At 30.7% G+C, this 144,179-nt stretch overlaps 2 protein-coding genes and 1 long non-coding RNA gene across 3 annotated transcripts in view; all 3 read right to left on the bottom strand.

Moving 5' to 3' along the window:
* Nucleotides 1–37,444: 37,444 nt before the first annotated feature.
* LOC121114112 (uncharacterized protein KIAA0930 homolog) lies at nt 37,445–113,311 on the bottom strand. The gene is made up of 4 exons (XM_040707967.2): nt 111,733–113,311; nt 62,291–62,647; nt 57,343–57,915; nt 37,445–38,147 (listed from the first exon to the last, which is right to left on the bottom strand). The coding sequence occupies exons 2-4, from the start codon at nt 62,619–62,621 to the stop codon at nt 37,714–37,716; spliced, it is 1,338 nt and encodes a 445-aa protein (XP_040563901.1). The 5' UTR covers nt 62,622–62,647; nt 111,733–113,311; the 3' UTR covers nt 37,445–37,713.
* Nucleotides 113,312–136,952: 23,641 nt separating this feature from the next.
* Nucleotides 136,953–139,479, bottom strand: LOC121115410 (uncharacterized). Its single transcript, XR_005863478.2, has 2 exons — nt 139,292–139,479; nt 136,953–139,068 (listed from the first exon to the last, which is right to left on the bottom strand). It is a non-coding gene; the product is annotated as an uncharacterized lncRNA (long non-coding RNA).
* A 2,221-nt stretch (nt 139,480–141,700) lies between these two features.
* SPoCk (secretory pathway calcium atpase) overlaps nt 141,701–144,179 on the bottom strand; it is a 3,667-nt gene continuing 1,188 nt past the window's right edge. Inside the window, 2 exon segments of the mRNA XM_040707969.2 lie at nt 141,701–141,883; nt 141,886–144,059. Coding sequence (XP_040563903.1) covers nt 141,762–141,883; nt 141,886–144,059 — 2,296 coding nt within the window. The 3' untranslated portion in view covers nt 141,701–141,761.

Genomic DNA, 144,179 nt, shown 5'->3' with positions numbered 1-144,179 from the left:
TGAGAAGAAATACAGAAAGAGAAATTCTGCAAATTTAAGTTCTTTAAAGAAACAAGAGTTTCATTCCAAAACTATTTCACATAGGAACAACAGTAGAATTATTATCCGGATATGAGCAAACTTTAATATTCTTTTCGTTAATTCTAAAAATATTTCATTATTTGAATTATATACATACATTTTCCAAAGCAAGTCATTTAATTCTGAAAAAAAAACCGTAATGTTTAGATAATAAAATATCCTAAAACACATTTTTACAAATAACTGATTGGCAAAATAATAAACCAAAATATTTTTCTGTAGTTAAATTGGGTTGTTTGTAATTGAACATGAGCGTTGTTTACTTATAATAGGGTCTTTTACAAAACGCTTCCGGCACAAGAATACAAATCCCAGAATGAAAATATTATTTAACATATTAAGTTGAGGAAAAAGTAATTTTTTGGTTTATTTCAATGTTTAATAAGAATATTACAATCATTCGATTTGAGCCAAGTATGTCCTGTTCGTTCGATAATTTGTTCCCAAAAATAATTCAAATTCATAATACCCTTAATATCGTAGAAGCCCTTTTCCCTTATTTGTATCCCCCCGAATGCATTGGTCATAGACAAGACCAAGTGGCAGTTGATGTAGGGTGATAACTTCCTATCCGAGCTCCCGGAGCTTCTGGGGCGTCATCAAAGATGTTTGCGGTGGAGCATTGTTTTAATGATGTCTTGTTCTCTCCTATTCACCAATGCTGGTCACTTCTGTTCGATCGCCCGCTTCGAATGTTCGAGATGTTTATAGTAGAGGGCAGAATTGAGCGGAAGAAAAAAAGTTTGAACCACTCTTGTGCAACACAAACCGAAAGAGTATTTGGCCCCGTACACTTCATAAAGTTTCTTTCTCACAGTAAAAATATAAAATATGGTGAATTTCTTCCTGTGAGATGCCCATACTCGATGCAAAATAATACACTACTGAACCGACCAAGCGCAATACTACCCGAAAAGCGGGTGTAGTATACACTCACAGCTTTACAACAAATTGTATAATCCTACGTAAACAATGATGAACAAGACATACTAAGTTAATAAAGGGCGGGAAATACGAAATTATTCAACCCCCTAATCGCTAGATGGTGTGACAGTATTTTTACTAAATTTAAAATTGAATTGGGAGCACAATACAAATATATTTCAAGTTTAATTTATTTATGTTACGTCACAAAACATACCGTCACACAACCTAGCAATTAATAATCTTATCTTACCATTGGATATTAGGAATGATATGTTGTTTCTTAAGAAAAAACGTGCAAAGATTATCAAATCAAAGCCACCCTATTTATTTTTAACCTTCCATTAGTGAACATCTTCTTTTATTGCAGTTTTAAACTTATAAATATATATATATATATCATGTAATTAATTACAGGATAAACAGTTTTACGATTCTAATAATTACGTCATTTAATTTTTTTATGATTTTCCTAAATATGCCATCCCTTTTACACCTGTAAATATTAATTAAATAGTTAAAAATACTTCATGAATATAAAAAGTCAAGAATGAATATATCCTTATTATAAAATAATCTTAACAAACTGAGTTCTGTATATCTACAATATAGGACTAGTTATTATTATAGTAAAAACATTATTGTATTATTTTGATATAAAATTCTATGAAATATTCATTAATTTAAGAGAATTTCGGGAATCAAATTATTAACCATCACTTTTTATGAGGTTTCATGTGCTATAATTTTGTTGTCACCGGTGTAAAACTCAGTCCTCACATTGAAAAAATAAGTAACCAAGAAATCAAAAGGAGCAACTTTTTGGCAAAACAGTTAATTTGATTTACTTAACCTCGATCAAAAATTACTAAATATACGATAAAATGACAAACAGGGTACTATTAAGATTGATAGGAAATTGCATATAATCCAATTGAATTTCGTTGGGGAATATTAAAAAGTTTGCCGATGAAATGTATATTTAAAGAAATAAGAAGCATTTTTTTAAATATTGGGCTGTATAATATCGTAGTTCACTCAAAAATCAATTTTGCTTCAAGAATAATTTGATGGCGACTTTAACTATTCCCCCCTAGGTAATTGAAAGAAAATGTAAATTACACCCTCTGCACTTTCCTGCAGTGGTCCACACTTCTTCAATTAAAAGGATTAACTCATAGTGTGAAAAATAATATATCTGGGTGGAAAACACTGTGAGGAAAAGAAAAATTGTCTGCATATTTTCAAATAAAATGTCAGTGTCCTAACACAGTCCCCATTGGAGGACCTCCTCACACTTTCCTAAAAGTGTGATTTTTTTTTTCTCTCTTTGAGAACCTAATTTTTTTCATGTCTGGGTGGTCTACAAGGTGTACAATATACATATTTCTTGAAGGGATGAGGCGTTTTCCAAAAGGTGTAAAGGAAAAAATATGTATGTATACATATAGAGACAACATGAATCTTTGAATGCAACAAGATTAATGAAAAATGAGAGGAGGGGGAAGAAATGTTAAATATTTTGAATACATTTTTTATGTGATGTTCTATGTACATAATAGTTTACTCCTCACATGACGTGTTTATTTCATTATGTTTCATATTCATTTGGGCGTTTGTAAGGGTAGTAGTGATGTATTGAGGAGTACTCACCTTTGCATCTGTTAATAATTATAATCTGTAATGCATAAAATATGTCCTGCAAGTATTTTTTGTGTTGGTCTTTATATAGGACTACAGCCCCTCCACTTTTGTCCTAAACTCATAAACTTCAGTCCTTGATGACATCAATTAAATGTATTTATTCTATTTTTAATCAGTACTGACAATCGAAAGGACCAATCTTAAGACCTGACTCGACAGGACTAAATAAATAAGGACTGACTCAAAAATACCTGCCAGTATGTTAAAATAAAGGTAAGGTAATCTTGACAATTTGAAGAATATTTTGGGAGGAAAGCAGCTTACATTTCAGGAACTTTTATTAGTGTTGGATCGGTTTAAAAATACAGTAGTCTTATGAGTACGGTACTAATAAAATTTGTCAGTCCTAGAACCACTCTTTATAGGTATTTTATGGGTTATTGCAACAACTGAAATGACGCAGTTACGAATTACGTTCTTTTAACTGTTGAGCATATTCTTTTTCAATAAGAGACAAGATACCTGAAGCTTAAAGTAGGGTGTGTGGGGATAGAACGTATAATAATCAACTGCTATTATGGTTTTCGCTATCTTTCATTATTACCATAGAGATCATATTCTTAAATCATAGCCAAGAGTGAAGAAAATAAAAATAGCTAAGAGCGTAGGACAGAAGGATCGACTAATCGATCATTAGGACTGTTGAATGTTAAAAGAGGCCGGATTGATTAGGAAATAAGTCCCAGGACGGATCCAACACTATGTTTTATTAAATCAGATGCAAGTAGCTCTGAAATGAAGGAAATAAACACAAATCCCACCCCGGCAAGAACATTTAGGCTAGATTTAGTTTAATGTTGATTCATTGGTTCAACAAGGACTTACACAAATAACTCCCAGGTACAAACTGCATTGTTACTCCCAGTCTTTTGTGGAGACATACATTACTTATTCATGTAGTTATCCTTAAAGCTTTTTTGCGTAAATAAATAGTTATATAACATTTTAAGTTAATAAAATAGAGTTTTAAGGTCTTATAAAAATTCAAAGCTCGCCAAAAAGGCAAATTTCTTCCAATTTTTTTAGCGTACATACTACGGTGTCTAATTTTAGGGTGACCCGCTAATTAGATGTTTTTGTTGTATTTTAATGAAATTGTTGTGTTTGTAATGTTTCAGTCATCAACGGGAGTTTTACATTCATTTTCAGGAACTTTTATAAGTGTTGGATCGGTTTAAAAATACAGTAGTCTTATGAGTACGGTACTAATAAAATTTGTCAGTCCTAGAACCACTCTTTCATTTTCAAATGGATATAAGGGTAAACCCTTATATCCATTTGAAAATGACTTTTTTTCAACGACTCTCTATTTGTGAAGGGATTCAGACGTTTCAATAATAAAGTTACTTTGCTGATTTTCAAAAGTTTCAAATTTAAAGTTATGCTGTTAAATTAAAAAAGTTATATTTATGTTTATCTTCTCAAGTGATACATAGAATGTAATCCTCATTTTTTATTCTGAAGACAAACAATTTACATACAAAAATGTATATTACCTTAAAACTGTACTTTATAAATTTAAAATGTTATATAAGTATTGATTTAATCATGAAAAAACTTTAATGATCACGACATTGGGGAGTTCATTCTTATTATTTTGAAAAAACATTAAAAAATAAGCATTCATGGGTGAAAAAATAATTTTCTTTTTAGGGGGAAGGGGTTTAGGTACCGATTTTAATTTTTTTTCCCACTAAAATACCAACAATATATGTAGTCACTTGAAAAGCTGGGCTAAAATTTAATTTATTTTTATAGTATTATATAGTGTGTGTTGACAATAACTAGTCGGAGAATACAATTGTAATTCAAACTTTATTAAAAATAATATTTGTATAACAATTTTGTGTGAATGACTAGCTAATCACAGGCTAATTTTATGTATTTTTTCTTTAGATATGTTATTCTGAATTTAGTTATTTGAATAATCACTCGAGAATGGTTTTGTGGCAATGGGGGAAAAAAATTATTTAAAATGTGTAGTTTTTCTAATAAAAAAATTTAGTTTTTCAAAATATAAATAATAATACAGAGAATAATTTAGCCAATTAGTGCCGTGTTTAAACACCCCAGAACGCATAGTAGTTTCAACATTAAATCTCTTCATGAATATATATATTTTTTGCTAATGAAACTAAAGATGATCTAGATAATATCCTTTGTTATTCTTCTTTAGATATGAAGTACTTAAAAAAATCATATTCATATATAGTTAAATTCATGAGATTTAATTAAAAAATGTAGTGCGCCACAACGCGTAGGGTAGTGTTGTGTCGGTATTTATTTATTCGGTCCAGTTCAGTCCTAGGACCAGTCCTTAGGACTGTCACTCTTTGAGGTCTGTCTTTAAGACCGTCAGTTCCACAGACAAGTCCTTGACTGTCTGTCCTTGGAATTTTCCCTAAAAATTTCGATTCTTCATTAGGCCTAATAAGATACTTGATATATATATATAAATTATTCACATATCGTCAAAATATTTTTTTTTTTTCATTATATTACAACTTGCTTGCCTGCGACTGTTAGGCCCTGGAAGCAGCAGCCTAATAATAGACTTTGCCAAACTAAATTTAAAAAAGACCGATTTTTTTCTTTTAGCCCAATCTACACCGATTTTTTTTTCTGGGACCTGTCTAGACAGAACTTTTTTAAAGGACCAAATTAATTTTTTCCAACGAAATTCATACGGGATCAGACCGGTCTAATATTTCCAGCCCGGTACCCAACACAGCTAGTTGGGAAACCCCAGTGTTTAAGACAAACCAATATAACATAATAAAATTCTTTTGTATTTTTTATTAGATTAATACTGAATACTGTTTCTCTTGCTATCTCAATATTTTTTTCTTCTTTTGTGTAATCATTTATATAATTTTTTTCTCACATTTTAAATAAATTTTTGCATAAATTTAAACAGATTCTTCCATATTTAATAACAAAGATATACAAAGATTACAAAGACCCAGTTGTTAATTATCTAAAATTCATTGTTCAAAAAGATATCAACTTATTAAAAAAAAATATCAACCTGTTTTTTAAATTGAATTTTAATCGTTTAAAGATTTAAAAAGAGCAAAAACATTCAGAACTTGATTGCTTTGAAAGGTGCGGCCTTTTTAAAAACATCAAACAATTTGTTATGAAAAATTCCTCTTCACTTTATAAAATAACACTTACTGTCTTTTTAAAGAAAAACACGAAAAAAACTGAATTATAAGATCAATCATGGACCTCCCTTAGGAATTTTTGAGGATTTTTTTTTGTTTGCAGAAGCAGAGATATTACATAATAAATGTTTTAAGTACAATTAAAAGCAATTGAGTAAAATAAATATATATATATATTGCTGTAGCTAACTACAGAGAGTTTATCTTTCTATCTCAATATCTTCTACTTTTTCTTCCGTTGGTGTTGTGGTAGTCATTTACCTAATTCTCTTTATTAATGTGTAAACAATATATCTTCTGCCTTTTTCTGTAAGTAAATTTTCAGTACTTGAGGTTACTCTTTGTACATTGGTGCATTAACAAAGTGACAATAGAACGATTTTTCGTGAAACAACGGGCAAAGGAGAACTATGCCTCATTCCCCTAGGTACCCTTTTCTTTTGCCCGCATGGTTTTTTTGTTGAGTCTTAAGTGGGATTTTTGGTGGTGTATCGGGGAAAGAGGCAAATTAGACTTATGAAGTCATCACATTTGTAAAATTTTTGAAAGCTGTATGTATCCATTTTTTATTTAAAAAAATATTATTTCAATAGAAGGAAGTGTTGAAATGTGTAAATAATTTTTAGTCTCGGACCTAATGGGTTTAAGTATAACAGGTAGAAACTTTTCCAAATTCTATTATAGAGAGTGATTAATGAAATAGTGTCATTTTTATAGATTTCAATACATAACATAACCAAATAGGTCCACGTTATAAAAACATTTACAAATTCAGAAACTACATACCTTTTTCCAATAAAGTTAAACCATAAATTAAAGGAATTTATAGTCTGTTAAATCTAAGGAATAGTAATTACAGTAAATATCTTAAATAATAAAGGAAACATGTTCTCTATTCCTTTTATTTTTTATGAGGTCTTCCTGGACAACAATGAAATTCATTTTTATTTTACAACCATCCTTCAAAATTGTATGAAAGTAGGGTAGGAAAGATGAACGTTTATATTATATTTTTTGTTATTTTTGAAGAAAGTGTTTGTTGTGATTTTCTCTTTTATTATTTTCCGAAGAAATTTGTCACATTTTCTCGGATTTTTAAATGAATACATTCCTTTTGATTTTTCTTATTTACGAAAGAACAGATCATTATTGCACTCGGGGATGAATGCTTCTGATTTGACAAATTCTTAAACAATATTTTTCTTTTTCAAAAGATTATTATTTATTGACTCGCTTCTTATCGGTGACGCATAAAATTTGTCCTTCCCGTATCTACAAATAAAATAAAGCGAAAATGAATGTGGTAATTTTTTTAAATTGAGCAATGTTTGAGAGGAGAGCAGCTTAGCTGGGGAATGACTCTTTATTATTTCAGCCTCAAGTAATGGTAAGAATAAAGAAATGAACCAATATACCACTCCTTAAATAGCAAAGACATTTGGACTGGAATTACGTCAATTTTGATCCTCACTTCTACTCCAAGTACAGCAAGAACTTACAGTTACAACTCCCGAGTAAACCCTAATTGTATATCCCTTACTTCATAAGAAAATTACTAGTAATTAATTAGTACTTGAATGTTCTCTCTTCAAAGATGAACTAATAATGCTAACAACTATATTAAGTTAAAAACCTTCTTCGGATTGAAAACTAATAAAAACCACTCCCACATTCTAGGACATATGTTATAAACTTCTGCTTCTTATAAATAAATCTTTGTTTTGCCTAATTGTTTTAGATTAGGCTTTTATTTCAGTTTCTGAAGATGAACTCTATATATAAATATATATATGTATCACTGAACCTCTATATTGCTTACATAAGTGACTTTGTCTTTTGGAATTGTTGAAAGTTATCTGTCTTATTGTTTTCTGCAATTTTTTTAGGGTAATTTCGAATAAATCTTGCATTTTCTTTCTATTAGGTGTCATTCATAAGGTATTTTCATTTTTGTGTAATCTTGTTCTTTCTGAAGATACATTTCGATTCTTGTTTTTTTTTTTTTAATTACATAATAAATTTTGTAAAAAGAATCAATTTTTTTTTTATTGTGCCTCTTTAACTTTTGAACCCTAAAATATGCATCACTTGGGGGTAGTAAACGTCATTGTTGGGTTCCTTAAAAGATGGTTTCACAATACGCGTGTGGGCTGCAATCTGTTTAATGTCAACCAGTGGTATAGGTAGATTTTCTGACCAAGAGAAGTGTGGATACTTAATTATTCAGATGCAATAAATGCTTCAATTATTTTTAACCGACTTTGGGAGCTCAAACTCTCTCCTTCAATTTTTTGAGCCTTTGATATACCAGGTGATCCATTGAAATCTGAACACTTACTAATTAAATAATTAATTAAGATTAGGTGAATAAAACAATTCATATTTTGATATAGCATAAACAATTAGTTACAAAACACAATAAACCGAGCTCTCTAGCTTTCGTAAAAGTAGAGAAAATGACACTTGAACATGATCGACCAATTTCCATTTGCACATTCCAAGCAGTTGTCCATCTCCCCTTTACCTTCAACTCCTTCAGCAAGTCCGAAATGTTTGAAAGGAGGAAGGACTCAGTCAAAAAGTCCAAACTGGACCAATAGGAATTTTAAAAAAACACAGACCAGCCTAATCCCTCTCAAGTCCATGGGAACCCATGTAAAAGATCACAGGGTTTTATATCAAACTGTCCGGAGAGCTCTAAAAAAGTTGGATGAAAGAGCCTTGTGATGTTGAAGACGTCACTATTGACACTGGCCATGAAAGAACCCCATGAGACAATGAGTTGTTTGAGCTCATTTTTGACACTTTTGCGCGCCTACAGCCCTGATCTCAACACCCTCGACCATGCCTTTAATTCAAATAACGAGGCAATCAATGCTACTGTCAGCTAGCCTTGGGACGCTATGACAGACGAATACATCTGGACCGGGTGCATAGCCTTTCCCCGCCGTCTGAAGCTTAATGCTGCTAAAGGATTCTATATTAATAATTAAGAGATTTCAGACACATATCTACTAATATCATTAATTTTGTTGAAATTCTATTTTTAATCATAAATTATATCTTGTTTAAGTTTAAAATTCAAAGAATTCAGATTTAATGGGCCACTGTGTAGATGGATAAGTGCTAAAAGGGTAACAGAGGAATGCAACACTATGACGTTTTGAGATAAATACTTTAATAGTAAATTTTATAAATGCAACTGAATCCTTTATAAGGTTCGTGGAAAATTACAAAACTCATTTTTATTTTAACTTTCCCTTTGTTAGTTTGATAAAAAAAGAATCACAGGGAAGGAAAATAACTAATTACTCTCTATGAAATTTGAATATACCTATAGTGTGACGTGTTAATATATATTCCTTGTAAAAGCATTCCCTGCAAAATTCATCCCCAGATAAATCGTACCCACATTGAAGTGAGATATTTAGTTTTGTTATACAGTTTATGCCCAGAGTAAATAAGCGTAATGGAACAGACACACTTTGCATAAAAAATATAGAAGACAACTGCCCAAGAAATTATCAATATTACTCAAAAAATTCTTGAGCTAACTCACAAGTAGCTACTCAATACATAGATGAAAAATGTTCACTCCTGAAGAATTAAATAATCAACATAATAATGAAACATAAATATAATAACAACTAGAGAAAAAATATGACGTAATAACTGAAAAACCATGGAGTGATTTAGTCTCAAAGAAACTATCTGGCTGAGCCTTAGTAGCACAAACTCACTTCTACATGAAAACGCCAACAATATATCAATAAAATGATTTCATTGTCATTTTTTAGATCAAAAATATGAATACTTCAATGCACTCTGTATAAACATCCAATGCTACATACAAAACACCTGTGAGATTTTATCAATATAACTACATCGTTAGATCATAGACTAAGAAAATAAATGATTTTCATTCCATCATACATTCATTAATCCAGAAAAACTTTGCTTTATTAATATACATTCCTCTCTATTTTGAAAATCAGAAGAATAGTGGGAACAAGAAGCATTCCAGTTAATAGTAATATCTCATGCAGATATGTTGTGTATCAAATTTACCATATAGGGGATGTAACCCCCCTTCCCTAATTAATTCTTTTTGTTGTTGACTGGAAAACTGTATTTTTGATTTTTTTTTCAAAAAATTAATTATTAAATTTTACTTTCTTAATTTTTTTCCCCAAAAAAATTAATACCTAAAATTTAATTTATGAACGGTTTTCGAAAAATTTAGTTTTTTATTAGCATCTATAGATTTTTGAATCATTTTACCGATAAATTTACTTTGGAAAAACAGCTGTGAATTTTTGTTTTCAAATATTATATTTGAAATTTCCTTTTTGAATTTGTATCCAAAAAATTTAATTTTGCGTGAAAAGCCGTTAATTGTTGATTTTTTCTCTAAAAAATTATTTTTTGAAGGATAGCTATCTATGGTTTTTTGAATTTTTATTCGAAAAAATATTTTTTTGATAATATATATGACTTTTTGAAATTTTTATTCAAAAAAATATTTTTTTGATATATATGACTTTTTGAAATTTTTATTCTTTTTGAAATTTTTATTTAAAAAGTCTAATTCTGTGTTAATTCCTGTGGATTTTTCAAAAAATTTCGAAAAACTTTAAAATTTTGATTTTTTTCAAAAAATTTATGTATAAAAAAATTTGGTTTTTGACATTTTTTACAGTTGTTTTCCAAAAAAGATTAATTTCACAATATTTTTTCATAAAAATTTTATTTTTTTATCAAAAAAATTCTTACAAATAAGCCCACGAAAATATAATCCTTCTGACGCCCCTATTTAATAAAATTCTCTTAGGCGATGTCATTACACTCACCACAATTTAGATAATACTCCTTTCCCTACATATTCAAGTCTGAATCTTTCACCTCGAATCCTAATCTAGTCTGAAGTTGCAGTATAATGAGTCCGAGTTGCAAGCTCAGGAATCAAGAATACTTTGTTTTGTTTTTTATCTTTTGCATATATCAAAATCCGTAAAGAGCGAACATTTAGCTGATCCTTACATTTTTAATGTACGAAAAGTCTTATAAATAGATTTTAAAGGTGTCTAGACATTGAAATCTTTTTTCACATATCACTCTGTATTATATTTATGTACCTACAGCCTAACATCAGATATGTAGATTCTCTTTTGTAACAAAAGTATTATAAAACTTTATGGCTCTTTCAATGTAATTCTTTTATATTCGTCATTATTACATTTCTTTATGGATGAGACCAATTCAATCAACATAACAATAATTGTTTAATTTTATTATTATTTTTTACCATCATGAGGAATTCAATGCTCCATAATGCGTATATACGTATAAAGAGATACACTTTGATCTAAAAATAAAAATATTCATTCCAACTTTATTTCTGAATTTGTTTTTGCCGAATCTTGATTGCAACAAGCAAAATGTTAAACATTATGTACATATTTGCAACACAATTAGTTTTAATTATTTGATATTTTTTGCTGTCAGCACCAAACATTTGATCATGCTAAAAAAAAAACTTGTCAACTTTACTGCAAAAAAAAAAAACAGAGCAAACAGTTTGTTCTCTACCAAATATCAAAGTTGATAATTTTAAAGGGAGAAAAATACTGGGACGACATATTTCGGACAAAAGAACAAAATTAAACACATTTTTCTCCTAATTTTTTCACATATTAAATAATAAAAATAAACTTGGTTTATCCAAAGAGTAGCTTTAAATATATATGAATGAAAGAGTTTATTTTATTTTGGAGTGATAAGTTTTAAAAATAACTTTCAATTGTTTCCTACCTACTAATATAAAATAATTGTATTGTAATAATATGTAATACTACCAACGGCAGCTGACTTGGGAATACATTTTCTACACCTGCCAAAAATTGAGCACTCTAAAGTATACTCAATCAAATCAATTGGTAAATGTAACACTAAAGTTGACTAATGAATGTACATAGAGCTATGCAAATTGAAAACTTAAAATAAAAATCCTCATGTTGTTTGGTAACGCTTTTTTTAACTAGGATTTTAGATTTGACTAGTAAAACAAGTGAAAAAGCTCGTTACTCAAATTAGACTTTCATTTGTTTGATTGCAGACAAGATTTGACTCAGTCATGTGAACACCTCTGTTTAATTCTATGTTAATAATTATTTCACTTCTGTCAAATGTTAAGAGTATTGAATAATTATAAGAAACATTCAATCAGGGGTGTGAAACTCATTTTTGTTTGTCGGATCTTAATTGAACCAGGCTAGTAAAAAAATTAGAATATTTATTGTTTCATTAGACAAACTTCAAGCCATATTTACAAATGGTAAATTTGGAAATAGGTATTTCTTAATAATGCAAAATTATTCTTCAACTAAATGTTTAGTCTAAGCTGTAGAATGTACCCATTAACACTTTACTTCAGATGTTTAAAATAATTTGCATCAATTGTGGACAGGGGTGGCAAAACCAATTCATAAGATTTTTTATAAGGAACTTTATCCCTTAACAGATATTTTGACACATATACTTAACCGTATTGTATGTGATTATTTTCACAACCGTGCGGGCAATACAAATAATATTTGTATCTATGTTTACGTGGGTACTGAAATATTTGCAATTTCAAAATGATGATATCTTATTTTCCCTTCTGAGTTCCTATGTATTGAACATAGACATCATCAGAATGGAAATTATATATAATAGGTGGTGGTTGAGAAATCGCAAATTACTTTAATCCCCATCTACCAAAGTTGATCTGACCCTTAACCACTCAAATTTCCAAACAAGTGATAAATTAAATACTATTATTTGCATTTCAGAAATATTTGCATCCACGTTCGTAATACATGCAATATTTACAAATGTATATACAAGTACATAAATATACGCATCACATTTGCACCCCCATTTGGAAAATGTTATTTTTTATATTATTCCACATCGAAATAAGACATCCTCATGGGAAAGCGTAGTGATGTAAAAGTTGCTAGAATCCCGGTGAGCGTAAAAAATACGCTTGAGAGATTTCCACTAAGAAATAGACTTACTGTGAGAGTTGACCTATTTGCTAACTGAGATCACTATAGTGGTTTTTATCTTCTGATGACGTTTGAATTTTCATCAAAGAAGATTCTCTTTGCAAATCGTCAGCATACACTTTTCTTAAAATATATACTTGTCAATACTCCATCAATCTCTAGGAAAGCAAAAGATATCGAAATTTGCAAGTCAAACTTCTCAGCTTACCAGTTTCAATGTTATTTTCATCCTCTAAAGCTACCTGATCAGTAATGTAACGTATGTTTGCGTTCCCAATTATAGATTATTTGTATTAAAAATATATCATGATTCACTTTTCCGTAATTATAAAGCATTTTCTATTGAACAATATTTTTTGTAATTGACAATCTGAGCAGAAGATGTTATAAATATTATATCATTTTCGAGGACATAGTATCTTAGTATAAAGTGTGTATCCTCATTAAAGACGGTGAGTAACTCTTGTGACTAGTTGGATAAGTATTGATAAAAATCGAGTGTATTTGAATAGCTCGTTCCTTACTTGGAGATGACAACCTAAAAAGAATATTTTCTGATTCGGAGCTGATGGCATCATTATTTCATTCCTGTAGAGTAAACTTAATTTTCTACTACATTCAATTATATTCGAAACCCGGTTGAACATATGGGTCTACTCATAAAAAAGTAGCCTTATTGTGATTTGTTGCCGAGTTATGATTGTATATTCTTGTTGGACACAGAGTAGAATTGAGAATTGTCATCTGAGAAACTCTTTTCTATGCCCTTGTTTGTTTCATTCCCCCTCGTCATAGCTGCTTGTAATGAAAGGTCATAACAGCTAAGTAGCCCTTCTTCAAATTTTCAGGGTAACCATGTTGATTTTAAGTTGTTGTTTTTTACAACATGACCAGAATTCACACGATTTTCATCACTAGTTATAATAAGTATACGAGTAAGTATTTTTGGACTCAGTGTAGAATTGAGAATAAACATCAGAATAATTGTTGCCTATGTCCTTATGTCCTTTTTTAATTCATTCTCCCCCCTGTTTACAGAGCTCTAATATAACGTTATGCAAGCGAAGCTACTCTCCCCCTGTACATTTTTCAATTAAACAGTGTTACCAATTACATATTTCGTTTTTGTTTTTTACATACTGAAAATGCTTAGAATTTACATCTCTTATTAATTCTTAGAATGTACCGGTCTCAGGGATAACTATGTCTTTCAATCCTCCATTTTTTACGTTCCTTCTTTCCAAGGAGGTACCTGCATGACCTCATCATACTTACCTAGGCACTAGATATGTGTATAGGTATGTGTATATCTGTCTTCTTCGAAAAAAGTACTTTGTCAAAAGTTGTCCCTCTGCTCAAATGTAATATCCCATATTTGTGACAATAAGAGTCTAAAATGATATGTATTAATGGAAGAGAGTCCATTTATGGTAATTGGATTAGTTATATTTAAGGCATTGTGTTGTTGTTCTTTTTTGTTATTGTTTGGTAGGCTGCTACAAGTCTTAAATTTATCAATAAATAAATAATATTTAGTTTATATAGGTGTATAGTAGTATTCAATATCTACTTAAAGACAGAGTGACTCAATCCATATAGATATATGTTATATACTATAAGTAAGGGGGAGGTGTCCTTTGTAGGTATTTGAAAACACTTATTTGTTTCTTTAGTATCAAATATGCTTTATAAGGACTCATAGCGATAAATGAGAGACATTTGTCAAGAATAAACCTATTATAAAGGTATATGAAAAACAACTCTTAAATCCCTCAAACACTTTTAATAATATCCTTCATATTACAGCTGTAGAAAAAATTATATCAGACCTATATGTAAAGAAAAACATGGAGGAGTATAACGTTTTAAAGTTTGGCATAATTGGGCAACAGTATTTACAAATAATTCATCTAGAGAAAAGGGCATTAATTACATCCATAATATAATTTCAATTTAGCATTCGTTAACTTTATTTTATCTTGCAACCTTTTCTGTAAAAAGAAAATGAAAATAAGCCCAAACACGGTTGGTAGTAGTGAAACAATTACTTTCAACAATTGAATATTTTTTTATTTAATCATAAAATTTTTTTACAACTTAACAAGAGCTAATTCGAATTGAAGGCATTAGCGATACAAGGAATAGAGGCAGAAAAATCGACAACTGACAATAAATTACAAGCTATTTCTTTGTATAATGATGTGTCATATAAGCCAGTGATTCTCAAATATGGGTACACGTACAACTTGGGGCACTCTAAGGGGTATTTGAGATTTTGAAAGAATATATTACAAGTGATACGTAACTCAGGGGCGTCCGCAGGTGGTAGGCAGGAGAGGATGTAGCTCACCAAATTAAGGAATTTTTGCTTTTACTAGAAAATTTAATAATTTTTGTTTTTTTTAAATAATTTAATTTTTTGTAAAAAGCTACGGATTTTTATATTTTTTTATCCTAAAATTTGAAATTTTTTTTTAAATTGTATAAATGAAATCTTTTAAATCCAAAAATTTAATAAATGAAATTTATTTGAAAAAAATTAATTTTTTGTAAAAAGCTGTGAATTTTGATTTTTTTTCCAAAAAACTTAATTTTTTGATAATAGATATGGTAATTTGAATTGTTTGAGAATAGCAATTAATATTTGAAATTTTTTCCAAAAAAATTATTTTTTTTAAATAACTGTCGATTTTGGAATTTTTTTTAAAAAAACTATTTTTTCAAAAGAATTTAATGTTTTGAAAAAAAAAATTCCAAACAAATCAACATTTTGATTTTTTTTTTTTTACGTTTTAAGTAAGTCAAAACTTTGGTTGTGTATTTAGGTTATCCTTGACATCCGTTTCATTTTACTGGATGACAAAATTCCTAGTACTTCCTAGTTATCTAAGTAGTTTGTTAACATTCATATACATTTATTAAAGTATCAATTTATGCAACTAAAACACATGATAAGTTAAGACAAATACAATAGTTTTTGTAATCAAATCTTTGGTACCAATGGACAATATTTGCTTTTACGGATTTAAATTTGTCTAGACTGTCGTAATTTTTTTTTACACATATTAACTATACCCACTCTAATACTCATGTTTAAGTAATTGAAACAAAATATTTTTAGTTAAAATTTAATTCAGTGTTAGAAGGTTTTAGAAAGGTAGTTATTCGATATAAAAAGATGAAAAATTTAATGAAAAACATTATTCAATAATAGGTGATGATTAGCTTATTAAATAATTAGTTTTTGGTGATTAGCCAAAGGTCTTTAAAATGTTGGTTTTCGGAATAAATCTGGTTTTAATTAGCCAATTTGAAAAAAAGCAACAATTAAAAAAAAAGTATGACACGGGATTTAATAGCATCAATTGTTGTTCTTTAGAATTTTTTATCAATTGAGTTGTTTGCAATTAAATAATTGTACAAATTTTTCAAATGTAATAAAAATATTTATATTATAAAAATATAAATTGAAGCAATTTACTCACTTTCATAAATTGCACAAATAAAAACTCAAAAGCTAAATTACAATGAGTTTAATTAATTAAATATTCTGTCAAATCATTTTTTAACAATATTTATTTGTGACAACAAATGCGAGTGTGTCACTACTCTAACGAATGAAATCAACAAGCTGTACCAACAAGAAAAACTTTAGAATTTTGCCTCTATAATGAAATCGCGCCCGCCCTGCTACTACTTTTACAGCTTGATTCCCACGCATTATAAGCAAGGAAGTTATGTTGTCGCAACCTATATATTAGGGACATAAATAACTATCTCAAGGTAATTTGTGCTCTGATAATATGAACTGTTAATCTACAGCATAGAAAAATAATAAAGGAGTCAAACAGTTATTATTATTAGCAGTTTGCTATAATTGGTAAAAAATTAACTTAAATATTTATATTTTTGTAATATAATAGATAAAATATATTATGTCTTCAGAACATTAGAAATATTTTGCCAAAATACGTATATTTTCATTATAATATGGACACATTTTATTATTACATAATTATATCATTTAATCAATTAAATATTATGTATAATTATGATTAATTACAAAAGAAAAACAACTTTAACCCTTTGCTAAAAAAACAATCAAATTTGTTTTTTTAACAAACCCCATAGGGGTTCTTTATTGGCCTCTACCAAGCGGTTCAGATGTCGATTTATGATAAAGTATATTCTAAGGCACGTACATATTTTTTAATGGGTGGAACTCTTAGAAAATATATTTCTATGTATATGTCAAGATATGCTGACTCAAATTGTGCTCTACCAAACGGCCGAGCAGAGGGTTAAAAATATTTTACAAGGGATATATTATATATTGTTCTTGATCCAAGATCAAGAGCAAAATAAAGTTAAGTAAATGACTTCGTCTTTTCTTGAACACTTTGTCTCTTCCATTTTTGTAATTGTCTATGTGCCAAACTCTTCGGAAGAAAAATATTGGAAATTGGATGATATTTAATGATTTAAAGATTAGTTTAGTAGATTCTTAAAACTTTTTTTATTTACTCACTTACTCGACAGGAGCATTCATTGTATTTTTACATAGAAAGGACGCCTTTTGTTATCTTCAACACAAAACAATCTTCCAGGAAAGGATATTTGCAATACTAATCATATACTTATGACTTTAGCAAATGTTATTTTATACCTGGCCATGCAGAATTATTTACCAATTTTTGTTCAGAACATATCGCGGACAATAATGACATTTCGAATGACTTGAGAAACAATTTATTCATAGATTTTTAGAATAATAAAATAGTTTGTGATCAAATTTAATCACTGTAGCCACCATTTGACTCAATGGCACCGGTCAGGCGACGTCTGAAGCTGCCACAAACTTGCTGGATGTAATAGGCGTCCATGGAGGCTCAGGCCTGGTTGACAGCAGCCATTAAGGTATTTATGTTCTTGTGTCGTTTTTTGCAGGTCTTGGTCTCCACGTGCGCCTAGATAGAGAAGTCTAGTGGGTTCATATCTGGGCTCTGAGGGGGCCAGTAGTCCTTGGACCAAAAGTTCATGTTGTCTTTAAGCCACTCCTGAGCTTTCTTGGACGTGTGGGCGGGTGCTCCATCTTGTTGAAATCTCCAAGGAGAGTTGGCCAACTATGGATTTAATCCACGGAAGGACCTTGGACGCCAGAATTTTCACATAATCCTCCGCTGTTAATCTGTAGCCAGCGGGGAACCATACCGGCTTCATGGCCTTCCTGTTGGAGGCCACGAGACCAAACATCATCACTGAAGCAGGCTGCTTTGTTGTTGCCACATAGCGGTGCTTATCTTGCACATCTCCAAAGCTCAGAACACGGTCATTTTGCCTGTTGAAAACAGGATCGACCGTAAAAGTTTTTTCATCTGAAAAAATGATGATGCGTCCAGATGAGCTCTTGATATCATTCAAGATTTTTTGGCACGCTCAAGTCTGACTTCTCGCTGACGATCCGTTAGCAGAAGGCGTTCAGTACACCTCAGGGACTTTCCTTCGGCCCTTTTCAATGCCCTGGAAACAGTTGATCTCGACGTTCCCATCTTTCTGGCCATGTCGGCAATGGACCTGTTGGGAGTCCTCTTGAACACTGCCTTTACTTGCCTTGTTGAGACAGTGTGCTTCTTGCCAGCCCCAGGGGAATGCTTGAGATCGCCCCCAGCCTCCAAGCGCTTGGAAACGTTGTAAATTGTCTTCAACGAGGCCCCAACCTGTTCCTTAATGTTGTTATGAGGCACTCCCGCTCGGAGGAGGGCTGCAATTTCGATCCTCTTTGTTTCCTGATTGGACATGGTCTCACGTGTGGAAGTTGTTACGCTCTCACAGGAAGGATTTTTGTTTATTTTAACAGTAAAAATACGAAACAATCAGATTGGTTGCCACAAAACCTCTTAAAAAGTATATTTACATCATTGGTAAATAATTTTGCACGGCCCGGTATTATAAATATCGAAATTTCGAGAGAAATTAGGCAATATTTACATGTGTTTGTTTAATATTAATGTATATCTCAAATAACATTTAAAAAATATAGTTACTAAAAAATTTAAATGATACATCATTTTGACTACTTATATAAATCTTCATAGTTTTTATTTTTACAAGACTTTTTATGTTATCAGGGTTTTAAGTAATTCAAACTTGACAATTTTTATACCTCTTCAATTGTTATATCTAAACCTCAGTTCAGGATGGAGTCCAAGAGGTAGTGTTTGTTAGATCTTCTTGATGTACAACTCTGCAACAGGAAATGTTTGTCATATTATTTCCTACTTCAGAAATTTTCTGCTACTGTCAGGAAGGTTGGAGAAAACTTTAAAAAAAAGCTTGGGAGATGTGGACGCAACAAAATACGAGCTGAATGACAAGCATGCAAGACCTTGCTCAGAATTTGCAAGTCGATCCTAAGACGATCCAATTGGGTGTAAAGAATCTTCGGATGGTTAACTATGTTCTCCGTCACCATTACCTCTTGACCATTAAGATTAGGGAGAGGAGGATGGAGAACTAGATAAAGCATCACAATCAGTCAACATTTTACATTTTCTCCAATAATTACATGGGAATTTTGGGCAGACCAGGAATGCAAAAAACGACAGATTCTTTACTTACTGTCTGGAAAATGTTCCTCCAAATCACAGAACAACCTTCCCGCTTCGGCAATGATTCTCTGTGACATTACTGCCGATGGCACGGCGCATGAAACCTTTTAGGATTGAAACAGGGTTGAAGGTGATGAAATATTCTTATCAGAACGTCTTAAAGTGGATGATTAAGCCCTGGCTGGACAATAAATACCAAGTATGCAATTATGTTTCGCAACAAAATTGCACCCCATCACACTTTTCGTCTCTCAACTATTCTATTGAGATAAGAGGCAGTGGACCAATATGTACGATGATTTTGTGATTTTGTCGTGCAAGGCGTTCAGGGCCGTTTAGAATCAATTTGGTCTAAAGAAAGGGGTGGCATTTTTAAAAATAAATTTTGTATCTACAATATCTTTCTTGCAAAACGAAATATTGACCCAACTTATGTAGTTCATAAGAATCAGCGTGTCAAAGTTAATCAGGATAACTGTTTCTAATTCAATTCCCCACACAGTACAATGTACATATATTTCGAACTTTATATTCCATAGCAATAAATCCTTATTCTGAAATACATACACTAATGTTTAGTCCTATGTAATTAATAAAATGCATTTAGGTCGTAGCAATGTTAAATGTAAGTGTTAGAGTCTTGAGAATTTGTTTGTTTTTTCTTTCTTTTTTCCTAGGGATAAACCAATCAAGATTGATTGATGAGTAGCTGTATATTTAATGATAATAATTATTGAAAAGGTCCCTATTTGGAAAATAGTGTATTTTTAATTTGATCTTGATTAATTAACATGATTTAATACTAGTAATAATAAGAAATAAGATTGAATGTGATAGGGGCTCTAGGTAAATATATACTTCGTTAATTTATTACTGATACAAAGAAACGCGTTCAAGAACACAGGAATTAAGAGTCAGGTTGGTGAGTCAAGCTTTAAATATTTGAATCCTTATGTTTCTTGCGGACAAGTACGGGTTTTTAAAAGGGGAACATTCGGAGGACTTACCCCAGGCCTCGCACATTGCACAGTTAGGGATGAAAGAAACCAGACTATTTACTATGGAGAAAGGAGTGAGTAATAGGGTTTCTCTCTTTCGCTCCCACATCCTGTTTTTTTCTGGGAATTAGACCTGCTATAAATCTCAATAACCAAGGAAAGCTTTCTATGTTGAGCCTATCTCAGACATCTAAGAATTGTGAAATCAAAGTAAATTATTGTGTGTGTTTTTTGTTTTTATTTTTTGTTGGTAGATTCGTACTTATGCAATAATAAAATTGGTCCTTAGCTATAAAATTGGTGAGGTACAATACAATACATCTAAAAATGGCGAATTTTTACATAAATATTCAACTTTTTTCAATTTCAAAAGTAATAGAACCGGGTTAAAAATTATTTAAAATTTTACAAAAAAACATTTTTTTATCCCCTTAAGTAAAAAAACAAACATATATAGTTAAAAAAATTAACTCTGAAAAAAGGGGACTCTTCTCTGAGTACCCTCAAAAAAAAATTCAGCTGATCTTTGTCAAACGTTATTTCCAACACTTTCTACTCTGTATCGTCTCATTTGCCTATAGTTATCAGATGTTTAAAAAGTGTTTTTTCAAGAAAGCGGGAACGGCTTTTTCTAATTGGAAATCTAAACAGGTTTATCTTCCAAAGCTTCTATAATTATTCCTTAATTCTTAAGAAGAGAACATCTAAATATAGAGAGTAATCACTAATGCGTGTAAGTATAATTCCTTGTTGGAATAGAAGTAAGTCCTACGTATGTCCTTGCAAGTTACAGAGGGAACTTCTTTTTATTCCCTTCCTCTCACAACTGTTTGCAGCTAATCTAATAAAACGTCATGAAGCTGCTCACATTTCAAACTTTCTTCAAATTGTTCGGATTATCACTTTCATTTTCGACCTTTTTTATTTTATATACCGGCAGGACGTATTGTATACATCATTACTTATTAAAAGTGATTATATCTTTTTTGTTATGAAAAAACTAAGTTTTGCAATTAGAAAAGGAAAAATGGTTTTTGCCTGTACTCTTTCTTATTTTTTGTTAATTACTTAATTGGCCATTGTGGTATTCACTTCTATTTAAAGAAGGCATTCTCGCCTTTCTTTGGGTCAAAGAGTTTTAAAAATCCATATGAAATATGTATATACTAATTCATATATAATTATAATAGTTTACCTTCACTAATGCTATTTTAAATGTGAAAGTTTATATTCCCTATAGGATAAATTTATTTGTTTCTCCGAAAATTATATAACAAGCAGCTGATATTAACAAGAATATTAATTTAGTAGTAACATATGTGTCGTTCCCGCCATCTCCTAGAGCTCTTACAAAAAAAAAAGTATCCATAAGCCCAATCAGGATAATTGTGTGGAAGGTTCGGAGAGGAAAGGACCAGACTGATTGACGAGGTGAAACTTCTAAGAAAACATTATACCTCAAGTATATTTATTTTGTATAGACCATATCAAATAAAAGTCGTAGTATAGCAACTCATATAGGATAGAGTGAGGTCTAATGAGTTTATTTATGCTTTTGGAGACTTATTTCAAGAAATTTGTTGAATTTGTCAAGGTTCCATGTTTTCATGTTAACATTACATGTCATAGCTAGATTAAAATTTCAGCTAGGCAGCATGAATATGCGATTGAAAAACAATAAGAAAACTTTAAATTAAAGAAAAAAAGTGACATATACCTTTTTGATTTGATATGCGGGGTCAAATGGGAGTATCAAACATTTATATGCATAAATAAAGAAAAATACATTTTGGTGTTTGTTCTTCACAAAAATGACATCCTTGGTATGGAATGGAAGGATGGAACGTATCTACCCTCCACAAAATACGGATGAATATTTACATACTTTTAGAACAAAATATATACATTTTAAGTAAGTGAAAGTGTTTTTTTATGAATGAACGTCATCATAAATAAATTATATTAAAATTTAGTGGCACATACAAACTACCTATGGCCATAACGTAATACTCAAGCACATCCTATGCATACATAAACTTGGTAACTATTACACAATAAATGCAGAAATCCCTCTTTGCCTATTTGATACACATTTAATAATAAACATTTTGTATAATATTTGGTCATTAAAATCTTTTTCCTTTTTTTTTTTTTCAAGTCATCATTATTTTGGATGCTCAAGAAGAATCAAGGTCAGTCCACGACATTTTTCTCGCAATTTCTGGAGATCATTATTACAATTTATACTTCATTTTTGTCATCTCTTAAAATATTTGGTCCAAATTCCAGTGAATAGTTATACCAAATAAAGCAACTTCAAAAACGTTCTGCACATTTTTGGTAATTGAATTTTTGTTTACAAAGTTATTCCATGGTGAATCATGTAAAAGGTGGTTCAAATAACTAATAAATACGGAAAGAGGCCATTAAAAGAGCATTGATGTAGGTAAATTACTGTTTCTTTATTACCATAAGAGTAATTTTTCAATCATTAAGATTTAGGATATAAAAATTGGTTACGCTTATTGTTCAAATGAAATGTTTTTGGGAGGCTTAAGGTGGGAGTATAAGTTTTATATTTGTCTCGTTGACCGTGCAAATTATTTATTGACCATCACAAGTTGGGGCAAAATACTCCATACTTGGAATATGCACTCTTTTTCATTTCCTATTTTTTATTGACCACCTAAGGACTATTTTTATATATGTAAAGTAAGGATTTTCGAAGTGTAGGAGAGTGCCCAACCCCAATGGTTATCTGTATCCTCCAGCGAATTAGAGAGTTGCCTCCCTCCAAGGGATTGCACCTCCCAATTTAAAAAGCACTGCTATAAAATATTCCCTGGTTTGCGTAACACTGCCATGAGGATAGATATTTTCATGATTATGATGAGTTTTTATAATGACACTTTTCTACAAATGCTGCTATACAGGGCAATTTTTATGCTCATGGATACCAATTGAAATAACTATTCAGCCTATAATATGTCATAATTTACCTTTAAATTACATTAATAGTTATTTCTAACCTCTATAAAAATTATTTTCTGGCCTTTTTTCACTTTTTATCATGATTGAATTAACCCAAAAGACAAAAAAACACAATTTTGAATCCAAACTTTTGCTTTATGTGGATTTTTTTTTTTAAATCAAACATTGGCTCAAATTAATATATGTATGAGTGTAAAAAACCTGTACTTATAAGAATGCTCAAAAACAAGATACAAAACAAAAAAAACTAATTAGATTTTCGTGATCATCGTGTCTTGTACAAGAATTATATAAACATGGCATATAATTTTTTTTTTGTCTTGAATTAAGAGTAGTAAATGCTTAGTTTTTAAATTAGTTTTTTTTTTTTTTTCCAAATCGGATAAGTTCTAACGGGACATCCCTTATTTTAAATAAAAATATTTACCGAAAAAATTATGATTATTTATTTAGAAAGATCATTTGCAGGATCGTCCGTTAAAGTGATTTAAGGACTAAAGCCCCCTTCTCCCAATATATAACATAGTGGGGAAGAAAAGTTGAGTAAATGCTTTAGAAATATAGTGAACTATCATTGTTTACTTGTATTAAGTTGTAAAAAAGCGACAAAGAGTGGTGTCATCTTGCAGCAAATAATAAAACTCCATAAATGATAATATGATTTTATATAAAATATAGGTGTATATTGGCCACATAGAGGGGGCTCTGAAAATTATTCTAAGTAGGTACCATTTTTTTAAAGAACTGCATAGTTTCAAAAACGAGCTACAAACTGTCACACCACTAACCGGCTAATATATATTTCTATTAGTTTGCTCATTTCCAACTGATCCATCTTCCTTGGCTATTAGAAACAAAGATTTTTAAAAGAAATTGGAACTTTTTAACTGATAGTTATGTATATAGGTGAATAATTCCTGTTTTCGAAAGCGGGAGGAGCCTTTTCTTGTTGGTAATCTTATGAAGATTTTTTATTTTCCAAAGGAGTTGTCATTCCTATTTGATTCTTGGAAAAGGAATATCTAAGTATAAAGTAATAACTAGTGAGTGTGCTCATGAAAAACGAAGAGTAACAATGAGGGGTTGCTCGGGAGTTAAAAGTGTAAGTTTTTGTGACTCGGAATATAATTGAGGATTGGCACTTGACTAATTTCACTCTTTATATCCTTACTTCAACTGGAGTGGAATTTGTTTTTATTTCCTTCATCTCACGCCTGCTTGTAGCTGATCTAATAGAATATTATGTTAGCTTTCCTCAAATTGTCAGATTGACTACATTAATTTGCTGTTTCTTTTATTTTCACATATTGGCAGAACATTTATTATGCATAATTGGTTTTGTAATCCTCCATCCCGCGTAATATAGAAAAGGATATAATGAAAAAAGTCAATTTTTTCTTAAAAAGTATATTTTCCTCCACTTTGAGGGAAATATCCATAACGAAATATTAATTCTAATTTTATTTTAACTATAAGTAGTATTAACATTTTATAGAAACCACTTATTCTATGTAAAAGTATATTTAAAGTGTGGTAATACACATATAAAACGATGTAAAGTTATTTATTAATTTAGATAGTGGTTTTATGTTTTTTTAAATAACCAAATAAATGTTATTAACAGAGCTGTAATTTTAATATCAATTGATTAATAAATTTATTCCAACTACATAACAAGCATGTAATATGATACTCACATATATTTTTCTAACAAGTTGTTACCTTTATTGTATCTTGCAAACTTTCATCTGAAAAGAAAGAGACCCAAATCAGTTGATGGTTAGGTTATTCCTCCCAGCTATACAATTATTATTCAATCATGGTTGGTAAATGTATACAGCTTAATAGAAACTAATTCAAATTCAACCAATCAACGCTCAAAGCACTGATAAGGGGGGGAAAAGTAGAAAATTCAACTGTTGCCAAAAAATCTAAAGTTGTTTTTATGTTAGTGAGGTAATAACGTAGTAATCCTAAAATTTAAAAAGGAGTCAGATGCGAAAGCAAGAAAAATTAAACTTTGTTTTAAAAATTAAAATAATTGGAAAAATTATCTATATTTTTTTTGACAAATTAGTAACTAGACTTTATATGGAATTTTTAAATTTCAATGCATTATAGTAGATTAAGATATACTGGATAGTTCCTTGAGATCTGAACACTAACTAATTCAATAACTAATCTAGGACAAGGTGTATAAATTAATTTACATTCCGTTATTTTAAAGCATAAGGAATTAGTTACAAAATAAAATCTGAGCTCTCTTTGTTTACGTACAAGTCGAGAAAATTACACGTGCACGTGATTGATGAATTTTCATTCACAGATTATATGTAGTTGGGTGTCTCTAGGACCACCGTTTACGCCGTCAGCAAATCTGAAACGTTCGAGAGGAAGACGGGCTCTGTTGAAAAGGCCAAACTGGATCCAGAGGGGTTAAAGAAAACGGTTCAAGCTAATCCCATCAAGTCCATGGGGGCTTATGCAAAAGATATAAGGCTTCACATCATACTGTCCAGATGAGCATATAAAAAGGGGATTGAAATATCCTTGTTAGGGTAGAGTTGTCACTTTTTACACCAGCAATGAAAGAAACCCATCTCCTCCGTTACAAGACTCTTTTGAATGACGTTAAGCTCAAAATCAATTAAGTCATCATTTTCAGCAATGCCAACCCCCTCGACATGCACCCAAAAGGTGTAGGACAGCAGTGGCAGTCATCCAAACACCGAAGCCCTCAAAGCCACTGTCAGTAAACACAGGGACTGCCTTCTGCAGCAGTTGCTAGGTCTTCCTCCTTCGCCTTGAAGCCATCATAATCATTAAGGATAGCTAAAATTATGATTAAGAGAACCCAGACACACTATATGAAATTCTATTGTTAATTAATAAATTATATCTTGTTGACGTTTAAAATTCAAAATGTTCAGATTCGAATGGAACATCTGGTAATGAAATTTATATAATAGATCACAAATCAGTATTTTAGATTGAATAAATCAATTCTAAAAAAACCCTTCAAAACTCTGCCCGGCTTCAAATATGCTTGATATAAAGTGTAATCATATAAAACAATATAAACGAACAGACTTGGCGAGGAAAATAGCCGCATTTTTTGCAATTGTTTCCTTTACAATGTCTCCAAGATCCCCTCATTGAGAGAGTTTTGAATTTTAGTAAAATAATCAACAATTCTTATCATATAAGTTGCAGGAAAAACAAAACAAAAACTTAATCCAATATTACAAAAATACTGCTTCTTCAAAAATTTACTTCCACCCTTTAAAATCAATTTTATCTCGAAAAAAAAGCTGATATAAATAACTTATTTTTCTTCAAAATTTTCCTTTATTATATTATGCACAGTTGTAATGTAAATTTTATTACTTAAGCTTTTTTGGTTTGAGGAAGAGGGATATTTACAATCGTCCCGTTTTGCAATTGTTTTCTATATTGTAGATCAATGTAAATTTTTTAAGTTATTATGTGAAGAAGACTAGATTTCAGTAATCATGTGAAAGCCCTGATTTGGAATATACTTTAGCTAAGTAGTCTATTTCAAATAATTATTTATGTACAATATGATATTTAGATTACATAAAAGGAAAAAAGATCCAATGGCTTAAACGAGATCCATCAATTACCCTTAAAAAACACGAATTGATACTTAAAATTGCAGATATTTTTATTACCTAGGTATATTAATAGATATATTGCTGTTTCTATTTAATGTATTAGACAGATTAACCAAATCTCTCTTCTATTGCCCTCAAAAGGAATATGGCTTAAAAGAAATCCTCTCCCCAGATGATAAGAGAATCCATTTTAGATTTTAAACAACAGTTATGTATATGTTGTTGTTTTTTTGTTTTTTTTAAAGAAATGTCTTTTGGGTTATTGTTTGGGAATTGTGTTTGTAGGTCGAGCATCTATTTTTCTTTATCATTAATTTAAAATCAAGTTACACACAAATTCATTATTTTTAGTGTCAAACAAGAAATGAATTATTCTTTAACTTGAACGAGTACAATACTCTTGATACCAAGGGCTGGCTTTAGGTTGTTTTTTTTGGGAAGATTTAGAATATTTTTTTCGACTCCATTATGTAGTAATTTTTTTTTAAATAAAATAATTTGGTTAATTTTTCATCAAATGAGAATGTTTTCTTATTTAATCATCGTTTTCAAAAAAAACGTCAAGCCTTTTTGTGGTCTTTTTCCTAGACTGTGTCAATATTTAGTTTAATGATCTAATATCTTCGTTTCACATCCCATTTTTTCTAAGTCAAATACTCCATGAAAAGTGATGTAATGGGGGTAGAGAGGGAATTATGGTAAACCTGAATTAAAAACCTTGTTAAAATGATAAATTATTTCGGGTGGAGATAATGAGTAACTGCTGTGAAGAAGAGAACCATTGACATTATTCCTTTAATTATGTATTAATACATATGTATTTATTTTATGATACATTTTAAAAACAATGTTGAAACAACGGTGATATATGAAAGAATGAAAAAAAAGGACAATTTTTCCAGCCGTTTTTTTCCTTTTCTAATAACTTAACTATATTTTTCTTTGCTAAAATCATATCATTACCGTCACAGTTTCATTAAAATTAAATGTTTCTAGAGTCTAAATTATCTTGGTTGACTCTCCAACTCTGATTTAGCCATTATCAAGTATAAACAACGTTTAAATATTGTTAATTTGAAATAATAGATGTTTTTAAGTTATTAGCCTTGAGTATTTTTTAAGTCTAAATCCTTTGAATTCGAGTCCAAGTCATGAAATTAATTTTGAGGCTCGAATCAAGTCGGAAACACAATTTAATTAAATCAAAGTATGATGTTTATAAGGCATTAAAAATGTGTTGTATCGTAAAAATATTAGATAAATAGCTAAAAAATTGTCATTGATATTTTTCTGCAATAATATTTTTTCCTTAGTACTTACAATGTACATGTTTTATTGATGCATTCCAACACGATCTCACCTCAACAAGGGGCGTTACATATACGCATTATCTATGTATTTATATCTGTAGATCCCAAGTGGCAGTGTACCAAGGTCAAAAGGGCATATCATTTGTTATCCATCCCTCCTAAAACAACATTTATTTGTCATTATATTTTATGACGTAATCCTCTCTGTGTATATTTTACGAATATATATTCAGAATCTTTGCGGGATGGACGATCAAGAACTTCTTCATCTTGATAAACTACATACTTTTTCGCCAAAATAATTAGTAACAAAGTCACGTAATAAGGTATGTGCTTTGTATTTTATGTGTAGACATTTAAAATTCAAAATACCATTGAAAGAGATTATCATCGTCACATCCTTCATCTTGTATAGAGGTTTGTCAATAAATAAGAAAAGATTTCAACCAGATTAATCACTGGAATGTTCACAAGGTACCAGTTAGTTAGCCTTAAGTACAGATAAATGTAAGGGCTCCTTTTTTTAATCATATTTATTTAATGACTTTTTTAAGTAAATTATGTTAAATTTTACTCTTTCAATGACCTTGTTTTAAATTAGTCGAAGCCTTTTATGGTATTTTTAATAAACTGAATCCATATTACATTAAAGGCCATTATTAGTTAATATTTTGTATGAACCCTCGTATGGTCTTTACTTTTTATGCACACCCGTTGTCTTAAGGGTTAAAATGACCAGCTATAAAAAATATCCCATAAAACATTGTGTATTTTAAAAGTTTAAAATGTATTACGTATTAATTTGAATGTCAATTTTTTATTAAAAATCTCCGATATAAACCTAAGCGCCATGAAAAGATGAGATACATTATAACTTTCTAAGAATAGTATAAAAAATACGGGTGCCCTTTATAAGTTTGCCCGCACATCATATTTTCTCTTTCTATATCGAAATTGGAGACAGCGACATATGTAGTATGAACTCCGGGAGAACTCCCATTCTAAATACTCCAAAGCCAAATTCACAACTTATTCCAAACATTGAGAACTTCCATCAACTTTTCGTTACCTTTCGAAGTGTTAATACTCGAAAAACTCAAAATCCTTCTCTTTTTCCTCAGTCAATATATTCTTCTTTTCGCTTCGCATCCCTACACTTGACAAACTAAAGTTACTTCATGATTATTGAGAGGTTGCGATAGTTGAATTTCAAGTATCCTCTGTCTCTGTCTCCAATTTCGAGATAGAAAGAGAAAATATGACGTATAAGCAAAATTATACAGGATACCCCAAAATACCTTTAACTTCTCTGTAGACATGGATAAAGAATAAGAGCACTGTAGTTGAAGATAAAATAGATGTAGAGCTACAAAGGTAAATTCAACTCCATGTTTATATAAATGAGCATAACACAAAACTCCAACAAAAGACAACAAAGACTAAAACATGCATATTTATTAGTTTAAAGCCACATAACTTTAAATAATTAAAATATGTGCATCTTGAATTTTTATAACATAAAATATTATTTATAATAACTGGGTCAAAATGACCCTTTGGACAGTTATTGTACAAAAGTAATCCAAAAAAAAAACTTAATCATAAAAAATGAAGAAAAAAAATACTATCCCTAATTTTGAGATCTATTCAGGAAAAGTAAATAATCTTCAAGATTGAAAAATATCAATGAGAGGTATTTTTGGTAGTTTAAAGTTGAAAACAGGTGGATTTAAGATGTAAGATGACACAAGGTTTAAATGACCTTATTGTCATTCAATTTTGAAGATATTTTTATAAAATTATATGCCCTCTTAAATCGACCTTGGAAGCAAAAGAGTCCAATCTAAATAGCTTGGTTCTAAGTAGGATAACGAACAATTTCACTTGTAGTCTGAGGCAATTCTTAAGTCACAGTTGCATAAGAGTTAAGTGCAACTCAAGTTTAATATATGCTGGTCGACTCCTATGTTGGGATGTAGTCATTTTTAATTTTTTTTTTTTAATTATATCATATCAAAAGATAAATGGCTTTTACATATTAATAATTTGAAATAAAAGACGTTTTTGAGTCACTAGCTTCGAGTATCTTTAATGCATGAATCTATTCAACTACTAATACCCCAACCGAGTCTATGTCATAATGTCAATTTTGATGCCGAATTGAATCTCAAGTCTAATTTTTTTTTCATCCTAACCAATTTTTTTTTCAGTAAAAAGCAAAAATTCTTCAAATTGAGGGGGGAGAGCTACAATCCCTACAGCCCATCCCCTACACACACTCCTCCCTATAGTTTGGGCAAATGGTGACCATTTAATTGAAGTTTAATACATTCTACTATTAAATATTAGCAATGTCTTATATTTTTTTTTTTTATGGCCTAAATACAAAATTTTATTAATGTTTTATGCAAAGTTATTTGTTTAACGAATTTGTAACAGCCCTGTAGAAAAATAATTATAACTTGCTTATGAGTTAACGAGCCACAAACTCTAAGCTATAATATAATATTCATACATTACGTAAAAAAATGAATGGATCTAATTTATAAGTGTTTCCTTAAAGAGATCCATATATGCATATATATTCATGAAATGGTCTAGCAACAAATGATTTGGACAGGAAAAAACAGCAGAGGATGCGTGACGTACCTTGAAGGAAAATATTTACATATATAATCCTAATACAAAGCATTTTAAGATTGTTACAACTTACTATCCTTTTGTGCAAAATTATTTGCAGAAATATGTACATATGCACACATACCGAAAATATATTTGGTAAGAACTTACAATAGAGTTTCAAAACTTGCTTCCATTATTTTTATTTAAAAAGAGGGTTACATTTTGAGTTCGTTCTGCTTTAAAAAAAAGTATATTATGTACTTACATATTTTTCCATTGCGGTAAGGTCTACATACACAATATATGTAGTTAGATTATTATTTTCTTGTGTGTAAGGAAAATATCTTGAAGCATTTTCTTTTAAAACTATTAAAATACTCAGTCTCATTATGGCTCCGACTTCTATTTCTTTATATATATGTATATATATTTTGTTAAGTTCTTTGAAAAAAATAATAAATAACTTTTTTTTTAAAAGTGAGAAACCTTTGAGCACACTTGACAAATGAAGTGAAAATAAAAATTAAATAATTTTGTTAGTGTTTATGTTCTCTATCCATAGAAAGTTACAACAAAAAATATGGACACCAACAAACAGGGTAGGGATTTAAAATCTGGAATTAGTTGAGATCTCAATATCTTGGCAACCCTGTGATCCGTGCTTATGAAAATGTGCTCATCCGATTTATACGTGATTTAAACTTTTGATGGCAAAATACAACATTCTTTAGATCCAAATAGGTACGCCTTGTAGCCATTATTACGTGCCTTAAAAATCTGGCTCTAGCCCAAGGACACAAATAACTCAAAGATAATTAGGCTAGTGAGCTTAAATTGATAAAAACATATCCGGTTTTATGTAGTAATTTTAAATTGGTGCAGTTTATCAAAATTATTTTATTGGAACCGGATTTAATCTAAAAATAAATCTAAATTGGTGCAGTTTATAAAAAATTGTGTTATTGGAACTGGATTTATTCTAAAACCCCAGGATTTTTAATACCTTTATGTTTTGGTTTAGGAAAAGTGGTCTCCCAACTCATTGGATCTGAACCCCTTGGACTATTATGTCTTGAAAAGTATATAATAAACTTGGAACTCACAATGTTGACTCCTAGCAGAATTATATCCTTGAAACAATGGCCAACATTGACAAGAAATTGCTCATCAATGCCTGTTCCAGCTTCAGGGCAAAGTTGGAGGCTCTGTTTGAAGATGAAGATGGTTAGTTTGAGTATTTGACTTCATTATTACCCCTATCAGTATGCGCAAAGGATATATGAATTGCTGAATTAATTGTGGGAAAAAAATTGTAAAATACTTGTACATAATTACTATTTTTTTATATTTAAAATCCCCATTTCTATATTCATCCTCAATTATAATATGAGTTTAATAAGTATTTACTCATATTGGTTGGTACATTGAAATCTGAGCACTTACTCATTATATTTAAAAATGAAGGTTAAGAGATTGAAATGAATTAATTTTTCGGTGGATTAAAGCATAAGCAATGAGTTACCAAACAAAACAAATTTGATCTCTCTAGCTCACCTACAAGTTGAGAAAATGACAATTGAATGTGATCGACAAATGTCCATTCGCAAACTCCAAGTAGTTGCTTGTCTCCTGGACCATCGTTTACTCCATCAGCAAGTCGGAAATGTTGGAGAGTAAGAAGGGATCTGTCAAAAAGGCCAAACTGGGCACACAGTAGTTAAAGAAAATAGCCCAGGCAAATCTCCTCAAGTGTAGGAGAGCCTGTGCAAGAGATCTTGGAGTTTCAAAACGACTGTCCAGAGAGGTATCAAAAAAGTGGGTGAAAATTGCCTTGTCATGATGAAGAGGACACATATCCTCCGTTGCAAGACTTTTTTAATTGGTATTTTAAGTATATTTGAACTCTTTTCGACACTTTCAGCACCCTACAGTCCTGATGCCAGCCCCCCTCCCAAGCCTGTGACTACTGATTGTGTAATAATTACAAATATATTAAATATACATGGGTACAGTTTTTGCACACAAAAAAAACCACAATATATGAAACCCACGTTGTACACGGACTTTTTAGTTCTAAAGCCCGTATAATGGGTGGAATTATTTTTCAAAGTATACTTTTTATTATTTTTCATTTGTTTTTTATATTGTTAGGACAATAAAAATATTTTATTCATCTTAAATTATTTAAAATAATGTATGCCACACAAGATACTTGTAAAATATTTTAAAGTTTTATCTTAATTGGATATTTACTTGATTTTCAATCGGCTGATTTCAATACTCTAAAATAACCAACCTATCAACAACTACCAAAAATCTTGTTAACCTTATTATATACTTTTTTATAATTTATTATGATAAGTAAAAACCCGCAATATGAGATAAACATACCGATTATACGAGGAGTCAGAATTATTCGAAACACTGCATTATGCGAAATCGGCAGGGTTTGTACCCACGTTATCTGAGGACCTACTGTAAATATCTTAATCTTATCTTGTGATGCATATTTTATTATTTTCAAGCCAGAGTTATATCTGAGCAAAATCACGGAGGAGTCCAAAAGACATACTATTCCTGAACACAACAAGGTGAGATGGTTGGAAAGAGCAAAGAAGATTCTGAATTTTCTCAAAGCCAACAAAAATTTGGGCAAAGTTTTGATCATTTCCGATGAAAAAAATTTCCCCGTTGATGCCACTATGAATAAGCAGATCAGCCGCTACATCACAAACAAACATCCAGACAATGTATCAGCTTCAATAAAAAAATGTCTTCAGAGCAGAAAAGTCAGCTGGAACCATGGTCTCGGAGATGCAGATGCTTAGATAGAACTTCTGGATAAAAGTGCTACTTTGAGCTTAAGAAAAGTTAGGGGAAACTTTTTTTTCACTCAAGACGGAATTCCGTGTCATCGTGCTGCTATGACATATTCCTTCCTGAGAGACAATTTTCTGGAATTTAAGGACCTTAACATTTGGGCACCCTCCTCTCCAGAAGTGAACCTCATGAACAACTCTATCTAGGCACGTCTGGAGGAGAAGGTGTGTGCTATTCCTGACAGGAGTGCTTATTCTCTAGAGGCTTCTATCAAGAAGGAGTGTACAAAGCTCGAGCCTCACTACATATTCAATATGTGCCAGGGATTTTGGCCTTGTAATGAGCCATTTATTAGAGTTGAGGGCTCACATATTGAATAAAAGTTGTGCCAAAAACTATTTTTCAGATGATTTTGTAAAATAAATGTCATCACAAAACCTTTTATTTGAATTTTACTCTTGAAAAATTGATGAAAATAAAGAGTGAACTACTAGATAAGAATAACCCTGTATATATATATATTTTTTTTTTTGCGTATAATCTTATTTTATTTTAATTCTTCTTTGATTATTTTTATCTTCAAATAATAACAATAATTTCAAAATTCAGTCTTTTAGAAAACGGTTATTAAAAATTTCCGGAATAAAAAAATAAAAATTTGATCTCAAACCTCAAAGAAAAGTCCTAGTCCAGGCCTAAGCTCCTCCGATAATTTGAAGTACCTCTTTTTGGAAGATAAGTATGATTAAGAAACTGAGATAGATAACATCAATTCGATACATTCCTGAAATCATTGTTTCTACATTTGTAAGTGAACTTATAATTCAATATTTATTTCTAAGTTTGTTATAGGTAATTATTGGGCATAATTTTGTATCAATGACGTACATTGTTAAAAACTTTATCTCAAATGAATATTCAATTATTGTATTCAACTTTTCATTTGATGAATTAATTAAATGAAACTTATGTTAAGAAATATCTAAATACACCATTTCATTTAAAATATATTGCCTTAGTACATATAACATAAAAAAAGCACATGGGTATAAGGACTTGAGACAACTATACTTATATAATTCTTTTAAAACTCCTTAAATTTTGAAACAAATACAATCATTTTTGTATCTATAGGCTTTACATGTTGTAACTTTTATCCAACATATGTTACAAGCATAGTCTAAAACATTTGTCCAAAAATTAAGATGAAGTAATTCAAATGAATAATTTACAGTTTTGTGAGATCAGAACAATTCAATGATTAAAATTTCATTAGATGGTACATATATTAGGGAGTCATTTATAATTTTTTTAATGCAGGTTTTTAATTGATAAGTATTTTGTGGTATATTAAATACTTTTCTAAATATAATTAATAAATGAGAGTTGTATATATATGTTTAAATTTGTCTTCAGTTATAGTTGTGCCATGATTACATAATGCAAATGTTAAATTATCAAAAATTAGAAGGGATTGATAAATTTGGAGAACTGTTCCATTGATATAGCAAAGAATTAGACTATTACTATTTTATAATAAGATGAGTATCAGATGGCAACCCACTAAAATTGATGTGTTGTTTTTTTCTATCTAATAAGGACATTATTTGAATTCTTTCAAATAATATAACTCTGCTTTAAGTTGATGATTCGTTTCATAATGGAATCTGCAATGATTACAAAAAAAAATACTTGTACACGAATAGTACTAATGAACATTTGCCTTAGCTTCAAATTACTATTGTTTTACCTAGTAGCCGAACTTGAAGCAATAGTTCTTGGAGTTGAACTGAGTAATATGGCTTGAACACCCTCAAATATAAATGGAACTGCATCTTTCTTTAAGCTACGATGAGAGAGAATATCTGTTATTTTTCTATGGAAAATTGAATCTGTTCTTCAAATTTATAGTCTTCTTGTCGAAAATGTTTGTTACAGAATCTTAAATTTTAATTCGGTTCCTAATCTTTCCTATAAGTATATTAATATAAACTTTTAGTTTCCATAAATTTGTTCAAAGCTTACTTAAAATATCAGGGAAAGAGAAATCAGTAAATAGCAATTGTAAAGAAATCGGATTATTAAATAATACTTGGAAATAGCTTTGATCTACCTATGAAGAAGAGTTTCATTTTTTATGGGTAGCTCATTAAAAAAATGTGTTCCTATGGACTGCCAGAGTATCCTGACCTGCACTTTGGTGCACAACAAGTAACAGGCATTGTTGTCAATTAATTATGAATACTAAATTCCGATCCAATAACATAATTACAATTTATTTTTTTTAGAGAGCCAATTCTCTTTTTCTACTATCAACTAGGTGATTGTAATATTTTTCCTTCTCAATAGTAGACATTGGATATCAGTAGTAAGTTCCCCTTTTTAATATGTCCCAGGCTGAGAAAAATTTTCACAAGTAATTTTCATAAGTAAATAATTTGATTATAAAATAATCCAATTTTCTAAATATATAAGTTATAAGCATAATATCAGCGACCTGGTTTTTTTTTTAATTGGGCTGTCGGATAGGATCAATGACTATGTTATTGGATGTAACCGAACTTTACACAAACAATATTTTTGTATCTTTGGGTCGGCATAGTCTTGGTTGTTGATAATGGTTTACAAATCATCTCTCTTGTATTGGAAGAAAAGTAAGCCCTCAAATCCGGAATCGCAAAACAATAAATATTTATATTACAAATTATTAATTCAATAATGGAAAATGGTTTGTACAAAGTACAGAAGTATGAAATTTCATAGGAAATTCATAAATAGTGGATGCAGAGATAAAGTATTTATACTGCATGTAGAAATTAAGTCTCAAGTCGATGCTCAAAAGTCCAAGCCGTTAAATATTTTTATAGAGTCAAGTTTGAATCCTTATATATTTGTATCTAATCTTCAAATTTATTTTGGGATCATTTTATGTCCAAAATTATTCGAAGTGTTAATACTTTTCTTAAGCTGAGCTAAATTTCAAGAGACAAGTCGTGAGTCTTTGAATACTTTCATCAAGTCCAGTTGGAGTCCTCGAGTTATATCCTGTAATTAAAAAAAAATGACTCTGAGGGAAATATATTATATGTATACATTTACATTTACTCTAGTTAATAGGATGCTATGAAGATGGAGGGCTACATTGTATACTTATCTAGAAAAAATTAAAAATCTAATAAAGTTTCAAATCTTAGTTTTCAAGTTTCAAGTCTTTGATAGCGAAATTAAGTCGAATCTTCAAAATATGAACTCATGTAGCAAGTCTTGAGTCTCTACCTCTGGTAAAGAGGTAACATCACTTAATTTAAGACTATAACCTTATAAACCGCACAGTATACTGACGACACAGGGTTTTAGGCTCAGATTTTTATCCAATTACTTATAATAAAAAGTTTGGCTATATCTAAAAAGAAAATTAAGCTCAATTAGTGAGAATATATTGAATATTCTAAATTTTAATGAAAATGTACTTTGTTAAATAATATTATTGGCCCTAGGAATGAATGTGAGACATCATTGAAGTACAAAATTATTTCTAAATAAAATTGAATTGTATTTTTTTAACACTTGTATATGTACATACATATTGAATTCAAGCAAGAAGATGTTTAACATGATACAGTAATAATGGATAATAGTAACGAATACTAAATAGAAGTAATAGAAATACAATTGAGAAATATTTACTTGAAGTTTTTAACAATTTGAACAAAATGAAAATAAATACTTAAGTAACATTGACGTACCATACACAAAATATAGCCAAACAAAATAAAAAAGTATTTAAAAAAAATAAATGCATTAGTCAAAAGTCAAAAGAGGTGGCTTTTGCTTATTGAGTATGTTTGTAATGATGGTCCACCAAGGGAGAGTCACATAGGTCACATATGTTGAGAAGGGAATGCATTGAAACCTCTTGGTTTCCCTCCAAGAATGAAATATCTGCGTATGACCCTTCATTGTCCATAGAGGATTATATTTAGTTTCCTCAAATTCGTCCAGAAGATCTCCTGCATAGATTTCGCAGTGTGCATCTCCGCATAGGAGATCTAGACCATCAGATTCAGAGGAGGAGCGATGTCCTCCCACAGTGTTGGGATGTAAATTGTTGGATCGATGATGGTAGCGAGTATCTGAGAGAATGCCCATTCGCATAAAGTCATTTATACTTGAGCTGGGATCGCTGAGGCGGCGATGATGCGTTTTTTTAAAGCCGATGAAGTTGGTGGCGGGCTCTGGAAGAATAAAAAATGAAGAGAATAATAAATTAGTGGATTGGTTGTGTTAATTGGACAAATTTATATAGTGTTATCCACGACATACATCATTAAAAAAAATATATGAAACCCTGATAGCATCATCATTTGACACAAATATTTGGAAATATATATTTTTTAACCGTAGGTAAAATATTTATGTACAAACAATTTTTTGAGTATGTATGTATATTTTTTCTATGGGTTATTTTGCGGTAAAGGGACTCTTCCTTTTAAACAACCGATCCTTCAGAGAGACAATAAAGAATAACAATACTAAATATATATTTTTTAAAGAAAACATAATTTGATGGAGACAAAAATACCCACTAAAAAATTGATTCATTCAATTTTTCTGGAAAGAAATACAATCCATTTGTCAATTTATAATGATAAAAAAATATGGAGGGAAACGCCCAAATATTAAATGATGTATCCATATTTAACAATGGTATCCAACACATTTCCTCGTGAAACAAGCAAGATAGACGCCAGAGATGGTTGAAATCCTTCTTTGTGACATTCAGGAAAGATTTAAAACAAATTTTGAAAATTAATATAAATTTACCGTGAGAGGAATTTTTCTTAAAACACTTACCGGGTGTGTACTTGAAAACTATTCATTTTGAATCTAGAATTTTAACAATTTTAATTTTGGAAACTAGGATAACTATATGACTTAAATTTTGTATAAATATTAGCACATTTTTGTCATTTCTAACTTTCAATGTAGCCACCTTCGACTTTGATAAATGTATTGATGCGCCGCTGGAAGCTCTAACGTGTGGTAATAGTGTAATTGGGATTCATGGAGTTCCAATATTTATTAACCTTTTAGGGCTTTTAGATTCGGTGCCCTTATCCTGCAGGCTCTGACCTTGATATGTGACAAGAAGGAAGGTCGAGAAGGTTTGTATCTTGTGAGTATGGTATTTTTTGGAAGGGCAAGTGTCAATACACATAGTTTGTCAGATTGTTGTCAATCCCTCTCTTGTGTTTTTTTTGTTCCTTAAATTTATTAGTGTCCAAAATTTAACTAAGCGCCCGGTATATCTGACTTTTTTACTTTGAGACTAATCCTGGGGTTTTTTATGAGGTGTTTATTCACTCCAGAGACTGAAATATCTTGAATGTATCATTTTATTTTTTTAGATTTTTCATTTAAATTCTTAACTGATCCAATAATTTATGTATCCATTTTTTAGGGGTAGATAGCACTTCATTAGTTTCTGACTTATTCACAAATTCTGAAATGAATTAATTACTGAGGTTGCAAAGAAAGCATAACATGCATTCATATTAATATCCATCCCTTACGATAAATGTTAAGAAGAGAAATAGATGAGGAGTGGGCATATTATTACTTTTCTTGTATCAAACAACCTTTACTCAGAAAATATATAGAGGAAAAGACCCAAAATTAGTTGTCAGTTAGATAAATCTTCCCCATTTTTTATTATTTATAATTATTATGCCATATTTGTTGGGAATAGTTCACAGCTTAAAAGGAAGTAATTCTAATCCAACCAATCAACGTTTAGAACACTTACTAGGAGAAAAAATATAGAAGCATCGACAAATGGCAACAAAATACACGGTATATGTTTGTTATGGTAATGTGTGAGAGATATATATTCTAAATTAAACATGTTTTGTTTGAAATTAATGTATTAATTTTGAAATAATCTTATCTCTACAAACTGCAAAATTAATTATTCTTTTCTTCTACTAATATTTGAGATTATCAACTCACAGGGATAAAATATGAAGGAATGAAGTAAATTTATTCTCAGATGCTGATAGTATAATATGTAGCAATTACTAAGAGCAAAGTACTTGCATTAGGATTCGAAACAGTGGCGTCAGAAGCATAGGGTCATTAGCCTATCACTTGTGCGAAATTTTCATCGTTATTGTCTTGTATAAAAAATTCAAATATTCAATTCTTCGAAATTGTTTTTATTTTAACGCTAAATTTTTTCAAAAAGTGTTTGTCTCTTTTTCAAAAATATTATTTGGCTTTCATATAAAAAAAAATATAAATTCTGTCAAAATGCCCCCCAAAAAAAAAAAAAAAAAAAAACTCGGATACATTGTATAAGTTTGCCTGCAAATCATACCTTCTATTTCTATCTCGAAATTTGAGACTGCAGAAGAAGAAAGTCAAAATTCAACTATTCCTATTTCATAAGGAAATAACTGGTGCAGATTGTGAGTTGGTATCTTATGCATAGCTTAAGTTAGGAAGGAGGATTTGGTCGGCTCCGACTCTGTCTGTGGACTGAGGGATAAGACCAAGATACAAGAAAAAGTCGTAGTATCATACATATTGAGATGTGATCTCCTTCGGCCTCATCCCTCAGTCAACAAATTGGCTCCTAGTCCTTCGACCACCGAATACATATTTCAAAGACAAACATACAACTTCATCCACTTAATTGGACTTTCTATCAACTATTGTGTTCCTCGAAATATCTCGAAAAAGTCGATATTCAATAATATTTTCTTTGCTTCACTGAGTGAAGTAATTTGCTTAATATTAATTATGCAGTCTCCAATTTCAAGAGAGAAAGAGAATATATGACGTGTAAGGAAAGTATATACACTGTACCTGACGGTTTTGCTCCCTCCCCTACCACAAAAAATACTGTATATGCCCCTGATGGCATTAACATTATATAATTTGCACTCTTACTTGTAATTACATTCCGCTGCCGCTGATTTGAATGAAAGTAATTGAGGATGAAAAATGCAGTTGTATGGGAGGGGGGGATGAAAGATATAGCAGTACTTATGGACCTGATTCTTGGTATATCCACCTAGTTATGTACATATCCGTCTTAAACATAGGTAGAGTGAATAATATTATCTGTCCTGAAGCGATTGCAGATTATTTCTCTGAGATAGGAAGTCCTAATTAGTACTCATCCTTTTTTCTCTTCTTAAATATAGGCATCAGTAAATTATTACTTAATTACAGGCATAGTATGTAAGTGGGTTGCATTCCTGAACCATTTTTATGTAACATAAGTAGGTACCTTTTTGTGTAGATGCAGGAAAGTAAGGAAGTTTTACCTTGTTTTTATTTTGTTTTTTTCAACCTGGATTGATAAAAATTTACATAATGTGTATGTTTAATATAGTAATTAAAAACAAATTTTAAGTGTCCAATAACTGGGTTTTCACAAGAAAAAGTAAGGGGAAAAAAATATTTGCCCCTTGCTGTTTTGTAAACTATGAGGATTGCATGTACGTAGAACTGACTTAATGATTTATTAACAAATCAAGAATAAACCTACTGTTATATCTAAGGAGTTGGGACCCAAAACTTGGAGGAGCTTTAAATTACGGTTGTATCTCCGTTATTTTTGATAATAAGGGCTTTCATTTTGTAACCAAACAACGGTTTAAACAAGAAAAAACATGTTTCGGTTTGATCCCATTTCTTTAAATGTAAAAACGACAGAAAGGGGAACGCAGTTGCAATCTTCTTTACGACAGTGCCAGTGTTGGGAAAGGTGTAGACACTATTTGCTCCCTCCTTACATCCTAGAACATCAAGAAGTCCATTACAGCATCAAACAGCAAAAAAAAACAAAAAACTTTCGTATCACCAATATGGCTGACTTTTGGGGTGCTTCCATGAGGCCCTCCTCTAACCTGACTTCAATCCCTACTCTTTTAGAAAAAGAATGTCTGCCAAATCTCTCATCCAAAGTTCGATTCTCTCCGAGCTACCATCATGACTGTGCAGTAAGCCATGGACACGAAATTCATTGTGAAGGGATCCCAATTGTTTCGCCGGCGAGCTTGTAAATGAGGATATATTTAATAAAAAATCACAAATTCGTTTTGAGTTGTTGTTTTTTTCTTTATTCCCTAAAAATCCCGGTTTTCATAATGTAGGCGTGCTACCTCATGTTTTGGATCTCCATTCTGTATACAGCGTTAAAAATTATTGCAATACTTTTATAATTTTACACAAAATTATAATTTAATAGCACCATATAATTTGCAAAACCTTAGAATCTATGAGTTCAATTCTGCATCACTTTACTTGGGTAGTAATAATAGTCGATTCAGTTATTTTATAATTTCAAAGCAACTATCAGACGTTGTCCTTTTATTGAAGAATCTCATCAAAATAAATGTACATGATATGTTGTACCTTTTATTATTTAATTAAAAAAATCGATTCACTATTTGATGAGATTCCATGTAGACTAAAGGACTTTGATATATTAAAAAACGCTATCTAGGGTATTTTACTGCCCACAAACAATTTACTAATTAAATTCTTGGGTTGTTTGTGTCTTGCTCATCTCAAACATTATTTTTTTCTTATTATTTTTTATAGTAACAATAACAAATTTCCTCATTTTAAAGTAGTGATGTTACAAGGCAATAGTTTGAAAAACAGTTTAATATAAGTGAACAAACATTTTTGTTGTGTTAACTCTTTTTTTATATTTAGTTAGGTTTCTTTTCTTTTTGGGGAGCGAATGTACATATTCAAATTCAGAATCATCCAACACATCACTATTTCCCCTCAAAGAAAAAAAAATGAAATGAGCTGACAAATAAATATTGAGTCTCTCTGTTCATTTCTTGTTGTTTAGCCATTGCCACTTTTTTCACCTTTTGGAAATTATGTTAGGGAGCACTACTACCTATTTGTGGTCCCCTAATCCCTAACCAATGAGGAAGTCATTTGTATATCAAATTAGCCTTTAGATTCGTGTAATTATCATGGGAGAACTTATAATTAAGTTTCATTTCCTTTTAAAGAGTTTTTTTTTTTTTTTTAAATATATATAATCAAATTTAAACTATAAATAAGGGGGGAATAAGAGATTTCGTTTTGATTTTATACATACACATGTATAATGTCAACATAAAAGGCAGTTGTAATTAGTTTTCTCAAAATTAAGTGGGATTACACTTATATTCTTCAACAAATTATTCTTATCGACCCTTTGGGTGTGTTACAAATTGCATTTAAAGTAGCCAAAATTGATGGGCACACTAAAGGAGTGATAAATTTGATAGATTTTGTTTGAAAAGCCATATCGGTCAATATAAGTGCCTCAAATCAAATATAAGTTCTAAACTATTGATAAAATTATTGAATAGCTTAACTCATCCCAATTTAAATATATAAAGCATTTGATTGAGTCAAATATCTTTATGAATTATTAGGTTGAATGTATATAGCCGGCTATCCGTTATTTTTTACTTATTTCTATTAATGAAATTTCGAAAGGTTATGTAATATACACGAAAACATTGTATGTCGTCTTCCTTGAGGCCCCAGGCGGCTTCCCGATGGCCTTCGGGAAAAATTCCGAGTGGAGGAGTGGTTTTTCTCCAAATCTTCTTCTCGTACTGTGTGTTCATGATGGCAACTAGGACAATTTCTTTCTTAGCAATCCACACCTAATTATGTGTTCTACAACATTGCCCCTACAAAAATTGTAAAAAAAATGATTCTTAACCTCTCAAAGTTTGCATAATAGAGATGATTAAATATGAGCGGTTGACAGGGTACAGGGTTGATCTTATCCAGTTGTACAAATTCTATTATTTTCAATTTTTGAAGAGTAAAATTTAAACAAGAGATTTTGTGAGCAAATTTATTTTACAAAATCATTTGTAAATAACTTTTATAAAATATGTGAGCCCTCATCTTTAATAATTGTCTCAATGCGAGGTCTAAATCGCTTCAGATCTTGAATATGCAGTCAGACTCGAGCTTGGTCCACTCTTTCTTGAAGAAAGCCTTCAGACACTGGACACTCCTGTAAGGAGTAGCACACACACACCCTCTACTCCAGAACCACCTAGATTTTCTCATTTTCTTGATTTTGGTTCAAAATTGTTTGTATATTATCGCACCACATATGGTTGCGTAAATATAGAAACAATCTCAAGCATATGATACATTCCTTGTGTGTATTTTTAGCTTCAAAAATGTAGTATTTCAATCAGTTATGGGCTATAAATGTTATGTTAGACTTTACCAATGATTCTCAAGCTGCTTACATTTTGTACAGCCTGAGAAAATATAACTTTTATATTTGACATATTGTTATGTAAAATTGTAATTCATTTTTTATAAAATGTATATTTGATTATAAAAACCATTTTTTTAGATTATTTTTCTGTTATATAAGGGTTGATTTGTTTCAGATGTTTGTAAACTATAAAAAATGTACTCCTGTGTTAACGGCCATATACATATAGGATGACTTTTATGTATAAAGTTGACATATGTAATGTTACAGTTAAAAAAATACAATTCCTTTTCCACAAAAGGAAGTTTTTAATTATTGTAGGAACATATGAAATAATTTCCCCCGAAAAGAAAAAAAAGCTAGACTCTGACCTGTTCTCTGACATGATTACGCACCACATATAAATCGCGTGTTTCAAATTTTATACATATACTTTAAAGAAAGGGGTACATTGCTCTACTACTAAAAAAATATAAAATACCTCCGTTAATTCAAAGATAAAAAAAAAACCTCTTCCAACATCATGATAATAATTAATCCGCCTCACAAATAAGGGGATGACCCTTTTTTGTACATATTATGTGACGACCAACAACATGTTATATAGTTTGTGCCAAATTGCGTGATTGAAGCAATAGTACAGGGTGGTCCGTGACTAGAATACCATAAAAATTAAATTACTCAAAGATTGTGTTTCGTATTGGAATACGCGTTAAATCTTTTTTACATCTTTAATATTATTTTAAAATTGACCCATATCACATTCAATGTGCTTGTCCTTGTTCTGAATAGATGAATGTTTGATGAACAGTCACAGGGTGCACAGTGTATAAAGTTCCATGATATATTTCATTTTCCTTTACAGTATTTAAAAAAAGGAGTATAATATACTAGGAGAGCTTTATAAAAGGAGTTAATTCTCGCAAACATTTCATTCAACGAATAAAAAAAGGAAGGTACTTTATATAAAATGTAAACAAATGAATGTGACTTTAGGTAAGGCTAGCGACGAGCTAGAATTAGGCAGTTATCTTTTATATTATGAAAGGAAAATTGGAATGTTTGCCAATACTTAATAACTCCTGACAATGCCAGGATATACCGCTAGTTAATTCATAAGGAAAAAACACGTCAATGACGTCACGAAGAATTGAGTTTTCCTTTTTTTAATGAGTAAAAAATTGGGCCTGGATTAGATAGGCTTGCAGTACTCTCTCCTAAATAATGGATGACACAACACTGGACTTAGATAACCCAATACTCTTAGTTTACTGACTTTCATTTCATTTTACTTTAATTCTGGACCACCCTATATAATGTGTAGTATGACCTCCGGAGTTGTGTATGTAAGATAAGAATCCATAGAAATATTTCACTTATTAGGAAGTGCTCTTTGATTTGCACTTATATGATATAGAGTCTATATAATTATTGCAAAGTAATTATATAAAAATTGCAATATCATTTTTTAAAAATATCTTGACAAATAAACAATGACACATCAATAAAACCAGCAATGTCCCACCTGTGGATAATCATAAATTCTGATAGGAACAAGCTAAAAGTACGTACCTACCTCTATCATATGAATGGCGTAAAAAAAGATTTTGGAATCGTGTCAAATTGCCATTTTACGTCGGAGTTTTCTCAAAAGAAATGACATCAGTGGTGAATGAAAAGGCGTTACAAATTTGTAATTTTTTCAAAAAGTAATTTCCCCAATTGGACAATACTTTGAAATTTTTACATGTCAACCGACAAAAAAATCCATTAACAAAATATAATTTTAACAAAGAAAGAACACTTTAGGATAGGTAGAGACGACCATATAAGGTATTTTAAAGTGACGTCACAATAAATAGAGAGTGCCAAAAAAGTAAATATTATTTAGTTATAAAATTTAGTGAAACCCCTCCATTTTGATTTTCGAAAAATAAAGAATATTTATTCTGGTCTGGGTTTATTTTTTTATTTAATATTTCAAAATTGAACAATAAACAGTTAATAGATTTTCATATATATTTTTTTAATTTGAAAATATTTGTTTTTTTATTCATTTTTTTCTTTATATTTGGTCTTTCTTTATTTATACTTAGAAATATTATCTTCAAGTTGATTTTTTCCATGCAAAACTGCACATTTCATATCCTTCTTTCCCTGTTATTTTATGGTGCAAATGAGGTGTATATTGACTACGAAATAATACTCAACAAATATCGTATATGTTCACAAACCAAAAATGTTATAACATTTAATTATAATGTCATCTTCTCATATAAGAAATATGAATTAATTTTATTTCTTTCAAGAATGCAGGTATGGGTGGAAAAGACTAAAGAGATTCTAGGATAATAGGCAACAGACAAATCAATATTTCTATTCAATAATTTATCCCTCACAAACAATAACATTCTCTACACACAAGCAAACAGATTGGCAACTCTTAACGATAAAAGTCGTGTCTATAGCGTACCACGCTGGCTTCAAGCATGTTGGAGCTTAAGTTAATTTGGATGATAGGTGCAGCGACATTTTTCTTCAAGAAAACTTCAAAGTCCAGGGGTTGAAGTCAGGGATGGAAGAGGGCCACATGGAGGGAGGCAGAAATCAGCCATACCGGTGCAGCAGAATTTTGTGGGTATTCTTGGCTGAATGGGGCTGTAATGGACTTCTTGATGTTATAAGCTCTCCAAATGGAGATAACAACAGTCTCTGGAGTCTTCTCAGTCATGATACCGGCAAGGAGGAGAATTCACACACCCTACCTTTTTTGTTATTGTTCCAACATTTATACACCTAGAAACATGGTACGTCGTTACCTTTATTGTATCATGCAAACCTTCCTCCGAAAAGAAACAGGGAAAAAGGGCCGAAATCATATGGTAGTTAGCCAAATAAGTCAATCCTACCAACTGCTAGATATCTGTTATTACTCCCAGACGTCATATTACTTCTTTGCCATTTTAAAAATGTATTATATATATATATTTCGTAATATATATTATTACTCTATACTGTACTATAATATTACTTAGGAATATTCTATAAAAAGCGTAGCTATAAATTTGTATTTCTATATGATTGCCAAAATATCTTTATATAAATAATAAAATGGCCAATATTTAAATACATACATTTTAAACGATGGGGAATCTACAAAAAATTGTATTCCTGTCCTATTGGAAACGGAGCATAAATATAGAATAACTTCTTACTTTGTGTATTTATGAAGAAGAATGACATATCAAGCGAGAGGACGGAATCAACAGCTGAAAACAAAATGTATTGTGTATTTTTGTGCTAAGGAGGTCATGCCGTGATGGAATTAAAACAAAACTTGTTTATTTCTTTAGACAAAAACAGAGCCTGGTGACGTCACAAGCATTTAATATTTACTATCTCATCCTCGAACTTTCCGAGACACACAAATCTAAAAATTGATTTCCCAGTATCTCGCTGAAAAATAATTTCATTCAAAATGAAGCCATAAATTAGTAATATTAATATTTATGTATCACTCATTATGGACAAATCTACATTCTTCATAGATAGATGTAAACCTGAGGACCATATTCTCAAAGAGGTTTCTCCTCCAACATGTAAACAGGTAAAAAAGTCCTAATGATATAAATATATGAACCCAATGTGCGTCGGGTGTAAAAAGTGAAAAAATTATTTATTCCCCATTGTCAGGGGGGACAAAGAGAGAGATATATCTATTCATCTTTAGAATTGATTGAAAGGGTGAATGGATCCAATGGAAATGTTAAATGGACATAGTCCAAAAATGTTTTTTTTATATATAATAAATAATACAATATAAAGATTTAGGCATATTGATCAATTTTTAGAGATAGTAACAAGCTCTTAAAATTGTAAATTAGACATTTTTTTTTTAAATAGACAATAAAAGTTCAAATAGAGTAAATTTTAAAAATTAACGATTTTAGTGGAGTAAACAATCTTTCCAAATTTATGGTATAGTTTTCCCTTAAAATTACTTTTCTTACAAAAAAAAATGATAAGGAAAGTATTGTTGTACCGCGTTTAGCACACATTTATTTTACCATCATAATATAATGCTAGATCTTAACTTTTTTGCAAAACTTTTTTTAATATAGTAAAGTGATTATATTATCTCCCTAATGATATCCAAGTAGAAGAGTGAATTACTCGAAGATGGCTAAATGATATCCCTCATGGTGAAGTACGGTCCCAGAAAATCAAAAAGAATACTTAAAAACCTTATAATCACTTCATATCGTTCATGTCTTCAATGATCACCTCTGACAACGAAGTTTAAAGGAAGTTATGTTTTTGCATCAGTTTTGTTTCTTTGTTTGTCTGTTTGTTAGTGTGTTTGTCCGTTTATCTGTTGTTGTTTTTTTGTCTTTTGGTCTCTAGGACTACATCAAAAGTTATTGATCAATTTTGATCTAACTTGGTATGAATTTTATATATGGTCATAGTCAAATGCCATTAAATTTTGAGAGATCAAGGTCAAAGGTCAAGTTGAAGCTAGTACAAACCATTAAAAGTACAGAGTCGAAAATAACTAAGGAACATATTGACGTACAGAACACAAATTGGTGTTCTTGTAGAGGTTTAATTAAGATGTTTTATAGTAAATAATCTAACTTCAAAGTTAAAATGGATATATTTTTAAGAAAAAAGACCATAGGTATGTGGAATTTTACGCTCTACCACTCTATACTTGAGGATTATATGTTATAGTTACACACCTCATATCTTAAATCTCAGGTGTTTCATATCTTTAAAAAAGGTTAATAATAACACTTCAACAGTTGATGTGACATAATTATCAACTACGTCATTTAAATGGTGGAGTTACCATAAAAGAACGATAAGGACCAATCCTAGAACTGACTAAATAAATCAGGATCGTGCTGATTGGACTGCAGTCTTTTCAGTTTTTTTTAAACCGATCCAACACTAACTTCTATACATTTACTAAGACTACATATAATCCTTTTTTTCCTTTTTTGCAAATAATATACTCATTCACTTGATTTTATAATTGAAAAATCATCTTTGAATGTACACAAATATATGAAAAAATGGATCTATAATTACCAAAGAGACTCATATGTATACTTAGATTAAGGGTTTTTAATGACCAACTGATCTCTTGGCAATAATCCCTTTTAATACACGGCTCTCTTTTTCAAATAAACAAAGATGTATTGTATTTTCCTTTCAGTTGTTTTCATAAGTAGACTCTTTAAGCATATTTTTCTTTCTTTAGCTATGATCGAAATGTTTAAAGCAGCTGACTCTACATACTATTAACTCTAAAAAAGTGTAACATAGGATATGGATTTTTGAATTAATTTATATCAATCAAGGGCTTCATTATGAATTCGTGTGATTTCATAATCCGTCTTTGATACTTATTTTGATAAAGTTATAAATTCAATTTATAAATAAATAATTAAGTTTTATTCTATAAATACTAATTGACTATTGACGACAAGAAAAATACAGAAAACTAGCTGAAATTCAATTTATCCTTTCCCTTTCGACATTCGAGGTTGAGAGTGGATAAAAACATAGTCAGGAGAGTTGGGATGGGACAATCAAGAGAAAAATAAATATTAGGCTCCTCAACACAAAATACAACCAGAAGGATTTTTCTCAAAATAGAGTCTGGCTAATGAAGTATCGTCAATTTATATAAATTAATTTGACAAATTCATTGTACAAGGGGAAAATTACACTTTAAGTAACATAAATTAATCTTAACAATGACAGATCTATATATTTTTATATTATTTTATTTGAGACAAAATCGGGGCTAAGCGAAGTCTAAAAATCAAATGAAGGCTGGAAACTATAATTAATACTCTTGGCTATTTCAACTCCTCCCAGAAATGTGAATACAAGGTCAATATTAGTCATTTTGGAGGGTGTCAGGATTTTTTGAAAAAAAATCGAATATTATTTTTGAGCTGATCTCAAAAAACTTAAATTTTTTAGAGCTGATCTCAAAAACTTAAATTTTTTAATAAAAAAATCCAAAATATCGTGTTGTTCAATAAATATTTCAAAAATTATATTTCAAATATTAAATTTTTGAAGAAAAAAATCGAAAATTACTTTTATTCACAAAAAAAAAAAAAATTTGTGAAAAAATATTCAAAATTATATTTTGAATATAATTTTTTTTTAAAAAAAAATCAAATAGTACATTTTTTGGAGAAAAATTTTTTTAAATATTTTTAAACTTAAATGAAATTTCAAATATTGAATTTTGTAGTAAAAAACGGATTTTTTTTGATTTTTTGGGAGGAGGGCTACAGCCCTCCAGCCCACCCCTTGTGGAGACCCTGATAGTTGATTGAAACTTTTTATTGAAATATTCGGCTCTATGTCGTATATATGATGTAAAAATATTTATGGACATTTTTTCTCCGCTTGATTTTTCTTCAAGATTGTTTTTGTGTTAACTCACCACATTAGTTCTTAATCATTCTTAGTATCAGTGTTCTACACTCTCACAAAATACACATAGGCAAATAGCAATTGCATTACTTGGAGAGTTAAGCCAGAATAAATAATGATATGTATGTAGATTGTAAAATATGTAAATGCCTTACAAGTAAATGTATTTAAATGAGCAGAATAATTATACCATATTCAAATATGTTTTTATTTATATTATTTAATAATAATTATCTATGTATGTTATAGAATTTATCAAGCTAAGGTGGAGGTCATTCTCGTGCTCTCTAACTATTTATGAATATTTGCAACAACCAAGACTCACAAACGAAAAGAAGAAGAAAAGTTGATCCATTTCTGCTCATTAAAAGGTCAATTTCATACTGATGCAGTTCGTTTACGAGTTTTTTTAAATATATATTTATTATCGTTTTGAGTATATGATTATAATGAGCTATATATCTAGTGATGAAAATCCTGTTTAAAATGGGCCTAAACCAAAAATCAACATGGTAACCCTGACAATTTGAAGAATGTTTTGTAACAGATTAGCGACAATCAGGTGTGATAGTGGAGGAAAGAGAAAAGAATATAAACAAGAGCATTGGCTAAAATGACTATGAAGTCCGTCCCAATTCTATTATGAGTCCAACAAGGACATACATGTGTGCGCATCTAAAACTGAACCCTCTGAAATTTTTAAAAATAGTTAAATAATTCTGTAATTTTTAAAGTGGTCGACGAATTAATTTATTTAACATGAAAGATGAGAGTCTTAGGCACATGTCTATTCAATATGGCCACCCATGTTCTCCACTACCAACTCCAGCCTGGACTGGAACTTGCTGCATGACTTGGCGATGAAACTCTGGTCTCTTTCTTAAATAGCCAGTCCATGGTCCTTCTGCAGACGTTGAGCTCCCTGGAGAGGCCACTGACGGTCACCTTGCCTCTCTTGTCCTCGACAGACTTTTTCACGGCAGCAACAATTTTGTCCGACCTTCGAGGCCTTGACTTAGATCTTGTGGTTGCCTCAGGAGTCCCTTTGGCAACCACGCTGTAAACGGTGGTGCGGCTGCAGTTCAGAAACTTGGCAATTTCAGTGGGAGTTTTTCCCTCACGGAAAATTCCAAAATTGCGACTCGACGTCTCTCCATATTATCGACTGTTGTTTCACTGTTGCTATTTAGATTTTGCTGAAGTTTTGTTTATAACAAGTCAAGATCCGTGCCTCGAAGTATAATCGGGTTTCAACCTAATCAAATCACGAATATATGTATGGCGTAAAATTTAAAGGAGTGTTCAGTTTTAGACGCACACACCTGTACAAGTTAAACTCTGCAACAAATCATCAGGGTTACGCTCCGTCTTATATTGGAAAACACTAACGTTCAATCAGTTTGGAATATAATTGAATCTATTTGGTAAAATAAGTTAAAAACTCAGGAATTATATAATAACGACAACTACTAAGGTAAACAAAATTTATTCTTCAGATTGGCAAATCCAAAAAAAACGGCCCACCTAAAAGATTCACACGATTTACATCACTATTTATATCAAAGAGTATCATGGTGAAAAAAAAATCAAGATGTCACTGATTTGGGTAAAATGAATTTATGGAAAGAAATCTTTTATCCCCTCCTCTTTGATTGACTTAAAATTGTCAACTGAAGATTTTTCCCCATTTTGAGCATATTAAATATATATAAACTTCAATTTATTCACCAAATTTGAAAGACTAAAAAAATATTAAAGATAAGTAAATTAAGATAGATACAATAAGAATAAATTAATTATAATGACTCAATTAGGCTTTTTCCTAAATTTCTTATGTATCAATCCATAAATTTTATCAAATATATATTTTTTTTTATTTGACGTTGAATTTCTGATGTCAAATCTTTTCCTTGAGTCCTTTAGTTAATGTAATCTTCCAATTTGACACTTGTATACAAATGAATTTGTGAATGACCCTCTCTTTTTGAGCACAAACGTTAAGATTTATAACACAAGAATACAAAATAATTTATTTATTTATTAGTAATTTTTTATTTATAAAATACAAACTGCCATCAAATGCACTGCAGATAAAATTTGGAGTGAAATGTTTGGAGACGTTCTTTTCTAAGATGTCCCAAAATTAAAAGTCTAACACAGCGTTATCTCGCTAACACAAACATGCCCTATGTATTTTGATGTCAGCTGTCGATTCCCCCTTCTCCCTTGATACATCATCGATATTTCATAATCTATTATTCTTCATAAATACACAAAGTAAGAAGTTATTCTATACTTATTCTCCGTTTCCAAAAAGACAGGAATACAATTTCTTTTTGATGCCTTGTCGTATATGTATTGGACATTTTATTATTTCTATGAAGAAATTTTTGCTATTACTTCATAGAAATAATATAATATCTAATCATAACTATATAAGATAAATAGCGGTTGGTATGATTGACTTATTTGGCTAGCTACCAGATGATTTCGGGTATTTTTTTTCATTTTCTTATTGGATGAAAGGTTGTATGATACAATAAATATAACGACGTGCTAAAGAGTTGAAAAAAGTCATCAAATTTTGAAGCTAGCCCAATAAAAAAACAATTAACGTATGTTTTTAAAAGTGCATGACCATAGCTCTTAGCAAAAATTTATTTAATGATTCGGTTTGACTAAATATTCAGTTACTTGGACTCGATAAATATAACTCGAAACCAACACTATTATTATATATATAACTATAAGGTCCAACACCCATAGTGTGGGATCAGTCCTTATATATTCGGTCGAATGCAGTCTTAGAACTGGTCTTATCAGTCCTTGGAAACGGTCCTTAAGACTGTCAGTCCTTCGGACGGTCAGTACTAGAACGGATTAAAAGAAGAAGAAATAAAGTTGAGTATGGTCATCAAGGAACGAACTTTATAGGTTTTAGGACTAAAATAGATTGCACCAAAACTAAACTGAACGGGGCTGCAGTCTTCCGTCCTAAATAAGGATCGGCACAACACTACCACCCCATATTTGAGAACTTTTTAATGTATATTGTACGCATTGTATAGCATGTACTTGTAGAATATATTTCTTCAATAGAGGGCGTAGTTTGGATATATATGACTACGTACATTGTACATAATATACACTATCTCCTTTAGGGTATCGTATATACGATGTAATTGGTTTTTCTAATTCTCTACTTTTATTAAATGTATTTTTATTTTTTTACAGTCGTAAAGTTTTTTTGTATTCCTTTCAAACACCCTCCCTTCCTCTTTGCCCAAAAAAGAATACCCAAACATTATAGCCATTCAGATTAAGCCATCTTTGTATCCTCCATCTATGAATTAGGACATCATATTTTATTCAATAAACTAATTAGTCACGGATTGCAGGGGGGAGTAGTGTCGCAATCCATGAGCATGACACTTCCTTTGTGATATTTCTTACAATAGCACGGATATTTATTTGATTATATATAGTTTTCATAATAAATATAATGTCCTTGTGAGTGACAAATGTGTCCACTTCTGGATTTATAGTACATATGTATTAAGGTCATCATCTAAGCCTATGAAGAGCTAGTCATTCAAAAGTGTTACATACAGTTCCATGCTTCTAAAATAATAAATGACCTTCTTCACTTTACGGAGTTTTGTGACCATAAGTGACTTCATTTTTATTATTCAGCAAATAGAAAGGACTGGGCACGGCATCATTCCAAATAAACCAAAAGTTATATTGTATTCGATTGTTCTTTTTTATATTACTTTTCCCTTTATCAGTCTTTTTAACGTAGAATGTTTTTATTTGAATGAACTCTTGACATGTTCTACACAATTCCCAATAATATTTCCATAGTTGGGAAGAATTGGCTAACTACCAACTGATTTTAGTCCATTTTTTTAAAGGTGGCAATTTATGTACAATTTACACAAGTATAGGCACTTGGTGAAGAGCAAACCTTCACCTATGGTCATTTTTCCATTATTGCATTTTTTGCTATATAAAGCATCTTTATTAAACTTATATTCAGGTAAAGACACCAATTTGAGCTCTGTACCTACCTCAATGAGTTATAGTCGACTATTTACTTTCAGCGTTTTGTGTTAGCTTGACCTTTGACTTTTTATGGTCTCTTACTGTGACCATATATAATCTTTGTTCCAAAGATTAGATCAAAATTGTTATTTAACTTTTACCATAATCCTGGTGACAAACTGACAAACAAACAAATAGAGGCAAAAAGCATAACATCCTTTCAAATAAATTGTTGGAGGTCATAAGGATGTGCCTTTGTATGTAGATCTTTGGAACTGACTAAACGATTTTTCTTAGCTCAATGTCCAAAGCATGATAGTCTTAACTGTCCGGATATTTGATTAAATGAGACAAAACTGGCCTATTTAAAAATCATTTATAAGTCACTATTCTTTATTATCTGAATTCATTGCTCCAAAGCCCCTGTGTTGTCTTTAAGGGAGACGTTCGTCATATTCCTACAGTTTAACCTATAAAATAAGACCTTGCTCATTGTAAATAAGGGCAGCATTTAACAGATTACAAAAATCAATTAATGTTATCCATTATTTATGTATAATAGGAGAATCTTCATTTTGCATTTTCTTTACAACATTGTTCATGGTAAAATTGACACTACTAATAGCGTATAGGAGTGGTTTTCAAACTATGGTATGCAAAGGCTTGAATAGGAAGGGAGGATTTTTTTTTATAAAGAAGATCATTTAGGCAATATGGTCTTAAAAAAATGTAGGTTTCATAAAAGAAGGTTATCCTAAAAAAAATTCTTACTAAAATAAGTTATTCCACAAAATAGTAATTTTTTTTTAATGTTTCCCTAGCCACACAAAACATGTGATTTAATAATAATTGTTCAAAAATAATAGAACTTGAATAATAAAAAATAGAAATCCGTCCTTAAAAAGGTAATTGAAAAAAGGTACAATGTAAATAAATAGTTTGTAACAAAGCGATTTAAGTTTCTTTTTATGTAAAATACCTTGGTGAATTTGTTCTCCAATGTATGTATCATCTTTACAACCGTAAATGCCTATAGGCTTTTGACTCATATAGTAAGTATGGCCTTTTTTTAAAAGGGAATTGGAAAACTTTTTATATTTATACATAGGTCATAGCAGAAATACAAAGATTGCATTGAATCTCCTTTACATAGAGCGTTTTCACTGACGTCAGAAATTGAATAATCATTGAAAGCGATAGCATCTTGGGGATAATGGTTGACATTTTTATTAAACAACAGGGATAAACTTACAAAAAATATTGATGTAGTTTCATCAAATGCATTAAAAACGATAAAAGGCATTTTTCTTTTTAATGCAACTTGATATTATTAAAAAAAAAGTCATAAGTCAAAAAAGCCTTTATTGTATGACACAATCTTTCCTTCGAAAGTAAATAAAAAAAAGGCCCAAAATAAGTTGGTAGTCAGACAATTCTTCTCAACTATGAAATTACCTTTTCATAATTGTTGGGAATTGATCATATCTTAAGAAGAGTAAATTTGAGTACAACCAATTAACGTTTAGAACACTTATTAGGAGAAAAGAAACATCAACAGCTGACAACAAAATGTACTCTATATTTTTTTGTTAGTGAGATAACGCCGTAAGAAATATTCGAATTAGATCAAATATTTAGCAAATAAAAATTCCATATGAAATATCTACATTGTTAACTTTGTTTAGATTGATTAGTAGTGATGATAAAACAGGATAATTGGAAAACATATATTAACCATGCAATAGAAATTGTTAGTTTTTTATATATACTATGTCAATAAGAATATATAATGATGAAATTACAAATTAAGTGATGATGTATAATAAGGCTAAATGTGTGCTAAATCTTCAATTTCAATTTCTAATACCATATAACCTCTGTGTAATGTGTTTAACTTTCAGATAATATCATTTTCTATTAACGTTTTGTTTGGAGTATATTTTTTTATATGCTTGATTTCTGAAAAATCCACAAGATATGACTCAAGATTTGGTTGAGCCCTTAAGTATAATATGAAAAATGCATCAGAGCATTATTTCGCCTGCTTCAAGATGATAACTATTCACTTTGTAATAAGAAATTTCAATTACTACAAACGTAGTGCCTGATCGGCATGGTTACTACTATTTTATTTAATTTAATCTGCCTATCCATCATTTTAATCATAAAGAAAAATATTTTTGAAAAACAATAATGGCTTATTTATTGGTTCCATTGTGATATCCAAATAGACAGCAATAATTCACGATTTTCTTAATCTTAATGGGAAAGGGGCTCTTATTCCTCTAAAACTTTATTGTTAAGGCCCCAATATGTTCTACGTAAAAAATGCTGGAGTCGTCACATGAAATGGTCTATCACAGAATATTTGAAAAGTTTAATATTTATTTATTTCCATCATTTATTTGGAAGAAAAATAAACAAACAAAATTGAAAGAGGATGGAAAACGTGTCAGACAAAGAGGCACTTTGGATTTACTTAACGATGATCCTAATCTCTTTGATTTGTTCTCACTAAAAAAAAAACCTTGTTTTGGTAACAATGATGTGTCTACAATATTATACACCCAAATGTATTTGAAAGAGAGAAGTTTACTTTACAATAATATTAATAACAATACAGGGAAATAATCAAAACATAGATTGCATACTACCTTGCTTCTCTGTAACAGGAGACCGTTCCGTAAGGAACCCATCTGGATAATAGGGTTCATCCTCCCCATCCGGCCACAGATCAATCAAATCCACACCCGGCTCAGAACAAGGAGTCTCACATCCCTCCTTCGTTTTACTCACTCCCAACTCCGCATGTCCCTGATCACTGATTCCAATGATCCTCACATACTCCACACGTCTCTTGGACGTCTTTCCGTAAAAGAGTGAGAACAAGTTTGTTTGTGAGAGCTTTTTACGAACTGTTTGAGAAGTACGGGAGTCATAGACTCGTCGAATGGGCTCATAGGGGACAGAGGCTGTAAACAGTACGGTTTTAATGAGATTTGTTGGATCCGTTGCAGTGAGTTCGATGCCAAGACTCTCCCCGTCTCGAATCACGGTTTCTCCAAAGATTTCATCAAAGTTATCTACAGTGAAGCAAACGTTGGGATATGTGATCTCTTCAAAGTCCCCCTTTCCGTCCATTTTTCGTCGACTTGGAGTGGCGTAAACTTTTTGACTATAGCGTTTAAGGACTTGTAGGTCCTTTGGGGATGTACGAGAGCAAATGGCTGAAAGAGATCATAAATAATTACACATAAATGGTGAGTTGACACAAAAAAAATTAAAAATATTGAACAAAAATAAATAAAAAAAGGATCAATGCCTAATTAAGTTTTTTACTTCATATATTGATACAGCCTAATATATTATAGACATATTTCTGTAAATGATAAGCTTTGTATTCAAACTTCTGGAATGATTTGAGACACTTAAGAGTGTTAACTATAATTTAGATCACTTTTTAAATTTCATATAATTAATTTGTCCCTAATATGGCCCTTCAAATAAAGTCTATAAAGTTAAAATGATTTCATACTGATGATGAAATTAAATACTTCAAGTAAAATTTGCAGCCCATACAAAGGATTAATTAATGAGAATAAGTTATCCATATAAATTTGCGATAGTCGAAAAATAGTATTGTAATTCAGACTCAGTTGATAGAAAAGATATTCTAGCTTGATTTTATATTGACAAGCACATATTATATAATATGTATACAATACGATTGATTAATTCCAATTTAAGTACAGTAATATTTCCAAACAAATTGAACTTTGTCTTCCAATCTAATTTATTATTATTTTCTCTCAATTGTATTTTGTTTTGTTTTTGACTCGAAATGCTTTTGAAAAATTGCCTCTTTGATCTAACAGCAGAACAATATATAAGTCACATAGTGAATCACACAATTGTGGATTGTATACAGGGTGGTCCAGATAAACTTAAGAAATCTTTAAAGGTTTATAACGAACTAACTAGATGAACTATAAACTTTTGTCTGTTTGGAATCTATATTTAATGACATTCAATTATTCATGAGATCTGCCTCTCTTGATCACCTCGGCCATACGGCTTTGGAAGGCCCAGGCAACCTTGTGCAGACACAGCTTCGCCATTGTACGGGTAACTGACTTCTTCGGGGACTCCACAGACGAATTATTTTTGGCACAGGCCTCATGCTTGACCCTCCACCAGAGATAGAAATCGCATGGGTTCGGGTCCCCCAAGTTTGTAGACCAAAAATTTGGGTTCCAAGAGTGAATACATATTTTGGACAAGACATCCTGCACTTTTAGATCTTGTGGTCTAGGGAAACTGTCATGCTGGAAGGTGAAATTTATTCTCGGACTAATCCATCCATCTAGGGAATGAAAATTAAAAGTGCAAACTAAAACTCGGACAATAGCAAAGCTGGATCTGTACGAGGTCGGCTGAGCCTGCCAAAGCTTCCAGTGTCCTGTGGCTGCTGTTATCAAGAGAGGCAGATCTCATTCTAAATAATTGAATGTAATTAAATTTAGCTTTCAAATAATAATAAAAATAGGGTTCTACCCCATCTAGTTCGTTCTTTATAAACCTTTAATGATTTTCCAAATTTATCTGGGCCACCCTGTATGCACAGTGTACAATAGAGTTTCTCATTTACCGGTAAATTGTCGTTGATTTTAGTCCCGGCAAAATGGGATCCGGATAGTAAATAATAAATCAGATGAAATTACAGTATTTATTAATAAAATTTTGAAGGTTGTCTTGTCCATACGTTCTCAATTCTCATTTTCTTTCATTTATCAACATCACTAATGGTGCACTGGTTGATTTTTTTAGAGCCTGGATGTCTATCTTCGATGGGCATTATTTATATACAAATTATATATTACATCATTTCCAAAGAATACACCGTAAAAGCGATCAACTCAGTTATTCTTCATTTCATGTGAATTCGATTTTTAATTAAATGAATTATAGATACAGTCAAATCCGGATATAATAAAATTACACTTATAGTCAATAATCTCCCATATACTTATTTTTTAAATATATAAAACACTTTCAAAGAAGAAACAAGTAGTAAAAAATCCACCTGAAGGCAACTTTTTATTCCCTTTTTTGGCATTAACATTATAGGAATTTATGAGAATGACGAGGATTTTTCATGTTTTATAGGTAAAAATCGTAAGCTGGCGCCAAATTTTTTTACTGTGTTTTTCATTTTAGATTCATTTCACATTACTACTCAATCAATGCGGATACTTATCAAAAGTGCCCCACGGAATACACTTTCGCGTTTGGATTAGCTAAAATTCATTGATGATCTGTCAAAAACAGGATTTAATCAAACATGGGTTGTCTCGAAATAGCAAGCTTCAAAATGACTTATTTACATACATAAGTATCCAAAAATTGCAGCTTTCTTATATATTTCCGATTCAAGAAAAATCCGGATATTGTCAACTTGTTATTTGCAAAAAAGCAGTTTCATTGATGCGGATTAGACTGTAATTAAATGAAGCTTATATTATGAATTAATTAAATGTAGGAATTCCAGGTAATTTTATAAAAAACTTTGCTAAATCCCGGGAAAAAGAGATTTTGGGAGAGAAATCCTAGTGTACACATATTATTTTATGATTAAATTAAACGATTCTTTCCATTTTAAACGTGTATGAAAGAAGAACAACAAACTGGTGTGTCTCTCATTATATTCAAAATTGATTTATGAATAGGAGCTTAGTTTCATCTATTTACTTAGTAACATTTACTCATAATGATATTATACATACATATTAAAGTCATTGAATCCTCTTTGTTCAAGTATAGTCATATATTTAAAAACAAGACCTTGTTGTTGTCTGGTGTAATTTGTCTAGAGCAACATAGAAGGGTTATTTTCATCCTCCCGTTATCTCAAGTGGAAAAAGTATAAATATATCTTTTAAAGCCTGACCATTGAAACAAGGACTCAAATGTCCATATTAAATACGTAAATGTGTAAAAAAATACTCAAGTGTCAATATTGAATCAAAAGTCTCAGATGACTTGTTGAGCCCTGCAAATACCAAATAACTTTTGGCCTTAGGGTTATTCATTTGTATGGTTATCACATTCCTTTGTGAATAGGTATTGTAGACTTGGGATGGTTGTGACATGCCTTTTGTCTCAAATATCTCAAAAGCTTTAGCCATAAATTTTAAATCACAACTGTATAATAAAAAGCAGATTTGTGTGATAAAATATCAACTTTTTATAAAGTATTTGATTAAAACTGTTTTTGAGGTGTAAAAGTATTTTTTCTTTGTTTATTTCTTTAACTTATAACATTTGAATTATTGATTATTTTGCTCTAATTTGATATGATTGTATCAAAATTCAAAACTCACACTACAAGTGTTTCTATTTTCTTCGAAAAGGTCGGTGTGTCGGTCCCTATTTAGAATCGCAGTCCAGTACAACTCAATTTCACTTGTTGGTCCTCAAGGAACGAAAAATCTATCCCTTGTGACATCATTAAGGGTTCCTTTTTATTATTATTCTGATATATAATATATTAAAGTATATAACTAAGTAAAAATATAATTTGTTCGAATTTTATTGCATTATATTGACAACATGAATATTTTTTGCAAGATATGTGCAATGCTCTTAATACATCTATCATATGCCTTATTTGGCTTAATAAACCGTGTACATTTTTTAGGAAATTTTTAAGTAGCAACAGTTAAGGACTGGTTCCAAGGACTGACAGTCCAAAGGGCCAATAAAACTGGTCCTATGAATGGATTGAACCGAATAAATAAGAACCAACACAGCACTACTCACATGTAGCCCTCACTCAATACTTAGACGTTCTTTGCTTTAATGATATAGTTATGATTAAATGTCATGTATAGCTTGTTTTTAGCACGAACAGGACTCTAGAGCGGTTTTTTAAAAGTGAAATACTGGAATCTATCATCCATATTTAATACAAATATTATTTTATCTTAATTTGCAATAACACAATAAAATGTAAATACTCAACGTAAGAGAAAGGACTATTTTTTTATATATCAAAAAAATATTGAGCTTCTTTTTTTTTTAATTTATAGGTCAAATGTAATATTTTTTCATTGTTGCAACCGTCCTCTGCTATGAGAAAAGTTGTAACATTTGACAAGTTACATGTAAATGCAAGTTACAGACAATTATAATCTTAAAATACATTAAAAGAATATAAGTTTTGGGTATGTTTCGTTAAAATTTGTGGAGATTAAGTGCATCAAGCGCTGAGATATTGAGCCAATATCAAAAAGTAGTGCAAATGTTCTCATTCTCCCTATATTTAACAGCCTTTTAGAGAGGAGATTCTATGATTTTTTTTTAACTTGCATTTTGACTACATAAATAATATATTCATTTAGATTTTATCAGGTCATATAACATTACATGGGTTGGAAGGTACATTCCAGTAAGTTTAGAGTCTACATATTTTTATAGATCTAGTCGTCTTCATAACTTTTTTTTTTTACAAAATAAAAAAAAGATATTTACGACCTCCTATTATTTTTTGACACATTTTCATTCAATATTTAATCAACTATATATGTATATAGATTTAATAACCTAGGGTAATGGTATAGTCTAGCTGATGTACAATCAAATTTAAATAAATCGTCTTCTCCCAATCAATGTCTGGATCCCCAATGGGCAACTTCCGACTATCTCGACGAAAGACTTCAAGTACATTTCGTGAGCGAGGAAGCTTCCTCACGAAGAAGAGCATGTCGTCCTGATCCACTTCGATCTCTGTTTGAAATAGGAAATGACGCACAAAGAGATCCGTCCAGTATGTAGTGCTATAGGAGGTGGAGAAGCCTATACGATCTGTTGGAGAGGATCGAATGTCCTTACGACGTCGGAATGCGATTTCTTCCAATAGGCTTTCGAGTGTCATATTGTTCTTAAAAATGTATGTAGGATCTGGAAAATACAATTAAAATATTGTTAAACTAGATTGGTTTATTTCTATATTATTTGAAATATATAAGTGTTTAATGGTTTTCATAGGAAATTAATGTTTTTATTGAAGGATATGAACTATTCTATATATTTATAATGTAAACATATTTTAATGATTTGTAAGACTTCCGAACAACAATTGAAAATAAAATTACTATATATAAATATGTAGTGAGTTAGCACGAAAACAATCTTGAACAAAAATACAAAATAAAAGGAGAGATGTTCATCTTATCCTTTTGTTACATCATATACAAACAGATCAATATTTCATAAACATATTTTGATCAGCAATAAACTTTCTATTCAAATTTATGGGATGAGTTGAGATACTCCTGAATGTGAACTATTGCTTAAGGCCTTTATTTGATAGTTTTTGATATGGCACTTCAAATAAAATCTATATATTTATTGATTTATTGTAGCGATAAATTTTTACTTCTTGAATTGTCATTTGGATAGTCTACCAGGGATTGCTAATGATAATTTTTCGATAGAAATTGACGCTAATTTGTTCGTTGTAGAAATCAATACCGTGTTATTCGTTAGAACAGTCCTATAGTGGTAATGAGGTACATTTAAAATGGTACTACACTAAATTGATAGAGAAAACGGTTTTTGCAGCTTTATTACGTCATAAACAAATAGCCTTACTGATGACAAACACTCCCCGCCACAAATTTTTGAGCTTGAAAATTGTACTTTATTAAACAAATCAAGAAGTTTAAATTTATTTATGTTATTTTAAAATATAAATTCGTAATTTTGGAAGCTAACAAACGGGAGAGTACATGTATTTTATTTTTGTACCTCCTCCAACGAAATTGAACGGAGGTTTTATTTTTGCATCTATTTGTAAGTTACCAAATTACGCCAAATGTTAGAAATATATCAAAGTTGTTATGAAGATTATAGGTCTTGCGCACGACTGAGTGTTCATTCTAGTATTCCTTATATTAGTATGTTCAAATACTTTATGTCTCTAATGTCCTCTAAAATATACCGATATAAACAAATTAATTTTTAAAAAAACAGAAAAAAATAGCAACCAAGCATGACAATAATATTTTATAACGTCATGAAATTGGGGAAGTATGTTTATCTAGATACCCCTTCCCTAACAAGAATCCCAAGGACGCCCCCGTAAGGATATACGACTTGGTCTTAATAATATTTTTGTGTGTTCTTTTTTAATACAATAAATTTTGAATAGAATTGAAATAAAATTGGTATTGTGACTAAACTATCATTAAAAGTAATCCATACTCAATTTTGAGACAATTCAGTTTAGCTGGCTGTTGTAATGACTGGCTACATATGTAATTATCATTAAATAATGAAGTGCGAAAAAATGTGCAATTTATATGTTTGGGGGGGAAGGGGTATGGGGGTTCTTAACTCTCTACACACAAGGAATACAATATAAGAAATGGATCTCCTTATTCGAAAATGAAAAGGTGAGATGATTTGTGGTCTCATAAAATGTGTTATCCTGTGTTAGCTGGAAAATTATATAAATAAGGCAAGGAATGGATACAAGCTAGAATATGCATTTCTTTAACATGTGAAAACTTTTTTAAAAAATGATCAAAGTCTGAAAATCAAAAACAGACCCTATTTTAAATATTTAAAAAATGTCGTCTCTCCGAATGTCTCTTGAGCAAGGTTGCACCGTTATCAGTCTAGCGGTTATAACGACTCATGCTGTTCCGGTTCTTGAACTGCTAGTACCGGAACAAACAAAGTCGAACCAAAACTCCAATATATTGCTTATCGGTATCGGTTCTTGTGCTTGTGATCCTATATATAATATATAAAGAAAATACAATATGCATTTATTACAACAAATATATTAGCTTTAATCTATAAGTCAATTATATGAGTTTCTTTTGTGCAATTTCACGGGGTGCCAATGATTTTTTTTACGTCGCCAAGGTGATACAGTTTTATCTGAGTTCCAAATAGCTAAGGGCTTCTTATGGATCTGTAAAAGTGGTTTTAGGCACCAGATGCTGTAAATAAAAGGGGGACGGGGTGGGGTAGATCATGGATCCAGGTCTGTTACTAAGCTTTTCGGGTTCCTAAAAAGGATAACTTAGATATTTTTTAGGAAGGGTTTACCAAACTTTACTATGCCAAGGCTCCCTTCACTAATACATTATTAGTTTATGGCCCATTTAACCGAAACATGTGTACTATATATGTGTAGAATGAAAGCAATCTTCAATTATCTATCTTTCAATAACCCTCACACACACCACACACCCCCGTGGACTATCCACACGGCCATCATTTTGAAAACCATTGTATTCAGCAATCTTGGTTTTTGGAGCCCTAAGGGAAATTTGGGGCGGAATGACATCAGTATATAAAGTATCTACGTGCCTGTTTGTATCAAAAATATTATTTCGTGGGACCAAATTGTTTAGCGGAATCCCTTGTTTTAAGTGCATATTACCAAACTGAGCCTGTATAAAAAAGAACTGAGAACGATAAAGCTGAACAGAGGCCGAGACCAAAACTGTTGAAATGAAAGAACCGAGACAGGGACCGATAGAACTGCTTAACCGGGCACAACCGTGCTCTTGAGATATAATACATTTAATCTTTTATATCTATATTGTACAATTAATATATTCCAATAATAAAATTCCATAATTCCGATAAATTATGATGATTCACGGTGCAATAATATGTAATTATAATTGCTATTCATGTTTCTCCTTTTTTAAAAGATAAAATGTTTATCTATTTGCCAAGAATTGCAATCATAAAGGGTTCATTAATTAATACTTAATTCATTTCATTATGAGTAGGCTTCAACAATTGGCTCAAACTGCTATTAAAAACGTTGTATCAAAAATCATTAAAACCGTCAAATAAATAAATACATTAGAAAAAGAAAAATGTTTAAGGAGGAGTCAGAATCTGAAATGAGTCTGTTATTAATTAATGGGCATTTAATAATTTGTGGCCTATGATTAATATTTCACCTTTTAAAATTGGATCAGCACAAATGGGAAGTATAATTACATTGTATTGCAGCATGAATTATCATTGAATATCCTACTTAAATTTTTTTTGCCGGTGGTTATTTGGAAAAGCGTCTGTTTGCCAATATGTCCTTTCAGCAATGTGTCCGTTTGGCAAAGTGCACTGTACGAAATATAAACAGGTGTAGATTAGGCCTCCTCTCTCAGTATCTTGGGACCCTATTTTCCTGGTGTTTATTGGGGTTTTACACCTATAAAAAAATTACTCAGAATAATGTATCTCCCACAAAATCCCATATTTAATTATTTCCTAATTTAAGCTACTTTAAGGTAATTAAAGGAAGAATATAGATTGAAAATTCATTTGAGATATAGTTTTTTACAACTTATGCCAGAGTGCAAATAATATGCATCGATAAAAAAAATGATACCCAAGTACGAAGCACTTATAACAAATTACAATTGAAAATTTAATTAGTTTATAGCTTTGCCCTCTAACGTAAGAAACGTGAACTAAATTTGGATAAATTAAAAATGTCTGAGTTATTCTAATTTAAAATATATTTTTTTCTTAAAATGTTGAATTATTATTTACTTAACATAAATTCACAGTATCTACTATTTTCTATATTATCCTGGGATTTAACGAGATGCCAAAATTTAATTATTGGTTTCTCGAAATCTTGCTGAGAGACAATTCCCTGATAAACAGGAAACACTAGTATTCATATCATAAATATATTTATTTCACTTGAATGATTTCTTTACAAAATCTTCCAGGGGTTTATTTTTTTTTTTACAATTTCCTTGTGATTTCATTTTGCTCCAAAATAGTTTAAAAATCATTGGAGTTCAACAAATTAACGCCCAGAACATTAAAATGGAGTAAAATTAGTTTCATCAACGGGTGACAAAAGTATATACTTAGGTTCGGAGAGAATATGGATCAGTAATTTTAAACTATACATAGACACTGTTTACATATTCCAGACACTAGGCGTGTGTCTGTACTACGTATCCAAGCTGTAAAACTATAATACGAAAAATGACCACGTGATCATTACAGGATCAAATTTAGTTGCCTGCAAAAATATTCTTGCCACTAGGGGCGCTAAGAGTATCAAGAACTATTTTATGTAAAAACAGGGGGTGTCCATACATTATTTGCAATACCTTATAATAATCGAAATTATTGGTAAAATTAAAATGAGTTTGTCAATAAATTATTATTTTTCTTTTGGTGTGCTTTAGGTATAAAAAATTTAGGAACCACTGTCTTAGGGGACATATATTTACGAGGTTTCGTGCAATATCATAGAGTTAAGCCTGATAATTAGCTTGAGCTTGTATTAAGTTTTTGAACTTATGCTTGGGTTAGATTTTGAGATCTTATGTCAATTTACTAAATCAAAATATAAGAAAAACATAATTCAGTTGGGAAAATTAGTTTCCAAAAAATAAAAACTTATTTTCCAACTGTATCTCCACAAAGGAAGGAGCTGGCGGTATCTCTGGGGGAACCGATATCTGAGTCTAAACATAAGTATAAAAAACTTACATAAACGAGCGAAAATTTGATCGATTTTATCGCTTTCTAAAATGATGAATGCGCTCATGCTCATTTTTTTAAAACAATGAGCATGCTCCCACTCAAGAATTTTGAGTGGTACTAAATTGAGCGCCGTTCAATAATGCTTCACTTATATATATCTAATTTGTTTATATAACGAGGAATAGTGGTGCCATCTTGTGCCTAAGAGATTGATAAAAAAATAAAAAAACATTTGCGGTTTTGGTTTGTGACGTAAAAAATCAACCACCCTCTTGAACAGTTACACCCTATTATGTTATAATACAAAATAGAAAAACATATTAGAAAGAGAAACATTCCTAATAAACCAAGAACACAAACCTTGTCTTATAAGAGATATCCGTACTTTCAACTCCGTCCTCGGAAAGAATAGAATGCAATCTGTGTCGTGAGGTACTATTAACTTCATGGATCTTATTCACGGTTATTATTCTCTTCGGATTCTAACTCTAGTCAATGAAAGTATGGAGTCTCTGACGAGTCCAAGACGCTCTAACTCATGATTAACTTTTCAAAAACTTGCAGTAATTATCGTATATTGTACACCATGGTGTCGTATTTACTTGAGTCATTTTCCATTTTCTGGAAGTATGTGGACTTGGAGTTAGAGACTTACATATTATTTTAATTTTACATATGCTCAATTATTGACGTAAATCCCTAATTATTCCAATAAATCTTATAACGTGAAACATTTTGTTTTTTTACAACTCTATAGCAAAAATTGGGATGCATGCACATGAACTATTTAATGGTCCAAGATGAGCAATACATGATTTACTCACTCCTTTAAGTCATTAGCATTCAACAACAGAGCCATTCCCTCAAATTTATTCAACTATTAAAGAGTAATTTATAGAGATTGCCATGTCTTGAATATCAACTTTATATCAGGAATATTGTATATATAATATGTATGTATGCGGTGATATGGGTAGACCACTTAACTTGCTAGGCATTCATAGTATGAGTAGAGAATTCAATAACATGTTTATACCCATTGTATGTATATAGAATACTCATCTGTTTGAATGGAAAATATGTATAGAGGGGTAAAATTAAAATTCATATCCGTTTTCATTTAGTCGTGTGTAATATTTTAAGTATGATTAATTATATTTCTAGAATTTTAAAACACTAAGATCAGTCATTCAAAAAGTTTGCAATAGTATTCAGCCAATCAACTATAATGGTACAAATACACAATACAAATATTCTGGAAGATGTTGAGGGTACTAGCTGCAAGTCATTGAGAGTAGGCCTTCCCACCAAGTTGTCGAGAACAAGAGCAAGCACATTGAAGAATATATTGGTGAATTGGAAGGCAATATTAAACCTTTAATAAAGTATTAATTTATATTCTAATACAATCAATAATTATCTGTGAGTAGTCTAATTTTTTTTATGGGACACTAATTCTGTATGTCTGTTAGTTGTGGAGACATTTTTCGATATTATTCAGTCCTCAACGACACTTATGTTGATTGGTACCTAATATTTTGAATGAATGTGGCATATGTCTACTTAATATGATTTTTATAAGACACTTGGGTATTTAATATAAAAACATATTTTATACTTAATATATGCAAGCATAAAAACTACATTAAGGATACTTAAAGTCATATGATTTTTTTTTTTAATAGGAATACTTTTTCTTGGCTTATGATTATAACTCATAAAATAATCATAGTCATTCATGTCATATTTTTTCAAATGGGTGTACTTTATGTATGCTAAAGTCTACTTTTATTCTTATTAATGATTTTGGATTATCTCCATATATTATCCATTCCCTCCTACTTTTAATGGCCACAAAAAAATTGGGTCATAAAATTCTCGATGTCAACTTTGTGGGAGGGTGTTTTACACCTTACTTCTCCACATAATATGTCCAAGTGGTCCACAGGGAGTACTCTGGAGGAGATGTAGATCCCCCCCTAAAAAAAAAAAAAAAAATTTGATTTCCTAAATATTTCAGACTTCATTTTTTTCCCCAAATAAATTTATTTTCTGCAATAGCTATTTATTTTTAATTTTTTTTACAAACAAATTCATTTTTTGTGAATAGTTGGGGATTTTTGAAATTTTTTACCAAAAAATTTAATTTTTGTGAATTGCAATAGACTTTTGAATTTTTTTTTTCCAAAAAAATGTAATATTTGAAATATTTTTTCAAAGAGAAATGTGATTCTTTGTCAACAGTTCTAAATTTTTGATAATTTTTCAAAAAAAATTATATTGAAAACTCAATTTTCGAAAAAAAGTTTTAGCAGCTGTTGATGTTTGAAATTAGTTTCCAAAAATTTGAATTTTGTGAATAGTTGGGGATTTTTGAAATTTTTTCCCAAGAAATTTAATTTTTCGGATTTGCTAAAGACTTTTGATTTTTTTTTTTTTTAAATTTAATATTTGAAATTTTTTTCCAAACAAATTAATTTATTTTGAATAATTGTCGATTTTAGAACTTTTTTTTCGAAAAAAAATAATATTTTTTAATAGTAGTAAATTTTTGATAACTTTCAAAAAAACAAAATATTTAAAAGTCAATTTTTGAAATTTTTTGTGAGCAGCTGTTGATTTTTTAAATTAGTTTCCATAAAATTTAGCTTTTGTGAATAGCTGTGAATTTTTAAATTTTTGAAATATATATTATAATCCTGCGGTTTGTCAGAGTTTTTGCAACTATGTAGCCGAGGTTATCAAGAGAGGCGGATCTCATTATGAATAATTAAATGTAGCTTTTAAATAATGGAAAAAAATATGGTTCTAACCAATCTTGTTTGTTCGTTATAAGCCTTTGAAATTGTACCAATTTATTTGGGCCACTCTGTAGTGTTGATGCTTCCATTTATTATGATCGATCGTTTATGACTGTTATTTTATGTAATTACTTGAAACAAGGATGTTTGCAACTTCATAGTTGCAGTGTAAATTTTGATTATTTTAATAGTCGTTTTATTCATTTTGTATCTAAGATGATTATTAGTGATTTCTAAAATGATTCGAATAGTTCAAAAACGCTTGGTCGAAATTATTCTCTTGATCTCAATGTGCGCAGGTTTACGTCTGGATCGTTCCTAGAGAATAAAATGTACTTAATACAATATATGGACTTCAAATACCATTCTTATGTGAGAGGGAGTAAATGTGATACTATAATGGGACTTATATTTAATCAATGCCACTCCGTTTGACCAATCAAAGGAACACTAAAAAAAAGTTTCCTATAAAATTTGGTTATTCAAAAACAACTTGGTAGTAGAATATATAAATCCATGCTATAAAACAGCGGTTCTCAAACTATTAACAGGAAGTACCACCTGAAAAAATATCAGGATTTCCGTCTATCATAGCTAGGAACAAACGGGGTTTTCTATCTGGATTGGGTTTTCCAAGACTTCTCTGAAAGAAAATATTTTCCGTAAAATCTCTCAGTTCATTTTTTCATAATGAAACTACATTTATTTAATGAAAAGTGTGGTTTTGAAGATTCACTTGAGATAAAATATTTAATAATATATGATACACTCAAATAATCCCTAAACAATATCGATTAAACTCACCATCAAATTATTTTCACCTTCTAACGTAAGAAAAATTAACCAAGTTAGGACTTTTACCAAAATAAGGCTTAAAATGTATTTTTTATTTTTGTTGTATAAAATAAATTACTGAAATTTAACTGTTTGTATAATAAACTGAATAGCAATTTCTCGATGAATGCGAAACCCTAGATCAAACATGATTTAAGCCACTATAGGGAGCTTCTGAACCACAGTTTTTGAACCACTGATATACTGAAGGTCATAACCTAAGATTTGTTTAAAATTATATGTTCATCGGATGTACATATAAACAAATGGTTCCTTAAGCAACAAGATTTTTGAATAGGGTACAACGTAATTGTATCTACAGCTTACAAAAGAATACATCAGTGGTATCAGTGTAAAGATTGATTCGAGCCAATAGAAAGCGGTATAATTCAAATATTTTTTCAGAAAATTACGTCACATATTTATTGTATATATATTTCATATAAAACTGGAAAAGTTCACAAAACCTCTTTATTTTGAAAAATATAATTGTTAAGATATGAAGCTATCCATAATTATTTTTAGAAAATCCATAGACTTGTGAACAATTTGTTATGTGCGTACTCATTGTAACCCTCAAACTCTATAATATTACTTTGTTGTTGAAATTTGATAAACTATGAACTTAGAGATGACTTATTTTATCAGCATATCTTATGGGAAAGTTATGTGAAGAATTGGAATCCCAGTTCATCCTAAAAAATTTCATGAGGAAGGAATTTCTTTTCAAAAAATCAGATTATATAATATATAAATTAGTGATGCATCACTTCGGATTTGTAGTAACATAACAGCATCTCCACTGGATTCCCATATTTAAAAAATGATCCCTGATTCCACTTTCGCAGTCACATTTTTAGATATTCAATACATCACTACGCACTAAGTTTTAGTATTAAATATATGCATATGCATTAGACTAAAAGGGAACTCAAATTATTTGCAATTAAATTAATAATGGAGCACAAGAAGCTTCTCTCATCCAGCAAATGTCAAGAACATTATACCCTCATTTTGATTTAATGCCATACAGAATTATAAATATTTCGTATATAATAATATGTAATATCATACATATGTAAATATCAAGGTTGTCAAGAGTAAATAATATAAAATGTTACGATATGTTATCATTACACTCCTCACTTATAATTATAATGGGCATAGTAAAGATAAAGCCGAGTTTTTTTCAAATAGATGTCTTTAGTAATTTGTATCTAGCGTTGTATAAGTAGTGATGCAAATCTAGTATACAGTGGATATGTTAAAAAAAAGAAACCGCAAATCAACATGGTAACCCAGACAATTTGAAGAACGTTTTGGAGGAGAGAAAGAATAATTCCAATGGCGTTTCATTGGATCCGTCACAATCAGTTATGACAAGGGAAGTAGGAGAAAAGGATTTTCTAGAATTATTCCAATGTCAATCTCTGATTGTACACTGAGTTCAACAAGCACTTACAATTATAATTTCCACAACAAATCAACAGGATTACGCTCTGTCTTTTATGAGCACACCGGAATGTACAATCAGGTTATGAATATAGATTAATTAATTCAGGAAAAGATGTTCACTTCTCAGGAATGAAATAATAATCACAACTGCTAAGGAAAAGAAATTCCTTCTTTATATTAACAATTACAAATTTTGACTCAGAATTGTTTGAGCACGAGTCAAAGATAAACACCAGCAAAGAGAAAATACGCCATTAATTTCAGTCTTTTTTTGATAAAAATGAAAACTGGAGCAAGGCAGCTAAAAATGTGAATAGTGTTGATGATTCTGATACTGTAACAGTCAAACATCCACAATTTTGGTTTTGCCGATTCTGTTTCGACAATTTTGACGTCAAAGATGCAGGACACCGTGGAAGGCTAGTTGTTGAACATGTGGATATAATAATAAAATAACTGGACCTATTATTATTTTTGAAAAACTGTTTCATTCTTAAAACTGATTAATCAATAGACGTTAAATTACATCGGATGCCAGATCGATGTATTTCCTCTGATGTAAAACAAATCATCCTGCTTATGAAAAATAGGAGAATATATTACTTTCATATAAGTTACTATCGAATCTCAAGGAGAGAGAAGTAGATAGAAACCATCAAAAAGATAGAATCGATTAGACTTATCCTTCAAATACCGAGAAATCTCTAATTTTGAATCCCTTAGAATATGTTAAAGGATTAAAGTGGCCTCTCAACATTGTAAGAAATGTTATATATAGCTGTAATTATTCGTAGGCAATTTCTATGAAGACATTTGGAAAAGTCATATCGGAAAATTAATTATGAATTCAGAGAAAGTAATCAATCTTCATTTGCTTCTGCTCGTACTCAGAAAATGGGGGTGAAAGACTTAGTAAATATTATATCTTATAAAAATACAGATTTAATCATAATTTCCGTAACAATTTATGAATTAAAAACAAGTGAAACATAAAATTTTCTATTTCTTTTTTCCAATGTTTTGAGTACAAGACACATTCCCCCCAGAAAAAAGATTAATGTAGTTTGAAAAATGTTAAAAATTAATACAATATTTGAATGTATATAAAACACTAAAGATATATAAAGTTTAAGTTCCAAGTACATTAATTACTACTTAAGAACGCTACCAAGAATTTCATTTCATAAAACACAATTTTTATTACTATTTTGTTAATAAATAATTTACTTACAATTTCCTAGACAGAATTATATGTAACAAAGGTTATTGCAGGGCTAATAGAAATATGAGATTGAATACCCATGTAATCTGGTTCAATAGAATTTTCAATCTGATGTATTGTACCGACTGCTGGGCAAGATAGGTGGATTTTGACAAAACAAAACTCCTCATAGTCTATGAAATCACTATCGCTAGAATTTTCAACTTGATATATTGTACATACTACTCGGGAAGAAAAACAGATTTTGACAAAACACGCAACCACTCATCTACTATGACATCAATATTAAAAGCGTGGTGGAAGTCAAACATCAGTCTTACATGCGTTATGGTATAACGTTTTATTTCTAATAACCTTTTGGTTATTGAAACTAAAAGGATTGAAAGAGTCGTGAAACAGATAAACTCCGGTATAACCGGTGCTAAAATGTATGAACTTTTATTCCTAAACACACATTAACCCAATAATTCTTGCAAGTAATCCTGTTTTTCATATATATATTTTTTTTATAACAGAGACTATTTCAAGGAAGTGTTGCTACTAAACAAATTTATGAGAGAAAGGGTTACGGATAGGTCTAATTTTAGTTTGTAACACAGAAATAAAGCAGAAATTAATGAAATATCATCCTCCCAAAAAAATTAATTCATAAACTGTATAATAAATTATTTAATTTAAATATTAAGTCTATCAAAAGTATGATACACACAACGTATTATTAGGATATTTCAGTTCCTGGGAAGAATAAATGCACCAAGAAAAATAACTGAGGGAGAATCAACAAATTTAATATTTACATTTTTATGGATTATATAAGAAATTTAATAATGCCGTAGTCAACCAATTTGAGTAAAATCCCCACGAAACCCTCATCAAGGGGGATTCTATATTACCTAAGGGAATCTATTAGGGAAGGAATAATATTTTAATTTTTGCATTAAAAAAAACTAAAGTTATTATTTCAAAAATGGTTAAAGACAGAGGTAATGATTGGTTTGTAAGGAGTGGTCAAAATTGGTTTGAATGCAGGAATGATATGATTAGAAAGAAAAGTATATTATTATTTTATTTGTAAAAAGTTTTTCAGGCTGTAATCCCAAGCCCCTAGGATAATTTTAAAAAAATGTATGAAATGACAAATTTTGATGTGGGCGTAAGGGTTATCAATGATGTTGAAGTTACGAGTGACACCTCACTGCGGGAATACTTTTGGATTGTTTTATGGTTCCTAAGAAAGAAACTCCTCTTGGTCAGACTCGTTCATAGGAGACTGATGTGACATTATGAAAAGAATACTGCAGGTAACAGTGTCTTTAAAAGATAAAATAAATACATACTTGGACCGTTCCCAAAGTAGAGGTAAAAATAAATGCGATCCGAGATCGTATTTGTACCTTGTCAATGTATAGATATCACCCATAGCTTTACTTTGAATATGAGGTGAATTTTTCTTATACATATTCAGAAATAAACAGGAGCTTATTCAAACCACTAATACTATACCTATATAAAATAAAGATTCGATGTATTGCAAAGATACTGAGAATGTAATTATCTAATTAGTAGTTACTTGAATCTACATATAAAATAGTATCCCTACAGTATAATGTTTTCATAAATATACTCAACTGTCATAAACATATTCTACTAATTTAAAATGTATTCTTTACTATAATAAAATAGAAGAAGTGTGTTCATAATGGTCGGTGACTATAAAACTATATAATAATCATTCTTATGAGTCTAAACATGACTAAGCATTTATTTATATATATATATATAATGTAAGAAATGCATTAGACACTAAATAGAACATTCAAATAAAATTAAGTCATTTTTTGACTATTTTCTTTAAAAAAAAAAAATTACCATTAGCATAAGTTTATTTTGCCCTCTCTCCATGGTCATCAAATAAATTATACTTACTTTATATTACACAAGACGTTGACACTAATAAATAAGATTAAATTAAAGTTATATCTAGGTTCTTCTCGTTTGTTTAATATGGTTTTGTTTTTAAACCTCTTGTGTACAATTCTTAATATCCAAAGTTTTTATTTATGTTATAAAAAATGGGCATTAAAATGTTTTTATGAAAGTGCTAATCTTTTAAGGGAATTTGTTTAATTGTCAAATTTCTTACGTACATATTTTTATATATGTTGTGTACAAGTTGCAACTTCTACAAGAAAATTACACATGTTTCAACTCAAAAATGAGATGAATAATTTTGAATGTAGGATTTACAGTACTTGAGATGGGGATATTGCAATAATTGAATATTCCATGAATGATGGATATATTAATGTTGTAATTACTGACTACTTTAATATAAATTACTCATATGAAAGACATGTGATTTGAATAGATCAAACTGAAATGCTGTTATTAAAGTATAGTAATTAAATAACGCAACTTAAGATGAATAAATTGCAACTTGTACTGAACATATATATATATAATTAAATAAAATTATATTATGCTTATATCGGGTTTTTTTTTCTTATTTATCATGAATTTGAAATATTTTTGTATTTTTTAAACTTTAGTCCTTACCACCATACACATGGAATGATAATCCAGAATGATTTTTTTTTTTCAAATTGTTAACATTTACTAAAATTTAATTAAGGATGTGTTTGGACAATACCCGTACTCATACTCGGATTTTCAATGAAAAAAATATCCAGATATGACTTGCAAAAACGAGAATCCGGTGGCTAATTACTCGTCCGCGGGTTAAATTTAAAAAAAGTATTTAAATTCTTAATCATTACCCGTTTTTATTCGGGAACTTGACAAATATATTTCGCTATGGACGGGTAATTTGAATCTTTCCTTTTTGTATGAATATTTATGTACACGAGTGATGACTGAGGCAACGCTTTTATGATGGCGTCAACAAATGCTTATAAAGTGGATCAAGAGTCATTTTAATTACGAATCAGGTCTCAAATCTTTGATTATAAATCCAACACGAATTGTGAGTATGTTTACTTATGGTAAGAGCTAATATTGAAGTTGATGTTTGATATGGCATAAGGTGTACTACACAGGTCTGATTCCTCACCATATACGAGTCCTGAGTTCTGACTCAGGCAGCTTTAATATTAAAAATCAATTTAAACAGACAAATGCCCATAAACAATAAAGGAAGTCAGTAAGTTTCAACACACAAATCTGATTGCACAGTCATATGAGACGTAAGTGCGACGTGAGTTGCAATTATCAGTAACAGAGTTAGATTTGATTTTTTTGACCCATTCTTTTTTTTTTTTTTTTTTACATAAAATCGGTTAATTGCTTAAAATTGTACAGTAGTTTAAAAGTTGCTAAAAGTAGTGAACAAAAAAATAGGGTTTTCTCCAGATATTTAAAAATACAGAAAAGATTTAAGTGTTCTTAAATGATGAGAAGAAGTTCTCTGTATACAAAAAAAAATATGAAATGTAATATAGTCTACAGTCCATACATCTCATGATTTTTTGTTCATACCTAAAGGAAGAGATGTCCTTTTAGATCACCATGCATATATTATCGTGAGAGTCTTTGCTAGTATCACCTCCACTTTGAATTCATTTTCTCCTGTCATTTTAAGAACAATAAGCCAATCTGATCCCTTGAGACATATACAAACCTATCAGTTATGATACAATCCACCAAAGATATTAGAGGTTGCACACGTTCACAGAAATAAAATATATGGAATGAAGATTCTACAGCTTCTTTGAAGAAAAAACATTCACAGTTCCTTATATTCGACTTGCTAGTATACATAAAAGATGTCGCCAACCTATACGGAAATCCCTTCTGTGACAATGGAGTAAAGGGTTTTGAATTAATTATTTAAGTGTGATTTCTCCTCATTCAATATTAAGATTCTTCCAACTCTTTGCCACTAACAAACTTGTAATAATTGTGTTTTTATTTTTTGCCATGATTTTTTGGTGTGTTTCCCCCCCCCCTTTCCACTGAACCAATTCCTCTAAAGAAGGGGATTGGCGGGGATTGTTGTAGGAAATTAGCAGCACGAGTCAAGGAAGTGACCCTTCCATGAAGAATCCAATCGCCAATGTTTCCTTTGAATCTTTCGAACTTGCTTGTTGATGTTGGGATATGTTCTATATAATCTTGATCGAAAGTTAATAGACGTGGGTTATAGTTGAGCGGTTCATCAGGACCTAAGGCAATGAGAAAATCAACGATTGAACTTTCCCAAAAAACCTCCATTTAATGCTTACAATTACCCAATGTCTTAATTACTATAAAAACTGAATTCAGTGCAGAAAATATTCTGTCTGAAAAAAACATACTGAGTTGATCTTTTTCTTTTTGCTCAAACGTCTTTGTTTAGCCAATTAGGCTTAGATTTTTACAAAATACTACTGTGTAACTCACTCGCCAGGTATTAAATGAGGTAATAAGGTGGTCTTTGGAGATAAATTGTCGTTTATCTCCCCTTAGACAAAGTATTTCTTGAGATAGTCTATTTTCCTTGTTCCTTGGAACAAAGTTTTTATCATTCTTTATTTAAAAGCCAAAAAAAAATAGAAAAAATATTTATCTATATTTAATTTAACAAAGGAAAGTCATTTGCTCAAACAAGGACTTTCTCTATAAAAAAAAGTGTTATAAAAACATGTTTTTAGGAAAAAACACTAATCTTATTGAAAGATTGGAAAAAAACTTATTTTTCTAAAAGTAGTAAGCGTTAATAAATCGATATGAAGTAAATTAAAAATACATATTATTCCATAATAATCTCTCTATTTTTTTTAAATAAAATAAAAACTCCAAAAAAACTATTTTTTTTTTTTTTTTGGCAAATTTGTTCTACAGGGTCTATATAGCTTTCAAATAAAGAAAATTAGTGTTTTCTTTTTCTATAATTTAATTGCTCTAGACATATTAGTGATATTTTTATAGATGAATTATTATGTTACCAGTTTGTTAAATATTGATTTTGAGTATTGTCATTATATTTTGAATAATTTTTTTTTTTATAATCACCATCTACAATTCCTATGTATTTGTAAGAAAGCTGTTGATATCTCTGCTCTGGACTCTTATTAGTGCGTTGATCCTTTATTTGTAACAATGAAGTCACATCTTTTAAGACAATGAGTATATTTAGTGATGAAAATCATGTGTAATTTAGGCATATTAAAACACAAGAAACTGAAAACCAACATGGTAACCCTGACAATGTGAAGAATGTTATAGAGGAGAGCAGCTTTGCTGTGATGAAGCTTAGTTGAATCAGCTACATGCAGCTGTGATGAGGGGGTAGAGAAAGAAAAAAGTAAACAAGGACATTGACAAGAATTACTTCCATGTCGATCTTCAATTCTACTCAGAGTTCAACAAGAACTTAACATTATAACTCAGCAACAAATCTTCAGGATTACTTTTCGTCTGTTTTGACCACACACGGATATGATCAATCAGGTTTTGAATGTAATTACATGTAGGAGGAACAAAAGTTCACTAATTCATGATGTAAATAACAATAACAACAGAAAATGCATTCGTCAGATTACGAATTTCAAAAAATCGGGGCAGCTAAAACATACACGATTTGCATCACTATGTATATTCCTACAAGTAAAGGAAAAATAGTTGCAGAAACAGTTGGAAACTGTTGACAACTGATGATAATATCCAACTACGAACTGATTTGCAACATTTTTTCATTCTCTTTTTGAATAAAAATTTGAGAGATGTCAATGCATATCCCAACTAACACATAAAATTTAGACTGTATTTTGTCGACAGCTGTCGACTATTTTGCTTATTTCTTTTCTCATTGATTGGGTAAAGTAGCCCTTTTTTAAGGTGCTTTGAATAATTTCCCATCAATTATTAAATAATAATTCCCTATTGGGAAGAATTGGCTAACTACCAACTGATTTTGGGCCTTTCCCCCCTCTGTTTCATTTTGAAGAAAGTTTGCTATAAAAAATAAAGCTAATAATGATTGCAATCTAGTAAAAAAGTTGTTTTACCCTCAGAAAATATAAATATAGAATATTTTTAACATTTACTCAAATTGATTGAAATGATTAGGCTAAAATCTATTTATTTTAAAAGACACTAAGTGCATAAAATTGGGCGGGCTGGAATTGATATCAAAATGGTTATACCCTTTTTGTTAAGAAAAGATCAATAAATACTTATTTTTATAAAATTATATGTTGCTCATTTGATAATACACATTATGGGCCCGGAGTATGAAAAGTGTTATTTTATTTTGGGATATCACTGATTTAAATTTATAAAATAGGCTATTCATGATATAAATACTGTGTATTTTTTTGGAATTGGTCATTTGAACAATTAATTTTCTTTTCCATAGTTGTCGTCATTATTATTGAACTCCTGAGCCGTGAACTTCTTTTCCTACTACATATTTAAAATCTAATTGAACGAAGAGTAGCCTTCAGAATTTGTTGAAGAGTTATAAAGGTAAGTCATTATTGAACTCAGATTAGGATTGAAGATCGGCATCGGAGTAATTCTTGCCAATGTCCTTGTTTATTTCCTTCTCCCCTCCTGCCTTGTCACAGCTGATTGTAGGTGATCAAATGAAACGTCATGACAGCTAAGCTGCTCTACTCTGAAACATTCTTCAAATTGTAAGGCTTAATATGTTGATTATCGTTTTCTTTTTTTGTAATATGCCCAAAATACACACGATTTTCATCAATATATTTAGAGTTAAAAAGCATAATTTTTGTCAACAAGTGAGTACATTCCGGATTTACAGTATAAAAATTAATTAAAAGTAGGGATAATAATCATCCTGTAAGATGCACATGTAGCCCTTAAAATGATTTCAGTGGCACTCGAAGGGACAATAAATTATGCTTATCAATTTCATATTTTTAAAGTGATGACCAGATGAAAGTATAAAAGTTTCATTTTTCAAGGTAAATTGGCAAACAGGCTTACTCATCAGCCTCAAATTTTGCAAATAACATATTTGATAGGAATGAGCCAATTTTTTCCGGCAATAAACCATTAAAATTGTAATATAAATTTATTTTTTGCCTTATTTATTCTTCAATTTTAGAAATGATCAACTTTTTTTAAATGAATTATGAAATTATGAGAAACTATAAATCTATTGAACGCCCCTTTTGTAGATCCAAGTAATCTAAAGAGGCTGTTAGAGACAAAAATACTTCGTCTTGAAATAGTCATCAATAATATAGGTTGGGAAGAATTGAAGCAATTTTTGTTTTGGAGTCTCTTACGTCCTCAAAATGGGTGGGTGGGGTTTGAGTTTTACATACCTGTGGTATGAGAAATAGTTAACTGAAATGTTGAACAAATGCAATATCAAATATTTTACCAAAATTATATTATACCATTATAAAATGAAAGATAAGAAATTGGATTATAAAAAGAAATGTTGTTAAAGGAAAACATTCAACTTACTAAAAAAGTTCCCGTGCAACACGAATGTTCTTGTTGCAAAATTTAAGATACACGGGGTCTCCTTGTATATCTTTTATTTTTCAATTGTTCCTCAAGGAAATGATATTGATGAGTCACAGAAAACCCCAATAAAAATGGGACACTCAATGTAATATACATATTATAAGTTCAATAAATGAGACTTTCAAACCTATTAATGTATTGAATTGATGGATGAAATCTACTAAGAGCATGATTTTCAAAAAATAACGCACCTTTTATGAGATCCAACATTTTTTTCTATATTTTATGTTGGATATGTTATCAAGGGAATTGATAAAAATCATTAATTTACTAGAGGTTATTTACTTTTTGCTTTTCTTGATTTTATATCTTTAAATATATTTTATCATCATTGCAAAATAGAGATAAACTCTTTTATGGTTTGCTGAAAGAGAATGAATTTATAGATGTACTATGGACATGGCTATGTTGCCAATTATTTATAGTATAATCGATTTATATAAGTTATTTAATTATTTATTAAAGTATGTAAATGAACCACAAATAAATAAGACCACATATACCAAGGTGAATTCCTTGACAAAAATATCGATCGAAATGTACTGGAGACAAAAAATTTGAAGTACAAAAATGTAAATTGATAAGTAAAATAACTAAAATGTTACGGAACATTTTTAAACTTTTCAATTCACAAAACCTTAACACATTTCAAAAAATACAACTAGCCCGCTATTCATTCGCTAAATCAAAAATATATCCTGTATTTTGTTATTAGCTGTCAATGTTTTTCTTTCCTAACTGCTAATCAGTTTTCTAAACAATGATTGGTAACAAAAACTCTCATAAATCAACTGATGTTCACAAAAAATTAAATTTTTTGAAAATAATTTCAAATAAAAAAATTTTTGGAAATTAATTTTTTCCAAAATTCACAGCTAGTCAAAAAAATTCAAAAATCCACACATGTTCAAAAAAAAAAAAATCTGGAAATTTATTTTTTTCAAAAATTCACAGCTATTCACAAAAAAATTCAAAAAAAAAAGTAATGTTGGGAAAAATTTTTACAAAAAATTTCCAAACATTATTTTTTTTTAAAGCATAATTTACCAGAATGATCTTTTTTAAGAAAATAATTCTTCCAAAAAAATTTTATTCCTTATTTTTTATCCTGACCAAAAAAAAATTTATCCCTTATTTTTATCCTGACCAAAAAAAAACATTAGTCAAATGCCAAAATTCCTTAGTTTTGGAGGAGCGAGAAGGGTCAAAAATCATTTAGTAATTGGCCAATCCTTCTCAATTTTTCAGGAAAAAAATATATACATTTATTCCAAGCTTAATAAGGGTAGACCATCAAGTAATCGAGCTTGCTAGAATTTTCCATTTGATGTATCGTACTGGGTATAACAGACAGATTTTCACAAAACACACAACCAATCATACTCTATGACATCACTATTGCTAGAATTTTCAATTTGATGTATCGTATCGACGGCTGGGTAAGACAGACATATTTTGACAAAATACGCTACCAATCATTCTCTATGACGTCATTATTAAAAACTGTGGTATAAATTAAACATCAGTCGTACACGCGTTATGTTTAAAACCTTATATTTCTTTTAACCTTAATTTACATTAGGTATATATGGACTTCAAAGAATATTCCTAAGTCAGATGGAGTAAATGTAATACTAAAATGTTAACGTATCCTTAATCAGTGCAACTCCATCTGACCAATTAAAGGAACATTTAAAAAAAAAAGGGCAAATTCACAGGAATTTTTTTCATTCTCTGGGATTTCACATATAAAGTAAACCCCGGGAGGGAAGCCTTAAATATATAAATGCACAAATGGATTTATACCATGGTACATACCTTTATGTAAGGTAGAGATGAATGCACTTTAAAAGTGTACGTGTAAATAACTGTATATATATTATGATTATAAATTAAGGTTAATGATGGTAATTAATTATTTTGGTTTATAAACATTTCCTTTGGGAAAGGGGAAATTAAAGGGATGGGGAGAGAATTAGTATTGTTTCTCCTTTTATCAATGAATAAGTATTTTGCAGGGATTCTCTCTCGAAATCTCGTTTTCCGGGTATTTTTCGGAGTTTTACACCTACGATTTTTTTTTGGAAAATCCCTTATATAATTATTTCATAATATAAGTTTCATTTAATTATGTACCATATAACCCATTATTAGTTCGGTCTGTACCGGTCTCAAATAAACTCTGTCTAGATCGGTCTTAAGGAAAAATTAGGTTCGGTTTCAAAATATCAGTCTATATTTTAAAGATAAATTGTTTGTAACAAGACGTCATATGTATTTTCAACTACAATGTCGTCATACAAAGTTTAAACAGAGACGGCTCGGATTATTTTTAATCACCTTGTCTCCCATAACATATGGAATTCTGAATTCGAACATATTTTGAGATGCATGAACAATTTATTAGAATCTTCCTTTGATTCCCTCTATCTTCCTTTGGTCATAACTCTTAGTGATCATATAAGTCCACTTTATGATAAAAAAATAAAACAAACTAATGTTGAAGGAAACGGATCTTTATTACTTAATACTTATTCCTCAACTGATTTGTATGAATAATATAATAAATGAATTTATTAGTATTTGTTCAAGAAGTATGTAGTGTACTTTTGAGATTTTTTGAAAAAAAAAATAACAATTGATTTATTAAAAAAAAGAAATTTAGTCTCTCATAGAATATGAGAGCAAAAAAAATTGTTCTACGGTCTGAAACCGCAGTTTGGACCAAAAAATTGGTTATAATAAATAATATTAAGTAGGAAATTATGACGAGTGAAGAGAATATTATTTGCATGTATTGTTTCACCAGTCAAAAATATCAGATATCCAATGAATTTTTTAGCAAAGTATTTTTAAAAATGATAGAACTTCACAAGAATATTTCATTAATGACAAAAAATTAATTTTTCCAGATTTTTTTTTTTTTTTTTTGCCAGACATGGGCAGTTTAGACGTTTGTAAAATATTACATCGAAGGATCTGGGTTTCTTTCAGCACTATTGGTAATTCATTTTGGGACAATTAAGTTTTATTATTGATTTTTTAAGATCCATTATTTATATGAAAGTATTCCAAATATTTCTACTTGAATACTTATGTATTTACCCCACGTTTTTCTTGGTACTCAAGTGTTATTTACTTGGCATAATCTTATGCATGGAATACATGTCAAGAAGAATGAATGAAAACATGAAGACTCCTTCACAAAACATTATTTATGCTGAATAATATATCTTTTGTACCTACAATGTTATGTCTTCTATAACACATATTTGCGAAATATAAGTAAGGAAAAAGGATTTTTCTGTTATTTATTAATTTTGGATCCTTGAATACCAGGTATATACAGACTAGTGACTCAAATCTTGCAGAAGCATGACTAAACTACAAATAAAGTGAACTTTACTTAATCAAGAAAATAGAACTCAATGCCCATTTTTATCATATGTTCAAATTCTATATGTCCTATACACTTGAATAACAACCACAAAATGCCGGCCAACAGATTGACAACTTTTGCATTTATTAAGATGATCAATACTAAGCTAGAAAGAGATAATGATATAAAAATACATCAATTTCCTTATAAATGTAATTAGGTACTATAGAATGTTTACCTGGGATACGGTTAATGACAATTTTCTTTCTCCATTATAAGTAGATTTGCTTCAAAATGAATGAATGAATGTCATAATTACACTTACCAAGAAAAGAAAGGGATTTAGCTTACCCCTTTTTATTTTTTATAGATAGTTCAGAGAAAGACAATAATAAATCGAATAAGCCTATGTATGTTATGTATATAAAAATATTATATGCTTGGTATTAATCCATCAAATGCGTAGTTTATTCCCTTATGTATTTTACGATATTAAATACTATTTTTTCTATTTTACTAATAAATACTTATTGGATGAATGTAGGGATGGATAGGATCGAGTAGTTGGATTTGTACTCAGTTCGTTATATTTCGTCCTGTCATTGTCACAATTATATTGTAGATGTTTTGACAAGAAAAGAAAATATTATTTTAACGACGACAAAGTTTTTAAGGAAATTGTTTCTTTTTGTCATAGCTAAAAAAAACCACTGAGTAGAACCAGTGTCTAATTATTCATTACTATTTTCCTAGCTATATAGCCTTAATTACAGAGAACCTTCAGAAAAATGCAGTGATGCGGTTAAATAATCTATATAAGTTACTAATGCCTAGGTATCAGTATATCTTAGAGTGCGAGGGGACTGCAGAAGTAATATTTGTGGTACCCTTGAATTGTGACTCTTATTAACGTAAATTTTAATTCTTCAAAAAAGTTCTAAAACCCATGCCCCCTCCCCCGTCAAAATAGAATACTGCAGACACCCCTGAATATATTGATAGAATGAAATGAAAATGAAAGAAATTTCATAGACGCTTATATGAACTTCTATTTTACACAACTTTCTAAAATAAAATATGAACTGAAGAGTGTTTTTCAGTATAGCGCTAAAGCTCATGCTGAACAACAAAGAAGTATTTTATATCAAATATACTATAAAGAATGTTATTTACATGAAGTGCATCAATGAGCATTGAGTGTGCGTAACTAAAACCAGGTCTACGGAAATACTACATTAAATGTCCGAATCCAACTCCAGCATTTTGAAGGTCACCTAAACTGATAATGACATTTTTTAATAATATGTTTTACAGCCTGTGGAAGTACAATTAAGTACTTTGGGTATACAGACTATAAATATAGATTTAATTTATATTTATATCTAGTAAATAATTGTACCATATATAAAGAAAGTTTGGAATATCAGATATTTAACAAGATGAACAAGAAATGAAATTGAATAAAAGCCAAATATTGCCTTAAAAAAAATTAAGCTTCTGAACATAATTTATGCACTAGTTACGGAGGAAAAACAATATAAGCAACATCGCACTGAAACGTTGCACTTTACACTGATGATATTGACTATTCACAAGGATAAGTAATAAACTAGTGGCTAGTGCGCGTATACTCTACGCTATATAATAATTTAAACTTTAGAGATGTTCGAGAATTGTGATTGTATAGACATTAGAATAGGTTTAAAATTTTATTAAGTAAACATATAATTGATTTAACTTTCAGATTTCATAAATTAGTGGTACTTATTAGTTAATACCAACATTTTATAACCATTTAGAAATAACTTAACGAGCACTGAATGTAAATCTGATAAGTTTTATTTACACAAATTATAACAATCTTTGAAGCCGGAGTCGGTACAAACTTTCCGACTCCTGACTTCAACTCCACCAAAAAAGGGACTGCCTCCAACTCCGTAGCCCCGTCTAAAACTCAGCCTGATAGCGATTTTGAGACTAAGTACTCCCTGGCTCATCGCGTCATATTAAACAAAAAAATAATCCAGCTGTTATTATTATTACTACACTTTTTGTATTGTATTTTAAGTTCCCGGATCCGATGGATCTCCTTCCGCCTTATTTTTATCATTATCTGTCAATGTCAGGGTAGTTATTCTTTATATGATATACTTATATATATTATTTCTTCTGCGTCTTTCTTTTATTATCTCTACCTGAGACACTGAGGATTTCTTGAGGAGTTATCTTCTATAATATTTTTGCAAAGTATATCTGTTTGTCAAAGCCTAATTACTCCAGGAAATGCCCGTTACTAACGTTAGACACTGATATAGCGATGATAACCTTTAATATTGAAAATAACATTAATGCAGGAAAAATATTGTAAATAAACTAAACTATAAATAGGGAAGAACTCATCACTCAGAGAGAAATAGAAACATACAGGGTGAGGACTCAAAAATTAAAAATCTTAAAATCGGTTTTCCCTTCTTCATATTTTTATTTTGTGATTTTTTTATTGTAAACTTTTGAGGCAAAAGTTGGTCATTCAACAATTGTCTACACTTTTTATTCCATATGTCCCCCTCCATTCTGAATTATGGCTTCAACACGGAGACAAACAGAAGCACAGCTGGTGTTGATGAAGTCTGAGGAAAAGTTGTTCAACTCCTTCGTGATGTCAGCCTACAGGCCATCGACATTCGGGTGACGAGTCTTGTTGGTCTTGCTCTCTAAGACACACCAAACAGCGAATTCCAGGGGGTTCACGTCGAGTGAGGACGAAGTACAGAAGTGTGCAGCCAGAAGGCAGCTATTTTCTTCCTGCATAAATGCTGCACCTTCTTGGACGTGTATGTTGAGGCACCGTCTTGGGTATCCACATAGACGTCCGTGGGAATTGTGATTTTCAATCATAGCAAGACATGGTGCCTGAGAATGTTATGGTTGATGTCCGTGTTGACTTTCTCGTTGCCTTTGAAGAAGTAGGGAGGAGTCATGCTGCCGTCGGATGCCATGACCTGAGCCGGATATTTACACCTGAATGTTTCCTTGACCTGAGCTCTTAATTCAGCCAAGAAGCGATCATTTTTCTTCTTTTTGAAGATCGACTTGTGTGGAGAGGAGATCACAATCGCACACTCTCTGCTGTATTGCTTCATGCTCGAATTGTTTGATCGTACAAAAACTAAACAAAAATCTAATTACAGCTTTTTGTCAGGGAGAGGTCATTTATAAAGACCTCAGAAGTCAAGAACGGTCAAGCTGAGTTCCTTGCTTCATAATAAACTTAGCAATTTCAAAATAATCCGATTGAAAATTTTTAAATACTATATATGTTAAAAAAATCTTTTTAAATATATTCTATGTAGTTAAAATTCGGAGCTTTTAATCATTTTCAAATCCTCTCATAACCTCCTCCTTTCTTTTTGTAAGCTACAAAACAAAAACATATTATGAATAATAAAACAATATATTATAATTAATCGATTTATTTTGTTTGGCAAGAGAGAACATTTATTTTAATAGATTATGTTGTTGTTTTTTTGCCATTTTCCGCTCTCTTTAACTTAAAAATAAGACAACCATAAATATTATAAAAAAGCTGGAAGGACTTTTTTAAATATATATTTTTAATTAAAGAAAGAGTGTTTGTAAGAGATACTTTGTTATAGAAGAGACAAATATATATTTATTGTAAGTGGCAATTATTTACAAATGATATTTTATTGATATCTATAGATTTATCTACGAATAAATAATTATAATTACATTTTTATTACGAATAAATAGTTATAACTAGTGCTTTTTTTATTTATTTTTTTCATTTTGAGTTGGCGAACTGAAGAGTGAATTTTCTTTGACTAAGCTGTTGTTATCATTATTTAATTTCAATGGAGTGAACTTCCTTCTCTACTACATACAATTATAATCAAAACTTAATTGAACATTTATGTGTGCTCATAAAAGACAAACAGTAATCTCGGGGATTTGTTGTAGAGTTATAATTGTAACTCTATGTTGGACTCAGATAGACTTGAGGGTCGACAACGAAGTAATTCTTACCATTGTCTTTGTTTATATCCTTCTCTCCCTCTCTCTTGTCACAGCTGATTGTAGCTGATTTAATAAAACATCATCCTGCTCTCCTTTTAAAAAAATCCTAAAATGGTCCGGTTTACCATGTTGATTTTCGGGTTTTTTTTTCTTAACATGCTGAAAAAGCTCCCCATAAGCAACACTAGGAACATACAACTCGGCATTTTTTTATTATAAATAAACATTTAATTGCCTAATATTAAAGAGATCAATAGCAAACCATAGGAGAATAGAAGGAGATACTGAGATAACCCGTATCTCCCTACAAATAAGTCCAAAGGACGGGCTTGTCTCCTCCAGGAAGAGTAAAAATCAATCTTAAATATCTTTGAAACACCCATAGAGAGTTTTGAGAATACAATTTGGCATAATCTTTTCCTTGAAATAGAAAAAGCACGGAGGAACGACTAGTTGAAAATTATACAGATGGTTCAAAAATCGATGAAAAAGTTGGATATTGATAGTATATTACATATGACAATATCTGTATCATGGAGGACTGTTGTAAAAAAAAATGGTAGAACACATGACTTAGAAATAGGAATGAATAAAAGACACAACATGTCTATTGGGAGGGGCCTCGTTCGGAGTGGAGACTTTTAAAAACATAAAAGTAACTATAAGATTTTGCACTCTCCTCCTTTACAGGACATATTCCCTTACCCTTTTGGCACAATAGGGACATGGGCTTCCCACCAATGTAATTGGCTATAACTTAGTTTATCATCATTCAAAAATCTTCTTTTTTTACTTTAAAATGGCCATCTGTGCCTCTTCTTTCATTTATGTTATAGTTTTATTGATTCTTTTTGTAATAAATATCTTATTTAAACTGATTTTAGTTTTGATAGTTTTTGAAAGTTTGTACTATCAACATTATTTATTTATAATTAGACAGCTTTTACTAATTTCAAATTTATATATTTTTTTTTATATTGCATTATGTTTATTTAATCTGCTGTGAAAATTTCAAGTTTATACATTGTTATTTTTTAAACAAAGGGACGAGGGTGCCCCTATTGTCATGAAGGGTAAAATATGCTAGGGGTAATAATATTTATTAATGACGTTATCATGGTAGAGAGTTTGGAACAAATGTTAAAGAAATTCGCCCCTTTCTGGGAATTAATCTCATGATGTCAGCGATGAAACTTCTTAATTTGAAATATTATGGGAGCGTTGATAATTTTATATCATGTGAAAGTATCAAAAATGAATTTACAAGAACTCGATTGATGTCCCTTTTTCAAAACCCTCACTTTGCAAATAACCTATAAGTAAATTATTGACCATTTAAATGAAGTATTTCAATCTGCCATGTTCAATGCTCCAGTACAGTGAATTGACGTACACATGACCAAATTCAAAGGATAAATGTCCTTCAAAGAATATCTGAAGAATATACCCATAAGTTTGGGGATTCAACTCGTGGTATAGGTACTGCAGCAAAACGGGATATCTTTATGAGTTTAATTTATACCTTATTAAGAAAGGAAATAATGGATATGATCTCGGAGGAAGTGTTACGTTTGGACTGTCTCAGAAGCTCAATAATTCCTATTGTACACTTAATATCAATAATTTATCCTCAATTCGTTAATAAATTACACGAAAATGGATTATATTTTATAGGAACTGTATGGAAAGATAGGAAAAACATGTAAACTATGAATAAAAATAAAGGTATGAGTAGAGATGAAATCGAGCTAAAATATGCAAATAATATAGCAGCAGTCCGTAATAACTTTAATTGACACGAGTTTGGAACACTACAATCAAGTTGCAATGGTTCTAAGAAGAGTAGAGGGGATTTTTTTTAAACAGTCGTCCCATGCCCATCCATTATCGAAAAAAATACAACTGTAATATGGGAGGTGTTGATACTCTGAATCAAAAGACGGCTACTTATAGATGGAATCGAAAATGGATTATTATTTGAGGCTTTTTTTTTTAATATCTTGGATATTTGTTTTGTTAATTCAGATATTGTTTACAAAAAATTATAATCTTAAAGGAATTTCATTATTGGATTTCAAAAGTGTTTTAGCAAAATCACTTACAGGTAAATACAGTAGTCGAATGCAAAGTTTACAAACAAGTCGTGCATCAGGCAGAGAAATCATTTCTAAATTTATTCTACTCCATCTACCATTAATCATAGCAACGAGAGGGAAATGTAGAAATTGCAAAATTAAAACTCATATTCAATGTAATAAAAACATGGTAAGAATTTTTATTTATTGTTTCTGGACAAAAACGGAATTTTTTTTTTAGATGATTATCATATTCAAAAAGAATATGTTCGTATTATTATGAAAATAGAAATATTTTTTGAATAATATGTGCAATTATCATAATAAATATCTCATATGTATTAATAGCCTTAATAAACCATCGGCAATATGAAAAATTCTAAGGACTTTTCTTTCAATTGTTACAACCTTTAAATATTGACCTATTTAGTTATAGTTGTTATTACATTTCAAAATATGGCTTTGAATCGAAATTATACTCGAAAAACGTGATTTAAAAAAAAGAAGCTTAAAGGCCAAAACCTACTACAATTGAAAATTTTGAAGATATTTTTCGTGTTTTATGGCTTCATTTACAATAATACATTTGGGCTTTAGGTGGTTGGCGTTCCAAAATTATCTCGCATAGTGTCAACTCATGGCTAAATAATGCTAACATATTGCTGTAAAACGATTTTTAAAATTGCTAAAGCATAGCCAAAATGGCTTCTTCAATCTCCTTGTTTACTGATTTCTATATCCTATCAAAAATATTTGCTGGGATAAAATTTTCTTACTACTCATAAAATTAATCTACAGTTTTTAGCCTCTTTTTCAAAGTAATATTACAACTATAAAAGGACAATACAATCTGATTTCAATTAATTAATATATATGGACACTAAATATACTTTCGTATGATATATTGCTTGAAAATTGCTTAAAAATGTTCTTGAAGAAGTAAAGAAAAGGAACACTTGAGTCAGAAGATATCAAAAAGTGGTCTAGTTTTTAGACTTAAATTGACAAATATAAATCGTGGCTCTGAGGAAAAAGGCAACAAACATATCAATATAAGGAATAAAGTTATCTCCTTGATAATTTTAGTTTAGTTTATGTCCTGCACTATGTTCATCATTTGACTCGCCTCATTGAGAGAGATGAATGATTTTACCTTGATCAAACTTATAGTTTTATTCTCCTGGCACTCCACAAAAGTCACATTCCTAGTTTTTTTTTCATTTTGTACATAAATGTATTTTTATTTCATTATTATGTAAATTGGTGTGTCTCTTTTATCCTTTATATCTTTAGTTTTTTTTACTAAACGCCGTAAGGGCGCACATCGACAAAATAGACACCTTCCCCTAGCGCCACGGAATCCCTAATTAAATGCAAAAACCCATGTAGCATAAAACTGGGAACAGTTGTATCTATTAAATAATATAGGTATGTTACAACCAAAACTTGTAATACGGAAACAAGATCCTAAAATAGTCCAGGAGAATAATAGCATCAATTTATAAAACGTTATGAAAATGGACAGTCTCCTTAACGGCATCTATTTTTTCCTAAAACATAAACATTTTCTATATTAAAAATAAATTTTCTTTTAAGATCCAAAATAAATAACTATTATTGTTACTAACTTTATAGATTATTTTATTATATAACAGAATCATTTAAAAAAGGGGGAAACACCCTCAATAACGTAACGAAGGATCAATTTTACCTTCTCTAAGGGCAAAAAGTGGGACTAGACTCGACTGAATCGTGGTTCTTGGCAAAATTAAGAACCGACACAACACTAACTGACATTTTCAAGTAGTCCGATAAATCCACATAATCCAGACTACACGGTTTATTTCTGTAGGAAAAGGGTATGTTGTCTATTGAAAGAAACAATGTCTACATTCCTGTTCTTAAAAGAAGTGAATGAATCAATGACGTATAAAATCGCAAAATATGCGTTCAAAAAAGAATTATTTCTCTTAAAAAATCAATTGCTTTCATTCAACTCAAATGCATTCTTCAACAAACAAAAAAAGTAGTATGATCCTATTATGAAAATGAGAGATGATAAAGAAGGCGTTCCATACTTCATTTCCCTCCTAATAAAGATACTGTTATATAAGTCTATAAAACAGCACTTCATATGAGGTAATAAAGCGCAACAGGCATCAAACAAAATCATATTAAATGAAGTAAATATATACTCGTTTAATATTAATACTTGCAAAGTTAAAAAGGAATGTTTTTACATTATCAGGGCAGACTCGAGGTAAACGCAGTATCCCTGATGCATCATTACTGAGAAAAATTATGCATATAATGGGTACGTTAAAAAAGAAACCGAAGACCAATATAAAAACCTTGACAATCGGATAAATGTTTTGGAGGAGATCAGCTACAATCTGCTGTGACAAGGAAGGAGGGGGAAAAGGCAATTGACAAAAACATTAGCAGGAATTACTCCAATATCGATCTCCGATTGTACGCCGAGAACAACAAGCACTTACAATTATAGTTCCGCAACAAATCAACGGGATGACACTCTGTCTTCTACGTGCGCACACGAATGTTCAAACAGGTTTTGAATAATATTGAGTTTATTTGGGAAAGGAATACTCACTAATCAGGAATTAAACAATACTGACAACTGCTATGAAAAAGAAAATTCCTTATTATACATCCAATTACAAATTAACAGGCAATCTAAAAAACACAGCAGATTTACATAATTGATTATAAGTAGCACCCAAACATAAATTGCATATACACACAAAAGCAAATACATTTTCAACAGACTAAATTGTTTTTCTCCTCATTTTAAGAGCTTTATATGTTCAGCTATAATTAACTTGATATGTTCAAAACTAACTAAAAAATAGTCCTCCCGGGGCAATATTCCTCCTGAGACAATTTTTCTAGTACCGTTTTATACACCTCTAGACAGGGCTGAAATGTTAATAACTATAAAATGCGACAACTTATTTATGTAATTTATGTTTTGTTGTGATGATAATGATAGTAAAACGGCCATAATTTTATTAGGGGTGTAACGATGCATCGGAATCGGCATTTTTTGAAGTATCAGTTATCGGTATCGGCTCAATAATGCCGATTCCACCAACATATGTGCTTACTTATTTATACAGATCAATAGGCAAACAATAATTTCTTATTAAATTATTTCAAATGGTCAACCAATCAAAAGAGGTGAGAATCATAGTTTAGACTAACCTAGGTTTAAGACTTAGGGCTCCGAAAAAAATTATTTTTCCTTTATTTTTATTTTATAAGTGCAATAATATTAGACTACACAACGAAATTACGGTTGATACATTGAATATTAAATTTTACTCAGTATTGTAATCAATATACAGAGATTATCTTATCTCGCGGTCACACATTATATTTTTTTTCATTTTCACGAGTAAAATTTAAACGAGAGGTTTTGCGAAGACATTTATTTTCAAAAATCCTCTCAGAATACTGCTTGGCACAACTTTTATTTAATATGTGAGTCCTCCGCTCTGATAAATGCCTCAATACGAGATTACTTACAGACCTTAACTATGTAGTCAGACTCGAGTTTGGTCCACTCCTTCTTGATGGAAATCTTGAGAGACTGGACATTCCTGTGAGGAGTAGCTTACACCCTCTTTTCTTTCGTCGAGATAGAATAGTCCAAGGACTTCGTGTCTTAAATGAAGGGCGTCCACATGTTAGGACCCAAAAGTCCAGAAATTTGTATCCAGGAAGGCATGGGTCTTAGCGGTGCGATGTCACGTAACTCCATCTTAAGGGAAAAAAGTTGTCCGCGAACTTTACTTTGGCACAAGATAGCACTTTGTTACCTAGAACTTTGATGTCGGTCCTTCCTCTCCACAAAAGTGGGAGGTCAGACTCCACATTGTCTAAGACCATGGTTCTGGCTGGCTTTTTTGTTCTAAAGACATATCTCACTGAAACTGAGATATTGTTTGGATGTTTTGTTATGATGTTAGTGGATGTTCTGCTTATTCACAGAGGCTTCAATGGCGAAAAAAATTTCATCAGAAAAGAGAAAACCTTTGCCTGAATTTTTTTATTCTTGAGAAAATTTAGAATCTTCTTTGCTCTTTCCTGCCGTCTCAGCTTGCTCTGTTCAGAGATAAAATCGCTGATTTCAGTGAGGAATTAATCACTGATATGAGTAATTTTCCAATATTTATTTCAAGAGAAAGACTAGTTGCTCCATCCAATCATAAATATTTTGCATGTTTGACATGCAGTAAACTTTAAAATGAGATATTTGTAGAAAAATCTCATGCACTCAAAATAGTATTAAGTTATACAATTCCTCAACGCCTTTTTGTAAATCTACAGACTCTGTTACTATGCGTGTCTTTTATCTTGCCAAATTTGTTTAATGTCCTATAAATCAGGCCCTTCCTTTTCTTCTTTCTTACCCATAATATATAATAAATTTTTCAATATTATGATGAAAAACTTTTTAGTTGAACAAAATGAAAAAATAAGAGAAACATCTGTTCAATCTAGAAAAAAGAAGAATAAAACATCCCAGTGAAAAATAACAAAATTAAAATCAACCAACTGATTTACCATTAGGCATTAACATTTATATTAAATGTGATCATGGATTACTCAACACTGATGTTGAGTAATGTTTCATAGGGTTTTCAAATAAACCCAATGAGTCTATATAGAACTGAACAAGAAATTTTAAGTTTATTCTAACATGTTACTTAAGAAGTGAATAACTCACATCGAGTGATCAATGTAATCATGAGTTATTCTATTTAAGCATTCATATCTAACTATAATGTAATAAATAAATATGGGGAAGTAAAAGTTGGACTTGCTGTCACTATGTTCATATCAATTTGAAATGAAAGAAATATCAACACAACTTCGTTTTGTGCTGTGTCTTCAGTCTGAGTAGTGGTGATGATAACGATTTTTTGCATTCAAATAGGCATAAGATGGACAAATTCATGCTTCACATGTTGAATAATCTACACTTAGGTTGTTAATCCATAAGATAAGAAATCAATTCCTGAGATTAGGGACATATCCAACCAGATATATTCACTACATTTATGTGTAGGGGAGGATAAGCCGTTGATGATAATAAATTCTTCAAAAATGAACCACAAATATATATACATCTTGGAAATCAATTCAGAAACACTATTTTCAACAATTTTATTCAATTAGAAAAGGGTGATCAAATCCAAATACAAGAGTTGATACATGAATTACGTAATGTGAAGTCATTTATGGATGAAAAGAGGCTCATTAAGAGATACTCTTCTCCAAAACAAGAGAAAAATGATAAACTAAGAACGAACTGACAATCTCATTACTATGTCGTGCATATTCTCTCAAAAGATAACTTTCTTCAATGGGGTTTAATAAGAGGCCCTTCTCCGGACATATTAATAAAGGTGATCAGCAATTAAAAATTAGATCTGAAATGGTTAAACGGAAATCTTGTTTGGAAAAATTGGTTCTTGCTTCGATAAAATTGAATCATACTTGATAATTGTTTTTGGAGGACTCTTTCAAGTTTCACCCACAAAAAATGAAATTTTCTGACAAAATCTTTAATCAGACGATCTACCATTCCATGATTGATTACTTAAATTGCAAATAAGTGTTTTCAATGAACGATCGGATAAGTCCCTATCTCGGTGTGCATGATTCATCACTTTTTAACATTAATTATTTATTCACTTGTACAATTGTTATTTAATAGAATAATTATCTATTATTTGTTTTAAAAGTTCTAAAAACGAGTCTATGTGGCTTGTATCTATACAGATGTAAAGTAATCTAAGGAATAATTGAAGTTTATTTGAAATATTAGAAAAAGGGTTAATTAAATCTAAACAATTTCTCAATGTTTTCAAAATTGCATTTGTTCCCCTTCTGATAATATAATAAGCAGCTGATGTGGACAAAAAATATTGAAATCAAGGATTTCATAAGTCATGCTCCTGCCTTCTCTTCGCACTTTATAAAAGTCCCATTGCAGCATCATTACAGATGTTAACAATAGAAACTGCCGTTATGTAAAATTAAAAAGAAACAAAAAATAATAATGTTGCCCCTGTCAATTTTAAGAATATTTGGGAGGAGAGCAGCTTAGCTGTCATGACGCTTCATTAGATTCACTGCAAGCAGCTGGAAGAAGAATGCCCTCTCTTCAAGAATGCAAGAATAATAACAACAGCTTCGGAAAATATATAAAAACAATACTCAGATTCTCGACTATAAATAGTACACATTTACTGTTTTATTTCTACAGCCACGTGTGACCAGACTTTTCCTGTCCTCTCCTGATACGATTATATCTGCTTGAAAACACTTCTCTAAAGAGAATAAAAGTAAAAAAAAAAGCCACCGGATGAGTAATGCTTTAAGAGTCTTATACATTTTTGATTAAAAGTAGTATACGATGCTGAATATTACATAGATGTATCTGCATTGATAATAACCTAAACAGAAAGAAATGACTAAAAGATTATTGAGTTAAGACGAACAACACTCATTTGACAAAACTTTTTTGTTTTTGCAAAATTTGATTAATCAAAAAAATTGAAAAAAACGACTAATTCTTAAAATTCTGAGTTACATATATGTTTTAATTTTCTAAGTATTTAGCAACACGAATCTTCAGGCGAGTTCATACGAACGAACAAGTATTATTATACTCATATTCACTTTGAGGTAGGAAATATATTTAGTCTCAACTTAGAAATCATATGGTGTAGTTCCTTGAAGTACATAATAGGGATGACACGATACAAATATTTTTGTACCATTTCCTGTAGTCATATAAATATGTGTATTTTTTGACTAAAAATAACAAACAAAAATATTGTTCAGAGTATTTGACATCCCACGTCGTTACCTTTATTTTATCACACCACTTTTCCTCCAAAGAGAAAAATCTGCTGTATTTAAAAAAAATAAAAAAAAATTTCAAATATTACATTTTTTCAAAAAAAAAATTACAAAACCCAAAAATATTGACAAAAATCTAAATTTTTTGAAAAAAAATTTAAAAATCCATTACTATTGACAACAAATTGAATTATAAAGAAATTTTTTCAAAAATCCTTAACTGTTTATAATTATTAAATTTTGTGAAAAAAATTGCTAAAATGAAATTTCAAAACATAACATTTTTCCAAAAAAATTCAAGACCCTACAACTATTCAGGAAAAATTTATTTTTTTGAAAAAATTTAAAAAATCTATTTAGAAATAATTTAGAAAATTTAATTTTCCGGAACAAATCCCCGGTCATTTATAAAAAATTTAATTTTTACGAAAAAATTTCAAAAATCGATAGCTCTTTACATCAAATGAAATTCCAAATATTATATTTTTCTGAATAAAATTTATACAACTCACAGCTATCCAAGAAAATTTAATATTTTGGGAAAAAAAATCAAAATCCATAACTATTCACGGAACATTTTATTTTTTTGTAAAAAAAAGATCAAAAATCCATAGCAACATTTTCTAATGAAATCAAAAATTCCTTAATTTGGTAGGGGATATAGGGGTTACAGCCCCTCCAGGACACTCCCGTCGGACGGCCTTGCCCTGCAACAACCTTATAATTTTCAGTATTTCCACGGTCATTTTTGCTTTCTTTTATTTTTACATACCTCCAGTACATGTTTTATACATCACTGCTTATAATAGGTAGGGGTGAGTATTTATGAGAATAAGCAAATTGTATTTTAGACAAACTTTTCTAATGGCCACATATATTGGTAGCGTGATTTTTGTATTTAATTTCAAAGTAATAGGATTTTTTTTTTTTTTTTTTTTTTTTTTTTTTTTTTCAAATGTTGTGATAATTAAAGCTTTTATATATTTAAAGCAATAGCTTCATAATATTTTAGATTTAATAAAGTATAATTTTAAAGTTATATTCAAGGTCAAAGGTCAACTTCTGAGTAATTTTTATTGTAGCGTGTGTAATAAAGGTGTCCAATTTTTAAGGTGATCAATTAATTCGATCTTATGTCGTATTTTAATGAAAAAGTTATATTTGATGACTTTCCATCTTCAAAAAATGTTTTTGTGACCTTTATAGCCATTTGAAATTGACTTTTTTTTAAACATTCTTTATTTGTAAAGAGATTCGGAGGGATTCATTTTTGCAAGTTTTGTTGCTGAATTTTATATGTTTTATGAAAATTCATTTTTCTTTGTGTACAGAAGGCTATTGATAAATATGTCCAAAAAGATAATTGGAGTAAAATTTATCTAAATGAGTATTTATAAGAAAAAGTTCGAATTTTCTTTATTCGAAAATTCAAAATTATTTTTTCGTGAGTGCTTAAAATATACTATTGCATCTTCCTCCCAAAAAAAATCTCAGCGTGACTCTTCGTCATACATAAGAAGCAACACCCGTGGTTACTATATACTTAGATATTATCTCCTGGAGAATGAAAGAAGCTATTTATAACAGCTTTAGAATAATAAAAACAAGTTAATATATATGTAACATGATATCAAATATCACATATCATAAAGAAATAAGTCAGAAATAATAAATGGGCCATATTTATACATACAATATAAACATAAACATATTGTTAAAGAATGGAAATTGTATATATGTGTGGAAGGTAATATTTCATACTAGTTTATTGACAAACAAATCCATAAATAGGTATACAATTCAGTATATCCTATATAAGTATTTTATAGGATTTATAAAATTACTATATTTATCATGTTGAAAGGACCTGATATGGCTCTGCAACATAAAGCTAACCTGTGAAGAAGAAAAAATAAGATATATAGGTACGGCAACATTGCTTCCTTTTTTATCATGTGTGGAACCAGGCTGTAGAAGTAGTGGCGGGTTGGGTGGGGTATCATTCTATATGGGAGATTATACAGTCATTTTTATAATGTGCTGGAGTAGTAACGAACGTGCGTTTGCCATAGAAAAAAAAAAATTCCAAAAAATTTTTCGACATTATAATTTATAAAAATAAACTCATTGCAATTTAACTCCTGAGTTTTGATTTGTGAGATTTATGAAATCAAATGATTTTTTTAAATTTAAAAATACGATTTTTTAACTTCATAATTTGAATTTACAAAATTATTTGCATACAAATAACTCCAGGAATAAGGATGCTCCAAAGCTCAAATGGATACCAACAAATCTGGTTGAGAAGGTTTTTGAGGCTAAAAAAAGAAATTATTTTTGGGTGTCTATTGTTTTTATTTGCAAGATTCTTGAGAAATGACACCTTTATCGAACTTTTTCTGGCGAAAGTAGTTTTTGGCTAATGTATTCAATGCACCCTTGATCTTTACTTCAATAAAATGATCGTAACATTTTTTCTGAGATGAAATATTGAGAACAAGGGTGAAAAATTCAAAATAATATTATAAGGTTTTTTTCATGAGAAGCCAGTTTATCTTTCATTTGCAATCATAGATAAATTTGTGAAAATTTTTGCTCCAAAGTAAAAACTTCAACTCTTATATACAATTAAACTACTTAACATAAATAAACATAATTATTAGCAACACTAATAAAAAAAATCCGATAGAATCTACTTTTTTCTCATTTATATGCTATCAACTTCATTCCTATAATTCGTGAATTAGTAATACAGCAAAATATTTCAAATTAATTTGGTTATACAATATATAATGTGTAAGAATATTATCACATTTCATCATGAAGAAATAAAAATGATAAATATATATTTTTTTAAATTATAAGTGTCAAAATATGACAAAAATTTAAATGATGTAGTATAAAAAAGTGTATATATTTTTAAGTATTAAGTTAATCATAGAAAATACTTACTTATATATATACCGGGTGCGGTGAAAAAATCTTTACACTTCGATTTTGAAGTAAAAAAAAACCAAACTAGATATCCTTAAGGTTCTAAGAAGCCAAGAAAATGCCATTTGAACGTAACCAACAAATTTGGTAACTGACCTTTTGGACGCTGGCAAGAAGTAAAAAAAGATTGCAAAGCAGTTGGGGATCTCAAACATGAACCTGGACATCAACGTCGCGTTCCATCAGGATGGTACCCCTGTACAAACGTCCAAAAATGCCCAGAAGTGGTTGGAAAACAAATTGCCTTCCTGGCCAAAGAAAATGTTACCCCCTACTCACCAGATACTAACACATTGGACTTCACTTTTTGAGTGCATGTTGAGTCCAAGGCCTGCACCGTCCGTCACCCAAATATCCACAACCTCAAAGAAACCGTTAACCAGTACCAGGTTTCTATATCTGTAGACAATATCTGCAATGGGTTGAAAGCCTTCCGTGGCCACTTGGAAGCCATCATTTACTGCCAACGGGCTACATGGATAATAAGAGTACCCAATACATCAAATTCGTTATTTTTATTTCATACCCTATTAAATCTGGTTGCTGAAATAGATTGAAAATATAAAGATTTTTTCGCTGCAACCGTTACAGGGTGATCTTTAATGAGAGTCCCTTAAAAACTTTAAACCACTCAAAGATAGTAATATTTGTATTAATACTTATTAATAGTGAATAAAATTGGGTTTATTTTGGAGTGTTAAAATAAAAAACTAAAAATCAACATAGCAACCCTGACAATTTGAAACAAACTTAGCTAAAATTATGTTAAATATCAATATTCTTTGTTAATTAATGAACCATTCCTATTGATTGTAATTAATAACAATGAATATTGATATCTTCGATTTCTTGCAAATTTCAACAAATTATGATCCAACACTTTTGTGGAATAACCACATATATACGATGTAGTAGCAACGGGCATTTGAGTGTGGTGTGTGAAACAATTACTGAGTTGTGGCACATTTTCCAATTTTACAGCCTCAGAGTCAATATTTCATTTTCATTAATCTCAAATTTTCCCAAGATGAATAAGGAAAAGTTGAGTACATAAATTGACTACCTTATTACAGATATAAGAACTCAAGTACAATTAACTGTTATTATGAAATGGGTATCAAAAGTTCTATACGTCTAAAAAAATGAAATTTGATCATTTTCAAGCATCTAATTATCGCTTCTATAAGCTGAGTAACATGCCACAAGTTAAAGGTGAGCCATTTTTGATGACATGCTTTTTTTTTTTTTTTTTTAGTTTGCAAACTGAAGATTGAATTTTCTTTTCCTAGGCTGCTACTGTTATTATTTAATTCCTGAGAAGTTAACTTCCCTTTCTCCTACATATAAGCAATCATTGATATGTAGTAAACACGATTAAACATTTGTGTGTGCACGTGGAAAACAAAGAGTCACCCTAAGAATTTGTTGCTGAGTAATAATTGTAAGTCATATTTTTGACTCAGATTAGAATTGAGGATCAACATCGGAGTAATTTTCGCAAATAAAAATACCATGTAAGAATATTGTGTTTATTTATTGTTGCATATAATTAGCTTGATTGAATATATGAAGGCAAACAAACCAATTATGAGGACTACAACATAAAGATTCTGTCAATAATGACTATTGATATCTCATTAAAAAATGTTATTTTATGAACATATGTGCAAATATTTGATGCAGTGACGAATATATGATCCGTTCAATCCAATAATATTTTTTATTAAGTAAGCATAGTGGGTTGAATCAATCATCCAAGAACTCTGATTTTGTATCACCTTTAATTAATGGTGAAAAAAAAAACTTTTTACGGCAATTAATCAAAGAATGTCAAACTAGTTGATTATTTTTTTTAAGGTAATGAGGTACATATTATCATAGATGAAAATAACTCATTCCAGCGGTATGTTAAAAAAATGAAAGTGGTAATCCGGATCATTTGAAGAATGTTTTGAACGAGAGGAGTTTAGTATATCAAGACTTTTCATTTAATTACATGCTTGCAGCTAATTAAATGAAAGAAACCAAGAAAAATCTCACTCCTTTTATAGTAAATATATACGGCAGAGATGACTCTGATGTTGATCCTCAATTCCATTCCGAGTCCAACAAGGAATTACAATAATAACTCTCCCAGTGTTACTTTCCATCATTCATAATCAAACACATTTGTGATTACACTTGATAGTTTACATGTATATGTTCTCTCCTCAAGAAGAAAAGAATAATGAGAGTAGTGTTAGAATATAAAGAACATATATTTATGTAGCAACTGCAAAAAGATGAGCCCTCCTCCATAATAGTATTCTTTTCATCTTGGAGAACATAGTCCTCATTGCATTTCTAAACCTTTCCTCCCCAAAACAAAACAAAAAAAATGAGAGAAAAAGGCCGAAACTAGTTGGTAGTGTCATTGTTTTGTATATTCAAGCTGGTGTTCATTCATTTCTAAGTAATTATTTTTAGTAGAGCTTCTTTCGGCACAGTTTTTCAGCAGAGTTTCTTGTCAGCTTAGTTCTTTTGTGCCTGACTCTTTTCAGCACTATCAAAATTATCCATATTTTTTTTATTTTTTTTTCATATATTTTTAAATACATGAATACAATATTGACAACCTAATTATAATTTTATCAATTTCAGGATACGTAATTTCCATAACAAATATAGTCAATAATATGTGAGTAAATGTATCATTCATCATATGAAACTTCCGTATCAAGCAGGGTCGAAGAGTCGGAGGATTTTTTTTTTTATGAATTCGAGTCCAACTATTTAAAATTATTGTCAAATCCGGGGTTCCCATGCCAAGCAATATGGATTTCAATTTGGGGAACCAGTGGAGTGTTCAATTAAGTAATCTGCCATCTTGAGCTTGATCTATTATTGTACACTCCTAATATCTTCTTTTAATAATAATATAAATATTGGGAGTGTATGTGACGTCATAAAATACTGAAATTATAGAAGGAATATATACTTCTTTCTTATACTTTTCTTTAGCCCTTCCTACTCCAACTATTTAGAATTTAAGGACTACGGCTCCAATTTTGTAAAATTATATGGTTCTGACACCCCTAGACTCGGAAATCAAGCCAAAATATGCGACTCCAACAACTCCCACTCCACAACTATGGTAACAACATGTTGGTATTTATTGTTGTTTTTGGTTATTTGAGACAGCTGGTCTTTTTTGAATTAATGAATGATGATATGATTATTTACTACACAGTTATTTTTGATTGAAAGTAATACCAATCGGGATATAATTGATTGATTATTGGTGGAGCAAAAGGCAATTATAACTATGTCTCATTGCCCTATAACCTTTTTAATTGACAGTATCGTTTTAGGTCGTTTTTAGTAGAATATCGGGCAAAGAGGCAAAGTAAAACTATAAAGCCATACACCCCAAAATCCATGAAAAACGATACGAACAGTAGGAAAGGGTCAATAGAGCAAGGATACATTTTTCTACTTTCTATACCATTATGATACTTAGTCATTTATGCTTTCTTAATGATAATTCTAAATGTCTTTTAATTTCAAACACCTTAATACAATTATATTTGGTCTGCTTGGAATTGTTTCCTAAGAGAAATTGAGTGTCCATTTCTTTTAAAGTATATATTAATATCGGAGCCATTTGTAGGAGGGCATTTTCCCTACTCTACACTCACGACAAGGACCAGGCTTCGACTGATTTGATTTGAAATGGAATTATTGTATATATTGATAACCAAAGGATTTATTACTGTTTCCAAATAGAAAAAGAAATAAATTAAAAAGGTATTTTGAAAAATAAAAAAGAAACTTCCATTATATTTGTGACTTTTTTTAATTCGAATTTGGATCAAGTAAAGACAAAAAAGAGTCCCATGCATTTATCTTTACCTCAGGCTCCTTTAACTCCAAAAAGATATGTTGTTTCTCACAGTTGCCATATTTTATGACATTCTCGCATAATTGAATTTTACGCTCACTGCTACTTTGAGTAAAAGTAAAATAATTTTTACTTTATATATTCAAATTTCTGGGATGAGTGGAGATACCCAATAATATTTACTATAGTTTAAAGTACTCATTTGACGACTGATTTTTATTTGACCCCCATGTTCCCATCCAAAATCAACGAAAAATAATTAGAGTTAAACAAATAAACGTTCAGGAAGTTATTAAGGGACAAAATTATTAGAAAATCGATAGCTGATAAGAAATACATCGAAGTTGTTGATATTATTAGGAAATCAGTGTGAAATACATCGTTCACTGCACAGCCACTCAATAGTAGGATAGATCAACTGCTCAAAATCATTTTTTGGTCATTATTTTTTATCTCATTACATATTTTAATCCTTTGGGGGTTAAAGAAAAGTATTTTTCTTTTTTCCTCAATAAAAGTCTTATCGACAGAGAGCAAAGGCATATAATCCCAAATATTTTTATAATTAAAACAAAGACCTCCGTTTTATTAATTTATTGCTTATAAAACATATAAATAAATAACATCTACAAAAATACTTTCTACATTGAAACAAAATTTGCTTCAATAAGATTATACTGCTTAGTTAGTGTTGCATCAGCTTTACCTTAGAAACATATAACGCAGATATTGATTTGATTATTTGAAGGCAAAAATCACTCGTAGTTATTATATAAATATATAGGTTATGAGCTAACATAAAAAAATATTGAATAAATATCAAGAATTTTTCAAAATAATTTTTACTTTATATATTCAAATTTCTGGGATGAGTGGAGATACCCAATAATATTTACTATAGTTTAAAGTACTCATTTGACGAATGATTTTTATTTGACCCCCATGTGGTCTTTCAAATATGACATTTTCTTTAATTGGATTGGGAAAATTTTGCGACCTTCTAATGTAATTTGCGGGGCCTCCAAATGATTAATCACAATATTTTATTAACATAAATAATAAAAATTGTAGAATAAAAATGTAATGCAGATTCAATATAAAGAAAAATCATTTTAACATTCTTTAGTATTGACGAGCTACATTAAATATCTATAATTAAACAAATCTCAAGACTTAACCTCAGGCAATTTTTTCCACAAAAAAAAAATTTAAAATCAATTTATTATTTCTCCTAAACTTATTCACGAAGAGAAACAAAGTACTTTTTTTTTTGAAATATTAAGGCAATACTTATTCCCGGACAAAACTATGGCATAAAAAGATAACTTTTGACCTTTGAATTAGTTAATCTTTATAGACCAAAGCTATCAGCCAAGTGACAAAACTATTTTGTTTTTAGTTAAAACAAAACAGAGAGCAAAATGCAGTTTTTTGAAACCCTTTGTTTACCAATCTATAATTAAAAACTCTCAAAAGTGTTTACCAATGAAAATCTTTTTGTTTTCTATTTAGCTGTAAGGGAAACAATGATTTTAGATAGGCATTTCCATGGATACTGATAGTACTACTGAATTAAGATTCTTGTTAACATCATGTGGTAAAATATGATTAAGGAGGCGGAAAATATATTATTGATATTAAAATTAGAATCTTTAGCACTTAGAATAACATTAATGCAAGGACAATATTTTAAGTTTATATTTAAACATATATCGCGTTGTGACCTGTATTGTATCACGCAACTTTTCATATGAAAAGACACAGAAATAGGCCCAAAATCAGTTGTTACCTAGGTAATTCCGGATCATTCATTTCCATCAATGGAGTTATTATTTAATAGTTGTTGACAATTGATAAGAGCTCACTTTATTTCAACAATACCACATTCAGAACACTGATTAGGGGGAAAAAAGAAGAAACATCTAATGCTGAAAACATAATATAGTGTAAATTTTTGTGTTAGTGAGATAACACCGTTATATAATATTATTTTATTATTACTTTTTTTTTTAAATACACCCAAAGGTAGGCGGAAATATTCGAGAAGAAACACAAAACAAAACCAGACCAACGGTTTTTCCCTTTCATATCTTAAAACTGTTACATTTCTCTACGTTTTTCCCTTAGCTAACAATGCTATAACAGGAATGAAACATTAAATAAAGAAAATAGCACACCTGCAGAACAAGCAGGTTGCCATATGGAGCTTTTATTATTATTTTAAGCGTACCATTATTCAATATATTTTTTTATATCTTTAGGCATAATTAAATTTATATGGAACGTAGATTCCGAATTCTTAATAAATTTTAGGATTGAAGTATTGTATTTTACCCCATCTATTTACAGAAAAAGATAAAAAATATTGTTAAAAAATAAAGCCATATCAATTTATCTTATAAAAATGTCAATAATGAAAAAAAAAATATGAAATATTAATATCTATTAATTTTAGTGTAAAATCATTATGAAAAATAACAGAGATATGTATGTAAATATGAGACACATGAAAAAATATTACAGTGCTCTTATTCTGGATCTATGACTACATAAAATGCATCTATTTAGTCTATGAAATAAATATTTGATAAGTTTTATCTTGAATTTTTGATAAAATAAAATATGGTGCTACGTAATTTTGCCTTTAACTTTTTGCCTCAGGACATTTTGCCTTAAAGTCAATTTGCCTCCATTTTAAATGTAATTTATAGTTTTTAGTATTTTTGGTTAAAATTGGTGTTCCTTTGTAATTTTTTAATCAAAATATGGCATCTGTATTACCATTAAACGCATGATATGGTTGTTTTCTGTTGGAAAAATGATGGAATCATGCCTCAAGTTTTCCACAGATACACCAAAAAAATCAATATGTAATGAATTCGAAACAAAGACAGAGTAGGTAAATAAATTAGTATAATAAGAAAAACGTAAGTAAATAAACATACGATTCTAATAGACGAATTTTCTAATAACTTCACCGTTAGTAACTATCATTAGATATGATGAATTATTCATTTTAAAAAGAGCTATGGATTGACAAACAAGCATAATATGAGGCATGAGCATATTTCAATTTGCAATATTGACCTTTTGTAGACCTCAAAAGAATGAATGCCAGAAAAAAATCCAAAGGTAATGAAGAGGTAATCGATAGTTATGCTTATTTTGAGACAAAAGAGAAATTGTATTATAAAAGTGGCAATGGAAAATATTGAATAACTAATTCAAATTTGGCGAAGTAAATGTGTTTTACTATATTAGCCTGGGAACTTTCCGGCTGACCTGTTCCAATAGTTTCCAACAATAGATGACTTATGTTGGTGTATTGTTTACAAAATATGTATTTTTATTATACTTATTTTTATTTAACAAAAAATGATTTTAGTTGGTAGGCCTTGATAAAATATTATTACATAATATGAAAAAACGCAAAATTAAATGAATATGATGTATTATGAAATATATTTATTAAAAGATAAGAAAATACTCTGTGGTACATCAGCATAAAACTTATGTAGGAAGCATTCAGCATATGTATATATTCTAAAAATAGAGATTTACTTTCACAAATAGAATGCAATTACTATTTTAAATGTTATCCCATATTAAACCTTTGCAAAAAAAAAATCAACCAAATTGTTAATTTAACATTGCTTTTTGAAGCTTTTAAAATAAATAAATAAAGCTTTTCAATGCAGTTTATATAGCTACATATACGGAAAAGAAATAAGTAAATATAAACTACCAATTGTTTATTTTTAAATTCATCATAATAAAAGATTTATTCAGCTGTTATGAAAAAGCTTTACTATTATCAATAAAAAATTTACCCTTTTTTTCAATATTTGAGATTCAAAATTTGTGATAATTTTTTTTATAAATATGCGTCGAATTTTCCCACAGATTAGTTTTATGTTGGTGTAGTACTACATCGGGTGTTTGTGACCAAAATATTTTATAAACCTCAATCAAATATTATTTTGTTTACATAAATCCTTTTTTTTTCTCTATTTTTTACATAAACCAGATTTTCAAAATATCTTCAATAATAATTCTGTGAAATTACAAAATATCATTCTAATAAGTAATCTATTTTTTTAGTGTAATCATAAAAATACGATTACACCAAGTGATGAAAATTGTGTGTATAATGTGCATGTTAAAAAAAGAAACAGAGAATTAATATGGTAACCCCCCGACAATTTGAAGAACGTTTTGGAAGAGATCAGCTACAATTAGTTGTGGCAAGGGAGGATGGGAGAAGGAAATAAACGAGGACATGGCAAGAATTAACTGATGTTAATCCTTCATTCTACTCTGAATCTAACAAGGACATTGAATTATAACTCCGCAAAAATCTTTAAAGTAACTCTCCGTCTTTTTTAAGCACACAGAATATTAATGTGGTAAATTCATTCCTCAGATTACCAATTCAAAAAAATAAAAAACACCGAGGCCAGCTAAAATATGCACACTATTTACATCACTGACTATAGCACATTTAATTTATTCGTTCCCAGCCTGAGGGTTGAAAAGATATTTTAAGAGTGTCGAGGAAATATATTTAGATTAAATAACATTGTGGTTCAACTTTCATGGGATTGCCACGCATAGAGTTGTAAATAATCCGCCGATCTGCTAAAAAAAAATCAAGGAAAAGAAAAATATTATGATAACCCCTACAGTCTGAGGAATTTTTGGTACTCGTCATGAAGTTTCATTAGATCAGAGGCAAATAGCTATGGGAGGAAGGAAGTCAACATAAATCCCACTTTGTATCTAACAAAGGCCTTAAACTTGTAACTACTCCACAAATCATCATAGCTAATTTGTTTGTCATTCATAACTACACGCACTAGTGATTTTTTTACACAAAGATGTCCCCTTTTCAGGAATATTTGATGAACTAATCATAGCAGCTTCAGAAAAAATAAAGTACTTTCTCAGATTATAAAATTTAAAAAATCACAAAATATTTTAGTTTTAGTTATACTTTTTACAACTCTAACCATGCGTAAATATTTTTTTTCCTTTTATAATGTAAAAAACCTTCACTCTCTTGATTTACATATTTATTATACCTTAAATATACTTGTACTTGTTTGGCTTCTATATCGATCAAATAAAAGTTATCTTGGAATACTCATAGTAAACATTGAATATTTGAGGGGCTATCACCAAACATTTTGTCGGTATGTAGCAAATAGAGAGCAGCTGAATGGTATAAATGAGCGTTTGTACAGTTATTATATACTAGAATTATATAGCCATGAATTGATCATATTTTTTTATTTGTTTGGCATGAATTGTTAGAACATAATTAATAGCTTTTTGCTCAGCGTTATAACACTAACTAATAATTAGAGAAACATCCATTAATTGGCAACCAATCAGCAAACTAGCAAATGCTCCCAATTATTGATCTCACTAAAAGAGCTTAGGATTTGTAAATTTAGTGATAAATACTTAAATTTATACAAAACATTCATTAATTTGATTTATAAAAGAATGGAGAAGAACATTAATCATAAAAGCAGGAAGGCTTCTCCAAGAAGAGAATAAATAGCTCAAGCTAAGGAAAAGGTAACATAGACAGTAACTAAATCATATACTATGTAAGGCTAGAAACATAGATGAAAAATATACTTAAATAAAAGAGGTTTTTTTATCATTGCTAACTAAACATATGTTTTTATTTGTATTTTGTAAAGGTGTTTTCGTGATTCTTTCATTCTTGAGAAGAGAACTTATTATTTGGATAAACCATAAAGTGTAACCACAAACGTGTTTGTTCATGAATGATGAGGAGTAACGCTGAGGACTTATAAGTGTAAGCCTTTCTGTGACTCAATGAGGAATTGAGGATCAGTATCACATTAATCTCTCCCTATATCATTTCTAGATACGCAGTGAGGTTTCTCAAATTGTAAGGGTGAACACGTTCATTCTCGGTTTCTTTTTTTAACATAACGATAAATGGCATTATTTTCATCGTTGTCTAGGAGTATTGTTGTAAATCGTGTGTATTTTCAAGCTGAACCTCTTTTTTTAGAATTGGTATGTGAAGAATGAATTTTCTTTTCCTCGGCTGCTGTCATTATTATTTAACTCCTGAGTACTTCCTTTACTACTACATTCAATTATATTTAAAACGTGATTGAACATTTGTATATGTTCACGTAACATGGAAAATTCGTCAAAACCATTGTCACAATTAACGCAATAACCCACAAACTAAAGAAAATATTGCTATGAAACTTTGACAACTGTTTTTTCAAGGTCGGTAATAACTCAAAATGAGATGAATTAAAAACAAATAGTGCCATGTATGTGTGAAGCCTAGGATTTTTCAACCCATGTTCTATGTTATAATTTTTTCAACTCAAAAATTGACTTCCCTTCAGATCCTTTCTGCTGCTCTTCAACTGATACTTCTTAATTTTTATCTGGCATAATTTTTCAATTAAACTTATCTAGGTAAGTTAAAATTATTAAAAGGTTCATATTTGTTATGAATATATTCAAATAAATAGTAACAATGCATGCATTCGCTGTCACATTTAAAGTCAAACTGCACGCTAGGCGGTGCATCAAATTAGTAAATTTGCAATTCAAAAGGATGTGTAGGCTCATATTCATAATATGCATAATGTTTTTTGAAATTTGATCTAAAAATAGAGCTGAATTTGGTATTTTAATACTCCTATTGTTCTTTAATAAATTAAAACTTTCAGGGATATAAAAATCAAACTTCGTTATAATTCTATTAAAAATTATTCTTCACGTTATTAGAAACAAAATATATACAAAACCCCTACTCTAAACCCTTTTATTTAATATCTTAAAGGAAGAATAATCAAAAGAAACATACATCAAGTAATCGGAGCTTTTAGTAGAAAACTTCTAACTCCGATAGAAGAGTGGTTTACTTATCTTAAATTATCTGGTAACCTGGAATTTGGAAGAAAAATTTTATGGGGTCAAACGTGGAGAAACCATTTTTTTTGCTGTATAATGGAGACTACTAATCATTTCTTGAGGAAATGTCCCCTTGTAAATATAATATTTTAGAGACGTTCTTCTGGTTTTATATAAGGATATTGTTACAAGCTCCAAAGTGACTACTTTTTGACCTTTATTAGACAGACAGACACTCAAAAAGTTAAGGTTGTCCTTACAAAGACATACCATATTTTTTTACAGAAGGAAAGAGAAACCACCAGATGTTTTTAAAAAAAAAAATTATAAAGTTAAACGCAAATGTTTTAATTATTTAAAATACGTAGTACTTTTTCATACAATTTTCATTATGATAAAGGTGTTGATGTATTTTTTTATTTTTGTATTTGCGTGTTTTGTTTTTGTGTTAAAATTTGTAAATATATGAAACCAAATAAAAGGCCAGAAAAAATATAATATGACTTACCGGATCTGAATTTTGAGTACGAGGAATAAAAAGGTTTTGATGAATGAGTTTTGAAAGAAAGTAGTTAAAGAGCTAACAGGCTACTAATAGTCTTATAAGGATGCGATTTGGAAGAAGTTTTGCGAGTTTATGAGAGCAGAAACAAAGCAAACAAACAATGATTCAATGAAGAAAAGGGGATTTGTATCCAAAGAAGGAAGAAAAAAATTCTCAGTTTAATTAGCAATCCCTAGCAAATCCTTCAAAATTCCAACCGTAGACTCTGAGTGATATCCTCAATGTCTGTTAAAAGCGAGTCTTGTTCTATTGCTAATTCGTCTCTTAGGATTAAAAATTGAACCAGATCTTCGTTGAGCCCTTCTATGGTTGATAGGAAACTATTGAGGATGATTTGAAGTTGAGCAACGTTCATGTCCGTGAGAATGGTTCGATTCAACTTCTTAGAGTATTGAAGACCCAGGATTCTACATGTTGGAGAATTAAGTCTTCGTTGAGTTCGATCATTGGCGATGGTTTTGGCTGCAATGTACTTTGCTACCTCTAATTTCCTTTTGGCCTCGTCCTGTATGGCCTTTATTTGTTGAGGAAAAGAAGAGGGGCTCTTGGTGGGGGACGGAAGGGGGGAGTGAGAGGATGAAGAGAGTGATGAAGAAGAGGAGTTCAAAAAGTCCCTTTTCTTTGTATCATTGATGGGAATAATCACATGTCCCTTTTTTGTGGATATGTTTCCTTTCACAAGGGATTTGGCAGACACTCGCTCAATCTTCAAACTATTATAGTGCTCTTCGCTTTTTTGATCCTCTTCTTCTTCGTCTTCGTCCTCAGAGGCCGTCTCATTCAAAAAACAAATAGATAGATTGCGACAATCCTCTCCAGCCTCAGAGCTGCTACTACTACTACAATGACCACTGTCCTCTTTGTCCCTTTTCTTGGAGGAGGAAGAGGAGACAACACGCTCAGTTAATCCCCGCAATCTCAGTGGCTTCCCATAAGCAGTCAGACTTTTGCCAACATTGCGCCTTCGATAGGGTGGAAGTTCTTCAATGAGGGGATCGTCTCCTGCAAGGCTTTTACGGATGTGTTCGCGTGTGTCTGAGGATTGAATATAGTTGGATGGGACGCAACACTGCGTCTGAGATGATGATGATCCTGTGTGATGATGACGATTATAAGAGTCTAAGCCAGAGATAAATATCTTTTCCTTCTCTTCTTCAATATCATGATGCCGCCGCCTCCGGGAATTATCCTTCTCAATGAGTCTAAGGGATTGAATTTCTACTCCGGCCATTCTGAAAGGCCTACATGTTGTTGATATCTTCTCTTTTTCAAAATGAATGTGTCTACTACATCTGTCCCCAACCAATTATCATTCAATAAATAATTGTTTGTGAAAGTAAAACTGAACAAAACAAAAAAAAAATGCACTTTTTATTTGGATGAAAAATAAGAGGCTCTCCCTCGGTCGACTCTTTTTCATAATATGTAATATAAACAGCAAAGGATGTTGAAATCCTGTTTTCCCCCTATATTTATTTTGTCTCCCCTTTTTCACATAAAAAAAAAAGAAGAAGAAAAGAATGGTTGTCTCACTCTGAAAAGCGTGCGATGAAACAATACACAGATCAATATATGTATGTACATAGACTTTCTAAAATAGGAGAAAGGGCTTTTTCTTCTCCACACTGATTGGGAAGGGGGTTAGAGAGAGAGAGAGCGAGGACCATCGTATAATAATAATGAAGAGGGCATGTGACCAAGGAACGAAGGGAAGAAGTATTCATAGATTCATTTTTGACGTAAAAATAAAACGCTAATGTTATTTATGCTATACAATGATTCTATTTATGTATGTAGATGGGCGTATATCATATAATGGACCTAATTGACTCATATTTGATTCAATGAAAGACTCACTTATTTTGTGGATCTTACAAAAAATAAGACATAGCTTCATTGTATATCTATGTACTTTATAGAAACAGAGGCTTTAATACAAAATAATTATATTAAAATAAAATTTCAACCATTTCCTTTTTGGCAAAAGATCTATGACGTCATTGTTTCCAAAATATTTTTCTTGTTTTCACATTTATGTATATAAAAAGTAAATCCATAGTATTAAGTGAAGAAATGCACTGTGATGAATTAGTTCAAAGGTCAATGGAAGACATATCTATACCAAAAATCAATTTGGTTACTAAGGAGCAGTTTTTAAAAGAATAAGGAATTATTTTTTAACTAAATATACGCGGACAGGGCCAGTTTTAGTTGTGGACATCATTGAGACACTTGGCTTAGTCTGCGGTTTATTATAAGAAATAAAGGAAGGACCTAAAGAGATAATTTTTATAATCAAAAAATATATTTTTGGTTTCCTTTGAAAAAAAAAAATACTATTACCGGGCGGTCTATTGAAATCCGAACACTTACTAATTCAATAATTAATGAAAGTTGAGAGATTGAAAATAATTCATATTTAGATATATTGAAGCATACAAAATTAGTTAAAAAATAAAACAAACATGAGCTCTCTAATTTACCTAAAAGTCGAGAAAAATAACACTTGAATATGATTGATGAATTTCCGTTCCGGCACTCCAAGTAGTTGGGCGTTTCCAGGACCACTGTTTACAGCGTCAACAATTCTTAAACTATGGAAAAAAGGAAGGGCTTTGTCAAAAAGACCAAACTGTACTCAGAGGAGTTTAAGAAAACAACAAAGATTGATACCCTCAACTCCATGAGGACCCATGCAGGAGATCTCGGGGTTTCACAAAAGACTTTCAGGGAGCTATCAAAAAAGTGTATAGATGCCACTTTTGACACCAGCAATGAAAAAAACCATCATCTCCGTTACTAGACACTTTTGAATGAGTCTTTATAGGTTTTTTTTAATCATTATTGGACCACTCGGTATTTCATAGTAGTAGTCACATCAAGGAAGGGGTTCTATATGCAGCATAATTAGTCTATTTACGACTCTAAAAAAGGTAGAAAAATTGCATACTACTAATATTTATTTGAGTGTGAACTCCTTTTGAAAAAATTAAAGATAAATTGAATTATTTTTCCGAAGAAATATAAAATATTACATCATTTAAAAAAAAAGTTGTACAAACTGAAAGTTTGGATTTATATTATACATATATATTCATTTTCTATCGAAATTTACAAAGTCAATTTTCAGTGTTGCTCTATTCATTATTTTCTTTAAATCTTGAAATATGAGGGTGTATGAGTAGATTTGGAGGTTCTATGTTTCTTTAATGTGCAAAAGTTTTCCTGGTTGCCAATTTGAGTAGTGTCTTTTTTTCCACCAAAGATGTTATATTTTTTATTTTAATGTTGAAGAAAGACCATCTAAGTATTTCTTTAGTAGGACTTGTGTTCCTTACCTTCTCTCATAACTGAATGCAGCTAATATAATAAAGCGTCATTTTTAAAGTCTATCAAAGGACGGCTTGTTAAGGAAATTCCAGCGAAATAAGTCCAGAGCAGGTTATAACGTCTTTGATCCCTTGCTAATGAAAATTTAATCGATGTAGATGGCTGTAGTGAGCCTGTAACCCTCTGGGAACAAGATCAATGCCTTTGGAAGCAACAATGCCTAATCCCATGGGAGCCCTTCTTCGTCTCTGTAGTATTTTTGTGGTATAGCCCCTTCTTATCATTGTCTTACAACCCATTTTCTTCAGCCAGACCACCTCTGTTGGAGCTTGACCAACACGAAGAAGAGTCGATGCCCAAAGGCTTGAATCTTGCTGCAATTGCATTTCTCCTCCGATTTATAAATTCAAAAAGCAGCAAGTGCTTGAAATACATAGCTACTTATAAAATTAAAGACAACTCTGATTTCCTCACACAGAACCTCTCAAATAAATATAATACAAGTGTGAAAGTTTCAAGTTTCCACCTGGTGTTATGTACAAATGTTCAATTAATGTTATCCCCGGTGTGTTAAAAAAAGAAAATCGACAACTATCACTCTGATAATTCAAAGAATGTTTTAGAGGAGAGCAGATTATCTGTCATGACTTTTTGTTAGATCAGCTGCAAGCAGCTGTAAAAGTAGAAAATAAACACGAACCCCACTCTGAATATGTATAGCAATAGTATAGTCAAAAATACTGTGATTTTGATCCTAAATTCTACTCGGGTACAACAAGGAATTGCACTTATCCTTAGTATTAATCTTTGTCTTTGACTCACTTGTAGTTATAAGAGAATAATGATCAACTTTGGTAATTTAACAATCATGTTTAGTCTGCGATTACAAAAAGTGCGTGATCCTCTTATTTTGTATTTTTTTAATCAATAATTATGTACTTATGAAGATTTCTTTTGTAATTAAGGATATATAGCTACAAATTGATTTAGGGTATTAAAATATTTGAATATTTTTAACTTTTTTGATAGCCCTCGGGACACTGGACAGTCTTGTGTGAAACTCCAAGATCTTTTGCATATTCCCGAAGGGGATTTGCCTGGACTGTTTTCTTTAGCTCCTCAGGATCCAGGTTGGTATTTTCGATAGAATTATTCTTTTTCCCCAACGTTAGGTACTTGCTGACGACGTAGATGGTGGTCCTAGAGATCCCCCACTGCTTGGAGTGCGCAAAGGCAATTTGTCGATCACGTTCAAGTGCAATTTTCTCAAATTGTACATAAACTTGAGTTTGTTTTGTTAAGTAACTAATTGTCTATGTTGAATAAATTAAAGAATATAAATTAACTTCAATCACTCAACCTTCATTAATTATTAAGTTAGTAAGTGTTTAGATTTCAATGGACCATCCGGTATATATATATATATATATGATAACTACTAGGTAATTTAATTAACTAGAGATTTGACAGCAAATACTGGATAAAGCTAATTGATTTATCATATTTTTATGGAAGTCCTCGAAAGCATGAGCTCAGAAGAACGGCTTTTACTTTATAATTAATCAAAAAATATTTACTTTTTGATTAATGATTTTAGGTACAATATTTAAACTTTTTCTTTGTAGTGTACCTGAAAGATTTAGATGTAAAAAAAAACCCTCTTTGTGAATTACTTGTTAATATGAAAGAATAAACTAGTTTAAGTCATCAAATTATGAGATATTTGAAGTTTCGGTTTTGGATGATAACGAGGAGGATTTATGTATTTAACCTTGAGCGCACAATCAGCTGTAAGAACAGTTATACTACAAGGTAGTGAATAAGTCTTCCAACACCTACTTCACTTTATTTTTGAGAGGTGTAAAGAACTTCAATAATAAAGTTGGGCACAGCAATGAAAAGCTGTGGTTTTTATCTTTCAAACAAAATATTGTATCCAAATATATATTACTTCTTAAGAAGGATAGAAACAAAAAAGTTGGATATTGAAAACTTTGATCCATTGTCAAGCAACCTGGGGGCCAACTACCACAACATTTACTGCGTTTGCAAGTGATTACAAGATGGGTCTGGGTTCAAGGGTCGTCTTGAGAGGTGTACGCTAGTCCAACTAACGTTCTTAATTAACTTCTGGCCACTTGAGAGCCCGGACCTGAACCAACATCTGATTGTAAGTGGATTCCTATACCTGCTGAGTCTATCATAATAACATTCCCTACCGTAATTTCTCCTTGAATAAGGAATGGATGAAGATGCCGCTGCTTTGAGACTGTCCAATGGCGGTCAATTTCAAAAACAATGTTCTTATATATAAATTGAAAATCTCTCATTGATACCTACCATGTCCGAGTTCATAGTACAGAATGTAAGGAGGTGCAAGACTTATGTATATACTACCCACTATACTTTATATTGATATAGAGTAAATACTCAATTACCGATATATATTTTTAAAAAAACTATCATAATACCGTCAAGGTACAATATATGCTTATAGAATCATCATAAGGTTAGTCCAAACAGATCAGTCGAATCATTGACTTCAAAGTATCTCACTTACTTCCACATAAGTGTTTTTTTGTATCTATGAACATTAAGTATCATATTTTGAGTTGACAATATTACAGTAGCTTTGGATAGTCAATGGCTAATGATTATTTACCCAATACAATATTTTTATACAATATAAGACTATATTATTTCTTAGCTTCTTACCTTTATTAATTTAACACTAACAATAAAATATTATCCTTGTCATATAGGCTAATTAATGAATGTTCTTTTTCAAAGATATATTTTTAGAAGAATGCTGATTAATTATCATTATATGGAACGCAGTAGCATATAATTATACAAAGTGGAGACCCAAAACTTGCAATGGCCTTTATTTACGACTTTATTCCCATTATTAATAATTATTTGTTTCATTCCACAACAAAATGAGAGCCAAAACAAAAATAAACAGTCGTTATCTTTATACCATGTTTCAAAATGTAAAAATATCGGAGCAACAAATCTTACACGCCCGTATTAATGCTGAGAAGACTGCAGAGACCATTAGTTCACCATCCGGACTACTTACATAATCAAGAAGTCTATTACAGCTCCCGAGCAAGCCCTCATTATTACTCTTTGTATTTCTTGAGCATATGCATTAGTTAGTTAGTTTTTTGTTTTTTTTATCACGTCATCGACGAGCCAATTTGACCAGTCCCAATTTAGTATATCACTATTAACGTAGCCAGACCTGTACTCCAATCAGTGCCATGACTATGATTTTACTTTTAGAGTTGACTAATTTCTTTTATTATCAAAGCCCAAAATTTGTCATTTTTATATCCCTAATAAATACCCATTCTAACCATTGAAAAGCAAGGATACTGTCCTAATAAAAAAATTATTTTTAGATATACTTTATAAGATTTGTATAATCCTTTTCAGAAAAAAATATGAATTTTTGCAAACTACACTAATTAATTCATTCCTACAAAGACGGATTTAAAAAAAAGCAAACAAAAAAGTATTATAAAAAATATATAAGTAAATAAAGTTGATCCTTAATATAGAATAAAAACTCAAAGAAAGATACTTTTTCTATTAATATCTTTAGACGAATGCAAAAGCCAAAAAAAAAGTAACAACTAATAGCCAAATATCAGAACTTAAACAAAGAGAATTTCAACAATTTTGATACTACAACAAAGGGGGTGTTTGCAAGTGGTGGGTTGTAGCCCCCCTCCCCCAATATCAAAATTTCAAAAAAAAATCCAAAAAATTTAATTTTCTCTTAATTTTATTTCCTAAAATAGAATTTTTTTTTTTGTGAATAACTTTAGATTTTTGAATGTTTTTTTTTAGTTATTTTTTTGAATGTTTTTTTTTAGTTATTTTTTTGAAATTTTTTATTAAAATCAAATTTTTTCGTTGAATAACTGTGAGTTTAAAAAAAAAAATTCCAAAAAAAATTATATTTTTGTAAAAAGCTACTGATTTTTGGAGAACCAAAGGGATTTTTTTTTTTTAAATGCTAAAACACGTTCTACAAAATATAATCCTGCGGACGTCCCTTCAATAATTGTATTGATAAATTTTTATTTTTCCTCCTTGACATTGAAAAGTTTGATGCTGTGAAATATTTCATGTAAAGTTTTTGTAAGGGTAAAATACAAAACTTTCCCCTCTTCTTTCATATATAAAAAAGTTTGAGAAATTTGTTAGTTTAATCATTGCTATAGACATAGTCGTATATATCATCAATGAATTAACTGTAGTTATATTCTGTATTTGATATTTTATAAAATCAATTGTAATCAGTCGATTATATAAAGGTAATAAATTATTCACAAACTTGAGATTTAAAAAAAACAATTAGTTTTTTTTTCTGATAATAAAGAAGTCTTAATTTCGAGGATAAATTTCTTGACAAAAACTGAAATAATCGTAAAATACTTAACTCTGGAGGCACAGAAAAGGTCGATAACAAAATACAATGGTACTAAAACCTAAAAAAAACCTAAAAAGGTAGATAAACAAATCATTGCCTTCATTTTATCGAAATTTTGGAGCTAAATCCCTATTTTTGTTTATCAATTCAAAATTTTCATTATTTAAATACATCAAAATAATATTAAAATATATTAAAAAGGATTTTGGGCCTTTTTCCTTTATTTGAATTTTTGTGAGAAAGGTTGTGAAATACAATGTAGGTAACGATGTAATCGTTTATCTTCTCCGATTTGTACTAAACTACATATATGAAATACGCTTACATCTTAATTTTATACCTGCTAATAACTGTTCATTTTTTTTTTTTTTTTTCAACAAATGAAAGCTTAGACATTGTCTGTACACTAACTTTTTAATTCCAATTATCCACTGTTGGTCTCAATAACGGCCATTCACTATTGTCTGAAGGCACTCTACATGCTGATGATGTACTCGCTACTCATGGGCCCCATTGCCAGTTAAAGGCATGCTTCAGTGTGTTGATATTCTCCAGACACAATTTATAGGTTTTTGACTGGATTTGAAGCCAAAAGCATAACCCAGTTGGTTCAATTCTTGACTGTATAGAAGCCTCCCTAAAAAAAAAAAAAAAAAAAAGTTAAATTTTTCTCGGCCTATTATATTTGGGCAAAGCTTCGTCATGTTGGAGAAAATAGTTTCCATTTTAGACAATCTGTTTAATCAATTGTAAATTTGGATGAAATATAAATGGAAGTGTGATTGAGATAAGTTATATTTACGTTGTATACATCAAAGAAACTTTAGTACTCTTATAAAGGAAATATTTTCCTTTATGTAAGGGAAGGAAGAAAGAGTTTTCAGAATTCAATGAAGGAGTAGTGGATGGAGTATGAGAACTCTTTCTGTTCCTCACTTGGACTTTCAGTTGATTATTATGTCTTTTTATAGAACTCATTAGTTCTTATAGAAGTATATGGTTATTCAATAGATGATTTAAAGGAATTTAGGCATTTTTGAGCTTATAGAGACATTTATTCACGAGGTGAGAAGGTAATATTACAGACCTTGAAAGAGAAGGGGTATCTAAACAATGAACAATTTTTCCATTAAAGAAGATGAGATCCATCGCATGAGGTATGCAAAGACGAGACCCTTTGAACAGAACATGAAGAGAGGATCAGAAGGTGTGTTGCTAGGGTATCCAAATGGAAAGATATGAGATCCATGTGAAAATGTATAGATGGATATTCAATTAAATGCAATTCTGATGGAGGGGGGACCTTTTTAAGGCATTTGACTAATAAAATTAATAATATTCTAGCTATAGTATTTTTAGAGGGAGATCTTGTACAAGAATTACTAATAAATAATAAGAAAAAAAGATAACTCAACAACCGTTTTCCTTTTCTCATCTTAAAAAAGTAATTTATTTGATAAAACTTATGCTTATTTATACCTAGATTCATGTCGAGATCAGTTCGGAATTTGATTTAGTTGAAGTTGGTTTCATAGCACACTATCTAATATACAGAGTAGGACTCGAGAGATGGATTTAGAAATACATCAATAATTATATATGGGCATAATAAATTGAAATATTAGTTCATATTTTCTATATTACCTGTGATGTCCAGCCATAAATATTTTTTCCTTGTAAGAATGTAAATGGAATAAATTTCTCTGATCATAATACTTACTTTTGCCAAAAAATGTTGTTTGTTCCATTATACCTTAGGCCTTGGATGTAGCCCAAATAATTGCCAAGTTTTCGAGTAAAACATAGTTTTTGATGTAAAAGTAACGATTTTTTGGGGGTGAACCACCAATGAATAGTTTATTGAGAAAGTCTTTATCATGAAAGAATCACTTTTTTTGTCTATGACAGTATTTACGAGAAATGCTTCTCTAAAGAATTTAACTATTGTTCCCGTATTATCAGTAGAAAATATCAAAAATTAATGGAACTTATTTATAAGATTGCATCGAATATTACTTTTTTTCAATGTATACTTGACCAAACAAAATTTTGTCCACATATAAAGAGTGAATTACATTTATACCCATCCGAAATTTGTAGCTTGTCTTGTTCTCGAAAACAATTTTTGCTTCTTAACAAAAATATCAATACACCTACAAGGTAAAAGTAACAAACATATTTCTTGGAATTTTTTTATCATGGTGAAGTCTGGAAAGATTAACAGACTTCTTTGAAGTACTTGAGAGATCAAGAATTTCATTGAACTATCTTCTGGGGTATAAAAGTGAAATGACCCAATTTCCAGCTTCAATCTTATTCAACACTCTACATGACCAAGACCAAAGAGCACAGCAAAGACATTGTCAGCTTGTAGTTAATTGTCATAATCAAGGTGACATCTATTAAGACATTTCCATCAAGTTTTCCATCCCAGAATCATCTGTCCAATGCATCATCAACAAATTCAAAAGAACTTGCATTGTCAAGAATATTCCTCGACATGGTTGGAAGTCCAAGCTGAGCTCAACACAAGTCAGATATGCAGTCCGAGAGGTTGCCAAGAATCCAACAACAACTATCAAATCCATCGAGCAAGGTTTGAAAGTAACATTAACTTTGGTTGAACGAGATTGATAATCTTTGGGCTGCATTGAAAAAATCATTGTGGAAAATGCATCCAATAAATCTTGACGACCTTTGGAGATTCTGTCAAGATGGGTGGGCCAAAATCGATTCCAGTTTTCCTCAATTTGGCAAGAACTTATCTCAAGCGTATTCAATATTTAAAGAAAGCTAGAGGCCATGCCGTAAAGTTAGAAGTCATTTTCCTTTTTGGGTATGAATACTATGAAACGTCAAAAAGGATATTTTATTCATTAACTCCTTTTTTTTTTTACTTAAGAGTAGTTTTTGATATACTAGGGATATTCTAAATGAGTTTGTAGATTAAATATGAACATCTAATTATTTTTTCTTGTCATTTTTGTGAAGGTAAGAATAGTTATGGGCTCAACTGTATATGTTATATATTTATGTAGTTCATACTTGTAGATATTGTATTGCTAACACCTATATGTACCTATGATATATATATATACATATGTGGCATACAAGAATACCGTGTAAATATATAATAAAGTCTACAGTTTTAATATAGACAACAATGGAGCAAGGTGCATAAGTCTTACTCTTAAAGATTATAATATGGCGCAGTTGATAGTTTTAGGAGAACATTAAAGAGGACAGACCCGCGGACATGTGGTGTCAGGGATGATGATGTTCGACAAAAACTATGAGAAAACATTAAAACCCTTAATTTGAAAGAAACTTTGTGCAGAATAATTGAAAGTGCAAAGAGTAATAAAGAATTTTTAAATGATTTAGTATTAAAGGGTTTAATAGAATTTCAAAGGCCGATAATGATAAATTGGATTTGAAAGAAGAATTAGTAAGAGCCAAGAAAAACCATGGATGAGAAAGAGATAATTAATATGTAGACAATGTGGATTCGAAGGGCATCAATATGGAAGACCATGTTCTGCTATAGAATTGGAATACTAACAGTGTAGAAATAAAGATCATTATGTGAACGTATGCAATATATCTAACTAAATTAAACTCTCAAGTAAAGACATTAGTTCGCCCTATGGATACACCTTAAGAGGTCACTTTAGAAATTAACCTGAAATTAAGATACTTTACCAAATTTGATGCAGTAAAGGGATAGTGAAAGAGAAAAAAAGAATTGATATGTTCAATTCGCACGTGAGGAAATCAATTTTGTTGGCTATAGAATTTGTAAAGATGGGATAGCATCGGGGTGAAAGAAGGTGCAGGTGGTCCATTAATTCCCGACATCTACAAATAGAACAGAGATTAGGTCATTTATTGGTTTAGCAAATCAACTTGCAGGCTTTTCATCAAAATTTAGCAAAGCATCAGAACCATTAAGCCATTTGATTAAATTAAAGAATGAATTGGTATGGGACAATATACATACCAAAGCTATAGAAGAAGTAAAGGACATATTGTCGAATACCCCTGCCCTCTCCATTTTCGATCCGTAGAAGGAAACACGCCTAGAAACGAATGCATCCAGATTGAAAGGTATTGGATTCGATCTTCCAACAAAAAAATGAAGAAAGTGGAGATTTGTTGAATGTGGTTCAAGATTTGTTAACGATGCAGAATCACAGTACGTTATGGTAGAGTTGGAATCTCTTGCGATGAAATGGTCAATTAAAAAGTGTCACATTTACCTGAGTGGATTACCAAAGTTTGAAGTCGTCACTGATCATCATTCACTCCATACAATATTCTATAAATCAGATCGAACACCCGAAAGTCCAAAAGATAAGGATGGATCTCCAACATTACCAATTTTTGATGTTACATGGAAGAAAGGAAAATATCATTTTGGTGCTGATGCTTTATCTAGAGCACCTGTTGAAGACCCAGAAGAAGAAGACATGGAGGATGAAGCGAAAGATTTAATACATTTAGCCATTACCAGAGTCACTGTAATGAAAACAAATATTAGGAATATTGGATGTATAGATCCTATTATAGAAGAAATTAGAAAAATAGCAAAGCTCGATAAAGACGATCAAATTTTAGTAGATTTGTTGAAAGCGGTCCTTGTCAGAAAAATATTTTTTCAATCAATTTGTGAAGGTATTCAAGACTATGTGAAATTATTTGACAGTGGACGGTAGACTAGTTCTGACGGGACAATGTATTATCATTCCAAATGCATGTCAAAAAGATGTACAACTAAAACTTCATTCCGTGCATCAGGGAATCAACAAGACAAATTCCAGGTGTGCGATACTTCGTTTACTGCCCTGGAATTAATTATGAAATCGAAATGATCATTGAGAAATGTGATTCATGTCAAACTCAAAGAGAAAGTATTTGCAAAGAGGAATTAATGAAATATGTAATTCCTTCAATGATTTTTGAATCAATGTCGACGGATTTATTTACATTCAATAGGAAGTCTTATCTTGTCTGTATTGATGCTCTATCTGGTTACACATTTATAAAGGAGTTTAAAAAGGATCTTAATACAGATCAAAAATTATTAAAACGTTTTCTAGGTCTTTCAGGGGATTTTGGATATCCCAAGAATTTAAGATCAGATCAGGATAGTGTTTATACATGTAAGAAATTTCAATAATTTCTAAAAAAAAATGGAATTAGTTGGTCACCTTCGAGCCCGTATTATCCTCAGAGCAATGGTATGGCAGAAGCAGCGGTAAAAAATATGGAGAGTTTACTTGATAAGTGCAAAACACAAATAATCCACTCCAATGAATTTCGTGACAGATTACTAGAATATCGTAATACACCTCGTCATTGAGGGTATTCTCCAAATCAAATAGTTTATAGGAAGAATTTGAGGTCCCATACTCCTACCCTTGATTATAATCAGATGAAACAATTAGACAATCGCGATGTAGTGGAAGCAATGAAATTAGAGAGAGAGAGAGTGTGTTTAATAATTCTGGAGGTTGGGAGGACAGTACGATTCAAAGTTCCGTTTCAAATAGTTGAACGATATTGGAAAAATCATTAAACAAAATAATATAACTTATCTAATTTGTTTCCTTAATGGGATAACTTACTGGAGGAATAGAAAGTTTCTACGTATGTTTGGTGGAGAAGAGGACAAGAAAGACAGTAAAAGAGGATATGAAAATATTGTTAGTAAAATGAAATTGAGAAACAACCCGAAGAAAGGGACCATGTTTTGTAAATAATATAAGATCGTTCTAGAAAAAGGGATTGTTATATATTGACGTAGCTCATACATGTAGATATTGTATTGTTAATATGTGTACCTATGTTATGTATATATATCATACAAGATGAACGTGTAAAGGAATAATAAAGTGTACAGTTTTAAAATAGACCATGTGTGAGCAAGGTGTATAAGTCTTACTCTTAAAGATTATAATAGTATACATGAAAAAATTTGTTTAAATGAGAATCCATCCTTTATTTTTGTCAAAAAAAATGTCAATTGGAAATTTGCAAATAATATTACAAAAAACTGTTCGCACTCATTCAGAACAAGCACAAATGCACAATTTCAGTCTCCTAGAGCCAACAGCGTGGGCCCCATAAAGGACACACAAACTCTATTATATATATACAGATTATAATTACTAGTAAAGGGTTATCCGGACCTGCTTAGGAAAAGGAGGGAGCAGGAAATCACATTGAGAATAGTCAATATATTTTTAATGTTTTGACCCCTTCGGTGCGGGCAAGCATTATAATAGAGCGCCTGTATATTATATTATATGTATTATTATAATTTTTATTTATTTATTTGTATTATAAACTTCAAATAACAAATTACACCGTCAGAGCTACTCTTGCCCAAGAAGGAAAACTCTTTGACTTCTTTTCCAGCACAATCACTCCTGTCGAGCAAAGGCACTCTTCTATAGAAATAGAAGCGTACGCAATTTTAGAAGCTCTATTAGGGTATCTTTTTAAACTCATCACCGACCAACAAAGTGTTTCTCTTATGTTCGATCAACACCACTCTAACAAAATCAAGAACGGAAAGATACTGTAATTGAGACTAAAATTAGCTCGTTTCTACTAAGAAATTATCCAAAATTATGGAAGAAAAACTTTTTTTGCTGACAATCTATCGAGAATCTATAGTTCTTTCACACATAATGAAGACACTTTTTAAATTCTGCACCAAAATTTATAGCACCCCGCTATCACTAGATTGGCTCAAAAAGCCGTTGTATTTTTTAGCTACCCTATTATTATTGGAATTGGTAATTTGAAGAATGAATTTTCTTTTCCTTAGCAGTTGTCATTATTATTTAATTCCCATGTAGGGAACATCCTTTCCTAAATATATTCAATTTATTGTACTTCTAAGTACATATGACCATATGTTGTATAATACAATATTAATATTTATATTAGTAAAGTAATGTTAGAAGACTCTTGGGGATTTCTAAGATACCAATCTAAGAGGAGGTTCCATTACAGAAATATAGGCATTTCATTAAATGCGCATGAAATACAGTTTGACTATTTAGGTAATAGATACCTCTTTGACTGAATTGAGTAAAACATATCTTCTTTCGCAAAAAAAAAAAATACTATACATTAATACTCGATGGCCATAATAAAAACTAATACTTGAACTATATCAAAATGATATGTAATAAAAATACTTAAAATTGCAAGATTTTGTATTACTCTTTAATCGATTAGGTACGAAAAAGGTAGAATAATTAGAGAAAAATAAATTATTTATTCAATTCCAATAGTTTATTTTCTATCTACAACACGGAAATAAAACTTTCATAGATATTAGCGTCAGATACAGGTGTGCGCGTCTAAAACTGAACACTCCTTTAAATTTTAGGCGTATTTCCTTGTCTACAAGCTTGAGGGCTTGATAAGGGGTTCTCTTGTAGACCTTAAGGTCAAGATCTTTCTTAACTATCTGGTCCATGGTCCTTCAGCTGAATTTGAACTCCCTGGGCAGCCCGCTGACGGTGACCCTGCCTCTCTGGTCCTCGACAGACTTTTTCACGGCAGTAACCATTTTGTCCGACCTTCGATTCCTTGACTTAGATCTTGTGGTCATCTCAGGAGTCCTTTTGGCTACCACGCTGTAAACGGTGGTGCGGCTGCAGTACAGAAACTTGTCAATTTCAGTGGGAGTTTTTCCCCGCGCAGAAAGTTCCAAAATTGTGACTCGACGTCTCTCCATATTATCGGCTGTTGTCTCACTGTTGCCGTTTAGATTTTGCTGGAGCTTTGTTTATAACTAGTCAAGACACTTGCTTCGAAGTATAAACGTGTTTCAAAACAATAAAATCACGAAAATGTGAATGGCGTAAAATTTAAAGGAGAGTTCAATTTTTGAAGCACACACCTGTATATCATAAAACTAGGCAATGAGAGTTAAAAAAATTATAGACAGTTTAAAAAAATTTTTATAGACAGTTTAAGTTATTCGACCCCTAAAAGCCAATATCCTTATATGTTTTTTTCGTCCCATTTTTTATTATGCAAGTACAGTCATTTTTACTAGTTTCCAAGTGTTTTTTAATAATAATGTTATAAAAATGAAAAATGGGTTATCGCATAAACAACTTAAGTTGACTGGAAATCCATCATATAATCCCTGAAATTGAAATATTGACGAAAAAAAGGTTTCAAACATTTTATGAAGAACCTGCTTCAGGACCATGGTATTATTGTACCGGAAAGAGTTGCATCTCATTATGATCTCAAAGCCATTCGCTTCACAAGTCATTGGAATAAGGAAGCCGTATATAATAATTAATAAGAATATAGTACAATCATGAGTACTTTTAGTAGACCAATTTTGATATTTTGAATCCTCATTGGAAGACTCTGTGTCCCAAATTGGATATATTGGTTATGTTAATTCCCAAAGTAGCTCAAAAAATCTCTACAAACTAATCCTATGAATACTTGGACATTGAATATCACTTATATATATTAAAAAACCCTTGCAGTATGTTTAAACTGAACAAAGTGATTACAATCCAAGATTTCAAATACATATCTGACTAGGATTCCGTTATTTTAGTAAGAAAGCAATTCATCAAACAAATAAAATATTATTTCCGGCTATCAATTTACAAGTTTATGATAATGAATCAATGGACGACTAACAATATTAAAGAATGGAACTTATATTTTAAAGGTAGAGAATGAATGTTATGTTGCATAAAATACAATAGCATGTTTTGAATAATACACATTTTAAATCATCATTTATGTAAATTCAAAAAGAGTAGTAGCTTCAAATCTTGAGTCAAAACCCTACTCATCAATCATCCCAAAATATCACACTCTTGATATAATTCTTTCATTCTTGATGCGAGAATACATATGAATAGACTTAATTGTTGCGTATGCCAGTAAAGGGGATGTTGATCTCGTGCGCAAAGTAGCCTGTTGTAATGTACAATATTTAGTAATTATTATATATTTATATTATGACTCTTAATTCGCGAATATAGTGTTACTTTCTTTCCTTCCATCCCCCTCTCCTTGTTCCGTTCTCTCTTCATTTTTTTCACGGTGCGCCCCGTGCCCCTCGACACTCATCAATCCGGTAACGAGAATACAATCTTATTTATCTCTTGATCTAGGTATTGTCATATACACAACAAGTGGAGACGAGGAAAAAGACGTTACCCAGGCTGAAACTTAAAGAAATAAAGAGATGTGCATGGGGATTGAACTCGTGGATAGCGAGAAGAGTGTCACTTTTAAAAAAGGCAGAACTCATTAAGATGATCTGGGAACATCCTGTGGAATCTGGTTCCGATCCATTATGTGTTTAGGAAGTACAAAGTATACATTGATGATATACTAATTTTTACTTGAGACAACACAAATCATTTTTGGATTGCATAAATTTGAAAGATATCTAATTGGGATAAAGTTTACGATCAAGACTGATCACTGTCCTTTACTTTATAAAAAAAAATTATTTGGGAAAATAACATCTTTCTGTTGTTTCTGCAAGGCTCTAATTTTATTTTTTTTATTTACCCTTCATAAATATGCTGAACTTATATCAAAATTTGAGGTTATGTCCATTTAAATACAATTAAAAGTAAAATCTGGATAAAAATACAAAAGTCAATTAGTTTGTAAAAATAGAATAAAATTCATATCAGAATGTAAATTAAAATTACATCGGGACAATAAAAAAAGAAAAAAAATAACCAAGAAATCAAAAACATAAAACGGACTAAATAGTTTTTTAAAATCTTGTTAAATTTTCCTTATTATCTTATTGTATTGCGAAGAGAGAGTTGGGAAGTATTTTATCTCTTTCCCAGCCATCGTCCAAGAATTGTCGTTTCCCAGCGAAGGTATTTTCAGCTGCCAATAAAATGCTCCTCAATTCGTAGGGCTATAATGGTTCGTAGGATATCATCTTCTGTACATTAAGAGCATTTACATTCAGAATGGCAAACTCCATTGTTTTAGCATCTGAGGTAGTTCCTCGTCCTCCGAGTCCAAAAAGGATAATACCCTTCCAAGTATTCGACGTGCATTTTGAAAAGTCTTTCAGATTATACATTACAAAACGCTTTAAATTGGTGAATGCTTGAAATGCCACAAACGCATGGACTTTCCAATTGAAGATTTTACCAAGGTAAGTACACGGTCATGGGAATCTAATACAGTCTGCAGAGATCTGAAGTTGGGCTGTAAACTTCCTTCCTTCATTGATTTTTGCTAAGAGCCCAACAATCTATTTTTTTTTTTTTTTTTCAATTTTAAGGGAGACTAAGTATTGATAAGTTTTTTATGTTTTTTTTTTGCATATCCTATCAACTTCAAAACTGTTGTAGGGCCTGGAAATTTTTAGGTGCCATGGTTCGACAACTTATGCTATTTTAGAGATCTTAATAGAGGATATCTGTATCTACAATCAGTTGTTCAAAATCGTGTTATGAAAAAACTTTTGTTCCTACCTTTAAGGTTGTGGGGATTTTGGAAGAAAAAGATTTTTTTTTAATCACGTCGACCGTGGTATTGCTCTCATAAACTGGACCGCAATTCCAAAGGATTCTTTGCCCTGCACCCCAAACTTGGGATATCCTGGAAGGAGTATCGTTCGTCAAGTCCGACCCAAACATGATCTATCAATAGATCTCACTATGAGTCACATTTCAGTGCCATTCAGGGTCAGGGTTTCTTGTTAGATCTATTAAAATTCCAATATAAATTTTAGGAATGACAATGGAAAGACTTGTAACGCATCCTCCAAGTTGACTTTTTGGTCTGTTAATCACAGGAATGTAACTTTTATGAAATAGAGTGCTGAACCATCTTTTTTTTTCAATAGTTGTTCTTTCACCTATAAATGGCAGGATTTGGCTTTTTATAGAACCCTAGGTATCACGAATATATTGTACATATCTATTTGTTTCTGAAATTAAAGGATCTCCATTTGCATACATTTACTTGGAGAAACAACAGAGCGGATGTCCTTCCAGTTTTTTTTATCCTCGCTGTCTCTATTCCAAACGATACCCAAGATCATAATCTTCCTTTTTATTTCACAGAAGGCAACTTTTTGACCTTGAGAAGGGTTCCATAGTCCCATGGGAAAGATGGCAGTTTTTTTTTCTGTTGATAGAAAGGCTCGAAACTTTCTGAAGCCCTTCAATAAAATTTAGTAAAACTTTAATTTTTTTCTCAAGTCATGGCTCAAAATTACCCTCTATTGTTAAAAGGACATCGTCAACGTAGATATCTATCACGTGACTCCATCCTGCTAGCTTTATACCAAATTCACCAAATTTTCTTAAACACCCCGAGCCAGGTCCTCGACTGCAGCAACGAAAAGCAGTGGAGCTGAAGGACAGCCCTACCTGCAACTTATCCTTAGAGTAATTGGTTCGCTCTCCACTCCATTAATTAATATAGTTGATGTTCGATTATATAATAATGCTAGAACTTGATTAAAAATCTTCCTGGGTAGGAGCTTTTTAACAGCTCTAAATATTCCTTCTTGTATAATTACACTCGAATTATCTATTAACTAATCGAACACTTTAGAGAAGTTGATTACATTTACAGCTCTAAATTTTTACCTTTCTGCAACCGAGTCAATATGAGGACGAATATTTAGAGAGACATCATATATTTTCCTCTTCTTTAGAAATCAATTCTGTTAGACCCCAATCCTTTTATTGAGAATATTCTCCATTTGTTCAGTCATAACCACAGACTGAATCTGTACGAATCGTTGAGTACCGTAATAGATCTCCAGTTGCTAAAATTGGAACCATCTCTCGTTTTCAGAATTAGAGATATTCTTCCCTTTCTAAAGGAACTGTGTATCTTATCTTTATTTTCCATCGTTTTACCGATTTTTAAAAGAAAAGGAACAATTTCCTTTGGAAACATTAACTAAAGTTTGCCAATAATTCCATCCGGACCTGGAACTTTACTATATTTATATTTTTGAGTAATACATCTAGTAAAATTCTACTTAGTAAATACATTTTGTTTAATATTCCTTGCCATTTTTCACCTTTTTGGAAAAAGAAATCTTCCTGACCCAAATACTTTTCTAGAATCTAGAATGCAAATAGCTTATAATGTCTTCAGATTTAGTTAGGAATTTTCCATCAGAAACTATTTTCTTGACATTAGGTGTTGAGCTTTTTTTTCATTTCAGATAGAAGATTTAATCTTCTCGACGAGTTCTTTTCTACAATGACTTTGGCCTCAATTTTATAGCTTCCACAACTTCTGTGGCTCTAAAAGAATTAATTGAGTGTGTCATAATCGAAAAGAGCAAAAATTGAATGGATATCAATAAAGATATTTTAACTTGGTTAATCTTGGAATTCCTTCGTTTTACGTATAAAGCTTGTGATGTCATTGTCCGGATTATTTTTGTAAAAGCATCTACTGACACTTCTGAAGGGTAGGTGAAGGAATATCCCTTTCTCAAATAGCTTCTCATTCTCTTCCTGAATCCATCATTCTCTCTGGTCCCTTCCTTTCCTGACCTATTATTTTTTTAATGGATAAGTTCAGTTTTATTGATGAATGATCCTATGCTTTGGGCTACTTTGATGGACTTTATCTTTGTCGGGCGAATATTTGGAGTCTGGCTGATTTTGTTTTCTCTGAAGATTGTGAGCATGTTCAATGTTGTAAAATAAGATGCACTTCCAAGTCCATGTTTGAATTATTTGCATTGCTTTGTCCATTTTTCTTAGATATATTTTCCGATTCAATATTAGTTGATTCCCTCAAAAAAAGGGAAATTTTCTTTCAATCATTGAACGTCAGAATCTTCTTCTCTTGGTTCCAGGTTATTTAGATAAATATGCTTGTTTTGAACGTGTTATTCGGTCTGTAGTTGATTGGTACTACATTATCCTTCCGAGAGTGGTTCCTCTGTTGATTTTAGTTCTGATGTTAATTGCTCCTTATCTTCAACACTAGCATCTCTTTTTCTCGAGCAGTTTCTTCCTGAATTTGAGGACGATTGCTCTCAACTATACCGGTTTCAGGGGTAAAGAATCAGCGATTGTCCTTTTAAGAGCCTGTTCATACTCGTAAGTGTTTAATCTTTTTTCAGTACAATGTTGTTCCATATGCCTAAAATTGAAGCATTTTTGACACTGAAGTTTGACACCAAAAAAAACTTGGTTTTTATTAGGTATCCTTGAATTGGTACAATCTGTGGTATGATTGAGGGATCAACAATTAACTTCACACTATAGTCGCTGTCACACCATGATTCCTTATATCTTCTAAATTTTTCTTTAGCCTTAGAATCGGAAGGGTTTCTCTTTGGGTAATGATCAAAGACTTCACCAACCTGTTTCAGCCACTCAGTCATTTTTCCACATTGATCTTCATGAAAGTATTGATCAATGTAAGTGCTAGTTTTTTTTTATCCACGTTGATTTTATCAATTCATTTAAGCTTGAAAATAACTGTCTTTACAGTTAATGGTTTGCCTTCTTTAAGATCATGGATCCTTCCCCTAACATCAACAGGAAATCCAGTATAGAAGCAGGCTTGCCTTTGGCTAAACCTCGGATTAGGTGATGCTAGCTCGTGTTCCATAAATCAATATTTTACAACAATATCATTGATATCAATATGCTTAATATTATCCCTTTTATAGGGATATATATCACATCGTTACCTTTATCGTATCACGCAACTTCTCTCCTAAATGAAACAGAAAAAAGGGCCAAAATCATCTGGTAGTTAGCCAAATAACTGCTAATTATCTCGCAAGTACTCCCAAACTATCATTGTATATGAATATGTCTCCATCATTTTTATAATGATTTTTATTCATTATTATTACTTATAATACGGCTTAGTAGTATTTTATTAAAAGTGTAGCTATATGATAGCCAAAATTTCTTCATCCAAATAATAATATGGCCAATATATGTACATACATTTACAACAAGGGATCAACCATAAATTGTATTCCTGTCCTTTCGGAAAAGGTGCATAAGTATTCCATAACTCATTACTTCGTTTATTTAAAAAAAAAAAAAAAAAAAAAAAAGAATGTATTATGAAATATCCATGACGTGTCACATAAGAAGAGGGTATGGACAGCTAACAACAAAATACAAAGAATATTTCTGTGTTAGCGAGGTAACGCCGTGTTATATATATAAGTAAGATTCAATTTTATATTTTAATTTATTATTTTTACTCTAATGATAGCACATACTTAAATTATCTTAGATATAAAATTCATTATTAGTACGTAGGTATGCTCTCAGTTCTATTTAACTATCCTTTCTACATTCTTTACCATGATCATATTGTACTAAAACTAAGTAAAAAAAATGTAATATCAAAAAAGAGAGTATTTATTATTTCTTCCAAGTGTAAAAAACACATATCTCACACACAATAAGTCCGAACCTTTATAGAATTTCTACAATTACTTTTTACATAACACATTTTATTTGCAAACTTTATATAATGTATATATATATATATTTGAATTTGTTTAGATGAGGACAGACTTTACATCATTTTATCACTGAAACAAATATGTATGCTTGTTTCGTATGTCGTCATATCTTTAACAATGTTGAATAAGCATTTTGCTTATTGGCAAAAGCTTTGTGTCGTCAATGATTGATATAATATAATAAATCCCTAACGAATCATGAATCTTCTTTTTTTAACTACAAAATGATTTATGTTTATTTTAAGCGGCTTTGGAATATGTAAGAAACGATAAAGTTTAAAAATATCATTCGACTTGTATATGACATTATTTATTTATAGTTTATCATTCTTAATCGATCATTCAATTCATATAAACACTACAGTTATACCTCATATTGAGAGTGTTTTAGACTATGAGTGTCGGTTTTCAATATGCATGATTACAAGAGGTATGTACAGATGAGGTTCTATAATAGAGATCAACAAACTTTGGTAGACTATATTTAACCAAATGTGTCATAATTCATGCAAATTTCTAACATTTTTTGAGCCCTTTTAAAAATTATGCTGCGGTCCCAAGCCCCTATTCCCTTGATTAAAAACCCACAAAGGTAGTGTTGCGTGAGTCACAAAGTTACTAATAGCCTTAAGGGGACATTTTTATGATCCCCTCCTACTAGACTATGATATCTTCAAGTGACTCTAGTCCCTGAACTTAGTAAATAATAGTATTTAGAATGTTTAACAGAAATACAAGGTTATACCATAACGCTTGTACGACTGTTGTTTGACTTCCACCGCCCTTTTAATATTGACGTCGTAGTGTATGAGTGGTTGTGTGTTTTGTCAAATTTGTCTTTCTTGCCCAGTAGTCGATACGATACATCAAATGGAAAATTCCAGTAATAGCGACGTCAAAGACTATGAGGGATTGTGTGCTTTGTCAAAACCTGCCTGTGTTGCCCAGCAGTCAGTACAATACATCAGATTGAAATTTCTAGCAATCCCGATTATATGATAGTCTAACCGTATATTTTTATTAACATTGGGTTATACCATGTTGATATATAACTTCCCCCACTCTTTTTTATATTGACATTATAGTATATATGAGTAGTTGCGTGTTTTGTCAAAATCTGTATTTCCTCCCATTAGTCGGTACAATATATCAAATTGCCAATTCTAGCAATATTGACGTCAGAGAATATAATTCTTTGCGCGTTTTGTCACAATCTGTTTATCTTGCCTAAAGCTTTAAACCTAAAACTATTACTTTATTAATACGTGGATATATACAAGTTTATATTTGGAACTAGAGTTGTTATTTACTTGATTGGTAGACATAATAACAAAATACTGCTTCTGGCGGACAAAATTTATAACTAAGACATTTTTCACCTGTTTATTATTGTTGCCCTCGTTTCGCTAATCGGTTTAAAACTTTAATCTTGCCCAGCAGTCGGTACGATACATCAAATTGAAAATTCTAGCAAGTCCGATTACTTGATGTTCTAACCTTTTATTTCTATTATCCTAGGTATTTAGTAAATTCATTTATTAAGCTCTCAAACTTATAATCCATCAAGGAGCTCATTGACCCCCTCCAATTTCAACTGTTGGTATAAGTCTCCAATGAAAATAAAATGAAAAAATAAAATAAAATTGGGAAATAAGAAATAGAATCATTCCTCATTGAAGCCCCGTTTGTGATATTTTTGAATGCAATCCCTGATGAGACCCTTCAATAGAAATGACTATTCATTACTGAAGTATTATTAAGAATAATATAGAGGTAAAAATTAATACTCCACTATTAATAAATAAGTTTAATAGCCCTAAAAACCACTTGTACCATCAGCATTTTTCGCTGTTGCAGTATGGAAGCTAAAAACTCAGCCGATTGTTTCGATAAATTTAAATCTCGAATCAGGTCATTCAATTCAAGTTGCCTATACAGAGAAGTTTGACCAATCAAGGAACCCAATGTTATGTAATTTGTATCTGCATCTTCTCCATCATCATCATCGACTTAGGTATGTGCTTCCTCATCAATATCTGCTGACTATATAAAAAAGGTAAATTGTCCGAATGAGAAACTGGCCGTATTGCAAAGGAGATGCTAGGGTATTTCATATATCGCTTGTCCTTTATATTGAATCCTTAAACATTTACAAGGCAGAAGTAGCAGTTATCTAGGTGGTTTGTTGGTTCTCTCCAAATCATCGACACAAGTCGTGCATACTATGTGAAGTGCCCATTTTTTGTCTTGGTCTCCAAGCGGTATATCAAAATAAGTAAGTTACACACTCTTAACAAAGTGAGTTATGTTCCGTCTTTGAAGTGATAAAGTGAAGCATCCACAGATTTAGCAGAATATATCTGGCTCGCTACAGCACTTTCTTCTTCGTGAGGATATAGACATGGCTAGATTATACAGCTATATAGATGTGTTCGAATTTCGTAAACAGCTATGATAGTATTTAGAAAAATAAATAATAATCATCACCAAACGTTTACTAAATCTAAATGAGAGCAACACAACAAAGTGCATGCAATGAAAGTTTGACTGGTATCAATTGGATTAACTAAAGGATATATTGATTGCTAAAGGAAAAGCTGGCACACACCGAGTTATATATAGGGATGGGCATCAAGCGAATGCGTGTAAAAATCGGGAGCGAGACATATGGTACTATTGATTAAAGTTACAGGTTTGGAGGATAAAATATCATGTGATTCTACTATATAAATGGGAATCTTCTTTCAAATTACACTAGAACAGTTAATATAAAAAAAAAGTCGAAATTTTCAAATTCAGGAATACTTGAATAAAAACTAATCGCTTATACTTAAGCCATAGCAGTAGATTACTAGTAAATTAATAAGTTCAAGAATTATAACGTATATTTGAGATATTCAGTTAAAAAAGTATGGGTAAAATTAAATAAAAACAGAAATGACGATTAACTATTACTAAAAATATTAATTATAAATTTTAATAGAAGTTATATATAGAAAATCAAACAAATTAATGATGACAAATGATACGATATAGAAGTTATGAATATTAAGTACCATATTACAAATGGATTCAACAAATTAGTAGCGACAAATGTAAATTATACTTATATAAACAAAATATAATGAGGCATTTTTACTAAGAAATAAATATACTTATTATTAATAGATATAAAATCCGTCTTTATCCTATCATACTTCGAATACACTAAAAATACTTAAAATGATCTTAAATAAATTATATATCTACATGTTCGAATCACTGAAGCATACTCAAGTGTTTAACCGAAGAAACGGATTTTAGACAAACCCCTTGCACACCATTTGAAGCTAAGACCTCCTTTGAGACCATTCATACATTTGTTCTCCGTTGTTCGTAAATTCCGATACAACTTAACTTACATCTGCAAAAATCAGGGCTTGAATTTTTCATGAGACGAAAATACGAAAACTCTTCAGATATGTTCTCATAGAGAGCAAATCGAAGAAAGATATTTCTAACTTGATCACCCATCTCAAAAGAGCAGATTCGACTCCTTCCTTGCATCTTTAATTATAATTAACACACACTAGGTACTCGAATCAAATAGAGAGAAAGACATACATACATAATAGGAACACGTGGTATCATTATAGCCTTTTAATGTAAACATCCAATAATGTTAAATATTAGATAGAACAAAAACTTGATGTGAAGGGGGAATTCTAAGTATATATTCGGAATCAACAGCCCAAACTCTATCAGAATACGTTGTTAAAGTTTATGCAGGAAAAAAAATTGTCAACCATTGGAATTTTGGACTCAATTGGCATCCCTCTTCACTGGATTTTAAATTCCTTGAATTTACAATGTAGAGTATGGTCGAAAGGGAGACCAATTCAGTTTCCAGGCTCAGCAAGCACTCCCTGATGGTAGTCGCTTGAGTAAATTCCATAAAGAAACTTCTATTTTTTTTTTCTAATTATATGGAGTAGTCCAGAATTAGAGTCCCATAAACTTGCCACAGCAGGATGGGGCCCCAGCCCCCACTATAAAAGATAGTTTTGATCACTTTTGGGACCAAACCTTCTACTTTTCCCTCCTTCACCTGATCTTAACCTCATTAACTTTGCAATATGGTTGAGTGGGAAGCAAAAATTCCGAAAGACTCACTACATACAAACAACTAGAAATCTTCGCCAGGTTATTCAGAACAATGTAAAGCAAATTAAGCTAGAATGACCACTTGGTAGAACGCAACCTATGTTCATATTTCCTATATTTGATTTTTTGTTATTTGAAAATCTTTATTAAACCTACATAATGAAACTAATTTGAGCTCTGTACCTCAATATGTTCCAAAGTTATAGTTTTATCCATTTTTAAATTTTTTTGCTACTTTAACCTCTCCTAATTTAATGGGCTCTTACTGTGACCAAATAAAATCTTCGTACCAAGTTAGATTAAAATCGATCTGTAACTTTTGCCGTAATCCTGGTGACTAATGTTTTGTAAGTCCTTCTTTAAGACTGTGGTCCAGTCCAGTACCACTTTTCGATCCTTAAAGAAGGTAAAATTGATGTCTCGAGACGTCATTGAGGGTATTTTCCTTTTTTATAATTATTCTGTTATAATAGGTTAGGGAAAAAGTAATTTAGTACTTTTTGCTTTATTTCAATGCTTAAGAAGAAGTGTAACAATCATCCTATTTCAGCCAAATATACCCTGTTCTGTTTCATAACTTTTTTGGAAACGAGAATTCTACTTCGTAATGCCCTTTTTGGTGAAGCCTTTGTCTTTATTGGTAAAAAACTCCGACAACCAATTTTCATAGGTCTCTATTGAGGTCCAAATTGTACCCCCAAGCGCGTTGCCCATAGTCAGGAACAGGTAGTAGTCACTTGGTGCCAGGTACAGACTGTAGGGTAGATGAATAAAAACTTTCCATCCGAGCTACCGGAGCTTCTGGCACGACATCAAATATGTATATATAGACTCAATTATATAACTAAATAAAAATTAATGTTAGTACTAAATTCATTATAATGGAAACATGAATATTTTTGCAAGAATTGTGCAATACTCTTAATAGATATCTAGTATATCTTATGTTTCATAATAATCTATCGACATTTTTAGGGGAAATTCTAGGGACTGACAGTCCAAGGAGTGCACCGAATAAACAAGGACCGACACAACACTTCTGGTCACCGATAGACATACAACATTACCTTTTTTAAACTTCGTTGGTGGAGGCTTTGATATATTGGTCAGTTAAAGGACAATATTGAACATGACGTTACAAAAATAACCTATGTATTTTCTTGTCAGCTGTCGATTCCCTTCTCCCGTTCGATACATCATGGGCTATGGCTATTTCATACTGTATTCTTCTTGATAAATACAATTCTATAATTATGCTCCGTTTCCAAAAGAACAGTTTCTGGTTGATCCCTCGTCGTTTATTTAATATATATGTTGGTCATTTTATTATTTAAATGAAGAAATTTTGGCTATCATATAGAAATACTAATTTATACCTCACACAATATTATAATACAGTATGGAATAAAATCCTATGGAGATTTTAATGTTACGAAATATATATATGGAGTTCAATATAAAAATGCTGAAGAAATAATATGACAGAGATAGTCTGGTGTCTCTAAGTATTTTGGGAGTAATAAGAGATATTTAGCAGTTGGTATGATTGACTTATTTGACATATAATTTCGGGCCTTTTTTCTATTTATTTTCGGAGGATAGGTTCCATGATAAAATAACGATAACCATGTGTTAAATAATATATATATTTGGCATTTTATTATTTCTATGAAGAAATTTTGGCTATCATACACAAATACAAATGTATAACTACTCTTTTAATAAAATTAATATTACTAAGCAATATTATAATGCAGTATCGAATAAAATAGTATGTAGATTTTAATGATTTGTAATTCATATTGCAAATGGTGAAGAAAAATATGAGAGTGATAGTCACGGAGTACATAAGATATAAATGGCAGTTAGTATGATTGACTTATTTGACTAACTGCCAGATGATTTTGGGCCTTTTTTCTGTTTCTTTTTGGAGAAAAGGTTGCGGAATACAATAAAGGTAACGAAGTGTGAACTTGTAAAAACATATTCTCACATCTTCTAAACAAAATATAGTCATTAAATATTTTTTTTGTTAGGTCTCTAATTCTGATTCACCATGTATTGATCAAGATTTTTAGAAACAATTGATAAGACTAAATAGGAATTACTTTACTAGTATGTATGGATCATCCCTTCCTACGAAACCTCTAAAGCTCACCTTCTTTATTTAGTTACTCGAGGGTTCCTTATTATTGCTGTTATGATACTTTGGACTTCTAATAATGCCATTAATTACATGTTTGTGTGTCTTAAAAATTAAAGAAGTATATTTTTGAACAGCAGCAAGTCTTCAAGAGTCCTAATTTCTTCCCCTAATCACAAAGAGGATAAGTATTTACTTAATTATCGTCATATTGGATTCAAGATGTTAAATTATGCTCCGGAACAGCATATGTATTTCCTTTAGTGTTATGGAGGACATCCCCGTCCTTGTAGAGCTCTGAAATAGCCTATAGATTTCCTTTAGTGTGGTGGGGAATACCCCTGTCCTTTTGGATCTAATGACTTTTATGAGAGGAAGATCAAAAACACCAAACTGATGAATCATTAGTTAGAATGGGCAATATCTTGCACACTGAGGTTTTCGAGGAAGAGTTATCACTATTATCATAAGCTCACTGAGATCATTAAGGAGTTGAAATTGTTTGCGTATAAAATACTCGGAAGAATATCGGAGATGATTTGGATCCAGAAATGCTAGCTTCAATCGTTCCGCTATAAACAAAAACTTGTACTTCTTGCGCCAATCAATTTATATTATCAATATAACTTTGAATATTAAATATTATGGTTTATTTATATCATTTTTATATTTTGACTTCCAAAAAGCTAGAAAATTAAGACTGAAGCACATGAACTCATTACAAGAAGGTGAATAATATCTTTCATTAAGGACTATTTAAGAGTTTACATAGTTGTCGTTTCTTATTAATCGAAAAAGGGTGAGCTTCTCAGGTTTCGTCGACTTTTAAAATTTCGCTCGTCCAAACATCTAGTAATTCATGGTCTTACTGAATTTAATTAAGAATTATTTATATTAAAGTCCATTCATTCAATGGCATTTTATAGTGTGCTAATTTTCAAAGGATATAATATATTATGATTGTAGATAGTTAAAGTATATTTGTATCGTATAAGAATATAATATATTGATAGTTGCTATTAAAAATTAAAACAAGTCATAGATAAGAGTCTAACAACAAAAAAGGAAGCTGAATGAATATGGACATTGAATATTTCCACCACTTAAAAAATTAAAAGAACCAAAAGGATATCTACGAAGTAATTTTTCATGTAGACATTGCACAATAAAGTATAAAGAAGTTACCATCACAAACATTCAAAGACACTTAATTGGTTTTTTTTTTTTTTCAATAATAGAAAAATCATTTCTTCAAAACACGTAACTAAATACACTAATATAAAGAAAAATTAACAGCCTTATAAAATATTTACGGATATCCAAAAAATGAGAGTTTTGGTAAATAATTTAATGTATTCCATGTAACAAGATTGTAGAGAAATGAAGCTTTTAATCTACACACCAAATGATTTAGCCTCAGTTCTAACTCTTGAATATTGAGGTCGAGTACCAAATGAAAACAAGGATTTGAGGGATAACCGTTTAGATTCACAATACTTCTTGCCCTCAGAAATGAAAAGACAGATGAAGATAAAATGGCAAGTAAAATAATATCTTTAAAACTTAAGGCCTCCGTTTGAAAGATGTACTGAAGAGGTGGGAAATAAATCACTGCCAATTGTCCTATGATTGAGCCAGCCACAGCTGTGCAAAAATATTTGTTTGTAAAGAACCCAATATCCCATATTAGTCTTTCCTGCGATCGGCAACTTAAGGCATTAAACATGTCAAAAAATACAAAACAAGTAAAAGTCATGGTAGTGTCTCTAGCTGTGATCCTTCCATCCACCATCATTTGTTTGAAGACGAAAAGCGTGCCACTGATAATGACAACTGCTGAGACCAACACATTTTTTATTAGAGCCTTTGTTAAAATTTGTTCACTCTTTTTACGGGGCGGTCGTTTAATGACTTCGTGGTCCACTGGTTCTAGACCTAAGCTTTGAGCTGGAGGTCCATCCATAATGACGTTTATCCAAAGGATTTGCATCGGATTTAAAGGATTGGGAATGTCCAATAATGTACTTAAAGATAAAAGGAATAATGCCGCAATCGAAGTGCTCAGCTGAAATCGAACAAAATTACGTATATTGTAAAATATACACTTCCCTTCCTCCACAGCTCCCACGAGAGTAGAGAAATCATCATTCAATAAAATAATATCTGCTGCCTCTTTACATACATCCGTACCCGAAAGACCCATAGATATGCCGACATCAGCCTTCTTAACGGCGATTCCGTCATTCACACCATCTCCTGTCATGGCTACAACATGTCCATTCGACTGGAGAGCTTTGATTATCCTAAGTTTGTGCCGGGGACTTGCTCGATAATAGACACTCACTCTTTCAGCAACGTTTCTCAAATCAGAGTCAGAATATGAATCAATCTCGTTACCACTTAAGGAATGCTTAAGAGGAGAATGAATATCCAAGGTTTCAGCAATGGACAAAGCTGTCTCCTTACTATCACCCGTAATCATAGATATTTCAACCTTAGACTTTTTCAGCATTTTGATTGAGTCTTTCACTTGAGAACGAGGTGGATCTCTAAGGCCAACAAGACCCAAAAAATAACAAACATTCTTGTTCTTTGATGAGTCCATTATCTCTTCAGAAAAAGCCAAAACTCGAAGTCCTTTACTAGCCATCTTTTCATTACATCTCAAAACTTTACGTATCATTTCCTCACTCATTACGTTGTTTCCAATGTGTGAACACATTTTGATGACATTTTCAAGAGCTCCTTTTGATATTTTGGTCATTGTGTCATCTCCATTATTTTTTTTGCACGTGACAGACATAAATTTACGATCCGAAGAAAAAGGAAGTTCATCTATCCTCCTAAAACGACTACGGACAGAATCCAAACCAAATCTTTGAGCAAAGGTTAATAATGCTTTTTCAGTGGGGTTTCCGATGATTCCTTCTTGATTAATTTCTGCATTATTACAAATGACAGAAGACTCGGTTAATTTGACATCCTCTGTGTTTAATGTTTGAATATTTTCATAGAGACTCACTGGCTCCTCTGATATAATGATGGATGGAGACGCAATGCCATAAACAGACAAGCAATTCGTTGTGAGAGTTCCTGTTTTATCCGAACATATGAAGTCAACACAGCCCAAGGCTTCAACAGTTGGTAGTCGTTTAACAATAGCGTTTCGATTCGCCATACGCATTACACCCAGAGCCAGAGTAACTGTTACAACAATAGGTAATCCTTCTGGAATTGCAGCAACAGCTAAACTAACGCCAACATTAAACATATCCAAAGCGGGACGACCTTTCCAAACACCAATCAACATAATGAGGGCAATGACAGCCAATGAGTAAATACTCAATTGCTTTCCCAGTTTGTCCATACTTTCTTGAAGGGGAGTACGAGGTTTTTCCTCCTTCTCCATCATTTTAAACATTTCTCCAAACTGAGAACTATCTCCAGTAGAGATCACAACACCTCTGCCACGTCCATTCGCAACTAGAGTTCCCAAAAACGCCGTATTAGACTGGGATTGATCAATGTACTTAGAAACGGGCTCTGTTTCACCAGTAAAATTACTTTCATCAATTGAGAGTTCATGAACTTCTATTAATCGTAGATCCGCTGGAACACGATCTCCTACGTTAAGTTCAACAACATCACCAGGAATCAAATACCGTGCAAGAAGAGATGAAACACTTCCATCCCTACAATATATTCAAAAGTACATTATTATAATAAAATGTCTAATTCGATACGAAAAGCAATGTAATTTTCAAATTTTTAAAAATGTCAAAAAAGGGGACTAGACCGTTTTCACTGACGTC

Source organism: Lepeophtheirus salmonis, chromosome 3 (genome assembly GCF_016086655.4).
Source record: "Lepeophtheirus salmonis chromosome 3, UVic_Lsal_1.4, whole genome shotgun sequence".
In the NCBI taxonomy this organism is placed as follows: domain Eukaryota; kingdom Metazoa; phylum Arthropoda; class Copepoda; order Siphonostomatoida; family Caligidae; genus Lepeophtheirus; species Lepeophtheirus salmonis.
Note: the sequence above shows the minus strand (reverse complement) of the source record. Positions and strands in the feature narration are given on the sequence as shown.

Bases quoted from the DNA above. Each gene is read 5' to 3' on its own strand.
- LOC121114112 (XM_040707967.2), bottom strand. From the start codon at position 62,621: ATGACACTCGAAAGCCTATTGGAAGAAATCGCATTCCGACGTCGTAAG. The intron at 57,916-62,290 runs GTTATTAAATCT...GATCTCTTTCAG, and splicing joins AGACTATACCATTACCCTAG to CCATTTGCTCTCGTACATCC. The intron at 38,148-57,342 runs GTAGTATGCAAT...TTATTCTTCCAG, and splicing joins TCCTGTTACAGAGAAGCAAG to AGCCCGCCACCAACTTCATC.